Source organism: Moschus berezovskii, chromosome 15 (genome assembly GCF_049115385.1).
Source record: "Moschus berezovskii isolate FMDL1 chromosome 15, NW_MosBer_1.0, whole genome shotgun sequence".
Lineage (NCBI taxonomy): Eukaryota > Metazoa > Chordata > Mammalia > Artiodactyla > Moschidae > Moschus > Moschus berezovskii.
The window spans coordinates 42,481,989-42,622,170 of record NC_142474.1 but is presented as its reverse complement, the minus strand read 5'-3'; the positions used below and the strand labels follow the sequence as shown (position 1 = coordinate 42,622,170).

Below are 140,182 nucleotides of genomic sequence, written 5' to 3'. Positions count from 1 at the left end.
AGAAAGGAATGATAGCACTTGGCCCTGCCCCTGCTTGTAGGCACTAAACCAAACATGTGTCAGGTAGCTGCTTGTAGCACACATGCAGCTAGGAAGCTGGTCATTAAAATGACTTGAAGCGAAGTGTGGCCATCAGGTTTCCTTCCTAAAAGCCCAGCTAGGGAAAAGCTGTCCTACCAAAGACTAGCAGAAGTAGAGTAGTTTTTGCAAAGAGGTGTGAAAAAAGCCAGGGGCTGAGAACACTTGAAACATAGTGTAGTTATTTTATCCATAAACAACAATGCAGTGGTTGTGGCAAATCTAAGAACACAAGAGTATTGGTAGTTTTGCTAGACTTTTTTGACTTCATTTCTGTGATTTTCAGAAACCCAGTGTTTTTCATTAATGTGAGGAGCCTGACAAAGGCAAGTCACTGACACACATTCCCCTCAGAGCATGAGCAGATTGGGCAGCAGGGACCAAGCGCCTCGGCACGCTCCTTCCTCTCTGATTAGCCTTAACAGTGGACCACGGAATGGCCAGCCTTGTCTTAAATGTGCCTGTCTCACGCTGGCCACTCTTGCTCAAGTGGCATTTGCATCCTGCCCCAGCCTGGTTCTTGACCCACTGGCAAGGGCGGTTCACCGTGCGCACAGTGCTTTGACTCACAGGTGACCCAGATCAAAAACAAAGAATTCCTCTGTCACTAGTCACTCTTTTCCTTACATTTTAATTTATTAAACTTACTGTGAAAACACTCATTTTCTAAGAGAAAGGTACTTTATGTGTAAGTCCAAGATGGAGACACAGGTGCACAAAACGCCAGAGGAAGACCCAAGATGCTTTCTTCCCTGTGAGACGCTGACGGTGTCCTGGGGGCTGACACAGGCCACACACCTGGACCTGGGGTACTCAGTCCCATGTCTTTCTCCTGCTGTGACAGCATCACCTTCTTGTATTTACAGAAGTTATTTTCACACACATTTTACTCAACAGAACAAACCTGCCCGCTGATGAACTGTTTCATGGGATAAAGTCATCTTAACGAGAAGGAATTTAAATAATAGATTATTTTGTTACCTACTGGAATTAATTTTTGTCCTGAATTTGTTTTAGAGATTCTACAAAAGTTTTATGTGTTAATAAATGTTTGTTTTGTAAAAATAGTTTTGCAAGGCTAAGTTTATTTCTATGATTAGAGTTCATGTTCTGTAGAAATCAGATTCCTGATTGAAACAGGTATTTGCATTTTCTGGCCCTGGAGAGTCTTGCCAACTCTGTCTGCTGCACTCGTTCTGAGATGTGACCGACCCAGCCCAGTGCATGGGCCCGGCCTCGTCACAGCCACGGTGAGTCTGCTCCACAGAGTCTCCTCTGTCCGCTTCTGGGGAGCAGAGGGGAGGAGAGGGCTGCTCCCTAAACTTTGCTGAAGGTGAGTCTCAGGGATCTGGGGGCATCTCCGTTCCTCCATATTTGGGTGCTGTGTTGCCAAGTCAGCGTCAGCCCCAGACCCTATGGACACGCTACCCAAGGGGGCCATTTTGCACCTTCTGGCAACCCACTCCAGTGTTCTTGCCTGGAGAATCCCAGGGAAGGGGGAGCCTGGTGGACTTCCGTCTATGGGGTCACACAGAGTCGGACACGACTTAGCAGCAGCCTTCATGTGGAAGACGCAGTCAGCCCAAACTCCTGAGCTCCCCTGCCTCTGCTTTTAGCCAAAATTTGTTGTACAGACTTTGAAAAAAATTTGGCCAGGTGGTAAGGGAAGACCTTTCTTAAAAATGACCGTTATGGAAATGTTCTGCCGAAGGCGGTCATCTAAACTGACCAATCTGAGTGTAAGTTACAATTTAAACTCTAACCTGCATGTCGTGTGCCTTCCACAGCAGGGACATCTTTTGGGACCAGATGAGTGCCTGACCCCTTAACTTGATGGTGTTCTGTCACAACGTGAAAGGCGATTTGTCCACCAAGGCAGGCAGGTGGACACAGGCACAGGGCCAACTGGCACATCAGTCAGACCCAGCTGATGCCTAGGAACTGCCCACTTCCCTCCACCAGCAAGGGACTATGGGACCCTCCCTGAGGCTGGCAAAACCCACTACGAGGGCTTCTGTTAGGACAAAGATTCTGAGAGAGGCATCTGAATGAGAAACTAACCTTGAGGATCAACAATGGGGCAGAGCTCCTAAATGGGACCACCTTTAGACATTCATTGTGAGTTTGCCTCGAATGATCTTTGAGGGACCTGAACAAGGCCCTGACAGCACTAAGTCAACGTGGCTCTGCCAAGACAGACCAACCACTGGCCTCCGCCACCAAGGGGTCACTCCTCCCTGAACCTTGTCATGAGCTCCCTGACCTGGCAGCAGCAAGGATGGGAAATGCAGAGCCTGCAGAGCCCTCGGCAGACCAGCAGTGGCACCAATAGACAGGATGGGTCTTCACAGAGCCCGGATGGCTGTGCCCACTGCCCGGGGACACCTTCCAGGATGAGAAGCCAGCCCTGACCTGTGCAAACCAGCCAGGAAAGACATACCACGCTGCTCGTAACTAGGACTTTATTTACTGTACAGGTTCACACAAAACACACTGACTGCGAAGGTGGATTTATCATTCACGGTGAGTTTTCATAATATACCCTCCCGGACAGCCCCAGGGAAGAGAGGCCCAGCTCCCCCGCAGAAGCCATGGGGGTTGACTCTGGGCATCTGAAATACATGGTGTCAGAGGAAACAATAAACACACACGCTGTGGTTACAGGGGCACTGTCACACATGGTCACGACTGTGCAAGGACACTGCTTCCAAATCATTCAATAAAAAAGAAGTTCACACAAGCTATAAAAACGTTGCCACAAAAAGCAAAGCTTTCCTATAAGAAATTTTAACTCTTGACAATGAACTAAACATTACTCGCTAAAATACAAACACTGTAACATAGTCATTGTATTTTGTTCATAAATAACAATTTATAAATGCTGGAAGTCACAGCGCTGCCCACTCTGATGTTCAGAACGTCTCTAGGGAGGAAGCCTGGAGCTGTTCCTGGGACTTTTTACTTCTCACTTTTATGTTCCAGTGGTCTGTTCTAGCCATTACAATTATTTTTTACTTTTTCATGTGAAATATTAAGAACAAAAGCATCTTAACTCAGGCACTGGTCCTAGTGTTCATTTCAACACAAACAACTCTGATGTGACAAAAGTGAAAGTGGCGCAGTCGTGTCCAACTCTTTTCAACCCCATGGACAATACAGTCCATAGAATTCTCCAGGCCAGAATACTGGAGTAGGTAGCTGTCCTTTCTCCAGGGGATCTTCCCATCCCAGGGACTGAAAATGCTGCCAACAGTATTTCTCAAAACCACAGGTCTTCAGACAGGGGTCTGTCAGGGGATCAGGATAAAAAGCTAATAAACAAACGTCATTCGGTTTTTCCTTTACATGGTCAGACCACAAGTTTCCTTAACAAGTGGCAGCAGACTTTCCAAACCAGCGACAAAGTGCATGGCTGGCAGGGAGGGTTACTGTCCCCCAGGTAGGCAGGCCTGCAGCCGGAGGACACACGCTCGTCTCACCCACGTGCTTCTGACAGGCTGGGCACTGAATCACGTAAAGCAACAAAACCCCACTTCTCTTAAGTGTTTTTTTCTTAACAGGTTCCTATAGGAAGTGAAGAAGTACCAAGCGGGCTCTGTTCCAAAATGGACCATAGCCAACAGCCAGCTTTCTTTTAAGGATCCCAGACCTTTGAAGAAAAGAAGGAATCCTCACTGGATACCAGGGTCCAAGGTCAGAGTACCCCGTGTCTCCTGGTCCACTGTGACTGCCCTGTGGGCTGGGACAGAGCCACCACTGCCCCACCTCTCCACCAGCCCAGGCCGCACAGATGACCCCGCAACTACGGTCACCAAATGCTCACAGCTGCCACAGGGCTGCTCCACGATCAGGCCTCCGCTGGTCTTTCTCAGCCTCCTTTCTGCCACTTTCTCCTCCCTCCTAGTCGGACTTGTTCTCCATCCCCAAACCTTCCTCCTGGCTCAGCCCTCAACCTGGACCCATTCTCTGTTTCTGCCCAACAGCACCTTTGAATCCCAGTTGGTGGCCATCCAAAAATGCAACACCTTTCAAATACCAGTGACACATTTCAAATACATCTGACGGGACATAGGAAATCCCATTTATCTGCCAACACTGCCATTACCTAGCAATAAACGCACATCAAACAAATCACTTAGAAGAGATTCAGGAAACAAGAGCACGTCTAAAGCACAAGGTTACTAGCACGTAACAAAGGGCAGGGATTAAGTTCATAGGTCAATAGTGCACATATATAAGTCAAAACAACAGGACAGAATTCAAATACACCAGATAAAACAATCCATCAGGTAAGGGCAGGTCCCCTCAGAAGCTCACTGGGGCTCTTTCCTGACGGTGCAGTAAACTGTACTGTACTCAGCCCACCAAGCCCATCATGTCCAAATAACAGATAAAATGAATGACAGACAACTGAAAATGAATGACATACAAGCCTCGACTGAGATAACCTCCGGCTCTGGTGAGGATGTACATAAGGGGGCACACGGGGTGCCCTCTCAACGTGGGAAAGTGTGTGAACATGAAAGGGATATGCCAGTTCAAACACCTTTCTGTGAAGGTGAAGCAAGGGTCCTGCCCCAACTAGAAGTGGACACTCCCTCCAGGAAAGGAAGATGCCTGTCTCTGCTAGGTCTCACGCACAGCGCACTTGTGAGCTCAAGTTCACCTCCACACGGCCACACATGTCAGTGGGCCGTGTCAGGAAGCTCCCTCACCCCCACTGCAAGCAGCCTGCAGGCCAGGCTGACCTGAATTCTCACGTGCACATCAGCTACAGAACAATACACAAGAGCAGGGAAACGGGTCACTGGCACCGTCAAAAGAATCATGAAATAACAAAAAGGATAAATAATTCTAATGAGGAAAGCCATAAATGCATTCCGAACAACCATCCTACACTAAACACACATGTTTAGAGAATCCACCAAGGTGCAAGTTCACAGAGAACATGCAAAGCATCTATTAGAACAACTGGGTTGGGTACACAAGTCCAGGAAAAGGGACATAAAAACATGTGGCAAAATGAAACATGAGCTCTGCACATACTGAAATAATAAGGAGGAAGATTCTGAAGTAGTTCTTAGAAAACTCTGGGGACTCTGACAAGCAGGAGACAGCCCGTCACACACTCAACACACATAGGAGTGGCCCACCCGCCCACAGCACGGTGACATACGCGGCGGCTTAAACACACACACACACATCGTCAGGCTCATGTGCAACGAAATGAAGCCACTGAATGGGCATCCCACAATGATCACTGGCCCTAACACAAAATGAACAAGGATTCGGCGGCATGCCGCAGGGACACTGTGCCTCACTTGAGGTCTCCGTCCCCCTCCCCGTCCCCCTGGATGGATTTCTTGATGCGCAGCAGCATGGTGGTGAGCCACTGGTCCAGGCGGGAGATGGAGTCAAACTCCTTCACCTGGTGAAGGGAAGAGAAGCAGAAAGTGGTCCACGGAAACACAGTCAAACACAGAATTACACCGCACAAAACTGTAAAATCATTCATTCTTATTTACAACTTTCTTCATTAAGAGCTTTTTACATTGCTCTTATGCCAACATGCTATGGGAAAAATCCACAGCAGCCTTTGTAACTGGACAAAGAGCATGTTTAACGTGACAAAGGACATAAGACTCTGTATAAGGACAAAGGGACGTGGAAAACTAATGTGGCTCCAGTCTTCAATGAACACAAAATACAGTTGCAGAGAGAGACCAAAAGGAAAAATCCCTTCAACTCATTTCCATGAGTCATTAAAGAATGGGCTTTCACAGAAAACGGTTTTGTAGCAAAAGTTAAAGGGGGAAACCTGCCTTCTCACCATGGCTTCAAAGCCAGCTTGAATGAATTACTGAAGTACACTAGGAAATTCACTGTGATTCTAAACATAAGATGGAAAAATATAGGAAAACAGGAAATTGGTGAATGTAAAATTTTTTTCCATTTTATGCCAAGAATATAACAAACTCTCACTGCTTTATTTGTATGTTTTAAATTTAACTGATTTAACTGATATTACTTCACACTTATGATCAGATTATCTTCCACAGAAAATATCCAAATAAATCATTAACTGTATGTGATATATATTTGCCTTGCAGCTAAAGTCAGCAGAGTTCATAGACTGTCTTAATTTTGACGGTTGGTGGAATCTAAAAACATTTCTTTTGGAAAATAACACAGGTATAGCACAATAATGTCCAAATAGATGTTTAGCATTTACACGATGAAAAAGAGAAGTTGTACCTACAATGTAAACTTTCAGAGAACACACTAAATCCCAAAGGGGAACTTACTGCTTCTGTGTAAGCTTCACTGTTCTGTTCTTCATGAGCTTCTAGAAGTTTCTGGGAATATAATACAGAAAAATTATCTTGGTTGGCTAAAAAGTGAATAAACAGAGAAATAGCCTTCTTAATACACTAACTGTTATAGCCAAATAACTTACAAAAATGGGGAAGTTTTCAAATACAAGAGGCACCCAGGTCAGGGATCCAGCCTTGTGCTAACATTTCTGATCCACCCAATCCACAGCATGGTGTGCACCCGACCCTAACGGCATCTGAGGCCTAGCGTGCGAGAGCAGGACTCATGGCTTCACAGGGTTAAAACGTTGCTAGATTCCAATCCCACTTACTCACTTTCAGTAATTTGCATTCTCTAGAGTCAGTGAATGCTGGAAACATTTCCTCGTATTTCTCAAGAGCAAGCTGGGGAAGAAAACCACTTGGTTAACATCTGAGTCACTGAACCAGAAAATGAAGCTGTGACGTTCTATTAACATCAACACAATTTATTTACATCCTGTTTAACTGTTACACTCAACATCAAAAGCAACCTGTACTGATCAAATCTACTTATTTTGAATTTCAATTTCAGTTAAGAATAAACTTCTAAACCAGTTTTTCTGAAAGAGGCTGCTGTGGAGAAGACCACTCAAGACAGATGTCATCGTCAGACCTCCCAGGGCAGGCATCTGCTCTCGTGCACTGGACGGACGCTGTGCCCAGACGCCAGGGCCCGAACCCCAACCCTGTCCCCACCTCTGCATCCAGCCTTCACTCTGCTTTTCACTTCTCCCAATCCTCACTCCAACTCCACTTCTGAGTTTAAAAAAGACATGATTCTACTTTTCCTGTCTCCCCTCAGCCCCCTGATTTCTTTAAGCCAAATTACTGAACAAGGTGTGGCCCCTGGGTTGCTTTAACTTAAGAGCCTTGACAGCTGGGATTCCAGCAGCCGTGGGACAGCCAGGGTGGGGTCAGGGACTCATCCCTGTCTTGTTTCTCATGGATACAGCGCAGTTTTGCTCTGGACAACAGCTGAGCACCCACATTCAGGGTGAATGAAGCACATCAGAAGCTGTGCCTCAGGGCACCTCACCTTGGCGTTCAGCTCATCCACTATGAAGTGGCAGAGGGCGGCTTTAAAGAAGTAATCCTTTGCACTGTACTTCAACAGAGGGTTATCCATGGTGTTGGCCCCAATCTAGGCAAGAAAGTGGGATCAGAGTGAAAAAGTTGGCTTTCCTACAAAAAGCACGCTGACCCTCACCTGCTCTTTAGCAAGTGCTCTCTCTGCGTCTTATGTTAGAGTAGCTATGAAATCCTTTCTTTTAACCCAAAGTCATGTACCAGAAATGTTACTAGACAGGAACAGTATTTGAGACATTAAGTGCTGAACCTGTTAAAAGCAACTGAGAATTCCATGTCCAGGATGATAGAACGACACGCTGTCTTCTGTCCCTCCTGCTAAGTACAACTAAAAGCCTTGATCCTGTTATAGAAAACTAATGTCAGAGACGAAAAGGTAAGAGAAGAGCAGACCAGCATGGGGCACAGGGCAAATGGCAGGGAGTTGCCTGCTTTTTCTTGCATAAACCCCTGACTTGAAACAGAAAAAGCCAACAACCCATAAATGCCAGCGGGTGCGGCAAAGAAAAAAATAAAAGAGTGAGGGAATAGACGGAAGTCTGCTTTCTCCAGCCAGAGGACCAGGAGAGGAGCAGTGCACAAGACGGAAGGTTCAGATGATACCTGAGCTGATCCACCCCACCCACAGCAGTAAAAGCCAAAGAGAGAGACGGGATGCTTGTCCTCCTGGGACTGGGCGGAGCGCTCAACTCTCCTGCCAAGGGAGCCAACTAGGAGCCAGCCTGTGCCCCCACCACAGAGGGAATGAGGCATCCTCACCTCCCAGCGTGCCTGGCTTTACCATCACCTGCTAGGAACCAGGAGGCCGGGTGGGGAGCCTGGCCCTACACCTCCACCTGGCAGGAACAAGCCATACCTCTTCAGTGTCAAAGAACCAGCTGAGAGAGGAAGTTTAAACAAGACCCTGTCCTATAACACAATGTGAAAATACCCAGTTTTCAAGTAAGACTCACTTGCAATACCAAGAAAAGGGAACAACTCAGGTTGAATGAAAAAAAGGGCAACTAATAAACAATAGTTCTCATATAGAAGAGATGTTAGAATTGTCTAACAGATGTTAAAGGAATCCTCCTAAAATGTTTCCACCGGCCACTACAACAGTGCTTGAGACCAGAGTGAAAACCTAAGCATCAATAAAGAAAGAAAAAAAAAATCTCAGCAAAAAGCCCTAGGAGATACAAAGAAGAAATGAGCAGAAACTTCAGAACTAAAATACATAATACCTGACATAAAAAATGGATGGGTTCAACAGCAGAACCCATGGAAGAGAGGGAAGACTCAGAGAACTGATGGTAGAACATTAGAAATTACTCGGTCTGAACAGTAGCGAGAAGACAGACTGAGAAGAAGAGGAACAGAGCACTGGGGTGTATGTGACGATAAAACAAGGCCTGACATCTGGGCCGTCTGAGTCCCAGAAGGCGAGAGAAAGGAGTGGCTAAAAATCACTTGAAAATATAGTAGCTGAAAATTGTCTAAATTTGGCAAGAAATGTAAACCGACAGATTCCAGAAGTTTAGTGATTCCAAACAAAATCAAAGCAAAAACACCCTTGTTAAGCCATACAAACTTCTGAAAACTGAAGACAAAGGAAAACATTTTGAAAGTGACAGAAACACCACCACACCTACAGGGAAAACAGCCTGAATGACAGTAAACCTCTCATCAGAAACTGAGCCAGTCATAAGGGTACATTTCTCAAGTGCTGAAAAAGAGCTGTCAACCCAGAATTGTATACCCAGGGAAAACTGTATACCCAGCTTCAGGAATGAAGGGGAAATCAAAACATTCACAGGTGAAGAGATCCCAGGAGAATGTGTCACCAGCAGACCTACCCTAAAAGAATGGCAAACACTGCCCTCCAAGTAGAACAAAATACAGGAAGAGATACTGAAACATCAAGAAGAAAGAACACAGTAAGCAAGATATGGGAAAATACGATGGGCCTTTCTTCTCCTCTTCAGTTTTGTAAATTAAATTGGGTGACTAAAGTAAAAATTGTAATAGTGACTGATGCATTTCTAAAAGTATGTAGAGGAAATACTAAAGACAATTATATATTGAATGGGGGAGGATAAAGGAATAGAAAGTAAGGTAAGGTTTCTATATTTCATTGGAACTGAAAAAAATGACATCATTACCCTGTGATACAGTATGTAAATGTAAGACCTAGAGCAAAACACTACAAAGGCTATTTAGAGAGAGATACTGAAAAATACTTTAGGAAATCAAACAGCCCCCTAGAAGGCAGGAAAAAAGAAACAGTAAAACAAAAAACAGAGGATAAACAGAAAACAAAAAAATAAAATGGCTGACTTCAGTTGTAATACGTCAATAATTACATTAAATGTGAATGGTCCAAATATACCAAGTAAAAGAAACTGGCAGAGTAGATTTAAAAACAAGACCTAACTCTATGCTGTCTACAACAAACTCACTTCAACTGCAACAACATAGGCAGGGTGAAAGAAAAAGAATGCATAAAGATATGTCATATACACATTAATCAAAAGAAAGCAGGAGAGGCTATATTTAGTATCAGATAAAGTCTAGTCAAGACTATGGTTTCCCCAGTGGTCATGTATGGATGTGAGAGTTGGACTGTGAAGAAAGCTGATTGCCGAAGAATTGATGCTTTTGAACTGTGGTGTTGGAGAAGACTCTTGAGAGTCCCTTGGACTGCAAGGAGATCCAACCAGTCCATTCTAAAGTAGATCAATCCTGGGTGTTCATTGGAAGGACTGATGCTAAAGCTGAAACTCCAATACTTTGGCCACCTCATGCGAAGAGTTGACTCACTGGAAAAGACTCTGATGCTGGGAAGGATTGGGGGCGGGAGGAGAAGGGGACAACAGAGAATGAGATGGCTGGATGGCATCACCAACTCGATGGACATGAGTATGAGTGAACTCCAGGAGTTGGTGATGGACAGGGAGGCCTGGCGTGCTGTGATTCATGGGGTCGCAAAGAGTCGGACACGACTGAGCGACTGAACTGAACTGAACTGAACGGAACTGAAAGACTTCAGAGCAAACAGAATTACCAGAGACAGAAACTAATGATAAAAGGGCCAATGCAGCAAGACACAGCAATCCTAAATAAGTATGCAGCAAACAGAGCTGCAAATAACGTGAAGCAAAGACAGAAATGCAAGTTAGACAAATCCACAATGATAGAGACTGCAACACTCCACTCTCAACAACAGAAACAGAAAATCGGCAAGAATACAGAAGAACCCAACACCATCAACCACAAGCAGCTTATCAACATCTGTAGAACATGTCACCCAGCAACAGCATTACCACGGAACATAAAGTACACTTACAAGGACTGAAATCACACAGACTGCACTTCCCAGCCGCAACAGGATCAAACTAGAAACCAAAAAGAAAGATAACAGGGACATCTCCAAACACTTGGAAACTAAACAAAACACTTATTAAAAAACCCAGGGAAATCAATAAATTATTTACTGCTATTATAAAAATAAATAAAGATAAAACAATGTAACGGAATCGTGACAGACAGAGCAGCACAGAGAGGGAAACTGATAGCATTAAAATGCCCACACAACAAAGAGGAAATCAAGAAGTTAAGCTTCCACCATCAACACCCTAAAAGAGAAGAGCAAAATAAATCCAAAGAAAGCAGAGGATAGAAATCAGGATAACAGAAGGAAGTGATGAAAACAGAAAACAATACAGAAAACCACTGAATTCTACCAAGTACCTAAAGAATTAACACCAGTCCTCTACAAACTCTTCTAGAAAACAGGAGAAGAGAACTCTTTCTAACTCATTCTGAGGCCAGTATTACCTTGCTACCGAAGTCAAAGCCATCAAAAGAAAAAATTAAAGATCAACAGCCCATATGAATACATGATGCAAAATCCTGAACAAAATACTAGCACACGAACTCCAGCAGGCCTTCTGCTCGAACCTGCGCAGAGAGCAACCTCACCTGCTCAAAGATCTCGATGGCCTTCTGGTACTGCTCCAGCTGGGCGGCGTACGCGGCCACTTTCAGCAAACACTTGTTAGCTGAGCTGAAACCAAGAACCAGGGCACGGTGACAGTCCCAGAGAAAAATGACAAGACACCTCAGCGCACCTTCGCCAGGTCCAATGCAAAAGACTCCCAGAGAAAAAGTGGAGGTTTGCCTTTCATCACACATCACAAAACTGTCAGAACCTTTCATCACACATCACAAAACTGTCAGACCCTTTCATTACATGTCACACAACTGTCAGAACCTTTCATCAAACATCACAAATCTATGAGAAGCTTTCATCACATGTCACAAATCTATCAGAAGCTTTCATCACGTCACAAAACTGTCAGAACCTTTCATCACGTCACAAATCTATCAGAACCTTTCATCACATCACAAAACTGTCAGAACCTTTCATCACATGACACAAATCTATCAGAACCTTTCACCACACGACACAAATCTATCAGAACCTTTCCTCATACATCATAAAATGATCAGAACCATTCATCACATATCACAAAATTGTAAGAAAAACAATACTTGCCTGTTGGATTCCTCCCCCTTGTAATAATCGGCTGATTGTTCATAATGGGCGATAGCCTGAAAACACACACATTTTATTCAAACTACTTGTTTGAAAAGTTGCATTTACATTTGCACAGGTATTTTTCCTACAAAAACCCATTTCAGCAGCACAATGTGCATAGCCCGGCTTGCTTTATCTTGGGAACACAAGAAAGCACGTGCTTCCAGAAACCTGGTGGAAGGTGGCTTGCCATCCAACAGACTCTCTTCTTCCTGACTCCCCAAGCAGACAAATGCCCACCACCCCACTTCCCCAGGTCTGTGGCAGTCAGGGGCAGCCACGGGACCCATCCTCTCCAAGGGGATGTCAGCAGACATGCTGTGGCCCACCTCCAGGCGTGGTCCATATAGCAGACTCTGCAGCCTTCTCCAGGCCTGTCCCCTTCCTATGAGCTGAAGGCAGTGACAGCGTCTAGTGATGCTGGAAGCCATAAATTGAAGATGACAGCCCTTCTGTCAGCCTGGTTCCCAAGTGGTGTCCCCACCACTGCCAAACCCTAAGTGGTGACAGAGTTGAGCTCTTCCACTCAGCTCTATGGCTTGCTGCAGCAGCACAGACATTCCTACGAGACCGAGGGACCCTGTAGAATCAGGGTGTTGCCTTCCCTCTAGATGGGGGTGCTGTGAACTGTCAGGAGGAGAGGAAACAGGCTGCAGTCTGGAGAGCCAGAAGCCCTGGTCACGCTGTGGCATAAGACACAGTGAAATAAAGCACCCGACGACTCAAAGCAGAACCCACGCTGCTGGAGCAGGAACGCTAAGGGAAGAGACAGACAACAGTGCCTGGTTTTCAGCAAGGTTTCATAAGAGAGACGAACTCTGGAAAGATCAGTTCGTTTGTAGGCAATTATACAAGGACAGAACCTCCTAAGACTGAAAAGGCCAGCGTCTTCTATACCTCAACTGGCAAGAGAAGTCAGATGGCGTTTTCAGCAGGGGTGGGCCAAGCGGGTCTGCAGCAGGTCTCATGACACACACAACAGCTTCGTGAGCCATTCCATCCGTTGAACCCGGGGCTCTCCCACAGCAGCACAGAGGCCGCCACCAAGGACACGGGCGTGAACAGGCAGGGCTGTACCTGGAGACCTGACTGTGGATGGTGGAATTTCAACCCCACACACTTTAGGTGCCATGCAGTGTCCTTCCCACCACCGATCACAAATGTAAGGACCGTCCTTAGTTTGTAGGTGTAAACAGGCAGTAGATGTACACACTCCTGCCTTACACATCCAGGTTCACCCAAGGCGTGGAGAGGAGGCAAGGCCTGATGTGGACTCAGGCCAGCAGCTCAGTGTCTGCAGGGCAGCCCCAAGGATCTGAGAGGGGGGCATGGGGATGCAGGAGAACCCCATCAGAAGAACCCTCGGCTGGGGTCACTGGGAATCCCCCAGAGCTGACTGCAGGGCCTTGGGCCCTCTCCCGCAGGCGGTGGCGGAACGACCAGGGAGCAGAGCCACCTCTGGAGCCACATCAGCCTCGACTGGACTGCAGGGTACCGGAGTCCATTTGTGAAGCAGACACTTCTGTGTGGAGTCACGACATTTGGGGTCTACGGGTCAGCCATGCAGCCCTCCCTCACTAACACGCTCCCAAGTTTTCTGAGTATAACTGATAATAGGAGAAAAACTGGGAACAACTTAAGTGATTGAATATGATGGGCTACTGTGCTAAGAGGAAGAATAATGACAGGAAGTATCAATATGAAAAGTTCTTTATGAAACAGCACATTTAAAAACAGCCATTAAAAAAACATATGCCTGAAAGAAACACCTGGAATCCACTCCTTTGGAGCGGGGGCAGAGCCATCACACACATACACTCCCAAGGACTTTCCTCTCCCACGACCCTGTGAATGCTGAGGGTAGGCAGGCCCAGTGCGATGCCTGTCACAGCAAGTGCTCAGCAAACAGGTGCTGAACGGACAAAGGCAGTTGTACTTCACAGGCAGCCCTGGTTACGATACCACCAGGTTTTCCAGGAATTTCTAACTAATCAAACATCGTCTCTGAATTGTCTGCATCCTCTAAAGTATTTGGCACTCCTTCCCATTGTAATGATGGGATAAGTATGGGAAACAAGACCAAGTCACCGTGCAGGGAACCAGGCTGTGTGCCCTCTCTCCAAGGAGGGAGCAAACTACTCACCTTTCTGCTCTCACCGCTCAAAATCTGAGGAGCAGGGCTAGCCTAGAGCACGGAGACTTCTGGAGGGCGTGCCTGCGTACTCAGTCGCTTCAGCCATGTCTGACTCTTTGCGACTCCATCGACTGTAGCCCGCCAAGTGCTTCAGTCCATGGAATTCCCCAGGCAAGAATACTGGAGTGGGTTGCCATGCCCTTCTCCAGGAGATCTTCCCGACTCAGGGATTGAACCCACATCTCTTGTGTCTCCTGCATTGGCAGGAGGATTCTTTACCACTAGTACCACCTGGGAAGCCCTCAAGGATGATAATAAATATCAGAAGTAGAACACAACTATCAAGAACAACAGCGTATGTAACAATGAATCCAGACAAAATCAATACCCTCTAATTTGGATAAAGCAATCACTATACTCCTCCCTGGGGAGCCTGATAAGCCGCAGCATGCTGGAGAGCACTGGGCCCTCCAGGCAGAGATGGGGCTCCAGGACCGCGGTCACCACCAGGGCCTTACAGACAACACAGTGGCTGAGAGTCAAGCTCTAGAGCCCACTGTGTAGGTAAAACAGCCTTTGGATGGATCATTCTTTTAGAACCTACACCCTGAGAAGCCTACCCTACCCTACTGACACCTACTCTATGCTAACACATACAAGAGAAACCCCATTCTCCAGGGACCTGAACCAGGGCTCCTCTGGGTCACTGATGATCATGGACTGTTACAGTATTAATGTTTTACTTCAAGTCAAAGGAGAAATAAGTTAATGGAACTTCACATGTCCCCGTTCGCTGGCTAAAATCCGAGTGAACCAGGGACACACTGTGGCCACATTAACAGGGAAGAAACTCACTCAAGAATGAATCAGACACAAGGTGCCTTAGTATAACTGATTTTTCAAAAAATGTCGTGCGCCACCGACCCAATCTAGAGAGTCCCTCCAGGGAGGCGAGGGCAAGGACGTTTCTAGACACAGGAGCCCAAAGGAGAGGCAAGCTGCTCCACGTGCCTTCAGCCCACACCATTGACACCCCTGACCCTGACACCCCCAACCCCGTCAGGGCCCATGAGCAACTGGCAGAACAGCAGGAGCACTGGGGGTGACGTGACGGGCTGCAGAAACTCCCGTGACAAACTGTCAACATTGTTTAACAAAAAGAAAACCAGGAGTTCACCACAGATCGTTTTAGCCGCCCTGAATCTCACAGAGATGCATGTGGTGAAAAGGCTGCCTGAGACCTCGCCCTTCAGACCGAAAACTGAACGCTGAGGTCAGGAGAGGATACAGCAGCCTCGGCTGGCTGGACGCTCTACCCACCAGCACTCACCCTTCTCAGGACAGCTCAGACTCAGTAAAGACCAACCCTGCTCTAGACACCCTGACCAGCCAAGCTTCCCGGCCCTGCTACTCCTGCTCTGCCATCGACTCTGTAGACGCAGAGTCCCAAAGACGGGCACAGGGCTGGGGTTCACCACCTGCTCCTGGGTCAGAGAAAACCTCCCCAGGAGACATGTGGTCCTGATGTGGACAAGGTCTAAGGGTGGAGAAGAGCAGGGCACAGTACGACAGTGATGGCCCAGAGACAGTCCATGACACAGGCCAGTGAGCTCTGAGCCGCGTGACCACCAGGGGCATTCCCGTGAAGTCAGAGGGGGAAGCAGCCCATCCCACAGCAGTCCTGAGGGGCCACCCCACCAGGGACCCCATCTGCTCTCATGGGGAAGGCACCCTCGGCTTACTCAGCAGAGCCAGGGTCTCAGACACTCTGGTATACCAGAGGCAGGCTCGGGCCGGTGTGGGGTACCCACTGCAGTGGAGGGAGAGAGCAAGACGGGGGTGGTGAGCGGGCTGTCAGAGCACCTGTAAGGGGGCCCCGAGGTGGGGGGCAATGGGTGTCTCCTGAAGAGGGCAGAGGTCCCAGTTTTCATGAGGCGGCTGGGAGAGTTTCCATCACAGTATCAAATGGCAAAGCTCTGCAGGAGAACTGACATGTGGTGGAAGAGCTCAGAGCAAAGGGAACAGCAGTCACAGGCCCTGAAGCAGAACACGCCTGACACGTGAGAGGCTCCAGAGAGGTCAGGGTGGCCACCACACGAGGAGCAGGGGAGCACGGCAGGGGGAGAGGTGCTGGGTGAGGAGGCGGGGCCCGAGGCTGAAAGTAGTGGAGAAACCACATGAATCACTGCTGACGCGGACGAGCTGCTGCCAGACGCAGAGCACTTCATGCCGTGAAGCTGTCTGAGCACCGAGGACCACGGGAGCGAGGGCAGGGAGGGGATGAGAGCCCAGCCCCAGAGAAGAGAAGGAAGCAGCCATGGGCAGGGTGAGAGCACCAGGCAGGACCACGATCCAGTGGCCAAGGGAGAGGTGAAACAGGAAGCAAGAGTGACAACAGTCCAGGGCGGAAGCAGGCATGGGATAAAGGTGATCTCTGAGCTCAGCATCCACCACCGACAGAACCAGCCATTCCTCCCTGATGCGTGCCTGCTGCCCATGGTGCTCAGTTTTACACAAATGCTGTCCCAAATCTGAGCAAAGGCAGCCTGGGGCCCTGGCAAGGGGTTTCCCTCCCGCCACCACCTGAGGTCTCCACGGGACCCCACCTGCATGTGCTTCCCTCTGCCCTCACATCCCCACCGCAGGGGCGCCTGGGGTCCCCGCCCACCAGCTCCCGCCATCTGCGCACCTTCTCAATGTCCACCAGCTCTGTCTCGTAGATCTCCGCGATGGTGATGTGGTGCTTGGCCGCAATTGTGAACCTTCCCTGGGGAAGAAACAGAGTGGTCACATCCCGGTTAACCGTGAGCCGTCTTGAGGGCTCCACCCCACGGCCGTTCAAGCAAGGCAGGTCTTACCATGTCTGTGTAAATGTCGATGGCTGCATTTAAGCAGTTGATAGCCTCTGAAGCGAAGGCATTCAAGAGAAACAATGAAAAATCCATTCAGTCAGAGGGTTTGCTAAGCCTGTCTTCCTGGGGGCTTCTAGACCACTAAGGCGGCCCTGCTGGGGCAAAGGGGAGGCAGGGTGGTTGGAAAGAAGCAAACACGCGTCTGCATATGCCCGGCCCCTCCACGAGCCAGTACACAGCGGCTGCAGCATCAGAGAGGGCAGGGTGGGGAGGGGAGGCTGGCTCAGTGACGCCTACCCTGACCCTGAGGACCTCACGAGGAAGCCTGCATCATGAAGACAGGACAATGGAGCCGGAGCCAGCATCAACACCCATCCATCTATCCACTAAAACCTGAGGGCAGCTCCTTCCTCACTGACATCACGTGTATGCAGTGATTTTGGAAGACAATTACTTTTGTACAGGGTTAGAAGATGCTAACTTTCGGTGTACTAACAAATATCAACAGGAAAAAAAGTCTAATAAACATGATAGCTCATGAATAACACCAATTTCCCAAAACAGTGAGCCTCACAGAGCAGAGGCATTTACAACTCGGGCACACAGGACCAATGAGTGCCCACCTCACAGAGCAGAGACGTTTACAACATGGGCATGCAGCTGGCAGCGCCCAGGGCACCGCTTCTGCTCTGGAGAGGCAGCAAAGCAAAAAGACCCAATGGAAGAATCAGGAAAATAAGTAGATTAGTGACAATGAAAGAGATTTCCCCCAACCTGCATAAGAAATATGGATAGATGTGCCTTTAAAAATACAGGAAAATTGAAGAGCTACCCACAAAATCCCACTCAGTCCCCCAGCTAGGAATTTGATGCCCTTTTCCCCCGTTTTCTGGACGCATTTCCATGAGCACACGCTTTTTGTGAACCTGAGATTTCAGCTCACTGTGGTCCCTCAGTTGCTGTGCAAACGTCCCAGGTCGCAGGGCCTCCTGGACGTCAGGGCTTGAGTGCCTCACCGCGTGGGTGTGGCACGGCATGCTGACGTGCAGTGACTCCACTGTGCACTTGGGCTGTGCCCAGTGCTTCCCTTTGGAAATAAGCTACAGCTAATCCTTACACCACAGCCCTTACTTCACTGTGAGACTGTCAGGAAACTCGGGATTTCTGTGTTAAAATGGGCTGCTGAAACAGGAGGGCGATCCCACAACCACAGGGCATGTGTGGCGCGAGGTCAGGCCTTCAGTTGCAGAGTGCATGCTTCTCCAACTCAAAAACAAAGGACATCTGAAAAACTTCATCACTTCAAATGCCCAAGGTTATTCTTTCCTCAAAACCAACACTTGGAAAAATGCTTTTGAAAATAGTCAGATAGTACTTGCTTTGGCAGCACGTATACTAAAAAAGTCAGATGAATGCTGTGTGTATGAACTGTTTGTAATTACCGGATTTTATGACCTGCCGTTCACTGCATCTCCACATACACTATTCCAAAATAAGGGAATGAACTTTTGTTTCCCTTAGTGGGCGAGGTACACATTCATGAAATTAACATTAGAAGACTTAGATAAAGTAAAAGCTAATTTCCAAAAAACTGTCCACAATGCAGCACAGATAGTGTTTAAGAAGACGGTATTGACAACAGGATAAATTTAACAGATTTTCTCCACAGAAACTTCAATCAGAGTTAAAAACCTCCAAATCTCCACTGTCCAGGAGTGCGTCTCCCTCCAGTAGCAGAACTCACAGGAGATCTGGGGGGTGCGAGGCTCACCTTGGGGGTCCGCTTTCTTGTAGGCATTCCCGGCGTCCACAAAGCTGGTGGCTGAGTCGTGTTTGCTCTGCAGCTGCATGTGGAGCTTGGCGGCTTGACAGAATGCATTTCCTGCAGCTGAAGACAACACATGGGTGAGTCAACACAGGAGCAGCCACCCTCAGGGCAGCCCTGCTCCAGCCCATGCCTGGGGAATGCCCCGTCCTGATGGCAGCACACGTGCATGTGACCCAGTGACCTCCAGTGGCCACAAAGATGCCCAGGACCCAGCGGCCAGCAACAAGTGCTGCTCTCAGCCTCAGGCCTCCTTCCACACTGCGCATTCAGCATTCAGCTCCATCCCCAGTGCAGGCCCCACACTGATGGGGCGTCTCCGAGGTGGCATGAAGCTGGGAGGGTCCATTTCCACTGACTCGGCTGTCACAGCCGGAGAAACGGCAACATGAGAAGAGGCAGCAGAAGGCCCCAAATCAGACCACCCAGCTTCAAGTCTTGCTCTGCACAGGACGAGAGGACCTCCAGGCACTTCTGAAGACATGGACCCACCAGTGTAGCCTGGGCCCTGCCGGTCTGAGCCAACGCTGGCCCAAGACTGGAGGTGGGACTGGAGAAGCCTGCCCACCAGGCCTTGACCCCTACCTTTGTGGATCATGAACCTGGCAGCCCAGAGGAGGGTCCAAGCTGCTGCCAAGTGGTGGGCAGGCACCCAGGACCTCTGGGAAGCTGGAAACTTCCCACCACAGTTCAGGAATGCGACAGCCCAAGAGCAGCTCTGATGAGTTGGGTCTCAGAAATGTGTAGCATCACTCGGACCTTCTAGGCAGAGTGCTCAGGACAGCGTGGTCCCAGAAACACACTCATGTGCTAGCCATTTTCATAACCACATGCATAGCTGCCCTCAGAGCACACCTGTGCTTTGCCAGGTTGAAATGTCGTCATTTCTTTTACAACTTAATCCTCCTCTTCCCACCAGTAATTTCATTTTTTGACAGTTTATCTATGCTGGCCATCCCAGAACTAATGGTGTTCCATCCCTTCCTGGCTGTGGCTAACAGCATAGCACGCAGGCTCTCCCGGGCTGGCTCCACTTCCCTGAACAGTATTGAAAGCACTGAATTGACAATTTCACGCTCCCACCTTCCAAAACAAGCTGCTAGCTCACCTTTTCATCTGAGCACTCATTCCAAACACCACTAACCTCTGTCTCTACCAATGTAGAAGTATATTTAAAGGAGCATATTATCAAAATAAAGTTGCACACCTTCTCAGATCCAGTTTCCTCAACTGTAAACGTCTAATTCCTGCCAGGATGATCTCCCAAAAGCAGGTCAGTAGACAAATCTGACAAATTCTTTTATCCTCATAAAATAACTATAAAGAGATGAGATGCAGTGGTATCATGATTACCACCACAGAAACATGGAAACCATTTCAAAGAACCTGATTTTCTTTCAGTTTATTATTTCCTCTTTGAACCACTTTTAAAATTGAGGTATAGTAGATTCACAATGTTGTGTTAGTTTCAGATGTACAGCAAATTGTTTCAGTTATGTGTGTGTGTATATATTCATTTTTAGACTCTCTTCCTTTATAGGTTATTACAAAATACCTAGTATAGTTCCTTGTGATAAACGGTTGATCCTTGTTGTTTATTTTATAAACAGTGGTATCTCTTAGTCCCAAATTCAAGGAACCTAGGCAGAGAGAAAGCACAGAAACACGCTGGCCTTCCAAGGTTTATGTTCCGGGGAGGGACAGCACATAATAAAAGCACAGACAATACAGACGAACAAATGGACTTCACTTATTTTTGCTAGATGGTGGTAAGGGCATCGGGGAAGAGGGGAAGGGGCTTTCCAGAAGAGTGGACTGCCAGGGATGACCAGGAGAGACCTCACTAAGAGGATGATGACATTTGTAGAAGGGCCTGGACGAAAACAAGGACCAGCCACACCCTACTGTGGGGAAGACAGTGTCAGAGGGAGGACACAGCACAGGCAGAGTCAGACGAGGGAGCTGGGGAAGGAGTGAGCGGGTAGGAGAAGCGTCCAGAGTAAGGAGAGGATGGGAGACCAGCCAGACTCTGAAGGCCACCTTGAAGGATTATAGCTCTGCTCTGAGATTACATGACCTGACTAGAGATTTAACAGGGCTACTTTGGTTTCTTCATTAAAACAAACAGGTAAAGTCAAGAAGCAGGGAGATCTCAGCCAGGCAAGAGATCACAAGGGTGGGGGTGAGGATACACATATATCCCCTTCAGTTACATAAACAGTAACGCTCCTCTGAAAGGAATTTTCAAAGGTTAGAACATTTGGTCCCCAGATAAAGGAAGGAAAAGGTCTTTTTAGATAAGATCACTTTTTACATATTATTACAGGATCTGATCCTGGTTCTTCCAACAGTCATGTATGGATGTGAAAGTTGGATCATAAAGGCGGCTGAGCCCTGAAGAACTGATGCTTTTGAACTGTGGTGTTGAAGAAGATTTTTCTTGAGAGTCTCTTGGACTGCAAGGAGATCCAACCAGTCCATCCTAAAGGAAATCAAACCTGAATATTCACTGGAAAGACTGATGCTGAACCTGAAGGTTCAAAACTTTGGCCACCTGAAGCGAAGAGCCAACTCATTAGAAAAGACCCTGATGCTGGGCAGGATTGAGGACAGGAGGAGAAGGGGACGACAGAAGACGAGATGGCTGGATGACATCACTGACTCAATGGACAGGAGTTTGAGCAGGCTCTGGGAAATGGTGAAGGACTGGGAAGCCTGGTGTGCTGCAGCCCGTGGGGTCGCAAGCAGTTAAGACATGACTGAGCGACTGAACAACAACGCTGACAGGACCTGAACCAAAAAAAAGACATGAATACTAATCCTCTTTTCTCCTCTCTTTTAAAATACATTATAATTCAGGGGCAAAGGCACTTTGGAAACAGAACATATCTTTCTTATCTAAATGTCTTAAAAAGAATTTTACAGCCAGAAAGGACCTTTCGGGGCAATCTAGGCCAACAGCATCTACTTCATGGAACTGACTTGGAAGCATCTGCTTTAGAAACAAGCGGAGAGATCGCACACCTTACATTCACATGACTTGGCATGGCACGGACATCACCATCAAGCTGGGAGAGCCCCTGGGGAAACAAACGCACTTTGGGAGGGAAAGGCCCCCCACTTCAGGTCATCTGCAGGCTCAACGGGGCCAGAGACCCACATCCTGCCTGGTCAAAAGCCATGTCCACCTTCACTACAGAAAAACCCCTTCATGTAACCTCTTTTTTTCCAGGGGTAGAGAAAAGATTCTGCTTCTTGAATCAGTGTTAGAAAAGAGCCACCCCCTCTCAGAATAATGAAAAGAATTCTGATTTCATCTTGTGTACCTTCCCTGCATAAAAGTATTATGTTAGAAAATGAGGAGTCTGTCAGGGTTTAGAAGTAACACCCCCACTGCCTCATTTCTCAGGGGACCACAATCAGTTATCAGGGTAAGGTATGGTTAGAAAGTCTCCACCAAGGTTTAGGCAAAGAAAAGCAGGCATTTCTATTTATCTGATGAGGAACTCAAAAGCCTCTTGATGAAAGTGAAAGAGGAGAGTGAAAAGGTTGGCTTGAAGCTCAACATTCAGAAAACAAAGATCATGGCATCTGGTCCCATCACTTCATGGGAAATAGATGGAAAAACAGTGGAAACAGTGTCAGACTTTGTTTTTTTGGGCTCCAAAATCACTGCAGATGCTGATTGCAGCCAGGAAATTAAAAGACGCTTGCTCCTTGGAAGGAAAGTTATGACCAACCTTGATAGTATATTAAAAAAGCAGAGACATTACTTTGCCAACCAAGGTCCGTCTAGTCAAGGCAATGGTTTTTCCCGTGGTCATGTATGGATGTGAGAGTTGGACTGTGAAGAAGGCTGATCGCCGAAGAATCGATGCTTTTGAACTGTGGTGTTGGAGAAGACTCTTGAGAGTCCCTTATACTGCAAGGAGATCCAACCAGTCCATTCTAAAGGAGATCAATCCTGGGTGTTCATTGGAGGGACTGATGCTAAAGCTGAAACTGCAATACTTTGGCCACCTCATGCGACGAGTTGACTCACTGGAAAAGACTCTGATGCTGGGAAAGGTTGGGGGCGGGAGGAGAAGGGGACGACCGAGAATGAGATGGCTGGATGGCATCACCGACTCTGTGGACATGAGTTTGAGTGAACTCCGGGAGTTGGTGATGGACAGGGAGGCCTGGCGTGCTGTGATTCATGGGGTCGCGGAGAGTCGGACACAACTGAGCGACTGAACTGAACTGAACTGAACTGACATCTTTTTCAGTAATGTTTACTTCAACTTTCACTTCTTGTACTAAATTTATTTAAGCACATGAGTAAACAGCAAAGGTTACCCTTCTTAACTCCAAGTAATAGTAAGTCTTTTTAATCACCACAGGCCCACTGTAGTGTTTTGCAGACACGCCTTTATGCCTAAACTTCAATCAGTATTTCAAGCTTTGCTCCCTTCGATCAACAGCCCCCCTCCCCCACCCCGCCCACGCAGCCAGCAGTTTCTCTAAGGGGAAGGCGGACAGTCATGTCCTTCTTCATAGTGATTTTAAAGTTATTCGCCTGGAAAGCAAACAAACAACACCTTCATACATACCACTCCAGTTCTTGGCCATCTTGAACATGTTCGCAGCTCTGGTATACATTTCACAAGCCTCTTCTATTCTTGTGTTTCCTCTGAGAAAAATGTAAAGATGAGGTTAAGTTTTACAGTAACAACTATCCATGTCCCTAAATATCCCTCAAGTAATGGACATCTACCAAGCACTTACGACATGCCAGACCAGCACTAGAGAACCTTGCCAGCAGCTCGGACAGGACACTCTCATCACCCTTGCTGCCCCAGGTGAGGGAACGGAGGTCTAAGAGAGTAAACGCCACCCTGCGAGGATGCCAGAGCACTGAGACGCAAACACCGATGTGGCGGGACCCAGGGCCTAGACCCTCAAGAGCGTCCTTTCCATGCACGTGAACAGAAGTTTTACTCGTCCCGAGGAATGAGAAGTCTATTTTTCAAAGGAGGCTGAATTTTGAAGGATAAAGACATGTTGACGCTTTTAATGTCCAAGAGTTTAGCACTGTTTATGTTCAGACTTAAATTAAAAACAAAACCTGAAGCAGGAGCAGCAATGCACCAGGCTGTTCAAGGGCTGTAATACCTGACGTGAAAGGGGCCGTGGGGTCCAGCCCCCACCCTGTGGAAATGCATTCTACAACATCCCGCGGGGGGAACCTCACTGCTTTCAGAGTTTTCAGTGCACCAAGCTGAGGCCTCCACGCCCACCACTCCTCTGTCTCGTGTGTCTACTCTATAAACAAGAAAGAATCAGAGAGAGAACCAGGACAAGATGGGCTCTGCACAACAAACACCACACACCAAGGGGAACTCCCAGCGGAAAATGGATGTAGGGACTAAGAGAGGGTGAGCCCAAGGCTGAATGCAGTCTGGAGTGGGGGCACCCCCGTGCCACGAAGCTTGCAGAGGGCAGGCACGAACCTCGTGTGACTCTACCTGGGGCAGTCACCACTGAGTGTCTGACTCCAGACTAGTTCTTTAACTTCTTTGGGTCTCCAATCTTGCATGCGTAAACTGAGGGTAATACAGTCTATACCTCTGGGTTATTATGAAGATCAGAAGAAATAATCCATATGGAGTTGTCACTGTAGGGCTGGACCCAGAGTCAGTCAGGATGATCATTGTAACTAGATTTGTGTACTGAAGGCATACAAACTCTGGAATATTTGCATACCTCGTAAGTGATCTGTATCTAGAATATATAAAGAACCCTTACAGCTCATTAACAAAAAGACTAATAATTCAACCAAAAATGGGCCAAAGATCTGAAGAGACACTTCCCCAAAGAAGATAAAAAAAAAAAGACATAGCCAATAAGTCCTTGAAAAGATACTCAACATCATTAAACATCAGAGAAACACAAATCAAAACCACAAATAAGATAACACCTTACTCCCACCAGGCTGGTTACATCAAAAGAGAGCACTAAGGAATGTTAGGGAGGATGCAGGAAACTGGCACCCTCATTTACTGCCAGTACAAGTGGAAAACTGTATAAAAAGCTTCTCTGGATAAGTCTGGCAGCTGCTCAAAAGGTTAAACATAGTTACTGTATGGCCCCAAATTCTACACCAAGGCACATACCGAAGAGAAAGGAAAACATCAGTCCACACAAAAACTTGTACACAAATGTTCACAGAAGCATTGCTCATAATAAAGTGGAAACAACCCAAATGTCCATCAGCTGACAAATGATAAATGAAAGTGGTATACACACAGTGGAGCAGATCAGACAATAAGAAGGAGTGACGTACTGAAGGAAGCACTGATTGCGCTACAAAGCAGACGACCTTCACGACATCAGGTGGAGCGAAGGGCCAGTCCCAGGGGAGCCCACCATTCTCTGGAAAGGGCTGCTACAGGCTGGTTCGAGAGCTGGGAGCGCTGGAGAGAAATGGAGGGGGTGGGCAGAGCTTCTTTCTGGGGTGATGAAAACGAGCTAAAACCACTTGCTGTGGTAACTGCATCGTTGCACGAATATGCTTAAAAACTACTCAACTGGACACTCTGGATGGGTGAATAGTATGGTATGTGAATTACATCTCAATAAAGCTGTCTCCCTCTTCTCTAAAAAAATCCCCTTTGGGTGGGTATGTCATACAGTCAGGGACAGGATGGCAACAAACCACGCCAACAATAAAGCAGCAGAAGGAGCAAAGACTTCTCGCTCACACCTTCATGCTCCTTTTTCTTCACTTCAAAGCTACATTTTAAAAAAGCTAATTATTCTGATGAACATTCCTAATTCAAGAAAGCTTTCAATCTCAGCCATAGCTCTTTGGAGCTAACAAAGGGCTTGCCACTTTCTGTGTCTTATTTTTCTAAAGTGTACCAGGAATCTTGAACTGTAATTACAGTGCAATCATTCCTATTAAAGGTTTCCAAATAAAACTAGCTTAATTAAAATGTACTTTATCCTATTATTTTCAGAAGCAGGTTCAGCTAAGAATAATAGAACGCCTACAGCATGCTAAGTTTTATGCTGCATGTTTCCATGTGCCTTATGCCACCTTCAGTATTACAACCACCACAAAAGATGACATCTCTGTGTTGTTGTCATCCAGTCGCAAAGTCATGTCTGACTCTTTGTGACCCTATGGACTGCAGAATGCAGTCTCCATATTACAGAAGGGAAAACACTGTACCTGGAGGACAATGGCTCATCATCCAGCCAAGGTCAGTGGTGGAGCGGACACCTGATGTCAGGTTCAGCGATCTTTACAAAACTAATGAATGAACTCTGCGAGACTCAAGACCCTCATCTCTCACTAAACAATCACCAGAAAAATCCGGACGTTAACAGCACCAGAGAACTCACTTGTCATAAACAGACACAACTTAATTCATGAAAAAATTGTCACCCTGCTTATTTAACTTATATGCAAAGTACATCATGAGAAATGCTGGGCTGGAAGAAGCACAAGCTGGAATCAAGATTGCCGGGAGAAATATCAATAACTTCAGATATGCAGATGACACCACCCTTATGGCAGAAAGTGAAGAAGAACTAAAGAGCCTCTTGATGAAAGTGAAAGAGGAGAGTGAAAAGGTTGGCTTGAAGCTCAACATTCAGAAAACAAAGATCATGGCATCTGGTCCCATCACTTCATGGGAAATAGATGGAAAAACAGTGGAAACAGTGAGAGACTTTATTTTTTTGGGTTCCATGCAGCCATGAAATTAAAAGACACATACTCCTTGGAAGGAAAGTTATGACCAACCTAGACAGCATATTAAAAAGCAGAGACATTACTTTGCCAACAAAGGTCCGTCTAGTCAAGACTATGGTTTTTCCAGTAGTCATATATGGATATCAGAGTTGGACTCTAAAAAAAGCTGAGCACCGAAGAATTGATGTTTTTGAACTGTGGAGTTAGAGAAGACTCTTGAGAGTCCCTTGAACTGCAAGAAGATCCAATCAGTCCATCCTAAAGGAGATCAGTCCTGGGTATTCACTGGAAGGTCTGGTGTTGAAGCTGAAACTCCAATCCTTTGGCCACCTGATGCCAAGAGCTGACTCATTAGAAAAGACCCTGATGCTGGGAAAGATTGAGGGCAGGAGGAGAAGGGGACGACAGAGGATGAGATGGCTGGATGCCATCACCGACACAATGGACATGAGTCTGGGTACGCTCCGGGAGTTGGTGTTGGACAGGGAGGCCTGGCGTGCTGCAGCTCATAGGGTCACAAAGAGTCAGACACGACTGAGCAACTGAACTGAACTGAAAAAGTTTACTTTTAAGTCACTTCAAATGCCTACTGTGTTCAATACCTGTGAAAGTTGATTTTTGTGAGTTTTACAGAAAAATAGTTTTGACTGATTGTTATCCAGAGCCCCTAGAACTGTGGTAGAAGATCCCTGAAAACAGAAACAAGTTTCAGTGAGGAGTCTACATTATAAGTGATACAGTACAGTACATGGCGGGCTTCCAGGGTGGCTCAGTGGTAAAGAATCTGTCTGTCAGTGCAGGAGACGCGGAAGATTCAGGTTCGATCTCTGGGTCAGGAAGACCGCCTGGAGAATAAAATGGCAATGCACTCCAGGATTCTTGCCTGGGAATCCCATGGACAAAGGAACTTAGCGGACTATAGTTCATAAGGTCGCAGAAGAGGTGGACATGACTTAGCAACTAAACAACAATAGCACATGGCACTAACCTGCCAGAAAACACTAAGAAAATAACGTTCTTACAAAGGAGGTCAAAATGCTGAGAAAAGAATATTTAACTGCAGGCAGGAAAAATCTGATTGCCTGACACCCCCACCCCAGGTTCCACAGAGGAGATGGGGTGAGAGCAACACGCGCCCGCCCCCGCCCAGGAGCCCAGAACAGCAGAGCTGGGTCCAAGCCCCTGACTCTCCTCCCTGCCCCTTCCTGTTTAGGAGGGAAAAACTCAGCCTGGGAAAATCACAGCCTATTAGTCCAGAGAGCTCAGATGACATCTACACGCAGACAAGACTATTAACCCCGACTCATCCAAAATCATGCAGTTTCCTTGTGATAAGTGAAAGCTATCCGAAAGCCCCAGGAAGCTGTAACTGAGCATGTGGACGCTGAGGGTGGGGAGATACCAAGGCAAGAGCCGTGGGTGCCACTGGCTCATGGTGCCTGTAACTGCTCAACTCAAATCCTTTGCATTTTCACAAACCAGTAACAAGAGGTGTAGCTGCAAGGAGGCAGGCTTTGGAGTCGGACTGCCGACAAACAAATGCAAGTATCCATCAGCTCCCGACCCTTTGCCCACAAGAAGAACAAAAGCAGCCCCCAGATCCACAGCACTCCCAGAGCTGCAGGCAGAAGCCGAGCAGGGGGTTCAACCTCGACCACCATGTGCTCTGCCTTGGACCCTGGGATTCCACCTTCTGAGAACGTCTCACTTTATTTCTATTTAACAAAAAAGAATCACAGATTCTCAAATGCAGGAAACAATCTGAGATGTTTAAGGACTGTCTGATCAAAGTATTTGCATTTAAGCATGCTGCTGCTGCTGCTGCCAAGTCGCCCCAGTCATGTCCGACTCTGTGCGACCCCATAGACGGAAGCCCACCAGGCTCCCCCGTCCCTGGGATTTAAGCATAACTTCTTGAAATAAAGTTACAAGAACAGGTTCAGCACAGAAAGCTGGTGGGACTTTTATCTGGTAATAGCTCCAGACGAGGGATCAAGCGTGATGAGGGGTCACGCTTCCTGTAGAGGGCAGGTATGTATAGATTGGATCTTTTAGTAAAACAAACCGAGACACTTAAACATTACAAGGAAGCTAAGAATAGGAATTACTGGATAAACTTAGAAATGACTCACACACAACATGACTTGTCAAGAGAAACTTTTATATATATTTAATTTCAATATTCATAAAACTTTAATTTTTTTAAACGGAATTTAATCGTTGAGACCTGAAATTCCTATAGGACAATGGTAGCTGCCTAAATACAAAAACACATCCTTTTATCTTCTGGAACCACACAGATCAACAAGGAGTGGATGTAACCAACGGATTGGATCCACTCAACGAACTGGAGACCACTGAGTCAGAAGTCAACAAGATTTCATTGAAGAAAGCTGGGGCAGTAGAAAACCTGAACCAGCAGAGCTAGGGGCTTCCCAGGTGGCGCCAGTGGTAAAGAACCCCGCTGCCGATGCAGGAGACACAAGAGACGCATGTTCGATCCCTGGGTCAGGAAGATCCCCTGGAAGAGGGCATGGCAACCCACTACAGTATTCTTGCCTGAAGAATCTCATGGACAGAGGAGCCTGGCAGGCGACAGTCCACAGGGTCACACAGAATCATACACAACTAAAGTGACTTAGCGTGCACGCAACAGAGCTAAGGAGACAGCCCCTGCTAGCAAGGAGGGGACACATGGACACAAGAGTGGGTGCAGCAGGGTCCCACAAGCACAGTTCACAGGGACAAACATCCCTTCAGAGAGGGGCTGCAGTGTGGGATCCAGGAGGCAAGTATGAGACCTGGAGGGCATGGGGGCCTGGAAGTGGGGCCTGGCTAGAGGTATCAGGCTCCAGAAGATGTGCTTCTGGGGGAGGGAAGGAGAGAGGCTTGCAGTTAGTGAAAGAAAGCAGAGCTGGAAATAAACTCAGGGTTTTGGGAAACAGAGGAGGCAGAACTGGAGTGGCAACAAGTCCCAACCCACCCCCCAAATCCTAGTCATCAAGGAAACCACACCAACGAATGGACAGAAGATGCTGCAAAGGTAACATGCATTTAGGAGAAAGCACACTTCCAATGTTGACCCTTCCCCAGGTTAGTGGTCTGCAGTAGACCCTCTCTCGTGACGGGCCTGGCAAGGGCACCATCTGAGCTCGCAGTCAGGCATGTGCTCATTGACACACTAACAATCATTCTGGATCCGACACCCACTCTGCCTTCACGTTCAGTACTGTATTCAATGAATTATATGAGACAGTCAACACTCTACTATAAAACAGGATGTGTGCTAGACTGTTTTGCCCAACTGTAGGCTAATGGAAGCGCTCTGGTAGGCCAGGTAGATGTGTTAAACACATTTTCGACTTACAATGGGTTCATGGGGACATAACCCTACTGTAAGCAGAGAGAGACCTATACAAATACCTGAATCCCCCTGACACACACACACCCTGAATAGAGGGGTAAGTAGAGCACGTGCACTGACTGGCACACAGGTAGGTAATGCGTGCTTCCCAGGGCAGACAAAACACTAGATTCGCAAGTAAGGAAATCAGGCAAAGGGTACTAAAGAAGATTCATGGGGTAATAGCATACTCCTCTGGTGACAGGAGCACAGACGACCCCTGCAGCTTCTGCTCCCACTCCCTCCCTCCAAGTCAGCCCTGGCCACTGTGCCCAGACTCAATGAGGGAGGGGAGCTGCCCTCTCCCTGGGGCCGGGCAGCACAGGCCACATGGCCACAGGCATCAGATAATCCTCTTACCTAACACAGCCCCAAAACAGGCAATCACAAGTAACAAGAAAGCAAAGATTGCTACCCTGGCATCAGAGGAGGTAGAATTTGGGCTCAAAAGTATCAAATGAAATAGAGAAATTCACTTCATAATACTAAAGATACAATTCAAATGAAAGTATACCGGTTGTGAATATCCAGGCACCCAAACATGGCAGCCATCTTTATAAAGCAAAAATCACAGGAACCCTGAAAGCCAAAATAATCTTGAAAAAGAACAACAAACTGAAGGGCTCACACTTCCTGATTTCAAAACTTACTGCAAAGCTATAGTAATCAAAACAATGTGGTACTGGCAATAAAGACAGACATACAGACCAATGGACTAGAGTAGAAAGCCCATGAACAAATCTTTGCGTTGACGGTCAAATTATTTTCAACACAGGTGTCAAAATATTCAACAACTGACAGTCTTTTCAACAAACTGTGCTGGGAAAATCGAATATTGACTTGCCAAAGGATGAAGCTGGAGCCTTACGTATGGTGGTGGTGGTGGTTCAGTCGCCAAGTCGTGTCTGACTCTTGTCACCCCATGGATTGTATGCAGCCCGCTAGGTGCCTCTGTTCATGGGATTTCCCAGGCAAGAGTGCTGTAGTGGGTCACCATTTTCTTTCCAGGGGACCTTCCCCACCCAGGAATCGAACCCAGGGCTCCCACCAGGGTGCAGGCAGATTCTTTACTGACTGAGCTATGAGAGAAGCCCCAGCCTTATGCATCAGTTCAGTTCAGTTGCTCAGTCGTGTCTAACTCTTTGCGATCCCATGAATCGCAGCACGCCAGGCCTCCCTGTCCAACACGAACTCCCGGAGTTTACTCAAACTCATGTCCATCGAGTTGGTGATGCCATCCAGCCATCTCATCCTCTGTCGTCCCCTTCTCCTGTTTCCAATCCCTCCCAGCATCAGGGTCTTTTCCAATGAGTCAACTCTTCGCATGAGGTGGCCAAAGTACTGGAGTTTCAGCTTTAGCATCAGTCCTTCCAATGAACACCCAGGACTGATCTCCTTTAGAATGGACTGGTTGGATCTCCTTGCAGCCCAAGGGACTCTCAAGAGGCTTCTCCAGCACCACAGTTCAAAAAGATCAATTCTTCAGCGCTCAGCTTTCTCCACAGTCCAACTCTCACATCCATACATGACCACGGGAAAAACCATAGCCTTGACTAGATGGACCACTGTTGGCAAAGTAATGTCTCTGCTTTTTAATATGCTATCTAGGTTGGTCATAACTTTCCTTCCAAGGAGTAAGCATCTTTTAATTTCATGGCTGCAATCAGCATCAGCAGTGATTCTGGAGCCCAAATAAAGTCTGACACTGTTTCCACATCTATTTCCATGAAGTGATGGGACCAGATGCCAAAATCTTTGTTTTCTGAATGTTGAGCTTCAAGCCAACCTTTTCACTCTCCTCTTTCACTTTCATCAAGAGGCACTTTAGTTCCTCTTCACTTTCTGCCATAAGGGTGGTGTCATCTGCATATCTGAGGTTATTGATTATTTCTCCCGGAAATCGTGATTCCAGCTTGTGCTTCATTCAGTCCGGCGTTCCTCATGATATACTCTGCATATAAGTTAAATAAGCAAGGTGACAATATACAACCTTGACGTACTCCTTTTCCTATTGGGAACCAGTCTGTTGTTCCATGTCCAGTTCAAACTGTTGCTTCCTGACCTGCATACAGGTTTCTCAAGAGGCAGGTCAGGTGGTCTGGTATTCCCATCTCTTTCAGAATTTTCCACAGTTTATTGTGATCCACACAAACACTTTGGCATAGTCAATAAAGCAGAAATAGATGTTTTTCTGGTACGCTCTTGCTTTTTCCATGATCCAGTGAATGTTGGCAATTTGATCTCCGGTTCCTCTGACTTTTCTAAAACCAGCTTGAACATCTGGAAGTTCACAGTTCACGTACTGCTGAAGCCTGGCTTGGAGAATTTTGAGCATGACTTTACTAGGATGTGAGATGAGTGCAATTGTGCAGTAGTTTGAGCATTCTTTGGCATTGCCTTTCTTTGGGATTGGAATGAAAACTAAGCCTTATACATAGCCTTACGCAAAAATTAATTCAAAATGGATCAAGGACCTAAATGTGACACTTAAAACAGCAAAAACTCTTAAAAGAAAACAGAGCAAAATCTTCACGACACTAGATTTGCCAATGGTATCTTAGATATGACACTAAAGGCACAGGTTAAAAAAAAAAAGACAAATTGAACTTCATGAAAAAAACCTGTGCATCACAGACACTATTCACAGAGCAGAAAGGCAACATACAGAATGGGAGAAAATATCCTCAGATCAATACCTGGTATGGGGTTACCATCAAGTATATATGGCAAACTCCTAAAACTCAATGACAACAAAAAAACATCAATTCAAAAATGGATAGCCAACAGGGATTTGCTGTATGGCTCGCCAACGGGGATTTGCTGTATGGCTCAGCAAACTCAAACAGGGGCTCTGTATCAACCTAGAGGTGTGGGATGGGGAGGGGGAGATGGGAGGGAGTTTCAAAACGGAGGGGACATATGTATACCTATGGCTGATTCATGTTGAGATTTGACAGAAAACAGCAAAATTCTGTAATTATCCCTCAATAAAAAATAAATTAATTTTAAAAAAAGGACAAAGGAACTTGAATAGACATTTCTCTAAAGAACATATACGAATGGCCAATAGGCATGTGAAAAAATGCTCACCGTCATTAATAATTAGGGAAATGCAAATCAAAGCTACAATGAGATACAACCTCAGACCTGTTAGAATGGGCATTATTTATAAAATACCAAGTGCTGGAAGGAAGCATGTAAAGAAATTAGAATCTGTGTGCATCGTTGGTAGGAATATAAAATGGTACAACTGCTGTGGACAACAATATGGCAGTTCCTCAGAAAATTAAAAATGGGATTACTACATAATCCAGCAATTTCATTCTGGGGCATATACACGAGAGAATGAAAAGCAGGATCTCGAAGAGATATCTGTACAATCATGTTCATGGGTGAAACGAATAATTTCCTTAAAAATACAGTTTATCAAAACAGACCTCAGTAGAGATAGGAAGTTTAAACATTTCCAGGGGAAAAAAGAAAAGTATCAATGAAATTAACACCAAAAACCCCAACATGACTTCACTTAAGAGGATTCGATTTAAAAGTGCAGAGACCAGACCATAGGAAAAAAATAAAGAAAAACTTACAAATTCTTTTTATGAGGCCCCTGTGACATCAGTACTTCAATCTGAAAAAGACTATACACATACACACACTGTAAATGAACTTGAAATAAAATAATTAAAAACGGTATCCAACAGCCCATTAAAAAGTTCATATTTTATAATTCAGGGGGTTATTCAAGGGATGCCAGGACAGTTCAGTCTGAGAATATCCCTTGGTTAATGTACTAATAACTAAAGGAAAAAAGTTACGCTTATCTCACAGTCATTGAAAAGGCCTTAAAATATAAGTCCTTCATTCAATCCATAATGAAAGTGAAGTTGCTCAGTCATGTCTGACTCTTGGCGACCCTGTGGACTGTCGCCACAGGGATCGAACCAAGGTCTCCCACATTGCAGGCAGATGATCTAACCTCTGAGCCACCAGGGAAGCCCTAAAACACCCATTAAAACCAGAATTGGCAGATACCTCCTTACTGTGAAAAACATGTATTTTAATCCAATAAAGTACTGATCTATTAACGTGTTAGATTTTAATTAAATTAACATTCCTAAGATAAGTTCTATTAATATTCAAATACAGACATGATTAACATTCTGAAATTCTGCTTACACAAATCTCCTTACTGTGAACTCCTACGTAGCACTCACCAAAAATTCTTGAGATACAAAAGTCTTGCTGATTTTATATGCGGACCAAATGAACTCAAAGTGAAAGCATAAAAATGAATTATAAAGTCTCCTATAACTAGGATGATCCTCTGTCCTGGTTGCAGGGACACTCCGGGTTTATACCCATCTTCTTGGCATCTCAAAAATATTCCAGTTTGAACACTACCTTCCCGGTCACTCTATAACTCAAAGATACAGGGAAATAGCTGAAAAAAGTTTAAAGTAGAATTATATAAAGTTTAAGTGTTATTTACATATAAAAGATAGTATTAAGAGACTGAGAAATCATGAAAATCAGGAGGTGAAGAAGATGCACTGTCATGGAAGCCATGCTCCCTTCTTCATTTTCAGCAGAATCAACGAACAGTATCTAAAATTAGTAAGGTAGCAGAAGTATTCTAAATTATTTAGAATCACGGTAGCAACCATCAGAAGAATCAAAAGGAAAGTTAAAAACAGTTACCTCTGCTGAGTAAGATTTAGGAGCATGAGGATTCAGGGAAAACTCTACTTTTCAACTGAAACTGTTCTGTACTCCTTGCCATTTCCTAACCATATGTAGCTGCTACATTTACAACAAACAGGTATTGAAGGAAACACAGAAGAAAGAAACATGGACTCCCCTTCACTTTGTTACCTTTGCTCTTCAAACTAAACAAAAGAGCACAAGAAAACAAATCAGCATCTGTAAGGCATTCACTGGAGTCCCCTGAAGTCCCAGGGAGGTGCTGGGCCACAGCCACCAAACAAGGTAGACCTCCAGGACCTTACACCTGCGAGCCGCAGGCCACCACAGTCCTGATCCTCCCGACCACTGGACTACATAAAGGACTCTGGACCTCACAGGGCTCAGAGGAATGAGAGAATATGGTGAACGCTGCAAAAATGCAAACAGAAAAGGCCAATCGTGATTATCATTTGATATACGAAATAACTTGACACTAAAAATCAACAAACCAAATGACTATAATATAGCTCCGTGCAGCAATCCTCACAGCTCTGACAAGTAAATTCTTTCCCTCTGCCCATGCGAAAGCTAAAAAAAAACAAACAAACAACCAGAAGCTCTAAGTACGATTTGCTTGGCCAGGGTCACCAAGCCAGTAAACTAGAATCTGTATTTGGCCTTCTTACATACATACACACACACACACACACACACACAGAGTGTGCGTACATACTGTTATGGCTCACATATAATATACATTACATAACAGGTTATTCCATTATTACATAAAAATATAAAAAATACAACATATATATTTTTTACACTGTACCACCTATCCCTAAATCTGAGCTTAATAATATTTTTTTTTGAAAGTTCAATCTGCATCTGAATATCTACTGTAACTGAGGAGGACCCAAATGCTTTACAAATGCCATCATATTTCCCCATAATAATTTGGCAAAATTTAAACACAGTCTTTGACAAAATAAAGCTGACTGAAAAATACTGATGTTTAATGACCCACAATGCTTAAGAAATACTCCCAATTTTCACAAGTAACTAAGAAATATAGATTCAGATATTTCTAAGCAAACCTATAAGAGGCTTCCCAGAAGACGCAGTGGTAAAGAATCTGCCTGCCAATGCATAAGACATGGGTCTAATCCTTGGGTGGGAAAGATCCCCTGGAGTAGGAAATGGCAACTCATTCCCATATTCTTGCCTGGAAAATTCCATGGGAGCCTGGTGGGCTACAATCCAGGAGATCACAAAGAGTCAGACATGACTAAGCATGCACACAACCCTATAGGGCCTTTCATTAAATTTACTTTGACACTGCCAGATTTATGGCTCTTTACAACCTTTGAGCCTGGGGAACATTCAAGAGCATGGGAAGATAGGGTTAACCACCCAGAACCTGCTCCCACAGTCAGTCTTAAGCCACTCTCTTCCACAGGCAGGGTTCCCCACTGTGGTCTCCTATAACAGGATGGCAGAGACAGTACAGGCTGTAAAAATGCAAACCCATCTTGCTGTCAGACCTAGGTCGGCTGACTATTAGTTCATTAAGATGGTAAACTAAAATTTGAAGTTAACTACAAAATTCAATAGTTCATCTTTGGAAACAAAATCAAAGCACAGCCCTTTCGGTGGCAATTTTGCTACACTAAGCTAAGCCAGCGAAGGAGTTAAGTTTTAACTGAATTCCAAGAACACATCACTGTTGATCTGTCAGTCAAGCAGAAAGACTGACCATCATGACAGCGGTTTCTGTGATGGCTCAGCAGGTCCTTTCCTGCAGGGGAATGCGGACAAGGAACACAGACATCTCGTGGGTGAGCCTGGACTCATGCCTTATGTACAGAAGAATGCATGACTGCCTTCTTCATATTTTCGGCAAATTTTACTTAAAGCAACAAAAAAGGAAGAGCCACAGAAGAGCAGTGAGAAGGCGGCATTGCCACAAAACTAGCACAGTGTGTGGATCGACACTGAGCAAAGGGGATCCACTCTTACACAGGTTTTAATCTGCAGTTGGGTTAACCAGCCCCCGGCATGAAACATCTGCAGTAAAGTAGGCTGAGCACCTGTAATGGCCACCAGAGCCCCAAACAGCATCACCTGCCCCCAGTAAAGTGCCGTCAGCTCTCACACAGGTGGGCTCAGTGACACCGATGACGCTCATGGGGTATGTGCTGTTAACTAAGGAGTCTGACGTGCAGATGGACTGCATTGTGGTTTAAATAAAGGGAAACAGGTAGAGGGGGAAATTCTCTGGAGTGGGACATGACTGAGCGACTGAACTGAACTGAACTGAAGGGAGCTAGGGCAGGGAGAATTAACACAGGTATCCCAGCCCAGAAAGGTGAAGAGAGGTGCAAGTGATGCCCAACGTAAGGTAAGATTCTGAACACCTAAAATTGACACAGAATGTCTTCCTATTGTCACCAACAGAGAAACTAGACCTAGCTGTTGGCTTCAAAGAATTATGTAACGCTATTAAAGCTCAAAGAACTCTGAGTACCCTTCTTCCCCAAGCTTTTCCGGAGACAAGCATTACTAAAAACACAGTCCTCCATGGTATAAATAACCCTTACGTGGTGCAAAGCTCTTTCAAATATTGATATTTTACTTCATTAAAAGCCCAAGGATGCAGTCCAAAAAGTATCTGACTGTGAAATCTTGGCAAAGTCAACTTCACCTGTTTGATTCTCTGTTCCCTTAATAACCGGGCCTGATAATTCTGATGAAGATGCTAACTAATAATCCTCATCTTTAAGACTAAACATTTTACAAGCTTATATTCATGGAACCTTCACTCACTTCTCTTACACTCATCTTACAGCACAGGAAACTGAGGCATGGAGGGGCTAAGGAACTTGCCCCTGGTCCCAGAGCAAGGACAGTACACCGACCTGCTGGATCCGCGTCAGTCCTAAGACGCAATGACTTCCGTGCAAACTGAGGCTGAAAGCTGAGAATGAAGTCTTCCTACAATGCTCCTCAACGAACAGGTGATCAACAGTCGAGAAGAAGAAAAAAGACATTTCTCTAAGGACAAAAAGCATTTCTAAAATCCTTTTAGGATTACTAGTTCAAGATGTGGTCAAATTTCACAAGAAAAACAACGCAATACCTCTTCACCGAAAGGAGCCAGAAGGGAGCATCCCTCTGAGAATCATCAAGTGCTGTGAGGCGATTTTTTCTCTGCCGATTACAGATTCTCTTCCAGGGAAGCAAATCCGGACTGGAAATGATGTGCCTATTAAGATCACCTTAAAGATCACCTCCCAGCTCGAGGTGCTATGACATTAAATTTTACTAGAATAAACTGTAATTGTTTTGTGAACCAGAGATAGGACTTACTGCTTGGTGTTAAGGTCAAGTATAAGACAGGGTTCCTTATAGTACTGTCACAAGTTTTAAAGGAGTACAGATTTGTAATTCATGGCTATACTCTAAACCATACATCACATGATAAATTTAGAAACCACCTGGGATAAATGCCTGGAGAGGTTCTTGAAGGCAGGAACCCTTACCTTCCTGCATCTTTGCATCCTATACTACGCGCACTGCATGAAACCTGCATTTCAGCGTTTCCTGGAGATTATCAACACTGGTAAAATATCACAACTCAAACAACGAAGGTGGCAAAACAAGGAGATTCCAAACTGAATTTGCAAATGCTCTGGGTGTTGGCCAAGGGCCTTTCGCTTTCATAAGAAAATACGGAAAACCACCAGGAATTTTCTGCCTCCCTCATCCTAAACAGCTGAATCATTCACCTACTCAACCGCCCAGAATTCTTCCAAGAACTATCAGTGCAGGCTCTGCTTTTTGGGAAGTCCGAATTTAACACCTTCCCTAGGAGCGGGCAGAAGAATTACAGAAAATGAACGGGATTTCCAAGAGACGCAGACTTCGAGGAGCTGCGTTATCCCTAAGCCAACCGGAGACCCTGGCTATCACATCAATCTCTGGCGAAGCAATGACACCGGGTTGAGAGCACGTCCTCCCTCACCCCATGGCTATTACCGGTGTGCCTGGCGCAAGGCGCGCGGGCACAGGGCGGCGGACTGCGGGCCGGGCGCCCGAGCAGGGCTCTGGGGCCCGCCTCTCGCCCGAGCCTCACGCCCACGCGGGGCTCCCGAGAGGGGCGGGCCGACTCCAGGCGAAAGAACAAACCGGTGTGGCCGCCGCGGGGTCACGCAGACTTGTGCTCGGCCAGTGGGACCCGGGACCCGCCACTCGCGCGGGGCGGGGGGTAGATGGGCCCCCTCCGAGGGTCCTAGAAGACATCGGAAGGGCATGTGCGGGGCCCTGGGGTCGTCCTTAAGAGTTCTAGTGGGCGCGTGAAGTGGGGGTGGTCCGGAGATTCTAGGGGGTCCCTGGAGCAAGGTGGGGGTTCCGGGGATTTTAGGGGGTCCCTGAAAGAAAGATGGGGGCTCCGGTGATTCTAGGGTGTCCCTGGAGGCAAGGTGGGGGGCTCCGAGGGCCCTCCGAGGGTCCTAGGGCCCTCCCTGGAAGGGTGTGGGGGCTTCGGGGATCCTAGGGGATCCCTGGAGGGCGTGGGGGGCACTGCGGCGTCCTGGGGACCCCAGGGGGCGCCGGGGAGACCTAGGGGAATTTCTGGAGGGTGTGTGGGGATTAGAGGGCCCCCGGGGCGCTCTGGGGGCCGCCGAGCCGGGACTGAAACCCTCCCCGGGGCACGCGCGGTCCGGCGCTCACCCAAACAGCCCTCGGAGGAAGGAGTGGGAGGCCTTGACTCGCTTCTCGGCCTCGGCCATCAGCTGCACCGCCTCTCTCTCCTTCCCCGCGTTGTCCATGTCGCCGGCCTCGCTCCCCGCCACAACCTCCTCAACAGGCCAGAGGCGCCGCCCGCACCTCCCAGTCCTCTCGCAGCGGCCTGGCGCAGAGGCGCGGCGCGCGGCCTCTCGGGAGTTGTAGTCCAGACGGTGCCACGGCCGTTCTCTCGCAGCGGCCTGGCGCAGAGGCGCGGCGCGCGGCCTTTCGGGAGTTGTAGTCCGCGCTCGGTCCGCGGGAGGCTGCCAGACGTCCGCTCTATAGTTTCCTGAAGGGCGCAGAGCCGGCGGGCAGCTGGAGCCTGGAGCCGGATGCCTGACTCTGTGTAGGACCTACGGACCAGGAGAGAGTTTGGCCTTTAAAGATGCGGGAGATGGAAAAGGGCCCGCGGCTTCCAGGGAAGACGGCTTGAAACGGCAGCAACCCGTTGCATCAGGAGTCCCTGACCGTGGCCAGGGGTTGGTCGGGGACGCGGGATAACGGAGCGGGTGAGGACACGACGGGTGCCCGGGTGCCCGTGTGCCCGCAGGAAAGCTCGACCGCACGCGAACTCCGGGAGCGATGAAGGGCGGCCACGGGAAACAGGGGCCCTAACCCTGCGAGGGTCACGCGCCCACCGCTCAGCTCCAGGGAGGACCCAGTTTATCTGGATCCAGTTAAGAAGGAAGCATTTGCCCCAAGACAAATTCAGAGTTGGTTTTCGGTCTCCATGTGAATGTCTGTCTTCTTCCTTGGTTACCGAAGACTTCCATATATAGGATCTGTGCATAATCCTCTATTGACTGAATTCTTTTCAATGGACGCGAGCCATTGAGCTCTCTTATTCTTGACATAATGCTGGCCATAGTGTGGAGTGGATCTCTTCGGACACAGTTCAGCCTGCCAGGACGACGTCTGTTCTCCTGGGAGAAGTATTCATAGACAGACACTCTCCTGTGCCAGTGATTTCCCGGCCTGTCCCAGAGGGAGTTATTCTGTAATGCAGTCTAGACCATTTATATTTGGGAATACTAAAGCAGAGGTAGTGATGCAATTATGAAAGTCACTGCCAAAGGAGAACTTATGACAGCTTCAAACTATTAAAGTGGGCACTGGCACACAAAATACATCTAAGAAAATGAAGCCTGTCTTGACAGAGCAAGGCAAACGGGGTCAAACTCCTAGAAAGAAAGGTCACTAAAGCATATATCACAGAGTTCCTACAGTGCAGGCGCTTCAGAGGCAGAAGGAAGCCTTAGATTCTCAGGTGGAGTTTATTTTCACTACATCCATTATTCTGACTTCAAAAAGCTAATTTGGGGCAGGATTGAGAAAGGAGGAGGCAGGAAATTAGAGGCAGTACTCAATGTGGAGTAAAGGGAAAAACTGCAAAAAGTGGGCATGAGCATCTGAGAAACAGAGCAGCCTCTGTGGATTTGGTGGCGGGACCAACCCAGAAGCTCCAAGGGCAGCATCAGCGTGTTGATTAAAGCAGTTCCCAAAGGATGTTCAAGAAATACCAATCCCTGACCCACTAGCTCTCTGTGTCAGCATCTCCTGAAGCTGGAGTCTAGGAAGTGTGTGTTCAAGAAACACGTAGGAAATGGACTGGTAGACATGGAGTGGTGAGGAGTGGGATGAACTGTGAGATTGGGATTGATGCATCTGCACTGCTGTGTGTAAAACAGGTAGCAGGAAGCTGCTGTATAACACGGGGAGCTCAACTTGGGGCTCTATGACGGCCTAGATGGATGGGATGCAGGGGGTGGGAGGGAGGCTCGAGAGGGAGGGGATATATGTATACATCTAGCTCATTCACTTTGTTGTACAGCAGAAACTTACACAACATTGTAGAACAACTATATGCCTATAAAAAAAGAAAGAACACTACTATTCTCGAGCATCCAATTCATGCACCAAATGTAACATATCAGTTCCCCATTGTGGCATATTTGAGTTTTGTCACATTTGGCTGTTACCAAAATACTCAAGTCCATCCCAGGATGCAAGAAAGTCTTTCCCAGAAGCAGTCACATGGACCTGACTGCTCTAGGATGTGGGGTCTCTTCCCCTCCACGCTCTGCACAGGTGACAGGATCAGGAAACGTGTGATGCTTGTTGCCCATGGATTCCATACTTGCCACTGCGCCTACTCCCTAACATCTGTTTGTAACCAAATCAATACCAGGGCACTTTCGCAGTCATTTGTGGACATGGGCAGAGCAGGAGACCTTGGCATGGCCAAGGCTTACGAGGACAGGACCATGCTGCTCTCTTGTTACAAATTAATGTCCTTCTTATCGTCTATTTAGTGCCATGTTTTCCCCACTTTGTACTTTCGGTTGGTGATTTCACTGTTTAAACTGTCCCCCAAGCACCATGCTGAAGTGCTGTCTAGTGTCTTCAGGGGAGAAGGCTGGACTGTGCCCTCCAGAGAAAACACGTGTGTTGGATGAGCTTCATTCAGGCATGAGTTGTGGGGCTGTGGGTTGTGAGTCCATGTTAACAAGTCTCCAAGATGTCAAATCAAATGAAATATGTTGTGTGCAAGAAGGTTACATACTGATGGGTGACCAGCACGGGAAGCAAACCTGCATTTCCCTGGGGGTTGAAAGGTGGGGCAGGGTGATGGTTCAGTCTTTGTTAATTCAGGATCTCTACTGACTTTACACAACTACTTCTAATGGTGAGACTCGACCACTTTGGGAGGGTGTCTGGTAGACAACGAAGTCAGATCAGGGAATCTCTCTTCCCATTCCCCAAAAGAAATAGACAAAAAAAATGTCTCCATGTCAGACCACCTTGCCCCCAGCCCCACTCACCAGCCACCTCGTGGTGCTGTCTGCTGTGTGGTTCTGACCTGTATGGACTGCATCCATGGGGCCATGACCTCTGACTTCCTGTTGCATTTGGCCAAAAGATGCCCAGCCAGAGGTGGAAGGCAGAAGGTAAGAAACATCATGGCAGTTTTCCTTGGTCTCCTGGTCAGGTGACCATCTGAGACTCCCTTCATCCTGCAGGAAGTGACAGTCCTATGCCCTGGGTTCCTTCGCCCACGGAATTGCAGGTACCCCCATAATTAAGCCCTCCTAATGCTAGTGTGTCCTGCAGGGACCCAGATAGACATGTTCCCCAGGTCATTGTCTGAAGCCCATATAACCTTGAAACCCAGAACAGAAAAGGTCAGTGTGAGAAAGGACAATTTGGAGCCAGTCTCACTTATGAACATGGATACAAAAATTCTAAACAAACATTAGTAAACACACCATGCAAAAAAAAAAAAAAGAAAATCTCAATAGTTATGGACATAAATATGAAATGCTAAACTTTAAAACTTTAAGAAGTTTTAAGTGAAAATACAGGAAAATAGCTTTATGACCTTAATTTCCTAAATAGACATCAGAACTGCAAACCGTAGGAGAAAAAATTGATACATTCACTCCATTAAGGACTTCTCTATAGCTCAAATGGGAAAGAATCTGCCTGCAATGCAGGAGACCAGGGTTCAATCCCTGGGTTGGGAAGACCCTCTGGAGAAGGGAATGGCAATCCATTCCAGTATTCTTTACTGGAGAATCCCATGGACAGAGAAGTGTGGCTGGCTACATTCTGTTGGATCACAAAGAGTCAGACACGGCTGAGCGAGTAACACACACACACACACACACACACACACACACACACATCATTAACAGTAAAGATGTATTTTTACCAACTTAGCATAGCTCAAACAGAAAGAGGAATCCACAAACCAGAAAAGGATATTTGCAGCACACCTAACCGCAAATCATTATTTTTAAGGATAAAGAAATTCTACAAATCAGTGGAAGATGGACAACCAAATAGAAAACACGGGCAAAGGACTTGAAGAATTGAAGGTTACAGCAACAAAGTCTGGATCCTCTTCAGCTTTTGCTGCTGTTTGCCTGGGGAGAATGGAGACATGTTCACAGAAAACCAGGCGACGGCAGCCAGTGGCCTTCGGGGCCTGGGTGCCCTTTCTTTGTTTTCAAGATGGGTCTTGACCACTATTTAAGTGACATAGTCTGATTTGTTGGTGTTGTTCAGTCACTAAGTCATGTCCGTCTCTTTGTGACCCCGTGAACTGCAGCAACACCAGGCTTCCCTGTCCTTAACTATAGCCTGCTTAGGAGCTGATAAATCAATATCACAGGATTATGGACACCATCTGTAGAAAGGTTGCATGAAAACAATGGCATGTGAAAAACCCGCCACCCCAGGCAGAAGTCCCATGGAGACAAAACGCCTGGCCCTGTGATCTCTGACCTCCTGAGCCCCGTGGTTTCTTAGGTTTCTTAGTCTGGAAAGAGCAAACGTCCCCTGGGCCTTTCAGGGCGTTGCCTTGTCACCGCTGTCACTCTGCTGCTGACCTGCACATGGGGGACCAGCTAGCCTCTAGCCAGGGTCAGCCACATCCCACTGCCTCAGCCCAGGGACCAGGGCAGCTGCTGGAGGCCGGCAGTGCCTGCTGTAGCCTCCATTGGGAGCGTTCTGGGCAGGCATTCATCCACCCCGGGCTGCTCCTTGCTGGGCTTGCTTTGAAGGGCTTCTGGCAGCAGGATGAACTGCAAATTGATTGGCTTCCTGCCTGGGTTCTATCCAGGTCAGCAGCCAGGCCAGAGCAGGACTGTTCAGAGGACAAGGAGGAGCTTGTCAAACACAAACCAAACAAGAAGATGGTGGAAAGCAGAACCCAGAGGGGGCCAGTCTGTTGTTTGGAGGGGCTCATTTGTTCCCCCAAAGTGAGGAGGGGAGGCCCAGGAGCAATGCAGGTCACTAGGAGAGTCTAACACCGTGACTCATGTCCCAGCCCCACGCCAGTCGTTCCAGAGGGATGGAGGGAAGGAATGGCCAGCAGCCTAGGGCCGTTCCACCTGCCTCAGCTCCTTCTTGTGCAAACAGCCCCAGGCACTGTGCCGGCACTTCTGTACCTTTTATGATTCAACATCCACAATCTTCAAGCTGTTTTACAATGACACTGACTTTACATACTCAAAAGGTGAAGCTCGGCCAAGCAACAGTGGCGAGGCCTCCCCACCTCGACGCTCAGCTCCTGCTGGGCGGTGTCCCCCTCACAGTGGCCCAAGCCCCATGGTGAGACCAGACCAACCGCCGCCCCATGGGATGTCTGCACCCAGCCTGGCCAGGCAGGAGTGCCCTCTACCTGCCTGCCTTCTCCCGAACAGCCTGTCCTGGAACCTGCCGGGCACCCGAGGGCTTCGGCTGTCACCAGCCATGTGACTCCCCCTGCCTCAGGACCCGCTCCACTTTGGGGACCAAAGGCACCCCCACTTCAGATGTCCAGTCAGACCATAGCACGATGAGCAGTGGTTTTGCCCAGCGTGGTCTATTCAGGCTCTGTCACTCGATGTGATCATGCCCCTTCCTCTGACCTTGTGGACTTGCCCAGGCTTCAGATCCCTCCTTATTCCCCTTCACAGCCGTATCTTCTCTTCTGTTTCACCCTCTGTCCCATGACCACACACAGCAATCAGGCTATCCCTTTCTGTGGGTTTTATGAGTCTCTCTTTTTCTCCTGCTAGTTGTACCATGTTTCATGGACATGATGAACCCCCATTTCCCCTTATTTTATGGACATTAAATTGTTGCTTTTCCCCTCAGCATGTTCCACCTTTTCCCCTATTCTATGGTCTTCACCAAGCCCTGGTTTCCCCTTCTACCGTGGACAGGACCACCCCTGCTTTCCACTTATCACATGGACATGACTAAGCCCTCAACTTCTCCCTCGACTGTGGAAACAGCCCATCTCAGCCCTCTGATTCGTGGATGGAACACTGCTGCCTGACTCGTCTCACCCCAGGGATGTCGTCCAGTCCCTGTTCCTCACTTTCCGTAGACAGGACCAGGATGCTGTGTTCCCGTGGGCCCACGATCATGCCCTGTTTCATCCTTACTCTGGGAAAGAACTAGAGCACTGCTACTTCCTCATTTCACAGATGTGACCAAGGCTCTTGTTTTTCCCTTAGGCATAGACTTGATTGTAGAGCTTAGCAGAGATGCCTCTGAAAAAGGGTCACGGACAGCCTTCTCAGAGACTGACAATTTGCTTTCTTTTACAAGCGCTATTACACAGTTTAACAAGGAAGTAAGACTTTAACAGCTATATCAGCATGACAAAAACCAGGACACCTGTGAAGTGTTGATAAACTTAGATTTACATAGATTTACTAGATGCTGGCTCCATTTCTAAGCCTAATCAGTTTCCTAAGCCTCAGGTCAGCTATCAATCAAGGTTACCGGCACAGCTTTCAATTAACTCAAGGACTAGGTGCTGGGGGAGTATTCCTAAAGCTAAATAAAGAAGAACAAAGAAAGTGTTTCTTAGGCTAGGGAGTGTTTCTTGCGCTGCATGCCAGGGTTGTTAAGGGCCGAGTGAAACAGCTTCAAAGGGCAAGATGTTTGTGAAAACATTGGAGACGTGCCAAGCAAGGCCGGCCCTCCACCAAGGCCTCTGGTGAGGACCTTCTTCTCAGGCACCTCTTTCTCAGTTTCTCAACATCTCCTCCCTTTCTTTTTTAATACCAAGATGGCTGCGATTGTTTTTACTCCTGTGGTGTGGGCGTAGGAGAGCCTGGTCCAGAGGCATCGGAATCCTCAGTTCAGTCGCTCAGTCGTGTCCGACTCTCCGCGACCCCATGAATCACAGCACATGAATCACAGGCCTCCCTGTCCATCACCAACTCCCGGAGTTCACTCAAACTCATATCCACAGAGTCGGTGATGCCATCCAGCCATCTCATCTCTAGAAGCCCAAAAATAATAATAACAGCAATCAATACATAAGACGGCCAATGCAGCGAAGAAAACCACTTACAAGGGTCAAAAGGAGAGAAGGCATTAGACAAAGCGTCATAGAAAGCCGAACTATACATCTCAGGGGGCAACTGAGCATAATAACAGCTAATTTGTTGCTTAAGCTTGTCTATGTCTAAAGCTATGTTAGAGCTATTATGAATCATTTACAAATGGGCCTTAATAACTTCCCAAGGATATTCAGTGTCATTATAAGGTAAGTTAGTAACACAAAAGTTAGTAAAGTTCCAATGACATTTTAACTTCAATTGTGCTTGTATTCTCGTTATCTGATCCCCTAAAATAATGCGTCCTGGAACTCATCTAGGCATGCCTGAATCTATTGATCTATTTTAGCCTGTTGGGACCATAGCTCCTGAGAATCTTTGTGCCAGGTAGTAATGAATTCATGATTTTGTATGGAGTTATACAAAGCCATGCTGGAGATAGTCCCTACAGAGATTACACCAATTAGACTAATAATCCCTGCTATAATCCACCCTACAAATCTTTTGTAACGCTTAGACAATCGTTTTACCAAAAAGGACAGAAACATGGAATCAGTCCAGGGCTCATCCAGAGAAACAGGTATCCATAAGTCTGGTCGCTGTTTCATGAGGAAAAGCCCGTCAGTGCTCTGGTTGAAAACAATAGTATGATTCAAACAAGTATAAAGTTGACAATTAGTACAATTGATTAGTTTTCCATCATGAATAAATTTTCCCATAGCAAACAAAAAGGGGGGGGGGCGCACACAAGCTTGTACATAGCCCGTAGAACTATATTCTGTAGTATAATTCTGTTTCCTAATAATAAGAGCATGGCCTATAGAAGGCAAACGGATGCAGAGAAGCAGGTATTTTCCAAATATGCCAGTGTTCTGGTCCTAAATGGGGGGTTACTACACGAGGCCAAGGGGGAGAGAGACCACCATTATACTAGTTTAAAACATCGTCTCGATGTCAGAGACCCATCACAGAACGATTGAATTGAACGTTTGGAGTAAGATTACATTCTGTATATTCCCAGTCTGAGCAATTGACAAACATACCATGAGGCCCCCAGTCAACAAAGGCGATGTTCGAATGAATTGATTTTTTTTTTTAATTTTTCTGCAGTCTGTCCATAGCATCAGGGGTCCCGGATGCTTCTATTTCCAGGATACTGTTTCACATGGTGGCTCATCAGGGAGAAATAAGGAGCTGGTCCTGTTGTAAATCTGTCTATGATAATATTTCTCGGTGGCGTTCAGCAGAAAAGATGCAGTGGCAAAAAATCCCAAATGAAAACCAGTTCCATTGGAGTAAGAATATCCCCACCATTGAGGGAATATAGTCATGCACAGTGGCCCCTTCCCAAAGCATATAGGCAGAATTTGATAACCCAAGGATATATTTATCCTTTTTGCCTCTTTTTGTGGGTGGCTTGGCCCACGCTTAGACCAAGGTGGTGGGAAGTGTTCACTTTCGTTGGTATAGACAAGGGGACTTGCTTTGTCCCATTCAGCGAACTGCAGCAGTGGAGGGGTCGGGATGTATGCCCAGTATGTGTAATTGGCACTTACCATGGAGGCACAGGACAACACAGCCAACATACTCAGGAGGAGCTTATCTGGTGTTTTGGGGATTCCCGTTTCTTTGAGGACATCTCTGGCTTTCTGCGTCAGATTTTTTATCTGGGCCCAGGTTGGGTAAGGTGGAATTGGGCTTCCCCAGTGTTGTTTGGCCCTCTGCTGGTGATTTTTCTCCAGCGAGACCGTAGCCATCTGCTTGGTGATGCTAGTCACCCATTTTGGCGTTCCCCGGTCGGATCGGGGGCGTATATTCCGCTGTGGAACCCAGGTTTCTTCTCCTCCATCTGTAATGACAAGACCATATCTTTTGCCTAGGAGTTTTAATACTCCTGGCTGCCAGTCATCAAAGCGCTTTACCCATACAGTAATATTCAGTGAGGATGAAGGGAGAGCTTTAGATTGTTCAAAATGACGTTGTCCTCTTGTTATATGATCATCATTTTTATTTAAAAAATTAATAGTAAATAAGATCAAAGGTAAGTAATTCTTAACACCATACTTCATGCCTAATGTCCCCCCTTTTGATTTTGTTGTTGTGAGCTTAAGAGTGCGATGGGCTCTTTTTATGATAGCCTGCCCTTGTGGATTATAAGGAATACCAGGATGTGGTGTATGTCCCAATCGTTTAAGAATGAGGAGAATGCGGTCGAAGTGAAAGCCGGGCCATTGTCTGTTTTGAGCCCTAGAGGGAGTTTCATTACCGATAATGTAGCAAGGAGGCCATGAATGGCTGCTTTAGCAGATTTTGAAGTGGCAGTAGTTGCCCATATAAATCCAGAATAAGTATCTATAACTACAAAGAGAAGAGTAGTGTGAGGGAGAGAGAATTGTGTAAAATTAGCTTGCCAGAATTCATTAGGGTTCAGTCTTCTGGGATTAGATCCAGCAGGAACTGAACGTTGATGTAAAGGGGCACATACTGAACATGTATGAACCAGTTGCCTTATTTTTTTTAAGGGAATGTCATAATGAGCATGTAATCTATTTGTATTTGTATGAAAAAGGTCATTTTTTGTGTGTGTGTGTGCTGAGGAGAAAATCATCTCCAGCAATTTATCAACTTTAGCATTTCCTTCAGCTAACGAGAGTTGGAATGTGAGGAAAGCTGATCGCCGAAGAATTGATGCTTTTGAATTGTGGTGTTGGAGAAGACTCTTGAGAGTCCCGTGTACCGCAAGGAGATCCAACCAGTCCATTCTAAGGGAGATCGATCCTGGGTGTTCATTGGAAGGACTGATGCTAAAGCTGAGACTGCAATACTTTGGCCACCTCATGCGACAAGTTGACTCACTGGAAAAGACTCTGATGCTGGGAAGGGTTGGGGGCGGGAGGAGAAGGGGACGACCGAGGATGAGATGGCTGGATGGCATCACCGACTCTGTGGACTTGAGTCTGAGTGAACTCCGGGAGTTGGTGATGGACAGGGAGGCCTGGCGTGCTGTGATTCATGGGGTCGCGGAGAGTTGGACACGACTGAGCGACTGAACTGAACTGAACGGGCCAAGGAGGCCCGAGTGCGCCTGAATATGAGCAATGAAAAAAGGTTTAGTCTGGGCTTGAATAAGGGTTTGTACAGAATAGAATAACTGTAACAATTTATCATCAGAAGAGGAGAATCCAGCAGTAACTAATTGTGGAAACATATTAGCAGTGTATAAAGAGTCAGTGAGCACATTAAAGGCATTCTGTTTCATTTGCAAGAGAAGAAAAAGAGCATATAATTTAGCATGCTGCACCGAGGAGAAAGGGCTTTTGACTTGTTAAAGCTAAAACTTCAATACTTTGGCCACCTCATGTGACGAGTTGACTCACTGGAAAAGACTGATGCTGGGAAGGATTGGGGGCGGGAGGAGAAGGGGACAACAGAGAATGAGGTGGCTTGATGGCATCACCGACTCGATGGACATGAGTTTGAGTGAACTCCGGGAATTGGTGATGGACAGGGAGGCCTGGCGTGCTGTGATTCATGGGGTCGCAGAGAGTCGGACACGACTGAGCGACTGAACTGAACTGAACTGAACCCCAGAATAGCCTGCTTTATTGCCATCAATGAAATAAGTAGGCGTTGCAGAAAGTGGCTGGAAAGATAATATGTTGTTAATGATGACCGGGGGTGATTTGTAAAAAATCCCATAGCTTGCCTTTTGGGGGGTTAGAAATAAGTTGTCTCTGGTAGTCAGAAAAAGCTATTTGAAACATGAGATTAACTTGTAAAGCAGCAGTAAACTCATTTTTGGAAATTGGGAGATAAATTTCCTTAGGGTCATAACCTGTGAGGGCTTCAATATGTTGCCTTTCTGAATGAACAAGTTTGCCAATTAATTTAATATAATCGACAATTATTTTTGTCTGTTTGGTATGCAAATAAACCCATTCTAAAGGCTTTTTTTCTTGTGTTATTATAGCGGTAGGGGAATCTACAGTAGCAAAAACATAAAGAGAAATCGGAACACCCAATTGTAGCCATGAGGCAAAGGCTTTAGAAATTTTTTTTTTATCGGTTTTAATTTTTGTTTGGCTGAGGGAGTTAAAGTTTGGGAACTATTTAAATCAGAGGATCCCTCTAACATTTTGAAAAGGTTTTTTAATGCATAATTGGGTATACCTAGAGAAGGCCGGAGCCAATTAATATTACTAAGAAGTTTGAAAATCATTCAAGGTTTGAATTTTGTCTAATCTCACAGACATTTTTTGAGGTTTTATAGCCTGTTTAGTCATTACATATCCCAAATAATTAAAAGGCTCCTGGAATTATATTTTTTCTTCAGAGACTATTAGATTTTTTTATTTGCAATTGTTGTGTGGTAGCCGCTAACATGGAGAAGGAAATGGCAACCCACTCCAGTGTTCTTGCCTGGAGAATCCCAGGGACGGGGGAGCCTGGTGGGCTGCCGTCTATGGGGTCACACAGAGTCGGACACGACTGAGGTGACTTAGCAGCAGCAGCAGCAGCAGCCGCTAACAAGGCTTCTACAGTTGTTGTTGATGCAGCAAGTAAGATATGATCTATGTAATGAATTATATATGCGTCTGGGAATCTCTCCCTTATGGGTAGCAGGATTTGTCTCACTAAAAATTGGCAAATAGTGGGGGAATTTTTCATTTCCTGAGGAAGCACCTTCTAATGATACCTTTGAATGGGTTGTTTGTTATTTGTTGTGGGAATAGAAAAAGCAAACCGCTGTCTGTCATCTGGATGAAGAGGAAAAGTGAAAAAACAATCTTGAAGATCTATAATAATTATTGGCCATTTTTTGGGTATCATACTTGGATTTGAAAGTCTTGGCTGTAAGGCTCCCATGGTGACCATGGTCTCATTAACGTTTTTTAAATCTATTAACATTTGCCATTTTCCTGATTTTTTTTTACAAATTTCCTAATTTTTTTTTTTTATTTCATGGCGAGAAAGAGGGCTCGATTCACCCTTGATCAAGTTGCTGTTTTGTCAATTTTGTTAAGGCCGCCAATTTTTCAAAAGGCAGGGGCCATTGAGCTGTCTATACTGGATCATTAGACTTTCATTGTAATTTTAGCGGCTGTATCTCAATGGCCCCTAACAAAAAGGTTTATTTAATACCAAACGGGCTTGAGTCTGTTGCAAAAAATCTTGGCCCCACAGATTTATAGGGACCTCTGTAATATAAGGTTTAATGTAAGCTACAGTCTGCTCGGGCCCTCGAGCCTGTAGGTAAGAGACACTTTCAAAAGTCTTATTAAGGCTGGCCCCTCCCAAGCCAATAATACGGTTTGCAGGTGTTTGGAGAGGCCATTCAAGGGGCCACTCTGACAAGCGGATAATGGAAATATCGGCCCCAATATCTAACATTCCTTAAAAATTCTTTCCCCTAATGTTCAAAGTCAAAATGTGCTTTTCTAATCCCTGTAAGAGAGCAGTCAATCCTGCAAATAAGTTAGTGCTGCCAAAGCCTCCAGCACGAACAGCTTGGGACGATTTTTGTGGTTTCTCATAGGGCAACAGGAGCACCTGGGAAAAGCGATCCCCTTTTTGCTTATATTTCAAGTGACTGGTAGCATTATTGAAATCTCTCTGTCATAATCCTCATCAATAACTCTAGTCATACTATGCAACCCTTTCATAGTATAATTACTTCTTCCCAATATAAGTCCCACAGTGTTAGCAGGAATAGGCCCATAATAGCCAGTATCTATTTTATATGGAGAATTAATTACTAATAGTTTTATGCCTTTTGAGCTAGGAATGTCTACATAGGCACTGCGCTGTGTAGCTGAGGAAAGAGTAATAATACTAGGTTTTGTATTATCCCCTTCTTTTGGTGCAGGGCTGAAGGGAAGCCCCATTTTTAGTTTTTCACACCTCCCTGATTGTGTTTTAGCTTTAAGGGCAATGGATTGCCATCTTTGTCAAATTTAGATTTGTGTTTATTTAACCAATCATTGCCCTTTTTGCATCGCGGGCAAGGCCTGGGAGGTTTCCCTTTTGTATTTGTAGAAGCAGTCAAAGATGAATTTACAGGTAAACGGCATTGTTTCTTCATGTGACCTGGTTTGCTGCTGCTACTGCTGCTGCTGCTGCTGCTAAGTCACTTCAGTCGTGTCCGACTCTGTGTGACCCCACAGACGGAAGCCCACCAGGCTCCCCCGTCCCTGGGATTCTCCAGGCAAGAACACTGGAGTGGGTTTCCATTTCCTTCTCCAATGCAAGAAAGTGAAAAGTGAAAGTGAAGTAAGTGAAAAGTGAAAGTGAAGTCGCTCAGTCGTGTCCGACCCTTAGCGACCCCATGGACTGCAGCCTACCAGGCTCCTCCATCCATGGGATTTTCTAGGCAAGAGTACTGGAGTGGCTTGCCATTGCCTTTTCCCACAGTTAAAACACTTTGCATTCATATTCTTTTGTATGGCATATGTTTCCATAGTGGCAACCTTCGCCCTATGACGTATGGAGCCAATGTTTCTACATACTTGCATATAATCCATAATAGAACCTATTTCTCTGATGGGTCTAATAACATTTTGACAGTCTTCATTTGCATTTTCAAATGCTAATTGCTTTAAAATCATTTGTTGCACTTTTACGTCCCTAATAGATTTTTCCATTGCATCTTTTAGTTTTTCGAGGAATTGTGTATATTCCTCGCTTGGTCCTTGAAATATTTTTACAAAGGACCCATCAGACAGAGTGCTATCCACTTTAGACTATGCATTTAAGGCTACTTGTTTAATTCCTTGCGTCATAGGTGGAGTCATGCCCAATATTTGAGCAGCTGTCTCCGCCATTGTCTCTGTGCCGGTTAAAATATCAAAAGTAAGTTGTGTGGGGTTTTCCCGACTTTGCTGCTCTTGAAGCATCCGTTTCGATCATTCACTTACATCTGCCACTGAAGTAATCGTTGAGGGGTAAGAACCATTTTTGCAGTGGCAGTAAAATCTGCCGGTAGCCAGTTTTCTGCCTAGTTCCAAAGGAATTCAAGACAGTAAGGAGCTGTGGGCCCATAGAGGGTACATGCTTTTTTAAAGGTCAAATGATATTAAAATCAGGAGTGTCCCAGGTCACTTGCCCCTGTTGGGGATGGTCAAACAATATAGGAAAAGCCTGTTTGACCAAATCCCGAGGAGTCAAGGAGCTGGCAGCGGGGGTCAGAAAAGAAGTAGGGGGAGCATTAGTTGCCAGCGATGGAAGAGTTGGAGCAGTAGGAAAAGATAGAAATTCTTTCAGAGGAGGGGGAAACTGGCTTCGCAAAGGTTTAGCCGTTTTTATGTCCATCTTTGCTGGCTGAGGTGGTGGCGGCGAATGAGATATATCCCTTTGTCCAAAAAGGACATTTTTATGATGAAGAACTCTTTGTATATCTTTCTCTTCCAATTCATATTAATGCAGTGATTGCACTGTTTCTACCTCAACATCCACCTCTTTCCCATCTAATTGTTCAATGACGGCACGAATCAGAGCCCAGGTTACCCACCATCGGGGAGGAATCTGGGCTCCTTGTCCGTATGCCGTCAAGACATTAGTTCGCACTCTGTGCCAAACCTGCTCATCTAGAGTCCCTTCCTCGGGAAACCATGGGTTGTAATCAACAACAATGTTATAATGTTCCATTAACTGTTCTATAGAAACATTCACTCCAAACTGCTTTAAAAAATGATGCATTAGAAAAACAAAAGGAATCTTACTCGCTTGGTGTCCCATGCTCTGCTTACCTCTTTCTACAGGAAGCACGTCTCCGTGTTCGAAATGTGTGTTCTTCGAGCCCCACGTTGGGCGCCACTTGTAGAGCTCTGAAAAAGGGACACGGACAGCCTTCTCGGAGACTGACAATTTGCTTTATTTTACAAGTGCAATTATATCGTTTAACAGGGAAGTAAGACTTTAACAGCTATATCAGCATGACAAAAACCAGGACAACTGTGGAGTGTTGATAAACTTAGATTTACATAGCTTTACTAGACATGCTGGCTCCACTTCTAAGTGTAATCAGTTTCCTAAGCCTCAAGTCAACTATCAATCAAGGTTACTGGCACAGCTTTCAGTTAACTCAAGGACTAGGTGCGCGGGGAGTATTCCAAAAGCTAAATAAAGAAGAACAAAGTGTTTCTTAGGCTAGGGAGTGTGTCTTGCGCTGCATGCCAAGGGTTGTTAAGGGCCGAGTGAAACAGCTTCAAAGGGCAAGACGTTTGTGAAAACATTGGAGACGTGCCGAGAAAGGCCGGTCCTCAGCCGAGGCCTCTGGTGAGGACCTTCTCCTCAGGCATCTCTTCCTCAGGTTCTCAACACTTGATGAGGCCTCCTGCTTCATCCCACTTCCTCCTTTTGCTTGGATGTGTTCATTCTCCTTTTCCCTTTCCTGGCATTTGACCAGGGCACCTGTTCTCCCCTTATTCCATACATATAATCAGCCCACGTTTCTTAAGCAGATCTATTTGGTATGTTTGTGGGTTTCCTAATGACTCGTGGATATCACCTTCCCCTCCCCGGGTCCGCAGACGTGCGGTGTATCCAGGGTGGCTGTACATCTAGACGTCCGGGGTGGGCCAAGCTGGTCCAGGCTCAAGCACTCTCGCACATCACTCAGAATCCTTCTGTATCTATTTCACGATTGCACACCTGCCATCCAGGCCCAAGTATTCTAAAGCTGCCACCTCCCCAAGCTGGACAAATCACGAAGCCATGGGCTCTGGGAGGACACCCTGACAGGTATAGTAAGACTTTCACACTGGAGGGTGGCCTACGTTCCAGGACACTTGGGGTCCAACGGGCCCTGGGTGTGTATGTTCAGAGTCATGGCAGAATCATGGAGGAGGGTGTTCTTGTCTGGCTTAAGAACAGGTTCCTCCCTTCATTGTCTCCACCCTAGTCTGAGATGAGTTTTTTTCCCCGTTTTCATCTTATAGATGAAGAATCTGAAGTTGAGGAGATGAACCAGCTCCCCTAGAACCCAGCAAAGACCCCAGCAGATTACCCCAGCCAATTACAAACCTGGGTCTCTGTCACCATATCAAGCTGCTTCTCAATGACTAAGATCCTATGCATTTATTTTTGAACATTTTAATCTTTATTTCGAAGTCAGTTCAGACTTACAAAAAGGTTACAGTAGCATCAAGCTCTCCCATCCCTGCCTGCTAACATCCTGTGTTAATTCTAGGATGACAGGGGAAACCAAAGAGTTAACACTTGTATTCACAGAAGGAATGTTCACATATTGAGGTAGGAGTTAGTCATTCTGGCTTATATATGAGTTGTGTTGAATTTGATACTAATTAAAACAGCCTGTTTGTGGCCCATCAGAAATACAATGTATATCTGCTTTAATCGCTAAAGAAAAGGGCAGATTGTCCAGAAGTTTATAACATCTGAAGATAAGAGATAAATGCCTCCCTTCCTAGGATGCCAATGCTGAGACTCCTTGATGATAAGACTCCTTTCCCAGGGCCAAGGTTGAATTGACTCTCTGTTATGACCAACCTTGATAGTATATTAAAAAGCAGAGACATTACTTTGCCACCAAAGGTCCATCTAGTCAAGGCTATGGTTTTTCCAGTGGTCATGTATGGATGTGAGAGTTGGACTGTGAAGAAAGCTGATCGCTGAAGAATTGATGCTTTTGAACTGTGGTGCTGGAGAAGACTCTTGAGAGTCCCTTGGACTGCAAGGAGATCCAACCAGTCCATTCTAAAGGAGATCAATCCTGGGTGTTCATTGGAAGGACTGATGCTAAAACTGAAACTCCAATACTTTGGCCGCCTAATGTGAAGAGTTGACTCACTGGAAAAGATTCTGATGCTGGGAGGGATCGGGGGCAGGAGGAGAAGGGGATGACAGAGAATGAGATGGCTGGATGGCATCACCGACTCGATGGACATGAGTTTGAGTGACTCCGGGAGTTGGTGATGGACAGGGAGGCCTGGCGTGCTGTGATTCATGGGGTCGCAAAGAGTCGGACACGACTGAGCGACTGAATTGAACTGAACAGATACTTGCTGATCCAGTTTTTTTGAAACCCTGCAGGCATGTATCCCTGACTGGTTTGATGTTCTTTGTTCTGATATGATATAAAACTGCTGATAGCCATGCTTCTTCCCAGAAGTTCCTCAGAGTCATCTGAGGTGTTGTGTCTCAGGCTATACTCCTCAGTTTGTCTCAAATAAAGCCCTTTTCTATCCCCGTTATAGATGGGTTATTGGTTATTCGTGTCAACAGTTTTACGCTATTAGTCTACAGACTTTATCCACATTTCATAATTGTCCCACTAGCGTTCTTTGTCTGGAACAAAATGCCATTCAGGATCCCACATCGATGAGTGTTTTAAGCACAGGGAGCCCTTATGGGTTTATGGGTGTTGGTGATGGTGATGGGGTTCAGGACAAGCTATCCCCAAATATGGCACCTTGGCCCAAAGACGGTCTTAAGCCAGAGGAGTCTGAGAAAATGGCAGAAGCAGGAAGGTCACTCTGACCTCCCCACTAGTCCTTCCTTCCTGAAGCAGGAGATAAATGTCCCAAGTGAAACCATCCCCTCCATGCACATGAGGAAAGAGGTTGTCCTGGTAAATGGAGATGGGAACACAGAACCAAGGAGGCTGTGTAAACTAACCTGTTACCCCCTTCACCATGGGGTACCCTGAACTCAACCCCTTTTTCTTGGCTACTTCACAGTTTTACTGTGTCTACAAGTTATGAAAGGTCCCTGCTATGGTCACTTCTCTGGGTCTTCACTTTCTTGTGGAGGCTCCCAGGTACCCGTGAAAGCCCAGAAAGTTGGTAGCCTTTCTCCTGTTAATCTGGCTTCTGTCAGTTTAATTCTTAGGCTCAGACAGAAACCCAAAGAGTGGAGAGGAAATTTCCCCTCCTGCACAGGTAATGCCTCACCTCCGGGGGACTACAGGATTTAATTTCTGAACAAGGGTCACAGCTCATTGCTCCCTCACAGAAAGGCCAGGATTACCTCACAGAGCTCTGCTGGGGTCATGCCAAGATGGTAAGGGCTAGCGCTGGGGCCTGCAGGCACAGTTGGATCCAGCAGCAGAACTCTGTGGTCAGTGGATGGCAGAGAACCAGTGCCAAGAGGGAAGCACAGGAAATAGTGGATCTCTGGCCCAGACATCTGGAACCCACCGTAGGTAAGTGGAATGTATCAGGCCCTCATCCCTTACATCCCAGTTCAAGCATCACCTTCTCTATAACCTTCCCCCAGTCCCACAGACAGCCTCTCTTGCGTCTGATGAAAGAAAGTGAAAGGAGTTGGTCATGTCTGAGTCTTTGTGACCCCATGGACTATAGCCTGCCAGGCTCCTCTGTCCATGGAATTCTCTAGGCAAGAATACTGGAGTGAGTAGCTATTCCCTTCTCCGGGGGTTCTTCCCAAGTCAGGGATCCAACCCAGGTCTCCTGCATTGCAGGCGCATTCTTTACCGTCTGAGCCACCAGGGAAACCCCTTCTCTGTCTGATACATCACCTCTTTTTGCCTGCAGGGTCTGTCCCGGGAGCTTTCCTCCTCGTAGGGTATGAAGGGGGAGAGAGGCATTTAGAAATCATACTTGCCTCAGTTACTGAGGAACCCAGGGGGTGAGAAAAGTGAATGACCCTCTGCAGGTCCCTCGTGGGTCCTCCGGTCAAGTCACGGGCAAGCCCCGGAAAGAAGGGGTCAAGGTCTCGGTTCTCTGTTTCACACAGGCAGGCATCTCCCGTGGAAACCTTCATTGGCGAGGGTGACAAGGAGAGCAAGTGAGCAGACGTGGTTGGCACCTTCCTACCTGGAAAGCCCCGTGGAGAGAAGACCACAGAGATGGGAGCTGGACGCTGGGGGAACCCTCTGCTGCTGCTGGCAGCCCTGGCGCTGGTGCTGGGTCGGCATCAACAGTGGCCTGGCTTCCAGGATTCCGAGAGCCCGAAGAACGTAAATGCCACGCTCACCTTCTTATTGGAGAACTACAACAACAACAGCAATGACTCCTACCTGTTCGGCGTGGACAAGCTGCTCCGCAGCCAGGTGCAGGTGAGACAGCGGCACAGGTGTGGCTCCCAGAGAGGGCTGGGGTGGGAGGGGGCAGCTTCTTGTGAGCTGGCCCTGCAGGGTCCTTCAGACCCCGAGCCCCCTGAATATCCCCTGAGCTTCTCAGCTGCTCTTCCAGGGGAAGAATTGCTTTCATTCAGAAATTTGCCAGAGGGACAGCAACCGAGGATGGTTTCATTGCCTTTATTATTCCTCTCTTTTGGCAAAATGTAAGCATTCACGTCCAGGGCTTGAAAATCTGGAACTGGAGATCATAGCTGTGTCCTTGAGAAACCCAGAGTGATACAGAGGGCCTCCAGTTGGGTCCTTTCAGAACCTGGAATTATCCATCCTCTCTTATTTTGTTTAACATATAAAGTTTCTTTGAAATACATCAGTTAAAGGATAGTAGAGGAAAACAAAGCTGTTTAAAAAACACTTTTGTCTGTCCAACCTGCCCTCAAGGTTAGACAGTAAACTCTATGAGTTAGGGCGGCGACAGTAATACACCTTGGTTCAATTTGCTGGATTTGGGAAAATGACTGACTTGGAGATCAAGGCTCTGGTTAGAGAGAGGGGCTGCAGGAATGGAGACCAGGGTGGGGCGGACCCTCAGGCAGTGCTTGTGTGACCCGAAGGGCCTCACTGGGGCATGGACAGTAGCCAGTCCACCTGAGTCACTCCTGCTGTGTGATGGCAGCACACAGGCCAGAAGACATCGAGGTAAAATGGCCACAAGGTGGCAGCCACTCACCACTTTCTGCCCAAGTTGGCCTTTTCTCCCCCTGTGGTCCCTAGGATAAAGCCGGAACTCCAGGAGGCCAGTAACAGAGTTGGTGAAAGTGAAAGTCGCTCAGTTGTGTCTGACTCTCTGCGACCCCATGGACTGTTGGTCCTCTATCACTAACAGTTAACTGAAGTAATTATTTACAAGCGAACTGATATCATTCAGCCAGATTAGTGGACACAGAAAGTGTGCCCCTGAGGGGCTGGATGACCTGGGGCCAAGGCCCCTGGGCAGTCCTGTATCTGCCGCCCATTGACTGTTTCCATCCCTACCTCACAAAGGGCAGGGAGGGGACACAGTGACTGTCTTTGCTGGGCTCCCGGTGCCCCTTCTGGTTTTGACACCCAGCTCCTCCTAATTGTGGGGTCTTGGTCAAGCGCCATCCAGACTCTCCAGGCCTCAGTTTCCTGACCTTTGAAGTGGGTTGAATAAGAGTGAAGTAGCACCTGTGAAAACATTTGTATCATCACAATCATTCCTATTATGGTTTAACAAATAAGTCTAACAATGAATAAGAGAACACTGAGCACACTGAAGCTTCCCTGGTGGCTCAGATGGTAAAGAATCTGCTTGCACGCACAAAAAAAGAATCTGCCTGCAAAGTAGGAGACCTGGCTTCGATCTTTGGGTTGAGAAGATCCCCTGGAGAAGGAAATGGCAACCCACTCCAGTATTCTTGCCTGGAGAATCCTGTGGCCAGAAGAGCCTGGGGGGTTATAGTCCATGGGGTCGCAAAGAGCTGGACATGGCTGAGCGACTGAGCATGCGGGCACGAACACAGTAAAAGGTTAGTTAACTTTGCAGCTAGCGTTCTAGTTTCTTCACACATGTAGGGTGTGCTGAGGGTCAGTGAGAAAACTCTTGGCACCAGTCCTGATAGCTAGCTGGAGCGATCCTTAGATGAAGAGCCAGGAGCCCTGAATCCTGATGTTGGACCAGGCCCACATCCTGACATCCTTCCAGGGGATGCCGGGATCAGGGTGCCCAGTCCCCTTTCCCTGCTGCTCTGCCCTGAGGTTTTCTGGGGCCTGTCCTCCCAGGAGCCACCCCACAGAGTGCCCAGCCTTCTCACCGCTTTGACCACTAACTTTGAGACAAGGCAGCAGGGAGGGAAGATGAGGACAGAGGCAGAGCCCAGGAACTAGACTAGCCCATACGGCTCCGTCCACGTGTTCTGAGGACCATGGTGCAGACTTGGGTGAATGATGGGACTGCAGCCAGGTTGCCTCTCTGGTCCCAAGGATGTGAGGGAGACAGGTAAGAAGCCACCTGTGGCTGCAGCAGTAGAGCGGGTACAGAGCGAGGACTGGGCATCGCACATCCCAGGTGGTGATCAAGGGGTACTGGGCATCCTCCGGCAGGTAGAGAGGAGGCTGAGCCCCAGGAACAGACCAGGGACGGAGGCTCCTGAAGTTCTTCTCCTGTCCCAGCTCCTCTGGGAGAGCATCAGCCATGCTGGGAGTCAAAGCTAACAGCCTTTGCTTCTTGGTAGCTAACGACAGGCGTGGAGTACCTGATTACCATGAAGATCAGCCGGACCAAGTGCAAGAGGAACAGCACGAAAAAGCACTCGTGCCCCATTCAGACCAAGAAGAATCTGAAGAAGGTGTGTGCTGACAACCAGCTGACGAGGGGCTCCAGTCAAGGGGCAGTAAACATTGCACAAGGAAACGTGGATAGGTGTCAGGGGCCCTGTGGCTGGGGCAGAGGCAGAACTCGGCCACGGGGCTGCCTGATGCCACGGGTGGCAGCCGGGGCAGGGATGGGAAAAGGGAAGTGCTGTAACTGGGCGTCTCTGCACCCCGGGCTGGCACATCCCGGCCTCAGGTCTCTGGGCTGCTGGACCCCTTGACCAGCTGGTCCACACCCTGGACCTCAGGCGGAAGTGGCTTTACTTTCCTTGGGGACCTTGCTCTGTCTTGGTTCGCATCCCCAGGACCCTCTGGATTGTCCAGTCACCACCTTGTCTCCCAACCTCTGCCCTCCTCCTGGTCCCTCCTGCAAGTTGGCAGGCCTGAGGGTCTCTCTCTGTGTGCCCGGGAGGGAGGGAAGTGCAGGAGGACCGGGTCGGGGAGCCCAGGATGACATTCCTATGCTGACTCGGACACCCCCTTCGCCCCCAGCATATGACAGTGAGCAAAACCCACCTCGCCCATGTGGTTGGGCCTCAGCCTCAGCGCAGGGTCCAGACTCCCCAAGCAGGGGCAGGGGGCAGGGGCAGAAACTTCTTGTCGTCTTCAAGAACCATTTCCCTGAAAACTGTTTTCTTTCTTCTCCCACAGAGTTTCATTTGCGACTTTTTGGTGTACACTCTACCCTGGATGAACCATTACCAGCTCTGGAATAACTCGTGCCTGGATGTATAGATGCACGTGTGCAAAGATCCTTGATGGACCCTGGGGCCACTGTGCTGTGTGCTTCGTGCTGTAGAATCCGCCAGGCCCTCACATCCCTCATCAAGATCTCGTCCACACTCACACACACATGCACACTCACAGCCACGCAAAACTCTCCCACGTGCACTCACACTCATGCACGGAGTTGGAGGTCTTTAGGCGGCTGATGCCATTTGAGCAGAAGGCGGTTAATTCTTTGGGGGAACCTCATAACTTAGTTCCCACCCTCAGTCACATCTCTGAGCTTTTCTTAGTTCAGGTACCTCCTGACTCTGGCCTGAGCTTGGAGGGCCCAGTTTCCGCCCCATGCACGGATAACTCTATGACTGACACTGGTCTCTTCAGTATGTCAGGGGTCCCAATGCCCACCTCCAGGCTCAGGAATTCACTGAGAGGACTCCCAGGGTGCTCAGGGATGTGATGATTACAGTGATGGATACAGAGCAAAATCAGCACAGGGAAGAGGCTCTGGGGGAGACGTCACAGACATCAGGCGCAGGATTCCAGCATCCCCTCTCAGGGCCACCACATGGGACACCCCTCATTCCTCTAGGAATTCAATGGAATGTGTGCCAGGGAATTGGGCAGCCTCTGCCCAGCATGTACCGAAATCACGGATTCGCAGAAAGAAAATAGGTGCTCAGCATAAACCCCATTGTTTGTATAAACATTGTGGACATAGTGAGGCCCTCTTATCACTGAGGGAAAGTTTTATATCAGCATCGGAATGGTTTATCATCCAAGTTCCCAGGCTCCAGCCAAGGCCCGCTTTGCCAGCAGGCCTTTCCAAGGATCCCATCTTGGGCTGGCCGTGGGAGTTTTTCTTGACCGAGGGTTCTTGAGCCTCTCTCGGGCTCACGGCTGGGGGAGTGAGACCCACGGTGTCTTCCCTCAAGGGACTCACAGTCGAGCAGAAAAGATGTGCCCTTAACCACCAGTGGACTGGCTGTGGGCTGAGCGCTGCCCCCGACCAGCAGGCCTTCTTCCTGGGGACTGGTCTCAGCATCACAGTCATGATGGCAACTGGAGAGCGTGTTCTCAAAGGGGAAGAGCAAACACCCGAGCAAGAGCCTCACACTTGCCGGAAGGCCCTGAGGCAGAAGGGAGACAGGAGGCAAAGGGTTAAAGGTGGTGAAATTGTTGGGCAAAAAAGAGCGATGTCCAGTCTCGCAAATCTGATGTCCCAGAGGGCTGCCTGGGGACCCGGCACTGCCTGTTCCCTCATTGATCAGAGTGAGAGTCCTGTGAAATGGCATCTTATCACCCTGCCACAGGCCAAGAGCCTCGAGGAAACCTCCGTGTCCAGATCCTAACATCGCAGCTGAGTTCGGCCTAGTGGCTGACTTCTAGAAATGGAATGTAAATGGAGATAAAAACTGTCTACGTGTCTCTCAAACTGCTAGAATATTGATAAGAGTAGACCAAATTATATAATGTAACGTAATATCTAGAGTGACCACCTAAAAGTGTATGTAGAGACACATAGCAAAAACAGTGTAAAAATACATGAAAAAAAAACAAAAACAAATACATACAAGTGGAATTCTTTTAAAAAATGTTCAAGAAACAGGAAAAATAAAGAAAACAGAAATAAAAAGCAGAGAGAACAGAGAACAAATAGCAAAATAGACATAATCACTGACATATTAATAATTATATGCATGGTACATACAAGTCACGTGTAAATTGTCTTAACGAGCCAATCAAAAGACAGAGGTTGATAGAGTGGATTTAGAAAATGACCCAACTGTAGGCTGACTACAAGAAACTTTCCTTAAACATAATGATATAGGTAGGTTGAAAATAGAAGGGTGAAAAAAGTTTTATTATGCAAGCATTCATTGAAAGCAGGAGAGCCTACATTAGTATCAGATGAAGTTGACCTCAGAGCAAAGATTGTCACCAGAGATGATATTGCTGTTTAGTCTCTAAGTTGGGTCTGACTCTTTTGCACCCCTATGGTCTGTAGCCCACCATGCTCCTCTGCCCATGGGATTTCCCAGGCAAGAATACTGGAGTAAGTTGCCATTTCCTCCTCCAGGGGATCTTCTCAACCCAGGGATCGAACCCACGTCTCCTGTGTCTTCTATATTGGTGGGGGAAATCTTTACCACTGGGCCACCAGAGAAGCCCATCACCAGAGACAGAGAGGAACATTATAATACATCCACTCTGAAAAAGCTTGGCAGTTTTTTTTTTTTAATCTTAAAATATGCTTTACCATATAACTCAGCAATTGTGCTCCTGGGCATTTGACTTAGAGAAATGAAAATTTAGTTCCACACATAAATCTTACATCAATGGTCCCTAACCTCCAGGATCTAATGCCTGATGATCTGAGGTGGAGCTGATGTAATAAAATAATAAAGTGTGCAGTAAATGTAATGCCCTTGAATCATCCTGAAACATCCCCCGCCCCTCCACAGCCCGTGGAAAAATTATTTCCCACCAAACTCGTCCTTGAAACCAAAAAGATTGGGGACCACTGCCTTACATGATTGCCCATAAAAGCTTCTTTTGTAATAGCCCAAAACTTGAACAACTAACACACCTGCAACAAGTAAATAGTTAACTCTGGTACTGAGTACACCATGGAATGCCACTCAGGAGTTAAAGGCGCTTACTGCTGATGCATGAAATGACTTGGATGGATCCCAAGGGCATTGTTACCAGTCCCCAAAGAGCCCTGTATGATTCCATTTACACAACATGTTTTAATTGGTGCAGTGATAGAGATGGAGAAGAAGTTAGTGATTTCTGGAAGTATGAGGGGGTGAAGAAAGGGTACGACTGCCATGGAGTTCGGGCAGAAGGTCTTTGTGGAGGTGGCCACACAAATCTACATATATGATGAAAGGACACACCCACACACTGTATGGTGTCAATTTCTAGCCTGTGATTTTTTTCTATAATTACAAAAGATGTAACCATGGTGGGGGGGAACTAAATGAAGGGTAAAGGGACCATTCTGTATTCTTTGTAACTTCCTCTGAATCTACAGTGATTTCAAAATAAGAAATTTCAAAAACCCACTGGGCTGGGAAGTCCAAGGTCAATGAGCACACATGTCCTGCCTTTCCTTTATTCTCCAACCCACTCCCACCCCAGCCCCCAGCTCCAGACAAAGTAGTCAAAATGCCGGAAGAGTTGACAGATGATTAATGTTAGATTACACTGCTACTGCTGGTGTTCTTACAAATCGCTAATGTTTGTTTAAATATTGGCTTTGTGTTAGGCATTGTGTTGAGTGACTTAGATGCATTTATCATCATTAATCTTTACAACGATTCCAAGAAATAGGTACTGTCATTCTTGTTTAAGGATAAGGAGACTGTAGGTTAGCATTTTCCCAGATGGTTGGTAGAGGGGACTTTCACCTGGGCCCCCTGAAATGGAGTCCTGAGGACACCAGAACTTTCACTGGGAGAGTAGAAGTTGAAAAAAAAAAAATTGTTCTTTCAAAGCTGCAGCCTTCTCCAGCTGTTGGGGACGTGGCTGCTGTCAGCTCACAGATCACCCATGCCATGTCCCCTCAGTGTCTGCCCGGGTCTTCCCACTTCTCATCCTTCTGTACACACCGGCTCCAAATGCCAACACCTGTACCCATCGCCTCTGGCTGCTTGCTCTGCCCTCGAGCCACCATGAGCCAGAGGTTCCAGGGAATTAATGCCTGGCAGCCTGCAACCAGAGATAAACGCCCTAGCCACCTCTCTCTCTGCCAGCCGATGGCTGCTCTGTGGGCCTGTGAGTCTCCCACAGAGTCCCTAGAATTCCCCGGAGACATTAAACCCCAAGGCTTTTGCTCAAACACTTAGGGAGGCTCATCCTTTCCCTACCTTGTGTGAACCAGGACGGATGTGACTCAGTGAACCACAGACGCCATCTTGAGACCACACGGGGGAAGTCGAGTGGGGAGCTGAGCCTGGTGACATTACTTGTCATCCTCAATCAAGCTGGTGGGTGGAGGTGTTTATTTCTCACTGCTAATGTGACAACCGTGAAAGGGCACCCCCTTTAATGCAGCATTTCTGGTTTCTCTCTGCCCTCAAACACTGCCTTCCCGGAGTAATTCATCTGATGGGTTTGTTGGGAAGAATAAATGGGGCATGATAGCCCACATCCTCCTCCTCCCACAGGAAGGAAAACGAGAAACCAAGCATCATTGTGGTTGGTTTGCCAATTGTGGGAGAGAAATCCTTCCAAGAAGAGCCCCGCTCTGGTCCAATGCTGCTGAAGCTGGGGTATGAGTCTAATTCTGAAGTCTGGTATCAGAAAGTGCTCGCGCCTGCAGAAATAAGGCATGTGCCCTCCTCTTTTCAATTGCTTGCATTGTTTGTCCTCGTTTCCTCTTGTTTCACGCTTTAGACGAGAAAGACTGGCCCTCTCAGAGATGTCATCACAGGCATTCTTGCCGGTATCTTTTAGCTGTTCAGTTAAGTAATTAGAGCATCTTCCTTTGTTCTCCTTCCCCCTTTTCTCAACTTATTTTAAAATCTAAACAATCCTACTTGATATAAAGATGAGGTTGAAGTTCTGCTATCATGAAGGTGTATAGGCTATAAGGAAAATAATTATACATGTCATCTCACTTAGACCCCAAAACTGCCCTAGCCCAGAAGAACTTCAGATCATTTTATTATAAGTTAAAGAATCTGGGGGGAAAAGAGTGGAATCATAAACATGCAGAGCATGAAGAGCACAGGTTGACCGACATTTATTTTCTCCACTGAGACTTCCTGTTGGGTGCAGGGTACCTTGATGCACAGTATCTGTGGGCTGCACTCCGAGACACCTAGACATTTGTGCAGTTTTGGGCCAGAACTTTATACTTTTCAAACCAAGGAATAACAAATACTGAGAAGTAGCAATCGATTTTCTAAAATAAACACAAAACAAAATGTAGAAAAGATCAACACACAAGGTAAACATTTTAAAGGGGAAAGAAGAAGGTGTTAGACATGTGGAGGGGGAAATGACAGCCCCCGCCAACCCACTTCGAGGCAACTTGTGGGTCTGTCTGTATTTTGATTTTAAGGATTTGATAGTGTCCCTGCCGAAACCACCCCCACAAAACCGCCTTCTGCTCGTGGTTGGAATTGGAGACTGGAGATACAGTGTCTCCCCACCCACATCACCGTGGGAACGACTGACTTTGTCTTTCTCTTCTTTTCTGCTCATGCACTGTTCGTGTCACACTCACTTGGTTCCCTCGCTCTCTCCCTCCACCTGCTCTCCTACCTCACCCCTTCACGCTTCCCTTCACCTTCCTCCCATGCGACCCATCCCCTCTCCTTCCCTCCTCCTGGCCTTCCTTCCTTCAACTGTCCATCCGCTGGCCATCACACCTTCGCCTTCCCCGTCCTGATTCTCTCCCAAGATCCCATTTCTTATCCAACAACGAAAGCTCCATCAACAGATTTTGTACATCATCGTCATTTCATAGTGTGATTTTGCTTTCCTGCTCTTGCTTGGAAATCCCAGGGCGAGGACATGGTGGGGTGGGAGGCTTAAACATGGACATTTCTCCTAAGATAGAATTCAGAATACTGATTCCACAATTCAATCTCTCACAGTGATAAGACTCAGTTTACTGTAATCATCAATTACTCTTTCCATAAACTTCATGATCTTCTCCACCAACAAGTCTAACTTGCTAGATTTTGAAGACTTTTCCATGGAAGGGGGAGCCTGTGGATGGATGCATTTGTGTCCAGAACATGCAGGCCACTAGAACTAGGGTGACCAGAAATCTAGGAACCAAACTGGACACATTGTAAGCAAATGGGGGTGGTATTAACAATGACACTAGGAAGTCGGACACCAAACAGGACTGTCCTAGGCAAGATCACTATGTGATCACCCTCATGTAGTCCCTTTGGGTAAAGAACTGTGGTTTGCAGGGCCTGTAGGACTTGAGGTCTTCAAGGCCCCTGAGCACATGGGCCCTTCTGGTGTGTGTGTGTGTGTGTGTGATGGCCCACCTCCTGAGTGATGATGGCCCAGCTGAGCTTCCCAGTTTGAGAACACTGGATGGGGATGAAGCCATTTTTGGGGAGGTGGCTCCTCACCAGGTCATGTGCCTGCAGGCTTCTCCCCTCCCTGACCCATTCCACTCCTGGTTGAACTATTTCTGACCCATTTTCCTATCGCTTCCTCCTGTTTGCCTCAATACTGCTGGTGAAAGGAATAGAGCCTACAGCCCAGTGATTGTGTGTTCACAACAGGCTGACGTTCAGATATTCAGTGGGTGCACCAGCAAAGTCCCCCAGCTGCTAAAATATTATAACCAGCTACTTGCCTGGGGCCAGAGGGCTCCACCCCAACCCTGCAGTTCAGCCACTTCTGCTCCTCCATCTGGGCCCCCTGCCTCCCCATCGTTCTTCCAACAACTGAGGAGCAGAGCCCCGGGAAGTGAGCCCTTTCTTGGTGACGTGCCCAGTACCTTGTAGAGCTTCCCTTCCTGGAAGGAGCAGTTGGTCAGCTCCGACTTGAGGCAGGTAGTCCGTCGCATCTCCAGGTTGACCTGATACTCCAGGTGGTCAGTCAGCTGTGGGAGGCAAGGACAACGGATAAAGGACCCCTCTCCCATCTCTGTCACTTCTGGGGGTGGGAGCTCCTCTTGGAGCACCCTAGGTTGAAGGCCCTCCTTGGACAGACCCATGGGTTCCCCTCTCCCCTTCCTGGTTGCCTCCCCTGGCCCCTCTGCCAAAATCACCCTTGGTGATCCACGTGTTGCTGATGTAAAGGGCAGAGAGCAGCAGGCTAGACTCAGGGCCAGCCTGTCTCAGCTGTGGGTACTGGGTGCTGCTGCCCTGCGTGGACACAGCCCCCGATGTGCACACACATGATCTCCCTCTACCCAGGAGTCCCCTTCCCGCAGCTCAGGCCCTTGAACCAGGATGTGCAGCCCTGGTCTTGGGTATCATTTAAGCGACTCCACTTCATCCACTCCAGGAGATTTCTGCTTCTCTTGAAACACCCACTTTGGACTAAACGAGACTGAGTTCACTTGCATGGCTGCCCTGAGCCCACAGATCCCCAGAGAGGGGCACAAGGGAGGGCACTGACCCTCTTCACGGCCTTCAGGACACGCACAATCCTGAAGTTGTATGGGTCCTTGTTCTTCCTGTTGAATTCTTCAGTCAAAAAGCCCATGGTGGTCACCACCACAGGGTCTGACACAGGCACCTCATAGACAAGAATGAAGGTCTTCCGCTTCGATTGATAGCTGAGGGCCACCAGAGCCCCCACAACAGCCAGCAGCAGCCGGGGGCCCTGCCAGGGTCTGGCCATCGTGGCTCGCCCTGCCTGGCACTGCTCTGCCCAGTGGATTCAAGGCAGCCGGGCGCCACCCACACCCACAGCCGTTCTCCTTCTCTTGATCTCGCAGGTGGGAGCCCGCCAGGAGAGCTGGGCAGACTCGCGTTCTCCTCCCGGGCCTCCTCGTCTCAAATACACACACCCACCAAACCCCCTCTTTCTCTGCAGAGCTGCTCTCTGGGCAGGCTAGACCCTCCTGCTAGCCTAGTGTCTCTGAGTGGGAGCCAGCCTGGGGTTTCTGTCCACTGAGTTCAGCCTAGCCAGGCCGTGGGAGGCCTGGAGGGGCAGGAAGCGACGGGAACACGGGGACCCGGGTCCCAGGGCAGTGGAGCAAGGTGGAGCCCCGAACACCATGTTCTGTCTCTGTGATCTTCCTCAGACTTTCCCCTGGTTGGTCCCCTCTCCACTTCCTGGGCTGGCCAGGATGCGAGCTTGCCCACAAGCCCAAGCCTTGTCATCTTCCTCCTGCTATTTCTTAGCTTTGAGAGGTGTCTGGGACTCCCTGGAGAAGCTGAGGTTCCCCAGAAAATGGAGGGCGTGCCCCGTAATGAAACTTGTGGGTGTGGCCTTGACGCGACTCTGTGTTCACGTCCTGCTGTCCCTGTGGATGGATCAGTGATGTTTCCCATCCCTGAAACCCTCTGTGGCACTCAGACAGTACACACATAGCCTCCGTCCGGTACCACCATCTGGGCAGGGTCTTCAGATGCCCAGAGCTTAGAAGGTGTTTGGAGATGCGGTTCTCCAACCCAGAGGCCTGCCTGCGGGAGGGAGAGATGTCTTCTTTCTCCCGCGGACCCCAGTCTGCCCTGCCTCCTGTTTCATCACACGTCCGGACTTTCCCGGTCTGGAGGAAGAGAGTAAGGGGAGAGACCAAGAAGCCCCCGCTGCAGGGCTCCAGCCCCAGCAGGTCCCTTCAGGCTCTCCCCCAGCCTCCACGGCAGCAACCTTTCCTCTCTGGGCACCTGGTTAGCTTCTGGGGGCTGCGGTGACAAGCTACCACCAACAATGGTTTCAGACGACATACATTTATTATCTCACAGCTCTGGACATCAGAGGTGTGGGCTGGGCTGCTGTCCTTCCAGAAGCTCCTGCATCACTCATGTGGAACCCCTTCTTCCATCCTCCCAAACAAAAATACCAACATTCCCCACAGGAGATAAGTAAGACAGAGTCTCAGCACAATTTTTATATGCCCAATCCAAAGTTACTCAGCCCATGAAAAACTCAGAAAAATTTTCCTTGTTGAAGAATTCTCTTAGCCCTTCTTCCAGAGCAAGTCTTCTGGCAATGAGATATCTTAAACCTGTCCTCAGCTGATAACATCTTCATATCATGATTATTCCTAAAACATATTTCCCCTGACTATGGGATTCTGGTTTGGCAGTTCTTATCTCTCAGAATTCAAAGTCTTATTCCACTTCCTTCTAGCTTCTCTGTTCCTGGTGAGAAATTTGCGGTTGTTCAAATCTTTAGTCTTTTAGCAGTACCTTGATGTGGATTTCTTAGAATTTACTTATTTTGGGGTTCAATAATTTCATAAACCTGTGTCTTTGACAAATTTGGGAAAGTCTCAGCCATTATCTCTTCTTTTTCTTCCTTCAGCACCCCCTTCTTTTTCAACACTTTCTCATTTCCCTCTGGGAGTCCAGTGACATGAAAGACTTTTTGAAATTGTCCCATAGACTGCTGAAGCTCTATTCATGCTTTTAAACATTTTCTTCCTCTTTAGTGTTTGTAATGGATAATTTCTTTTGACCTGTCCTCAAGTTCATAAGCCCTTTTTGCCGACATTTTTAGTCTGCTCTTGAGTTCACTAATGAGACTTTTATTTCGTTTTTTTAATTTTCCAGGATATCAGTAAAATTCCCATTTGGTTTTTAAGGCCATCTTCTATTTCTTACCAACAGTTCCTACCTTCCCAATCTTTGAAAAGTGCTTATTCCCACTTGGAACTTTCATTTTTTCTTTCGGCCACACAGCGTGTAGGATCATAGTTTCCCAACCAGGGATCGAACCTGGTCCCCCTGCATTGGAAGCATGGAGTCTTAACCACTGGACTGCCAAGGAAGTCCCTGGAATTTTTGGATAATACCTTCTTTAAAGTCTGTCAGATATTTCCAATACCTGAGTTATCTCAGCACTGGCATCTGTTGGTTGGTTCCCCCACTCCCCCAGGAAAGCTGTAATTTTCTTGGTTCTCTGTATACTGAGTAATCTTGGGTCATATCCTGGATGTTCTGAACATTGTATTATGAGAGTCTGTATCTTATTTGCGCTCTCTGGGGAATGTTGGTATTTTTGTTTCGGTAGGCGATTCACCCAGCTGCACTCAGGGCACAGATTCTGACCAGCGTTCTGTGGGCTGTGGTTTCAGGGTCAGGTCAGCTCTGTGTCCATCCTGCAGGGGCTGTGGGTCTGTGCATGTGTGTGTTGCAAGAGCCAGGCTCCCTGGGTGGTGGTCTGTCCCTTCCTTCCGTTCACATCTTCCTTGTGCCATTAGGGTTAGAACCGCACTTGTGCCATGCAGATCCACTTTCGTGAGCTCACATGGTCCATCCGGTCCTTTCTGGTTCCCTGGATCTTCCCTTTCTTGCTCGGCTTTGCAAACCCACCTCCTCACCCAATGCTGGGGCCACAGAGCAGGAAGACAGAGATAGGAAAAAGCAGTGGAGGTTTGTCTCACCGCCTTAGACCCACAGCAGCTCTGATAGGAGGGGGACACTCCACTCCCTCAATATTTATGTGGCTGAAGTTCAGCAGTCCTGCTCTGTTGTCCTTCCTGCTGCCAAAGACCATCTGGGAGCTGGATGGGAAGAGGACCAAGGAGGGAAGAGACAGGATTTCTGCCCCCAACCCTCCCACTCCTTAGACCCCTGGCTTTCAAGCTCCCCGTCTTGCTCCTGGAGGGCTTCGCCCAGAGCTGTCAGTTCAGACCTGGCTACGTACACAAGGATGGGCACCCCTGCCCGGCTTCCGGCAGCCATGGGGGAGTGGGAAGTGTGTGCTGGTGGCTCTCCCCAGAACCCTCCCAGAAAGCCCCCATCCTCCTCACTCTCCGCTCGCAGGAGCTGGAGCCAGGGCACGAGACCAGGCCAGTGCAGCCATCCTGCCCCAAGGCACTGTCAGATGAGGGACAGGGCCCATCCCCACCGGGGAACAGAGAAGCAGAGGGACTTGACCTGCTCCCCAGGCCTCCCACCATGGGGCCCTGAGCTGGCCTGCATTTCCCCGGCCACAGGCACATGTGCCCACCGGTGGGACAGGCTGAAGCAGTGGGGAGTGGGAGTAATTTCCACACAGGATAGATGGGAGCTGGGGACTTGATGCCCTGTTCAGGGGACCCCTCATCCCAAGGCACAAGCTCCGCACTGTCTTCCAGGCACCCCAGTGGAACGGAGCCCCGTTGGCAGTATCACCTGCTCCCAGCATCCCTGGACTGCTTGTCTTTCCCCACAGCACTGCATGCCCTGGACAACACCAGCACTGCGGGGCCCCCTCTGATGGCCTGGGCACTTCGGCCAGAAATGCCCACATGGAGCTCTGATCCCCTCTCCTCTGGTGCTAGGTTGCATTTAAGGCATCTCTAGCCATGACAATGTGTAATTCCATGTCACAATCACCAAGACTTGTTCCCATTGCCAGATTGGGAACGCTGGCCCAGGACTTCCAGGGCACACCCCACCCTCCCCCTGGTGCTGCGCCAGGCCCACCGTGCTGGGCTCACCTCCCATCTTCTGACCCGTCTTCACATGCCGAGGTGACTGCTGTGCCCCAATCCTGCTGTGTTTTCAAAAGTAGTTTTCATCTCAAAGAATCTCTAACTTAGGGGAATGCTGTAATTACAATGCAAAGAAGTGTTTCCCCTGAAATGTTGGAGAGGAGTTTGCCAACGTGATGCCCATCACCCTCAGCGTGTGAGTGAGCAATGCCCACATACAGGTGGGTCCTCCTCTCCAACCACAGTGCAATCAAGGAGTCTAGGATAGAACGCAGAGGCATCCCTTGTTTATGCTCAGACCCATCAGGGGTCAGGGACAGGTACACACCCCGCTTCGCCAGTAACTGGGCACCAGGACATGGAAGTACCCGTCCTGCCAGGAGCTCCTGGAGGAAGGGGCGTCTTCATTTCCTTCCTTTGGGGCCACTCCTCAGACTCTCACTGACCTCATGACCGTGACCTTTCTGCAGGGTCACTATTTTGTAGCGCTTCCTTAAATTTGAGTTTGCCTGACGTACACAGCAGCCTGGCTGCATGGCACGTGTCCTTCTGGGGGCAGAGAGCAGTCTGGGCATCTCTTCTGCCTGTGCCCCACACCACAACATCGCTGTAGGCCCCCCACCCGACTCCACTGCCCTGAGAAATGGCAACTCTGTTCTCCTAGCAGGTGCCAGGCCAGCCATCCTGGTCCCTCTCGACTTCTGAAATAGCAACAGTCAGACCTGCTAAGGGCTAAGGAGTAGTTATGTCCTGTAGTTGCACGTTTAGTTATGGATCTATCATCCCTGGGTCAAGGTCAGAGGTGTGGGGTGAGGAGGAGACCTGCTGACCTTGGTCTGCTCCTTGGGCTTTCATATGGCCTTCGCCAGCATCTCTGTCTTCTTGTCTCCAGGTTCCCTTCCATCAGGGTTCCCTATGACACCCACAGTGGTATTTTGCAAGATGCTGGGGAGAAATGCCCCTGAAGAAAAGGCATCTTCTCTGTCTCAACTCGGGGAACAAAACCTAGAGTGTGGTACATGCCAAAGGGGACTGTGATGAATATCCCAGGATTTCAGTGCAGACCGTGAAGAGCTGCATCCTAAGATTGGAAGTCAACTGGAAACACATCGTTCTCAGAAGCCCTACTTTGAATGTGCAAAGAGATCAAAACGGTAACAACCTAGAATTCTACAATCAGCAAAAATATTGCTCAAAAATGAAGTCAAAATAAAAACATTTCAGCCAGCCAAAGAGAAAAGAAATCTCAAAACTTTCAAAGACTGACACGGTTCAGAGTATGTTTTCTGTTCACAGTAAACTGCAATAAAAACTTAATGTGACAGCCTCTGTGCTGTGCTGTTCTTAGTCACTCAGTCGTGTCCGACTCTTTGAGGCTCCATGGACTGTAGCTGCCAGGCTCCTCTGTCCATGGAATTTTCCAGGCAAGAAGACTGGCGTGGGTCGCCATATCCTACTCTAGGGGATCTTCCCCACCCAAGGATCGAACCCATATTTCTTGTGTCTCCTGCACTGGGAGGCAGATTCTTTACCAGTAGTACCACCTGGGAAGTCATGAACATACAGCCAAGTGATACTCAACATGAGTAATAAGAGTCATCACAAGTGGGATAAATCCTCTAAATAAAAGAATGTTAGACTGATTTTAAAACCCACATGCTGTTTACCAAGACACATACTTAATTATTAAGGCACTATCTGCAAGTAAAAAGATGGATAAAGATACATCATGGAAACGCTAGTGAAAGCATTGCTGGAGTGGCTACTCTGATGTCAGACAAGGCTGACTCCACAGCGAGAGAATCCCTGGGATGTAAAGGGATCATTGACGAGAATAAAATGGCCCCACGGCTCTGTTTGTACAATCAGTTATTGACAGTGGCTCAAATGTACACAGCTATGAGAAAAGGAGACTAGACACATCCACAGTTATCATCACAGTGAGAGATTTTAACACCTCTCTCAGCAACGGGCAGAAAAACAGATCCAAACACAAACCTAAACCAAAAAAATAAATAAAACAAAGTAAAGAGAGTCCATATGTGAGAAGTTTGATCACACAGGTGACCTGAGATACATCAATATCTGCTAGAGTGCTGGAGGTTAGATACGTCAGTACCTAAAGCTGCACCTGAAAAATGCAGAGCATACGGTCTTTTCAAGAACCTGTGGAGTATTGGTCATAAAACAAACTTCAGCAAGTTTCAAGACGAGACATAACAGGAAAGATATTCTCTGACTGTAGTGGACGTGAACTGGTAGTTAGTAAGAGAGAAGATGGCTAGGAGATCAACTATGGTTAGAAGCTCCTATCAGGGCAATGGGGAGGACAGCTTCATCTAGACACCCCCGCAGCTGGCTGCACACCCCATACTCCCCTGGGCTCGCCTGGGGGCTGTTGCTTCCAGCCAAGGTCACAGGCAGCCTTGGCCACTGCCCAGGAATGGGCTTCCTGATGCTCCCAGGACGTCACGTGATTCTGGCAGTCCCTGCTTATACTGCCCTGAGGGCAAACGGGGGACTCAGGGCCCAGCAAGTGTGGGACACTCACAGCATGAAGCCCTGGAAATGAGGGGGACAGAGCCTGCTGGATGCAAGTCCCTACCTTCAAGGTTTGTGTGACCGAAGAGGGAATGCGACCCCCAGCTCGACCTCTGTTTGGTGCCCACAGGAGAGACTGGCCGGGGATGCTGTGGAAGGTCTGGGCAGAGGCCCCCTCGAAGCAGGAGGCCAGCAGCACGAGGCTGCAGGGGGTACGGGCTGTGGAGGGTGCCCCTGCCCAGAGACCACTCCCACGCCCCTGTCAACTGTCTTTTGGGCTGAGGCCAAACAACATGTTTCTGAAGGCAACTCTGCTTCTGGGACTTGCTATCCTGGGCTTTCATGTCTGGGCCATTCAAATGGAATTCAAAGACATTAGTAAGGACCTTGATTATTTCGTGGTGTCTGTGGAGTTCGCTGTGGCTTGGTTCAACAGTGGCAGTACCGAGGAGCAGGCCTACAAGCTGCTGAAGGTGAGGCGAGCCCAGCAAAAGGTGAGTGGCTGTCATGGACCCGGGCTGTGGAACGGCTCACCCCAAGCTGGCCTGGGTGAGCGGGGCTCTGATGGGAGGGTCCCCCACCGCACACACTCCTGAAGGGACTGGAGGCAGCCTCTCTCCTGCACAGATGACCCTGGCTTCCTTCACACGCCCTCATTTCCTGACTGGCCGGCCCTTCCCTGGGTTGAGTCCAAGCCCTGGACTCGGGGAGGCCAAGGGCCCCTTGAGCATCACTGTGGCCACTGCTGGCCCTGATCTCTCCTAATCCTGTCCTTGCCTGGAGTCTAGCTGCAGTGCAAGGTGCTGGGCATGTGTGTGTGTTTGTGTGTGTATGTTTGTGGCTGGTGGCTTCAGCTACAGGCATTTCTGAACCCTTAAGGAAGTCACCTTTCTAGACAATTTCAGGTCAGTGCCCTGGAGGTGTGTTCCTCTCTGGTGAGATTGCTGGCTACACCCGTGTCTGTGTCTGAGTTCTTTCAAGTTCTCACCACCTCTCTGTAGGGGACAAGATTCTATCTCATGATGACTTCTTAGAGAAGCTGGTGGACGCACAGAGCAGCACCCAGCTCAAAAAACATCCACCTGGGTGAAGGTTTGCCCTTGGGTGTTGAGCCCTTGGGTGCCCCAGGAGAGCTGGAGGGTCCATCCCCCAGGCCTCTGTCCTGGTCTGGATGTTTCCCCCTGAGGGACAGCACAGCAAAGGCTCAGTGGACGAGCATTTCCGGCCCCCTCCCTAGAAGGAGCCGTGCAGTGCCCTCCGTGCGTCTGGCTGATACGATTGAGAGCTAGGGGATGTCAGGTGTGCTGTGCATGTACTGTCAGCACCAGGTCCTCTGTCCCATGACACCCCCCACCCCCCCGCCACTGCCATGGACTGGTGATATGGCTCCCAGGTCCCAGTCGTCAGGAGGAGCAAGATTGGGAAGTGTCCAGGGCTGCTGGAGCCACACTCAGGGACCTCTTTTGGTTGGTATGTTCTTGTAGAGAAATTGCATATAGGTGTGTCCTAGTCATAAGCATAGTCTTGTCTTTTGCCCACTTTTCTACTGGATTCTCTACCCTTCTGTTTTCTAATTTCTCCTCGACAGAGCTGGACAATGATATATTTGATGGACCTGGACCTGGGCCGCACAATTTGTAAGAAACACGATGAAGACATTGACAACTGCCCCCTGCAAGAAAGCCCGGGAGAGAGAAAGGTTTGAGAGTGAAAACAACCCAAAGCGTCACAAACCCGAGACGGAAAAACCACATCAAGGAGGGCGTGTTGCCAAAATCTTGGCTCTCTGTGGCCCAGTGCCAAGTAGAATTATGGGGAAAGAAAGAGTGACTTTATTACTTTGCCAGGCAATGGGGGAACACGGAAGGCTAGCACCTCAAAAACTGCGCCCCCTCTCCCTGGTGAGTAGGGAAAGGTTATATAGTCAAGCAGGAGTGTGTGATAAGGATGAAGGAAGTGACAGTCTTGTATTCTTTCTTCTGCAAGTTTCCAAAGGGAGGGCTTGCTGTCAAGGTCAGGGCTGTGCAGCGTCCCAGGAAGTCATCTCCTAACCTCCGGGAGCCCCCGCCTCGGGTGGTTTGGGTGCTGCCTCTCCTTTGATTAGCAACAGCTCTGCCCTTCGGGCTTCCCCGGTGGCTCAGATGATAAAGAATGTGCCTGCAATGATGCCAGAGACCTGGGTTTGATCCCCAGTACAGAAAGATCCCCTAGAGAAGGGAATAGCTACCCACTCCAGTATTCTTGCCTGCAGAATCCCATGGACAGACAAGCCTGGTGGGCTACAGTCCACAGGGTAGCAGAGTCAGACACGACTGAGCAGCTAACACTTTCACTACCTTTTGGAACTCCTTTATTCCCCACACAGAGCACCTTGCTACTGATCCTTCTGGTGACCAAGAAATCCTTCCGGGACACCTTTCTGGAGGTGGAATCAGGTCTCACAGGTTAAAGGCTGAAGCCCCTGAGACACCTGTCCCCCATTCAGATGCCAGCTGCTCACAATTTCTGTCCAATTTGACCACACATCAGGAGTTCCCATCTCCCCCTCTTCAGGCTTGATTAATTTGCTGGAGTGACCTTCAGAACTCAGGGAATAATTAGGTTTCCTGTCTTATTGAAAGATACAGTGAAAGGGCACAGGTGAGCAGCCAGATGCAGAGACACCCAGGACGAGGTGGGGGAGGGTCCCGAGCACAGGAGCTTTGGAGGATTTGAGGTGCGTCACCCCCCAGTACAAGAACGTGGTCACCCACGTGGGTGCTCTGAATCTCAGTTCAGGATTTTGGGGGAGGCTTCTTCCATAGGCATGACTATCTCCAGCTCCATCAGTGGGTTTTTCTAGTGACCAGTCCCCATCCAGGAGCCCACCAGAGTAACCTCAGAAGAACAGAACATGCTCCTGGAGTTCTTATCACTTAGAAATTTACAAGGGATTCAGATGCTGTGTGCCAGGAATCTGGGCAGAGACCCCTATGTCTATTTTTTTTTACCTCACAAGAAGGCTTCAAGGAGGGAGCTTAAGAAAGTCATCAGGGTTGACCCAGAGATAGAACGATGAGTCCAGACCCCTCCTCTCCAGGTCCCAGGGCTCCCCCTGCACAAAGATGCTTCCAGTTCAGCAGCAAGCTGGGCCCTGTGCTCACAGCCCGGCAGGCCCACCAAAGACACCCACAGACCCCCTTGGGCCCTCCCCTCCAGGGCAGAGGCTCCCCAGCCTCCAGCTTCCTATGAACTTGGGTCCAGGCAGATGCAGTTCTCCCTATGAGTCTCTCCTTCCTCTGCTCCAATTCTTCTGAAAGGGGGACTGATTAGTTTGCTGGTCTCTCCCACCCTCCTCCCTGGATGGCAAGGACAAGTCTTGGTCAGTCAGTCCTCGTGTCATCACCCTATGGGCTGATATATGGTCGGTTGGACTGAGACCTTAGATATGGGCCTCAGTGGGGCTGGGGTCTCTCTGGACCCAGCCTAGGAGCTGCCTCCCCTGATGGGTTTGCAGCCATTACTAGGTGGGTGGGTGTCACCTGAACCATCTCCTGGGCAGGCTGCGGGGTCCCCGGGAGCTCACTGGGCAGAGCCCTTCAGGCATCACATACCCTGGGGGAGAGGGCCCTGAGGGGCAGGTGATGGTAGGCACCAGGCACCCTCTCAGGAGCTCCTAGCCTTGATCATGTGGAGCTGAGCTCCAGAGCCCAGCCCCAGGCTGTTTGATTCTGCTTTTCTTTCCTCTTTAGTTTTTAATGTACCTTGAGCTCCTGTTAAGTCCTTCCTGCACCCTCACTGTTACATTGTTCTTATTTTATGTCTTACATAGAATTACTTTTTTTTTTTTCAGGTGAACTGCACTTTCATTGTGGACTCAAGGCCCTGGTTTACCCAGTTTACCCTCCTGAACAGCACCTGCCAGCAGATATAGGGGAACGAGCTCTGGACTCCCACGGCAGGTCCTCTTCCCCTGAAGAGTGAGGGTCTGGAGTCCTAGGTCTGCATGGCACCAGGGCAATTAAAGGCATCTCAGAGCACGTTCTGGATCCCTGTCATTTTTGCCTTCTCTCTGATGATTTATTTCCATGGACGTTGTTGCCAATGTTGAGCGAAGAAGAATTTGTCAGTGGTCTCACCTTGGTTGCAGGTGCAGGTACTGAGTTAATCAAACTCCTCTGATCATGGGCGGTTGCCCTTCCTGGTTCCTCCAGGGCCCTCACGGTTAGTGTGCGTGTCCGTTCATCCATTCATGTATTCTTCATTTGTCTATCGTCTGTCCATCTGTGCATACCTGTGCATCTGTCCCTTCACTCATCCGTATAGTCAGGCATCCATTCATCTCTCCATCGTCCGTGCACCGATCTCTCCTATCCATCCAGGCACACCTCCATCCTTCCTTCATCCACTCTTTTGTCCATTCGCCCTCCAGTCCCTCCAGCTTCCATCCATTCCACTCAGGAGGAATCCAGACAGTTTTTCCAGGTGACAGCTACCTGTGTCCCTTCTATGTCCGTCTCTGAAGCCAGACTCACAGTGGATAGTCCTTCTGGGGTGGGGTTGGGGAGGATACCCGGGCACAGGGGTAGGAAGTGGGTGACTAAGATGACAGAAGGCTCTTAGTGAACCCCCAACAGGACATCTGCCCTGGAGCTCATTGACAAATGAGGAAGTCTTCTCAGGGTCTCTGGGGACGGCTCAGAAGGTGGCAACTCCAGTACCCCTACCCTCCTGTTCCCTGACCCTTGTGTTCCCCCATCGGAGCCCGGCCTGTCTTCCAAGCCTATCAACACAGAATCACTAGCCCTGGGACAGGCCTGGAGGCTCCAAAGGTGGGGGTGTGGGGGCCCGACTGGGACAGAGAGGCCATCAGATGCATCTGGAGGAGGACTTCAGAGGAAGAGGCTTCAGGGGTCCTCCCTCTGCCTTTTGAGTTTGGGATCTGATTTGCATGTCCATGGTCATTGGTCCCTTTCCTGGCTGGCTGATACCCATGATAAGGCTTACGGCACTGGTGAGACAGACCCCTCTCTGCCCTGTCCCCCAGCTCTGGGCAACTCCATGAGCACAGCTGGCTGGAGTCAGCTTTGGTCCTTTGGTCCCTGTGTTTTGGATTTCTATATCTCCCCACAATTCGATAAAGGCAAGTACAAAATGATAGGGGTGGGGATGTTGTCAGCCAAGCTTCCTTTGAGGGCGCTTGGGCTCAGAGGGATGGAGCCATTGTTCGCGGGCTCTGGGCTGGACAAGTCTAGCCTCACCTCCCATTTCCCATCAGAGGTTCTTTGTCCCGCTCTTTTCAGCTGTGCTGTGAGCTGAGCTCAGATACACCTGACTATACCAGGGGGCTTTGCACCTGTCCCTGTCTTTGTGTCATGGCACCTAGCATTCAGACCCAGCTGCAAGGTGACTATAAGCCCACCACGAGCCTCTGGAGGGGGACACCAGGTTTCAAGTGAAGGTGACTAATGTCTACTGCAGCCTCCATCTGCTGGTTATAGCTCTAAACACGTATGGGATCAGAAACAGCCTTTGGGAAACCGGTGTCACAACTTTGCTTGGTTAGGTACGTTACAAGAGGTCTCTCCGGTGTAGGGGTCATCCCCTCTCCCAGTTTCCAGAGAAGTAAAGCCACAAGGGACAGAACCAGAGGGAGAACAGCCAGATTCCTGGTCCAGGGAAGAGTGAAAGCACTCTCTCAAAGGCTGACAGACAGCCCACAGGTGAAAGCCAGATGATATTTACAAAAGTATAAGAAATCATTTAACAAATTTGATTTGGAGTATTGTGGAGACTTGAAGCTACTCCATGGGACATCCAGTTTGTGTGGCCAGGTGGCCTGCGGGGACCATACCCTGACTTGAGCCCCCAATACAAGCACAGGCCCTAGAGGACAAATGAAAGGCCCAATGCAACGTCCCCCAAAGGCTTCCCGTCCCCTGTAGCCTCCTTCGATAAGACCCCTGCAGAGCTTTCCCGAACCTGCTCTCTTGGTTTGAGTTGACCAATCGGGCCTTCGCCGGGGGTCCAAGGCCTCCAGTGAAGGCATGTACACCTCACTCTGCGTTTGCGCCCTCCCCCTCCCACCAACAGCCTGGGCCCTGCTGGTACCTCATCCAGAGCTTGAGAGCAGGAAACATCTCTGTTTCAGTTTCTCTGTGGTCTCGTCGGCGCCATGGCTTGCTGCCAAGCACCCCTGGGCTGCCCCTCAGTGTTGATTTGACAAATGAATAACAGTTGCACAGACTATCCACCAGTGGCCACAGAACACACACTCTTTTTGAGCTGATAAAACATTTATCCAAATTCAACATATTCTAATCCTGACGTTTCGCAGCCCCGACCCCCTCCTGGCTGCCATTCACGTCCTTTCCAGCAGGGCCCCTGCCTTGGCTGGCTTCCCCGTTGCTCACAGACATTAGAAGCCCCCTCCCCAGTGCCCAACAAGGCTAGGCCCCAGGGCGAGGAGGTCCACAAATGTGGGAGGTGAGGAGGACGCTACCCCAGCCCACACACTGTCCATCACTGTACATTCCAGACACTTCCTGGGGTCATGGACTGCAGCCAAGGTCAGAGGTAGATCCGGTTTGACCCTCAGCTGCCCAGGACTCAGGAGCCACCAGTATCAAGCACTTCTATGATTCTGCCCGTCCTGGGCTGCACTACCATGAGGGGAATCCCAGAGGGCTCGAGACCCTCACCCAGACCCTACTGAGGCTGGTCTGAAGCTGCCCTAGAGATGAGGGCGAACAGAACCTGGGAGGTCCCTGGTGTCCAAGGCTTATTTGACAAGGGGTGGAAACTGGGACATCCCCCCACCTCACCCTCAGCTCTATTTCCCATCTGGTGATGATGGGAGGGTCAGACAGGAGGAACTGGGCAGAGGGCCCGGAGGGGAGCAAAGCGCTGTGTGGGGCAGGGCGGTGCTGGGTCGGGAGCTGAGGAGGACGGCCTCCCGAGCACTCGGCCTCCAGGACGACACTGGACAACATGTTCTGGAAGCTGCCTCTGCTCCTGGGGCTTCTTGCTCTGGGGCCTCCCGTCTGCAGCTGGACGTTTGAGGATGTCGGGAAGACAGGGAAAGAGTTCAGCCTGTGTGTGGAGTTTGCCCTGCACCACTTCAATGAGCACCAACCAGACGAGAATGCGTACAAGCTGCTGTGGATCAGGCGGAGTCAGCGCAAGGTGAGGGTGAGGGGAGTGGGAGATGGCATAGAGGTGGGAGGGGAAGAGGCTTGGGGAGGGGGAGAGACCCTCCCTGTGGCCCCAACTTTTCCCTGAAGTCAGGCCCTAGGGTGGGGGTGGCGGGTCCCTGGTCTGCATGAAAGGGTAAGAGATCCTTTGTTTGTTCAGTGTTAGTCACTCAGCTGTGTCCAACTCTTTGTGATCCCATGGAACGTAGCCCATTAGGGTCTCCTGTCCAGGAGATTCTCCAGGCAAGAACACGGGAGTGGGTTGCCATGCCCTCCTCCAGGGCATTTTCTTGACCCAGGTCTCCCATGTTGCAGGCAGATTCTTTACTGTCTGAGCCACCAGGGAAGCCCTCACTTGGTCAAGGATGTTTCAAAATACAAACTTCCAGTAGAAGGGCTCCAAGGTTCCAATGCATTTGCTGAATGCTTGGAGCAGGGGAGAGAAGGAGAGGGAAGCAGAAGGCCAGGCGAGGAGGGAGATGAACGGGGGCGGGCAGCACCCCAACTTCAAAGTCCAGGAAGGAGCAGCATCACTGAGTCAACCGCGGGCCTAGGCCACTGGGCTCACGGCCCACCTGCCGGGCTGAGGCCCCTGTGGAGCAGACCACCATGGGCCCTGGGTCGAGAAGCTCCCCTGGAGGAGGGCATGGTGACCCACTCCAGTACTCTTGCCTGGAGAATCCCAAGGACAGAGGAGCCTTCGGGCTACAGTCCATGGGGTCGCAAAGAGTGAGCCACTAACACTGACCAAATGAAGGCGCTCTTGCCCTTTCATCCAGACCACGGATCCGCCACCCCCACCCCGGGGCCTGACTTCGGGGTAAAGGTGGGGCCATGGGGAGTCTCTCCCCCTCCCCAAGCCCCCTCCAGGCCTGAGGGAGGCAGCGGAGATAGCAGGGCCTGCTCTCCTGGGGCTGTTACCCTGGTGATGAGAGCAATCAAGCCCCAAGTTCTCGGATGAGACGGTTGAAAAGGCAGACAAGAGTAGGCAGTGCAGGACCCCAGGGCTGTGGGGAGGGTGGTGTGGGGGGAAGAAGAGCCTTTTTGAAGACTGGCACTCCTGGGAGGACCCATGTGAAGGTTTGGAGATAAGAAGGATGGGGAACCCCAGAGAGGGCCTTGGACCAGGAGGAGTCATGAGTGCCTGCGGGGCCAGGCTGCAGTCTATGAATCTGTGTCACAGAGAAGGGGATGCAGGGTGGGGGGAGTGGTGGCGGGCAGGGTGTGGGTGTGTTGGTGGCCGGTCAGGATATTCCCCTCAGAGTATCAGGGACTCAGGAGAAGAGGTTGTTCTGATTTGTCCAGCATCTCTCTGGACACTGTGGGAGCAGTGGGTGTCTCAGCCTGGGTGCAAGCTGAGACCAGGGTGCAGGAGCCCTGCCCTGATCTCTGGGTGGCAGAGAAGAGCTGGCTTCTGAGTCTGCTTGGAAATTGATGTGGGGTATGGGGGGGGTCAGGCGTGGACCCCAGGTCATTGTGCTAAGCAGATGGGTAGATGGCACAGAGAAGGGCGGGAGACACAGGAAGGAGTTTGGGTATCCCCGAAGCAGCCTGGGAAGGTCAGGAAGGCTGTGATTACAGAGCATCAGGGTAGGGAAGAGGGGAGTGTGGTGTCCTGAGCACTCGGCTGGGCAGCACTTTCCCACTGATGTGCATTGCTCCCCCACCCGTACTCTTTGGATTAACTGTTGTCCAACCGTTCCCAGCCCAGACCCAAGCCTGACACTGGATGGCCAGCCCCGAGTCAGCCTGAGTCAGCAGGGCTTGCCCTCATTTCCTGACCAGATGGTCCTTCCCTGACTTGAGTCCCAGCCCTGGACTTGGCAAAGCCAAGAGCCCCTCAAGCATCCATGTGGCCACTGCTGCCCCCGATCCATCCTAAACCTGTCCTTGCCCGGGGTCCAGCCACAGTGCAAGAGACTGGGCGTGTGTGTGTGTGTGTGTTTGTGTGTGTGGGATGGGGGTGGGCTGCATCAGCTGCAGGCGTTCCTGTACCCCTAAGGAAGCCAGTTTTCTAGACATTTCCAGGTCAGTGCCCCAGAGGCATATTCCTCCCTGGGGAGGTTTCTGGCTACATCCCTCTCCATAGTTGAGTTCTTCCGAGTTCTCAACACCTCTCCATAAGAGATGAGATTCTATCTCGTGATGACTTCTTAGAGAAGCTGATGAATACACAGAGCAGCACCCAGGTCACAAACATCCACCTGGATGAAGGTTTGCTAGGTGAGCCCTTGGGTGTCACAGCTGGCCCAGAAGAGAGGGAACATCTAGTCCCCGGACCCCCATCCTGGTCTGGATGTTGCCCCCTAAAGGGACAGCATGGCTTTGACAGAGGCTCAGCAGATAAGCATTTTTGGCCCCCTCCCTAGAAGGAGCCATGTGATACCCTCCAGGTGTCTGGATAATGTGACTGAGAGCTGGGTGATGCCAGGTGTGCTGTGCGTGTACTGTCAATGCCAGGGCCCTTCGTCCTGGAACACCCGCCCCCCCAAATGCCATGTGCTGGTGATGCAGCTCCTGGGGGCCAACCGTCAGAAGAAGTGAGGCAGGGGAAATTCCAGGGCTGCAAGAGCTGCACCCAGGGGCATTTTTTGGTAAGAAAATAGAGATTTAGGATGAAAAAGAAAAGCAATATATAAACTGATAATAAAAAATTAAGAAAATGCACCTAGGTTTGTCCCAGTTGATACACATGTGCGCATTCACACCATTTGCCCATTTTTTTATCCGATTTTCTGTGCTTTTCTCATCACTGCAAAGTATGTAATCACAGAAGTTTCTACCATCTCCCTTTGACAGAAGTACTCTTGGACGTATTTCATGGACCTGAACCTGGGCCGCACAATCTGTAAAAAACACGACGAAGACATCGACAACTGCCCCTTGCAAGAAGGCCCAGAAGGGAAAAAGGTTTGAGAGTAAAATCAACACAAAGCATCACAAGTCTTCAGAGAATGACAAAGAATGTCAAGGAGGGTGTGTGAGGAGGCTTAAAGGCATCAATGTTGACCCTGGGACGGAAAGCAGGGTCCAGGCCCTTCCCCGCCAGGTCCCAGGGCTTCCCCTGTACAGAGATGCTCCCAGTTCAGCAACAAGCTGGGCCTTGTGCTCACAGCTGGGCCCTGACTGGCCAACCAGAGACTCCTACAGACCCCCTTGGGCCCTTCCCTCCAGGATAGAGGCGCCCTAGCTTCCAGCTTCCTACGAACTTGGGTCCAGGCAGATGCTGTTCTCCCTGTGGGCCTCTCCTTCCTCTACTCTGATTCTTCTGGAAGGGAGGACTGATTAGTTTGCTGGTCACTCCCACCCTCCTCCTGGTCTCCTGGGCAGCAAGGACAAGTCTCGGTCAATCAGTCCTCGTGTCATCACCCTATGGGCTGACGTCTGGTCGGTTGGACTGAGATCTTGCAGATGGGTCTCAGTCAGGGAGATGCCCTCAGTGGGGCTGGGGTCTCTCTGGACCCAGCCTTGGAGCTGCCTCCCCTGGGGTGGGTTTGCAGCCACTGCTGTGTGGGTGGGTGTCACCTGAACCATCTCCTGGGCAGGCTGCAGGGTCCCCGGGAGCTCACTGGGTAGAGCCCTTCGGACATCGCATGCCTTGAGGGAGAGGACCCTCAGGGGCAGGTGATGGTCCCACCAGGCACCCTCTCAGGAGCTCCCAGCCTTGATCATGGAGAGCTGAGCTTCAGAGACCAGCCCCAGGCTACTGTTTGATTCTGCTTTTCTTTCCTCTTTAGTTTTTAATGTATCTTGAGAGTCCCTTGGACTGCAAGGAGATCCAACCAGTCCATTCTAAAGGAGACAATCCTGGGTGTTCATTGGAAGGACTGATGCTAAAGCTGAAACTCCAATACTTTGGCCACCTCATGTGATGAGTTGACTCACTTGAAAAGACTGATGCTGGGAGGGATTGGGGGCAGGAGGAGAAGGGGATGACAGAGAATGAGATGGCTGGATGGCATCACTGCCTCAATGGACATGAGTTTGAGTGAACTCCGTGAGTTGGTGATGGACAGGGAGGCCTGGCGTGCTGTGATTCACGGTGTTGCAAAGAGTCAGACACGACTGAGCGACTGAACTGAACTGAACTGAACTGAGCTATTAAGCCCTTCCTGCACCCTCACTGTTACATTGTTCTTATTTTGTCTTACATAGAATTACTTTTTTTTTTTTTTCAGGTGAACTGCACTTTCATTGTGAACTCAAGGTCCTGGTTTACCCAGTTTACCCTCCTGAACAGCACCTGCCAGCAGATATAGGGGAACGAGCTCTGGACTCCCACGGCAGGTCTTCTTCCCCTGAAGAGTGAGGGTCTGGAGTCTTAGGTCTGCATGGCACCAGGGCAATTAAAGGCATCTCAGAGCACGTTCTGGGTCCCTGTCATTTTTGCCTTCTCTCTGATGATTTATTTCCATGGATGTTGTTGCCAATGTTGAGCGAAGGAGAATTTATCACTGGTCTCACCTTGGTTGCAGGTGCAGGTACTGAGTTAATCAGACTCCTCTGATCATGGGCGGTTGTCCTTCGTGGGTCCTTCAGGGCCCTTGGGATTGGTGTTGTATATCCACTCATTCATATGTTCTTCATTTGTCCATCACCTGTCCATTCATGCATGCTTCCATCCATCCATTTATTCGTACTTCCATTCATCTACCCACACATCTATTCTCTCTTCCAGCCATCCTTCCATGTATCTATCCAGCCATGCATTCATCCATCCTTGCATCATCCCTGTTTTCATCCATCCATCCATCCTTCCTTCCTTCCATTATCCATTCTTCCACTGTTTTTTCTATTCATGTTCTAATCTCTCCACCCTCCATCCGTTCCACTCAAAAAGAATCCAGACAGTTTTGCAGGTGACAGCCACTTGGGTCATTTCCATGTCCATCTCTGAGGCCAGACTCACAGAAGATGGTCCTTCTGGGGTGGGGTGGAGGAGGATGCCCAGGCACAGGGGTGGGAAGTGGGTGACTAAAACGATGGAAGGCTCTGTCCTCTGTGGACCCCCATAGGCGACTGCCCTGGAGCTCACTGATGGATGAGCATGTTCTCAGGGTCTCTGGGGACGGCTCAGAGACAGCAGCTCCAGTCCCCCCATCCCCTCCCACACCCTGACCCTTGTGTTTCCCCATCGGAGCCCAGCCTGTCTTCCAAGGCTGTCAACATAGATCACTAGCCCTGGGATGGGCCCTGGGGTGACAGAAGTCTTTACAAACACGTCTCGATCCCTGGGTCCTGGAGGGTCCACGGGTGTGCGGGCCCAACTAGAACAGAGAGGTTGTGGGACTGTCTAGAGGGGGAATTTAGGAGGGGCTGAGGGGTCTTCCCTCTGCCCTTTGAGTTTGGGGATCTATTTTCTTATCTGTGGTCAATAGCTTGTCTCTTTCCTGGCAATTGGTTCCCCTGAAGGGGTCATCAGCCCTGATGGGACTGCTTTTCCCAAGACTACCAAGGACAACTCTACCAGCTACGTCACAAAGACAGTGGCTTGTTCCGCTTTGGCTCCTTGTCCAGCCTGCATGTAGATCCTGTAATATCCTCACAGTCTGGCAGGGGCATGTACACATTGACAGGGTAAGTCTGTGGTCAGCTAAGCCAGCCTGTTGCCCACTCTTGGCTCAGAGCTCTTGGTTCTAAGGGCTGTGGTTCTGGACCCAACACTGGCCTGGGACAAGCAGGCCCTCCCTGAGGGTCAGCAGGCTCTGCCCCAAGTGAGCATCTTCACCCAAACCCTCATTCCCCTGGGGAAGGCCTGACATCTGCTCTGTTTCATTACATGTCGGTAGTTTTCTGTCTTGGAAACCCCTCTGGCTTCCTTTCTCTCATCTCCTCTCCTCTCCCACTCACGCCCATCTCTGTGACCTGACATCAGAAAGACACAAGGTCCCCAGGTGGTTGGCGCTTATGCCCAAGATCTGGGAAAAGGTTCCAAGGAAGCCCAATCTTTGGAGATGTGTGAATCCCATGAGGGTGTCTTGTCTGTGACTTGTGTTCTGCGTTTGGATTCTGCTCTCTGGAGCAGATTTATCAGAGTAAAACCATGGTCCATCCACTGAGCTGAAGCTCATGGTCACAGGCTCTGAGAGGTCCTGCGGAAGGGACTGGTAAATTTCACGCCCACCAGTGAAACCACATCAGCAGGTTGTGGGTGACAACTTACTTCCTTGGGTCAGTCACAAGCAGTGGCCTGTCCCATGCCACTGTGTCCTGGAGGGACTTCTCCAGATTCAGCCTAGTCTGAAATCAATAGGGAGGGAAAATATACAGAGTCCAAGCACACAGTAGAAAAATGGATACGTTGTTTTTAAAAATCCTTGATTTCCAAGAAACCCAGAATGTTTTCTCGGATTACCTCGTTTGGAGAAGCAAGACCCTTTGGGGTATATGTGCTGAGCTCCTTATTAATCCATCTCATCATGGGGGAAGGTATGCAGAGGCAGCAGAAAAGGATGAGGAGAGAAACTTGGATGCTTTAAGGACGGAGAATAAGTATATGCAGAACTGCGAACCTAAAACCCTAGAATAAGAGAAAAGTAAAAAGATAGAAATATTATAATAATGAGGATACATTTTCCAGAATTAAAGGAAGACACAATGAAAAGATTTTGTATCAGTTAGCTCTAGTTGCATAAGAAGCACCCTCAAAATATCACACATAATAGGAAGCATTCATCCTTCCTGACAGGTATGCCAAATAGGGGGACTGTCTCTGATTACCTTCAGAGCCACCCAGGATTAAACTTTTCTGTGTCCTATTCTTTGCAACCCCATGAATTGTAGCCCACCAGTCTCCCCTGTCCATGGGATTTCCCAGGTAAAAATATTGGAGTAAAATAAAAGAAAGAATACTAAAGTAGGTTGTCATTTCCTTCTCCAGGGGATTCCCTACCCAGGGATCAAACTTATGTCTCCTGCTTGGCAGGTGGATTCTGTATCACTGAGCCACTGGGAAGCAAACTCTTCTAGGTAGTATTAACATGCTGATGGTGCATGTGTGTATACGCACGTGCTTGTGAAATTCAAAGGATTATGAGAGTGTTAGGGGGCATAGGATTTGGTTCTTTTACAAAGTCAACAACAGTAACCACTTCTTTCTACAAAATATCCAAACCCCGGAAACATTGCTTCTGTTGGGTGAATTTTAGTGTGCTTGTCAGCTCTTGGCACAGGAATACTACCTGACAACCTGCCCCTTCCCCTCACCTTGACCTCACCTTGACCTTAGCAGTGAGTTGTAGCAGGAGTCCATAATCAGGTCAGGGTCTGAGACTGGCCCAGAGTCATGGCTGTGTGGTTTTCCTTTAGGTCAGCACAGCTGGGCTCACCCTGGGGTGGGGTCTACATATTCTGGGGTCCAGACCAGGTACCTGACCCTAGAAGCTCCCATATCACATGTTCTCAGACTAGGGTCTCCCAGGACCCCCTCACCTTGGGAGACCACCAGAGAACAGGAGGAATCTTCACATCTCATCCTGATGCTGTCAACCCTGCCTCCACTGCACAGGCGGACAGCAGCCACGTGCCAGCCCACCACTGCAGAAGGCTGGGTGGTCAGGGCAAAGGGTGCTAATGAGCTGGTCTTAATCTTGGGGAAGGGACAAGGACCACAGCGATGCTTCTCTGAGCGAGTCTTGGTACCATAACCTTGAGTGGACAACCCAGGTCCCAGGGTTGCATGTGTGGTGGTGGACATCTGTTCTTCCCTGAAGTAGGACACCCAGCAGAACTGGGCATGTCAGGGGCACAGGCACCAGTGACTAAATGCTGAGGAAAGGCAGGGATGAGAAACACAGCGTCCAGGGTGGGGTCACAGGACAGCTGAGGAGCACGTGTGAGGGACCTATGACACGCTGGCTCCCTGTCTGGGTGATGGATGCATGGGTGTCCAGCGTGTTGTACAAATTCCAGGAGCGCCGTGACCAAGACAGATGATGTTTAAGGTGGCTCTGGGCAACTAGGGTTCACAAGAAAAGACAAGCCAAGAGAAACCTCAAATGCACCCTGGTGTCAGACAAAAGTCCAGCATGTGCTTAGAACTTGGTAGTTGATTGGACAGGGGCTGAGGGTTGGGGTTACTCCGCCAGCCCAGCCTCTGAGGACCTGGGAGTGGGGGGCTCCACCCCCATCCACTGAAGACCCTTGATGTGGGCTCCACTTTTGCTGGGCTGGGTCTTGGGTTTTGACCTTTATGACCCCCCTGGCCTGAGGGGCTCAGTGGGCCTTGGGTGACTCCCAACCTGCTTGGGCTTCCCTCCCGAGGGCCCTTGCTCACCTGTGTCCCTGGGTTGTGGGAACCATCGTGCGTAGGAGAAGACCTGTCTCCTTTATACTCTTGGCTATGACAGAACTGGGAGGAGGCCCAGGTGTCCCAGGAGGGAGGGACGTGGAGGCCCAAGGAAGAGGCTCTGCGGTCTCTGGCACTTAATCTGCCCCCAGAGTGGGGTCTCCCCTGGCTCAGAACTTGGGCTATGGTGCCTGAGGCCTCCTGAGCCCAGGAACGGAGAGGCAGGTGTGGCTGACTCACTCAGGGTGACAGATTGTCAGCCCTCAGGCCCTGCTCCTCCATGGTCTTCTGCTGTGAGCACAGGAACTGCACTCTGGTCTAACCCGTTTGCGATTATTTACCATCATACCCCTGCTAAGCTTATCTACTCTCTTTTTCTTCCTAATTATTGAAGAATATATGCTATATATTATAGAATATATAGATTATATATAGGTTATGTATTTATTATATATTTATACATATATAGAATCTATATATTATAGAATATATTCTATAGAATATATTCTTCAACATTTATAATTATTGAATTATAATTCAATATAATTATAATATATTTACATAATTTGTATTTATATAATTATATTACATATATTTACATAATTGTATTTATTTACATATTTACATAATTATATTTATTTGATGTGTTTACATGATTATATTTATATTATATTTACATAATTATATTTATTACAATTATATAATTATATTTCTATCTGTATATTTATTATAATTACATTATATATTTATAAATATAATAAATAATATAATTATATATAATTAATTCATCTATAATATAGAACACGTAAAACATTATAAAGAAAAATCAGAAATGAGTGGTTTTCCATCAAAGCAAAAGCATTGCTCACCAGCTCCTCAAATATTCACACATTCTGCATGCCTGGCCTGGCTCTGGTGGAGACATGTTGGGTGGCAAGAAGGATTCCTTGCTTTTCAGTTCAGTTCAGTTCAGGCGCTCAGTCGTGTCCGACTCTTTGCGACCCCATGAATCACAGCACGCCAGGCCTCCCTGTCCATCACCAACTCCCGGAGTTCACTCAGACTCATGTCCATCGAGTCGGTGATGCCATCCAGCCATCTCATTCTCTGTCGTCCCCTTCTCCTCCTGCCCCCAATCCCTCCCAGCATCAGAGTCTTTCCCAGTGAGTCAACTCTTCGCATGAGGTGGCCCAAGTATTGGAGTTTCAGCTTTAGCATCGTCCTTCCAATGAACACCCAGGATTGATCTCCTTTAGAATGGACTGGTTGGATCTCCTTGCAGTCCAAGGGACTCTCAAGAGTCTCCTAGAAAGTCCATTTTATTTCTCATGGGGAGAGACGGGCCATCAAGATATTCACGGGTAACTAACTGTAGGTTATGATGGATGACATGCAAGAACAAAGAGGGTGGTGAAAACAGGAGCCAGGAGAGGCACATGAGACCTGGGGGGAGTCTGTGTGAAGACTGGCAGGGGGATGAGCCGGCATGAGGGGCTAGTGGAGGTGAGGGAGGGGCCCCTGGACCCCAAGAGGAGGCTGTGCCCCGTGGGGCAGGCGAGGCGCTGGCCTCGGGCTCGGTGTGATGGGAGGGCCTCCTGGGGCCAAGGGTGAAGAGGTGGCACCCGCAACTGAAGGGTGATCAAGACTCTCCTACAAGGTTAATAACAAGATTCTCTGCTTTTTCCTAACAACATATTCTTTTTTATGAAGATGTGAATCATATTTAGTGTCCTGCATCTTGTGCACAACTTATTCAATCAGCATTTTCCAGCACTGCTGACAATTCTTTAAATACAGTTTTTAAGTCACCGTAACAGGGTGGAAAGCTGGCTTGAAGCTCAGCGTCAGGAAACTGAGGTCACGGCAGCCGGTCCCGTCACTGCATGGCAGACAGACGGGGAGCAGGGGAAACGGTGACAGACTTTACTTTGGGGGCTCCAGAATCACTGCAGATGCTGACTGCAGCCACGAAATTAGAAGACCTTTGCTCCTTGGAAGAAAAGCTACGACCAACCTAAATAGCATATTAAAAAGCAGAGACATTACTTTTTCAACAAAGGTCCATCTAGTCAAAGCTATGTTTTTCCCAGTGCTCATGTATGGATGTGAGAGTTGGACTGTGAAGAAAGCTGAGCGCCGAAGAATTGATGCTTTTGAACTGTGCTGCTGGAGAAGACTCTTGAGAGTCCCTTGGACTGCAAGGAGATCCAACCAGTCCATCCTAAAGGAAATCAGTGCTGAATATTCATTGGAAGGACTGATGCTGAAGCTGAAACTCCAGTACTTTGGCCACCTGCTGCAAAGAACTGACTCACTGGAAAAGACCCTGATGCTGGCAAAGATTGAAGGTGGGAGGGGAACGGGACAACAGAGGATGAGATGGTTGGATGGCATCACCGACTCGATGGACATGAATTTGAGTAAGCTCCGGAAGTTGGTGAAGGACAGGGAAGCCTGGGGTGCTGCAGTCCATGGGGTCGCAAAGAGTTGGACATGATTGAGCGACTGAACTAAACTGAACTTCTAAGGTCGTGGGAAACACAGAAGCCTGATGGAGAAGAACAATCAATTGGCCCACACATTTTGTACAGTACACGCTCACACATGTATGCACATCACGTGCTCGCACAGTTGGTGAAGGACAGGGAAGTCTGGGGTGCTGCAGTCCATGGGGTCGCAAAGAGTGGGACATGACTGAGAGACTGAACTGAACTGAAGAGGCTCCTTTTATTCAAATCATAATGCATTTGTATCCCTGGTGGCTCAGATGGTAAAGAATCTGCCTGCAATGAAGGAGACCCAGGTTCAGTCCCTATGTTGGGAAGCTCCCCTGGAGAAGGAAATGGCAACCCACTCCAGTATTCTTGCCTGGAGAATCCCATGGACAGAGGAGCCTCTTGGGCTGCAGTTCACAGGCTCAAAAAGTTGGACATGACTAAGAGTAACACATGTATTTACTAAAGGCGGGAAACTCTTAAAATACCCCTGGTACTTTAAATATGTAGTAAAATTTTAAAATCATGAATGGATTAGAGTTGACCTCGGAACAACACTGGCTTAAAGTAGGTAGGTACACTTATAAATGGATACTTTTTTAAAAAATGCATATGTGGACTGTAAACAAATTCCAACCATAGGCTAATAGTAGTTAAGTTTTGGGGGAATCAGATGTTCTATGTGGATTTTTGACTGTACTGGGGGTAGGTGCCCCTCACCCCTGCATTGCTCAAGAGTCAGCTGTACCAATAAGTCACCAGCAATAGGCCATTCCCTGTTGACTCAGCTGGTAAAGAGTCCGCCTGCAATGAGGGAGACCTGGGTTCAATCCCTGGGTTAGAAAGACCCCCTGGAGAAGAGAGTGACTACCCACTCCAGTATTCTGGCCTGGAGAATTCCATGGACCTTTATAGCCCATGGGTTTGCAAAGAGTTGGACACGACTGAGTACCTTTCACTTTCTTTCACTAAATTTAAATTCATGTAATGCTTTGCATCGATTCTCTCTCTGGTCTTTTATTATGCAGAAATACTTGCATAATTTCTCCAAGATGTTGGAAAGGTGCCCAGCAGAGGGGATCAGAGGCCAGGTGCTTAGGAAGCCGAGGTCATATCATGCTCAGCCTTCCACTCCAAGGGCAGATGCAGGAGGGGCTCGCATGCCATGTGAGCTGCTGGGACCAAGGACCAGGGGCCAGCAGGGGCGAGGCGCCCTCTGAGACAGGGTCACATGTGTGGGATTACATCACAAAGTGGGACTGCCCTCTGGGGCATGGAGGTCTCAGGTGACCACAGACGAGGGAGCAGGAGCAAATTGGCCCCAGACTAGGGCATTGATGCAGCTAAGAGTGCTGGGTTTGTAGGAGAACTCTGGGCTGGAACTAGATCAGAGCCCAACTGCCCAGGACAGGGAGCGGGCTGGAAAGGGAGCCAGAGTAGGAAACGTCGGGGCCGCCATACTCTTTACATCCACCTCTTACAAGCCAGAGATGCAGAAACAGGAGTGGGCCATGAGGCACACAGGGTAGGTATGGACCCGGGGCTCTAAGTGAGCTCCCCGGAGGAGCAGGCCAACAGGCAGGTGGGGACTCTGACCTGGATTCTCATGGGTGGGGCTCCTTGGAGGACAGGGCTAGTCCCACCAGCTGACCCTGATGCTTCTGTTTTGATCCAAGCTGATTCTCTCCAGGTAAGATCTCTGGAACCTGTCGTGCCAGCAGCGGCCACCCCACACCACTCGCAGCTCCATCCCTGGGAGGACAGAGGCATTCACCTGTGTCCCCGGAAGAAGGGACCATGACCAGACTCTGGGGGACCTACCAGCTCCTGTTTGCTCTCCTGGTGGCCCTGGGTGGCAGCGCGCTTGTATACAAGGACACGAACAAGGTCTTGAGGGAATTAAGAAACGTCAGCAGCTCAAGCGGCAACGTGAAGCAGTGTCTGTGGTTCGCCATGCAGGAGTACAACAAGTATAGCAAGGACAAATTCCTCTTCCAGGTGGTCAAGGTGCAGCAGGTGCAGATGCAGGTAAGGGCGCTTCCTCCCCGTTTGCATACTTGCTCCTGCTTGCCCCTGGCAGCACAGACCGAAGCCAGGATGAGAGAGGCTGCGTGAGCAGCACTGGGATCCAGTGGTCCTGGACACAGTGGTGCTGAGCCCCTCGGCCAGCTCCCTTTCTTAGGTGCCATGACGGCTGTCCTAGGGGCCCCAACCTGTGAACTCGGTTAAATCCCAAATGGCAAATCACACATCTGTGATCTGTGTTTGCTAAGTTTGGGAGATTACTGAGCACCATGAATATTTTTACAATAATGCTACCCCAAGTGACATGCAATCTCCCCATATCCCGTGGAATGTGGGTTGACGTGGAATAGGGAGGCTCATAAAATGCCTCCTCCCAGATCCCTTCATTCTCTCAGTCCCACATCTTTTTAGCGGCAGTGGTTCTGTCCATGGAATCCCTCCCTTCAGGGCCTCGGGTGACCCAGTGCTGGGAGTCATCGATCACCTGATATCCACGTGGGGGTCGTTCCATCCCCACCTACCAAGTCCAAGAAGGAGTCATTGGTGTTGGAGTTCTGCTGACTTGTAGCCTCAGTCAGGTGTTTGGGGTGTGGTTGGGGTGTAAGTGCATAGGAGATTTGCAAGGATGTGTCGCAAAGACATTCAGCAGACTGGCCATTGTGACAGACTTACCCCAGGTGTTGGACTCCAGGCTTTCTGGTGGTAGGAGCGGGGCCAGTCTACACGTGACCCTGCCTCCAGGAACATGTGCGCCATCAGCCAGGTGTCCCCAACACACGATGCCGACAACTGCCCACTCCATCAGGGGCACTGCCGTCACCCTTCAAAGTAAAAGCTCCTGGGTCCTGTGACTCCTGCACAGGAAGAAAAGCCCTTCACGGCTTTTTCCTTTGGGACCCACATAGCTTGGGCAACAAGCAGTACCAGACGCTGTAGATGAGGCTGAGATGGAAACAAATGATCAAGTCTTTAGAAAGCCAGGGGACAAATTAGAAGACAAACTGCGAGACTTCCCTGGCCGTCCATTGGTTCAGACTGAGTTCCCCTGCTTTAGGGGGCATAGGTTCGATCTCTGGTTGGGAAACTAGGACCCCACATGCCGCAAAGTGTGAACAAAAATAAATTAATTAAGTAAAAAGCTGTCTTTCACTGGAAATCGGGTTCTACTCTCAGCCAAGACATGTTGATCAAAGAGAGAGTTAAGGACTCATTCGTTTCTGACTCTCTGTGACCCCATGGACTCTAGCCCTCCAGGCTCCTCTGACCAGGGGATTCTTCAGGCAAGAATAATGCAGTGGGTTGCCATTTCCTCCTCGAGGGGATCTTCCCGACCCAGGGATTAAACCCAGGTTTCCTGCATTACAGGCAGACTGTTTACTATCTGGGCCACCAGGAAAGCCAAAAACAATGAAAAAAAATTAAAAAGAAGACAAAACCCTGACCCAAGCTCAAGAGCTGGGATGCCACCTACAGCACGTTGCTTATGGGGCTTCCTTAAAGAGTTGGTGAGTCCCCTTCCTGCACCAGCCACACCCTCAACAATTAAGTGAGGATCTCTGGGTGGGACCTTCCTGGGTCCCCTGCACAGTCATGACTGAGCCCTGCCTCCCCAAGGAAAGATGAAGGTGACGCCTGAGGGCAGACAGGCTACAGGGAAAGGAGGCTGGTGGGTGGTGATTTTTTTGGGATTTCCCAGAAGCAGCTTCTAGCACTAGTGTTTCAGTGAAGTGGTTTATTTTAGAGGCCATCCAGGAAGTACCTGGTGGTCAGAGGGGATTGAGAGGGGGTAGGGAAGTGGCCAGTGCAGGGGAGTTGCTGAGCACGTTGACTGTTGAGGACATCTGGACTCCGTGTCCCTTGGGCCTCAAGGAGATGGTTCAACACCCGTGTAGGGTTGGGCCACCTGCAGGAGGGGAACTGGGATCCTCTCCCACCAGCTCTCTCCCGTCACTGGCTGGGAGCTGCTCCCAGGGCCCTTGGCTCCGTCTGGCAGCAGGGAGCCCCGGGAAGCAGCAGAGTAGGTGGGTGCCTGGGCTCCTGCCAACAGTCTCTGCTACAGGAGGTGAGCAGGGAGAGTTTAGGGGTGCAGGGGGTGGGGAGAAGGAGTGTGACTCCTAGCCCTAAGGAACCAGTGTGAGCGTCCAGACGGGTGGGCTGTGACCAGGCCAGGCCGGGCCTCCCAGACTGTGGGCGAGATGTTCAGGCTGTCTTAGGAAGACTGAAAGCCAGAGGGGCATCAGGTCAGGGAGTTCTTGGGATCCCCGTGACCAGATGTGGTCTTTCAATCTGCCATTCTGGTTTCCTCACCTCTGGAAAGGCGCATGTGCATTCAGGTCCCCACTTCCCTGGAATCAGGTTGTCCTCTGCCTTCCTGTGGCCTGAGGAGCCGAGGCCAGGACCGCAGGAGGAGAACGTGTTCCACGTCCAATGCCTCTGTCTCAGTCCTGGGTCGGCCGCCAGCTGGCCAACTGGCTTTTCCTACGACAGCCCAGTCTCCCTGTTAGTTCTCTGGAACAAAACTAAGACGTCATGTGTTGTTGTTGTTCAGTCACTAAGTCATGTCTGATTCTTTGCAACCCCATGGACTGCAGCACGCCAGGCTTCCCTGTCCTCCATTATCTCCCAGAGTCTGCTCAAACGCATGTACATTGAGTAGATGATGCCATCCAACCATCTTATCCTCTGTCGTCCCCTTCTCCTCCCACCTTCAATCTTTCCCAGCATCAGGGTCTTTTCCAATGAGTCCGCTCTTTGCATCAGGTGGCCAAAGTATTGGAGTTTCAGCTTCAGCATCAGTCCTTCCAATGAACATTCAGGGTTGATTTCCTTTAGGATGGACTGGTAGGATCTCCTTGCTTAAGGCTGGAGAGGCAGTGTGGGAAAGCCTGGTAGCAAAAGTTGAGTCCAGGGGAACCTGGACCCCAGCTGCAGACACACTCCTGTCTCCTGCTGTCTTCTTCCTCTTTGCTTTATTTAACTTCCCCTGGTCATCAGAATCACCTGGAGGCTTGTTCGGACACTGTGCATACCCCACCCCCTCAGCAGTTTCTGACTTGGTGGTTGTTGATCCAGGGACCCCACCTACAAAGGTCTGGGACACCACTGTGAAAGGACTGCCCTTATCTATTCCTGCTCTGACTCTAAGAGCTGATGGGAGAAGTATTTTCTGCATGGAGGGCTTCGCCATCTCTAAATCCTGCTATAATCTTTTAAAACCAGATGGGAGCAGATTTATTAATAAATCGACATAGATCAGCCTTTACCTCACTCAGTCATTCATGAATTCTGTCAACCGCTCTTGTTCTGCTTCCTAAACACTCAGATAACAGGAAGACAAGCCTGGCTATACGGGGCCCTGGGGTGCGGTTAGGGGTCTTGAGTGGGGGAGCCTCAATGGGCAGAGGATCTCAAGTGACAAAATCTGAAGGGTGTGTGTGTATGTGTGTGTGTGTGTATGGGAAGGGGCTCAAGGTGGCCCCATGTGGCTGAGGGTCCTGTTCCCATGGGGCCGAAGTGAACTGGTAACACCCTGGGCGTAGGAGCTGGTTGTTCTTAAGTAGAAGGTCTTGCCTTCAGGAAGGCCCCACACTGGATGGAGCCTCCGCCCCAGGGAATCCGGCTCCAGGTAGGGGTACCTTTGTGTGGTGGCTCCACAGGCCATTTCCTAAAGATATGTTTGGAGGGGGGAGGAGGAGGAGATAAGGAGAGGGAATGAAAGGAAGAGCAGTTTTTCCAAGGCTTGTTAAAAACATTAAAAAGTAGAAGAAGGCTTTTTTGAACAAAATTGCATGACTGCTAATCAACAGGTCACAGATCGTCTGGAATACTTTATTGACGCTGAAATCTCCCGCACCAACTGCAGAAAGCTTCCAAACGGTAATGAGAATTGCGTGGTTAAGAACACCTCCAAACTGGAAAAGGTAGGGGACACACCAGCTGTCTGCGGTGGTCTTGGCTGCTCTGAGCCCCAGGCAGAACTTGTGGTACCCAGACCTGGTCTTTGAGTGTTCGGCATCACTCCCAGGGCAGAGCCCCAAAGTGGTCAGTCCTGCGGCCCTCGTAGCAGACAGTGCAGGACAGCAGACTGTGGAGGAAACCTCATCCTAGGGACAGGGTGCTGTCAAGATCACTCTCAGTGCAAGGACTCCATCCCTCTGGGTTCCTGGTGCAGGGAAACTTGCTCACACACAATCACTGGGAATCCACCTTCCTGAACCTGGAGGTACCACTCTGCTGTGGCCTGACCCGAGGTTGCCCATCCTTGTGAAAGCACAAAGGGAAGTCCATTCATTCACTCAACTGCTCATCAAAGCTTACCTGGCACCTGGTGCTATGCTGGGTGCTGGAGATTAAGCAATGACCAGGTCAGGCATGTCCCCAGCTCCCCAGGCTCAGCCATGGGAAGAACCCCAGGTTCGAAGCAGAGGACTGACGTGGCCCAGGGGCATTTGGCCTCAAGCCTGTATTTCTGACTCAGGGTGGGAGTATCTAGGGTTGACCTGAGGGCTTCCTCTGATTTGGTGAAGCCCCCCGGGCTCTCTGTAGGTGGAGGTGGGCCCCTTCTTTCACACCCATGGTCCTTCACAGGAGACATGTCAGATCACCTGGTGGCCTTGATACACCTGGATGGCAGGGTTCCCCCTGCAGAATCAGACTCAGTAGGTCTGGAGAGGAATCTAAGAACTGGTGTTGCTAATGAGCTCCTGCAGTGGGGGTCCTTGGGACCGTGCTCAGAACTGCTATGGAGTGCAGTCACAGTGGGAAACTCAAAGGTCCGTTGACCGGAACCTAAAACTTCCTCTGTGGGCTTGCTGTGAGCAAATCCATCACTTCCAGCCGAGCAGAGGCTCCTTAGGACAAACATTCAAGCAGGGAGCATGTGGGATACCATCTGATCTTTTATTTTAGTTTTGTTTATCTTTTCCTGGTAGTAGAAATATCGTGGGCTGAAGTTTATATGTTATACTGGGTGCATTGAGCAAAAAGGAGAGTTGTTACTTTTTACCTGCTTGTAGAAAATACTAAAGAATTAATACTAAGATTAATTAGGAAACTTGTCTTCAGCAAGCTCTTTCATTCTTTGTAAAGTTTTCATGACCCATCTCTGTTTTAGAGAACACATTTTTAAGTACACATTTATCGATAAGCAAAACTTTGTTCCTTTCTTTCCAAGTGTTTGGAATAATGCTGAAGAGGAGTCATGCTGGGTGGTGTCTCATTCCTGGAGGATTTAATGGGATTCTTGTCAGTTCAGTTCAGTTGCTCAGTCGTGTCCGACTCTCCGCGACCCCATGAATCACAGCACGCCAGGCCTCCCTGTCCATCACCAACTCCCGGAGTCCACTCAAACCCATGTCCACAGAGTCGGTGATACCATCCAGCCATCTCATTCTCCGTCGTCCCCTTCTCCTCCCGCCCCCAACCTTTCCCAGCATCAGAGTCTTTTCCAGTGAGTCAACTCTTCTCATGAGGTGGCCAAAGTATTGCAGTTTCAGCTTTAGCATCAGTCCTTCCAATGAACATCCAGGATTGATCTCCTTTAGAATGGACTGGTTGGATTTCTTTGCAGTATAAGGGACTCTCAAGAGTCTTCTCCAGCACCACAGTTCAAAAGCATCGATTCTTCGGCGATCAGCTTTCTTTACAGTCCAACTCTCACATCCATACATGACCACGGGAAAAACCATTGCCTTGACTAGACGGACCTTGGTTGGCAAAGTAATGTCTCTGCTTTTTAATATACTATCAAGGTTGGTCATAACTTTCCTTCCAAGGAGCAAGCGTCTTTTAATTTCATGGCTGCAGTATTTATACCTTATTAGTAAATACTATATCAGGTGTTGATTTCCAAAGTTCTTCCAACTCCTTCTTTACCAAGAGTTATTTTTTTAAGTTAAGAATGTTTTCTTCTATTAATTATTCTTTCAACATCTACCAAGTACATTGAATAATTTTTCTTCTTTGACCCATTACTAAAATAAATTCAAATAATATGTCCCCTAATACTGAGTCATCCTTCTGTGTCTGGAATAGGAAGTGCGTGTCTTTTTTCGGTTGTTCTATAACTGAGTGTCGTGGTTAGTTCTCATCTGCACTGAAAGTTGTGGCAGGTGCACAAGTCAGGGTGTGCAGGCTTTCTGGGTGAAGCCGCCTCTTTGGCAGGGTTTCTGGACAACTGGACCTGGACATGGCAGGGGTCCGTCCTTGTTCCTCTGACCCGATCAGCTTTGTGGAGCTCGCTGTGGACACACACATCTGGCATCCTCCTCTCCTTTATGGCAAATTTCTAGTTCTGTCTGATTGCAAGGGTGAAATTCCTGAAGGTCACTCCGTGGATGTGGTTGTGCATTTGGGTGGCTAGTCTCGGGTCACTACTTTATTGTTGACAGTACAGCCTCTTTTTCTTGTCGCCTCCCTTTGTGGGAGCCATCCTGCGGGGTCCAGGCTGGAAGGGAGCAGTGGTGTGGGTGGAGTCTGCCCTCGTCTCTTAGAATATAGAGGGCTTAGTGAAGTGAAGTTGCTCAGTCATGTCCGATTCTTTGTGACCCCATGGACTGTAGTCTACCATGGCTCCTCTGTCCATGAGATTTTCCAGGCAAGAGTATCGAAGTGAGTTGCCGTTTCCTTCTCCAGGGGATCTTCCCGACCCAGGGATCGAACTCAGGTCTCCCACATTGCAGGCAGACACTTTACCATCTGAGCCACCAGGGAAACCTGGTGCCTTAGTGTGCCACTTTTTGTTTATGAATTTTGCTTTTCTATATATCAATATTAAGTACACTCAAACTCCCCAGAGAATGACTTGGAGTGTGGGGTGTACACACACACACACACACACACATACACACACACAGATTCCACGGCCTCATCCCAAACCTACTGAACCAGAATGTCCAGGTACAGACACTGTACACACTTCATGTCAAGGGAACGCTGAAAAGCACTGCACGAGGGCCAGCAATTGTTCAACATGCTGCCTTTAACTTGCTGACTTTTTAAAGGATATTATATTCTATTTTACCAGGTAAGTCTGGGTTACAGTTTATTTCTTGGTTGTGTTTTGGCTTCAGGGTTTCTCTGGTCTGGTGTAATGAGAACAGGGGCTTTTCAAATTTTTTCTGCAATTAGATCAGTTTAAAGACAAAAAGAGCTTTAGATTCCCAAGGTTTGACATAATTTGCCCATAAAATCATCTTGACTTGGTATCTTGTGGGTTTGTGGGCACGGAGACCCCATAATCCTCCTTTGTGTGTGTCAGAATTCAGCCAAAACCTAACGCCCTTCTCTCTGACACTGTTTGCCCCTCCCTCCTGAAATGCCCCTGTTTTCCAGTCAGTTATTGAAGATGGCCATTGCTGTTTTTCTAGGATGTCTACCTGCCCGTCCACCTGCCTAAGCCTTTTCCACCCGTTCGTCCATCTATTACCCACACATAGAAGTTTTCATTTGTCATTTCAATGACATTTTGAAAGGGAGAAGATGGAACTTTGGAATAAAATCTATGTTAGGTCCTAGAATTGTCTACACTGCTCTTATCTGATGTATTTGTCGTCAGAGTAAAAGGTATTATTTGATTATTAAGATGACATATATTAGTTTATACCTGGCACAGAACTGTGGTATTTACATTATAGAAAATATTAAGGAGGATTAAAAATAAAATCAAATTTATGTCTGATCTCCCACCAAAAACACGATGATTAGTATTTGCTGTCTATCCATGGATGGGATGGGGATAAACACTCCTCCATGTAACTTCTGGTGGCTACAAGGGTCTGCAGCCTCTAGCTGGCAAATTTTGTGGGGTGTTCCTGGACAGGTGACGACCCATCATCCAGCCTGTTCCTCTGCTGGCACCTAGCTCCAATGCTGGCACCTAGCTCCTATGCTGGCACCCGGCAACAGAACCGCTTTTTCTCTCGCACTTGGCACACTGCTGACTTTTGCTGTGGTGGTGGTCTTTTTCAGAGACAAATGTGTACCTTCTGGGTGGGTGCACTCCCATGGCACGGCTATTTCACTGTGATGAAGAAGCAGTGTGTGGACGCCTAGAGGCTCTTGGAACCCTGCCACTACCCCTCCCTCTGTGAAGAAGTGATGGCCTGTGAGCTGTTACCAACACGCTTTCCTCACACATGTGTTCCCGCTTGCTGTTCTTCTTTCTAGTTTCTTGCTATGTGGTAACAAAAGGTGGGCAAGACCCATGCCTCCTTCCTGGCCGCACAGGAGGCCACTTACTTGCCTTTGGCTGATGTGATGGCATGCCACTAGGAGTAAGGGACGTTTATCCCTGAGCATAAAGGGTGGAGTGAGGGCTGATTGCATTTTCCACCGCACACTTGGGAAAGAATTGCTTTTTGATTGGATAACACCCCTGACATACACGCACAGAGGGCTGAATACAGTGGGTGCTAACTCACAGGTTCCTTCTGGGAGCCCATCTGGCTTCAGACTCCTCCCTCACTGGGTCCCGAGTGGATGGGTCACCAGGGGGCTGGGAAACCCCCTGGCAGAAGCATCAGTCCTCCCCTGAGGAGTCTCTGAGAATTGGGAGAATTTGTTCTTCTTTTTATGTAAATGTCAACAATGATCACAGATCGAGAGAAGCGAGGGCAATAAAGCTGAAGTACACGTGTCTGGGGTGCACGTGTGTGCACAGGTGTGCACGAGTATGCGTATGTGTGCAGGTATTTATTGCTGTGGGTATGCAGTTGTGTATATGCAAAGAGACAGGGAGGTCGTGGGGGTCTGTGAAAGAAGTACAGGGATGATAGTGAAAGTCACTCAGTCGTGTCTGACTCTTTGTGACCCCATGGACTACACAGTCTATGGAATTCTCCAGGCCAGAATACTGGAGTGGGTAGCCTTTCCCTTCTCCAGACAGGGATGATAGCAGGAGATAAAACTCCCTCAAAGAAAGCCGTCATTAAAAATAGGTGTGGCTGGGCTTCGCTGGTGGCTCAGTGATACAGAGTCCACCTGCCAATGCAGGAGACACAGGTTTGATCCCTGACCTGGGAAGATCCCACCTGCCATGGAGCAGCTAAGCTTGCGCACCACAGCTGTTGAGCCTGCGCTCCTGAGCCTGGGAGCTACAACTACCACGTCCATGTGATGCAACTACAGAGGCTCCACGCCCCAGCGCCCGTGCTCCGCCATAAGAGAAGTCACCACCGTGCGAAGGCCGTGCACAGCAGCTCGAAAGTAGCCCTGGCTTGCCTCAGCTAGAAAAAGCCTGCGTAGCAGTGAAGACCCAGCCCAGTGATGAATCAATAACTAGGTGTGTCTGAGGGAGGGGTCTCTAATGGATACACTTTTTAGTTTCGCAGGGTGAAAACCTTGTGGAGATCAGGGGCACAGCAACGTGAATATCCTCAGTGCTACTAAATGTCCGTTTGAAAATGGTTAAGATGGAAGGTTATATATATATATATATAATTGCTTTGGGTACAATTCCGGATGACAACTGTGTTTCTAAAGGTCAGGGTTTCTACTCAGGGTCTGGTGGGAGATGGGGAAGCAGCGTTGCTGCCCCGATAGAAGAAGGCCAAGAGACCCCAAGGCCATTGCTTTCGTCTCTGGTTCCTCTGAACTGAGGTCTCAAGCAGGAACATGGAGGTCTCGGTTGTGACCGTCGCTACCCAGGGCAACACCGGGCACTCACCTGGCAGAGCCCTTGCCTCTCCTTCCACTGTCCCTTCCCTCAACCCCCGTCAGTCCCCACAGTCTGTCTTCCAGGCCCAGCCCTGAGCCCCCCACTTTCCTCCGACACAGCCCCTGCTCTGCCCCCTTCCCCACCAGGAACCTCCCCCAACTAAGGGCCCAGGATTTAGATCCGAAACAGGCTCTACATCAACCTAATACTCATACCCTGATTGAAAACTACTCTTTCCTGCCAGCCAGGGGGCTCCATCTAAAAATGCTCCCTGACACCCCAATGGGACGCTCCCCAGGGGAGCAGCAGATCCCCCACCCAGCCCGGGTGCCCAGGTCAGCCCACAGCTGCCTGCCTGTCCCCTCCGGCTCCAGAGGCACACATGGGCGCCCTAGGAAGGACCTTTGGGGATCAGCCCCTTGGGATGGTCCTTCCTTCAGGCTTGTTGGGTGGGAACCACGGGAATCTGGTGTTCACCCCAGGCCTGGGGACAGCATGGGGCCAGCCAGACATTCCAGGGCAGGGCAACCACCACGGGGGTGCTACAGGTGTGCCTTGCTGAGAGCTGACTCATACAGGCCTATTTCTAAGTGTGTGTTAACTAACAAGAAAATTTAACCTAACTTCACCTCTTTCCAACCTGCCTCTCCAAGGCTCTTCTTTTTCTCTCTCTTCACATGAAAAATGATGCCAAGAAGGCCTCTCTTTTCCTTGCTGGGTTTCATGTCATTTCTGCTAAGATGTTACTGGAGTTTCTCTCTCTCTCTCACACACACACACACACGTAGTTACTTCCCCTGAGGGGGAGGGGAGGGAAAGAGCCCCCAAGATCTGACCTGCAGCCTCCACTTCATCCTGCTGAAGCCCCCCTGCGTCCTGGACTTTGTTCTGAGACCCCGGAGCATGGGGGTCCCAGGAAGTCATGGAGACGAAGGAAACGGGGCCCAACCAGGCAACCCAGGTGGACTCGTAGGCTGCCCATTCTCAAGACCGGTTCAGGGCTCAGAGCGGGTTGAGGTCTTTCCACCCAGTGACCAGTCATGGCCAATCTAAGTGCGAACAAGGAATCCATCCAGTCCAGTCCTGGGTGGGGCCAGGGGAAAGGAGGCAGAGCTCTCAGGACCTGCAGGCACCCCAGGGACCACTTGGGCTGTATGGCAGGGGGTGCAGGGCCTCCAGCCTGGGAAAGGGCCAGAGGGGCTGTGGGGAGAATTCGGCGCAGTGCTGGTCTCAGAGACACAAGCACCGCACCAGCTCTGCCGTGTGCCCTGTGGCACCTTTACCCCGACACACTGCAGGTCTGCTTGCCTTGAGCCGGGCTGGCGTGGGGACTGCCTGGCTCCTGAGTCCTGCTGGACTGGGAAGCCATGTGGGTACACAGACTCAGCTTCCATATATGTCTTGGGAGAGTCCCCCTTTCTACGTGGTTGATACGTGTAGACTCAGTGGGTGCATTTCTAGAGTCTCCAAAGGAGTTAGAGACAAAGGATCAAGACCCAGACACCGGAAGTTTGTGGAGCGGCCACCACCGTCCACCCTGTGCAGGGGGCTGGGCAGGATGGTCACATGAAAGCTCTGGGATGGACCCAGGCTGGCAAATACAAAAGGGCTTCACTCCAACCCCGGGATCGAAATACAAGGCGATTTTGTCTTATGGGATAAAGATTTGGGTCTTCTTTTGATATGGATGGACACGGCCAGGGCAGAGGAGAGGCAAGCAGGAGGAGGGTGCCGCATCCAGAGGGGAGGCCCAGAGGGTGAGATGGCCCTTCTGTGACCGAGGGACCCTGGCCCACCTGGCTGCTTTCCTTGGTGAAGCCCACCCCCCTCAGGTCCACCATGGGGGTGCCCGGATTCCCTGACGACCCTGGACAGAGGCAGACCACTGCACCGTCTGCCTTCTGGTATCTGCGGTCTCAGCCAGGGCCAGCCCATGAGAGTCATCATGAAATAGACCAGGCGGGACACTCGCCTCCTCCCACAGTCTCCGTCCCCATCACCAGGCTTCTCCTGGACGTGTGGGGCCAGGTCAACGCAGTCATCGACGTCACCCAGGGCCAGTCAGAGGCTCTTCAACTCCTCCCCAAGGAGCCGTCTTCTCCTGTGGACTGACCAGAGGGGAAGGAGAGGTGACTCGAAGGGCCTGGATGGTCCCTCAACAGCCCAGTGATGATGCCAGTGGGGACCGGAATGCCCTTGTGCGCCCACTTTGTCTACAGTGCCCAGGGCATTTTTAAAACTTCCCTCCTGTTATTCCCTATCCATGGCCTGGCCACACAGGCAGCATGCCCACTCTGGGCTGCTCCCGCCCCCAGCTTTCAGCACTCACACACCATGTCCCCACCCTCGGTGGGACCGACCCCCATGATGGGCCACCTCCCTGCTCCTTGCCGCACACGGGTCCAGCCTTTGACGGGAAAGGATGGAATCTCAGGAAGCCACAGCAAACAGAGGTGGGGGGGTGCCCAGGAGAAGTGGGCACCTGGAGCTCGTGGTCAGGCCTGGATAGGGTAGGCCCTCTCCCCACAGTGTTTTACTGACCCTACGAACAGAGCCTGACTGCCTGGGGTCCAGTCCAAGCTAATGGCCTCCATTCTTGGACATAAATGTGTCTGAGCACAAGTAAACGAATCTGTAGTGCTGGCTGGTCCACAGAGTCCCCCAGCCAGGGGAGTGAAGTCAGGAGCAGGGTCGGCTGTGTGACCACCTCCCAGACACCAGCGCCCCTGAGCCAGGGGGCTGCTGGCCCCTGTAGGGGGCCGGGGTATAGCCACAGGCCAGCTTGGAAGATGAAGTTCTTATCCCAACACTGTCACCGTCTATCTAGTTCAGTCCTTCCTGTATAACTGGGTCCTGGGGCTGCTTGCCTTCACCTTGGAGGACCGCACTCCCACCTCTGTGAGTGGGTCCATGGAAACAAGGGATGTGCTGGGTCAGCTGCTCTGCACATCCCGGTCAGGGAGCCTGACCGTTCTGGCTCAGCTATCAGGGCTGGGACACTTGGATCGGCGGGTCTCTGCTGAGGCTGGGCTGGACGGTGGCCTTGGGGACAGCGGGCAACAGAGGCCTGAGCCCTATCTCTGCAGGTCCCTCCCACTTCTTACTGTCAACCGCATCCCATCCACAGTTGAAAAGCGTTATTTCTAAGGTCACCTTTGTTCTTGAGCTGACAAACAGATTGACTGTTTCCACTTCCAAGTAGGCCAGGGACAAAACAGACTGCAAGGCACTTCCCCAAAGAACAGAGAGTCCTGGGAATAGAGGGTGGGAGGGCTTGGGTCGAGGAGCCCCCCACTCTTATCTGGACACCAGGCGCCTGCAGCATGCAGCCTTCCACCCCCGCGAACTGTGGAATGTGACTCTGGGGACCGATCTTAGGAAAAGAATTGTCAGTGGCAATGACCTGGTCTCCTGCCCCACGTGGTACCCCACCATGGATACTGTGAAGACAGCCCCCTGAACCGTCTGACTTGGTGGACTCAGCCCAAGGTGTACACATGCCCAGGGCCCTGCTTCCAGAACCCTGTCTCAGAACCTCACCCAGCCCCTACCCTGTCTCAGAACCTCACCCAGCCCCCACAGAGAAATGCAGAGAAAGCCCTTCTGTGATCACTGTCTCCCCTTCAGCTTGTCTGTGCAAAAAACAAGAAGGTGCGACTGTGCCCACTGCCAAGATGGAGAACTTGCTGTGTGGAGGACTTAGCCTCACCCTCTCAGTGTCACAGCAAACTTCACCCACGAGAGAGGCCCAGGGCCAGGGCGAGGCTCCAGAGCAGAGGACTGCTCCAAAGTGCCGGGGGCTGGACCCCATCCTCCCTTCAGACAAAAGGAGATTTGTGATAAAATGAGGGTGATTTCTGTAGGATCTTGCCCAATCAGGCCACCCTTGGAGCAGGACTAAACAAAAGACATTGCTGAAAAGAAGAGCCACTGAATGAGACGAACCAAGCTGGAATTATGTATGACAGCCCGGTCAAGGGCAGTGGGCAACCTTCCCAAACTAGGACTGGAGCCAGGTGTCCGACCTAACAGAAGCAGAAGATATTAAGAAGAGGTGGCAAGAATACACAGAAGAACTGTACAAAAAGAATCTTCACGACCCAGATAATCACGATGGTGTGATCACTGACCTAGAGCCGACATCCTGGAATGAGAAGTCAAGTGGGCCTTAGAAAGCATCACTATGAATAAAGCTAGTGGAGGTGACGGAATTCCAGTTGAGCTATTTCAAATCTTGAAAGATGATGCTGTGAAAGTGCTGCACTCAACATGCCATCAAATTTGGAACACTCAGCAGTGGCCACAGGACTGGAAAAGGTCATTCTTCATTCCAATCCCGAAGAAAGGCAATGCCAAAGAATGCTCAAACTACCGCACAATTGCACTCATCTCACACGCTAGTAAAGTCATGCTCAAAATTCTCCAAGCCAGGCTTCAGCAATACGTGAACCATGAGCTTCCAGATGTTCAAGCTGGTTTTAGAAAATGCAGAGGAACCAGAGATCAAGTTGCCAACATCCGCTGGATCATTGAAAAGCAAGAGAGTTCCAGAAAAACAACTACTTCTGCTTTATTGACTATGCCAAAGCTTTTGTGTGGCATACTGCATATTGTCACCCTGCTTATGAACTTATATGCAGAGTATATCATGAGAAATGCTGGGCTGGATGAGGCACAAGTTGGAATCAAGATTGCTGGGAGAAATATCAGTAACCTCAGATGGAAGAAAGTGAAGAAATAAAGAGCCTCTTGATGAAAGTGAACGAGGAGAGTGAAAAAGTTGGCTTAAAGCTCAACATTCAGGAAACTAAGATCATGGCATTCAATCCCATCACTTCATGGCAAATAGATGGGGAAACAGTGGAAACATTGGCTGACTTTGTTTTTTTGGGCTCCAAAATCACTGCAGATGGTGACTGCAGACATGAAATTAAAAGACGCTATCTCCTTGGAAGGAAAGTTATGACCAACCTAGATAGCATATTAAAAAGCAGAGACATTACTTTTTCAAAAAAGGTCCATCTAGACAAGGCTATTGTTTTTCCAGTAGTCATATAAGGATGTGAGAGTTGGACTATAAAGAAAGCTGAGCACCGAAGAATTGATGCTTTTGAACTGTGGTGTTGGAGAAGACTCTTGAGAGTCCCTTGGACTGCAAGGAGATCCAACCAGTCCATTCTAAAGGAGATAAGTCCTGGGTGTTCATTGGAAGGTCTGATGTTGACGCTGAAACTCCAATACTTTGGCCACCTGATGCGAAGAGCCAACTCATTTGAAAAGACTCTGATGCTGGGAAAGATTGAGAGCAGAAGGAGAAGGGGATGACAGAGGATGAGATGGCTGGATGGCATCACCGGCTCAATGGACATGAGTTTGGGTGGGCTCCAGGAGTTGGTGATGGACAGGGAGGCCTGGCATGCTGCAGTTCATGGGGTCGCAAAGAGTTGGACACGACTGAGCGACTGAACTGAACTGAACTGTCCGGCTCTGGGCGGTATCTCCTGTGTGTCTCACTCAGCCTCTGCCTTGGCAAGCAGCCAGCAAATGTGACTAGGGAGGAAGGTGACTCTGCCTTTTTCCTTCCAGGTTCTTTGCTTTTGAGGCTGAGTTTGGAGTTTGGGGCTCAGCAGCAGAGCCTTTCATGGTGACCTCTGTCTGGCCAAGAGCTCACCCTCCCCACCTCCGAGCAGATCCTCAGTCCTGCAGGTGGCCAATGGCTTTAGGTGGATGGTGGAGAACTTTGGGGGGAGTGGTTCAGAGTGGAGGGTCAGAGGCCTAGAGAAAGGAAGACTAAACCACCAAACAACTTATTTCAGTAATGCTCTTTGGCCCTATAGCCCAAGTGGGTCCAGAGATCCTGCTTAGGAGAGCTCACCCACATTGATCCAGGAGGGAGAGGATCTCCCAGGTTTATACAAGAGTGGGAAAGACTCAATCATCCACAGGAAAAAGTGGAGAAGGTGCTGATGGTTGGAAACATAGAGTGAGATGGGCTGAGGCCCTCGGCTGAACCCTCCAGCCTCCCCTGGCCCGCAGGCCTCAGACTGGGACCGGTGTCAGTGTGAGCCCCAGAAACACAGCCTCTGATGCAGGTTGTGAAGCTCCCTCCTCACCAAGGACCCACCGGGCGTCCCTCCCCTCCGCCCAAGCCCAGCGTGTGCTGTGCTGTGCTAAGTCGTTTTAGTCATGTCCAACTTTTTTCGATCCTATGGACTGCAGCCCATGGGATTCTCCAGGCAAGAATGCTAGAATGGGTTGCCATGACCTCCTCCAGGGAATCTTCCCAACCCAGGGATCGCACCCGGGTCTCTTATGTCTCCTGCATTGTCAGGTGAGTTCTTTACCACTAGTGCCACCTGGGAAGCCCCAAGCCCAGCCTAGGACCTTGAAAATGGTCTGTGCTGACAACGCTGGTGAAGATGCTGTTTTGTAAACAGTTGTGTTTTTTCTCATTCCAACCCAAGCCTGCTCTTTACAGCCAAAAGTCCAGGATAGGGGCAGTCTATCCAAGCAGAAGAATTTAGGTAATAACTGCTCTATTCCAGCCAAGAAAAACCAGGGCGCCCATGCTCTATTGTGAACATAGACAAAAATTTCTGTGGGACAAATTCCTGGATTCAGATGTGTTGAGGACTGTGTAACTTTTAAATGTTTGACAGAGATGGCTAAACCACTGTGAACAAAGACTGTTGGGTCCCCATGTAACAATGCTGATGAAGGTGGCTTATCAACTAGACACTGTCATTGTGTTCAACCTTTTTCCAAAGAGGAGGGGAATGGTGAAACTTCATTGATCTGGGTTAATTTGAATTTCTCTTGACGATGCTAAGCATGTTTTCACGTATGTTTTACAGATATTCATTTTTTTTCTGTGTTGATGACTTTTCTCCAAGTTTCCTATTATTGTCTTTTTAAAGATTACTTCCCCAAACTCCTTGATATGATGAGAATTAAAATGTTCTACATTATACTTGTCAAGTTCTTACCACTCGTCTCCCTTCATGCCCACTAAAACTTCAGTTTAGTTCAGTTGCTCAGTCACGTCTGACTCTTTGCGACCCCATGAACGGCAGCACGCCAGGCCCCCCTGTCCATCAACAACTCCCGGAGTCTACCCAAACCCATGTCCATTGAGTTGGTGATGCCATCCAGCCATTTCATCCTCTGTCATCCCCTTCTCCTCCTGCCCTCAATCTTTCCCAGCATCAGGGTCTTTTCCAATGAGTCCAATGGCATCAGTGGCTAAAGTAGTGGAGTTTCACACATCAGTCCTTCCAATGAACACCCAGGACTGATCTCCTTTAGGATGGACTGGTTTGATCTCCTTGCAGTCTCAGTTCAGTTCAGTTCAGTCGCTCAGTCGTGTCCGACTCTCCGCGACCCCATGAATTACAACACGCCAGGCCTCCCTGTCCATCACCAACTCCCGGAGTACACTCAAACTCATGTCCACAGAGTCGGTGATGCCATCCAGCCATCTCATTCTCCGTCGTCCCCTTCTCCTCCTGCCCCCAACCTTTCCCAGCATCAGAGTCTTTTCCAGCAGTCTAAGGGACTCTAAAATGGTGATCATAAAAATCAGAGGTCGTAACCAGTGCTGGCATAGATGTAGTAAAATTGGAACCCCCAGACACTGCCCATAGGAATGCAAAATGGTGTAGCCATTTTGGGAAATCATCCAGTAGGTTCTCAAAAAGTTAAATATAGAGTTCAGGTAACTCAGTGTATACCCGAGAGAAATAAAAATATACATCCACACAAAAGCCCGAGTAAGGATATTTGGAGCAATACTAGTCATAATAGCCAAGAAGTAGACACAACCTCCATGTCCAGTCATTGGTGAATGGATAAATATAACACAGTACACACATATGCAGGGAAAGGTTCAGTTCAGTTCAGTCACTCAGTCGTGTCCGACTCTCCGCGACCCCATGAATCACAGCACGCCAGGCCACCCTGTCCATCACCAACTCCCGGAGTTCACTCAAACTCATGTCCACAGAGTCAGTGATGCCATCCAGCCATCTCATTCTTGGTCGTCCCCTTCTCCTCCCGCCCCCAACCTTTCCCAGCATCAGAGTCTTTTCCAGTGAGTCAACTCGTCGCATGAGGTGGCCAAAGTATTGCAGTTTCAGCTTCAGCATCAGTCCCTCCAATGAACACCCAGGATCGATCTCCCCTAGAATGGACTGGTTGGATCTCCTTGCGGTACAAGGGACTCTCAAGAGTCTTCTCCAACACCACAGTTCAAAAGCATCAATTCTTCGGCGATCAGTTTTCTTCACAGTCCAATTCTCACATCCATACATGACCAAGGGAAAAACCATAGGCTTGACTAGACGGACCTTTGTTGGCAAAGTAATGTTTCTGCTTTTTAATATATCAGTGATGAAAAGGAATGAAGTGGCAATTCATGCTATAACAAGGATGAAACTTGAAAACACGCTAAGATGAAACCATGCACTACAAGACTATGCAGAGTATGAATCCATTTAAAGGAGATGCCATAAGAGATAAATCTATAAAGTAGATGAGAGGTTGCCTAGGGTTGAAGGAGGTGGGGAACCTGGTGGGTACTGGTTGAGGCTTTCTGGGAAAGCTGATCTACTGTTTTGGATGTAAAAGTCTTGAAGACACCAAAAAAGCCATTGAATCACTCACTTAAATGGTTGGATCGTATGCTGTAAGAATTATATTTTTGTAAAGTTGTTTAAGGGCATCCCTGATGGCTCAGTGGTAAAGAATCTGCCTGGCAATGCAGGAGACATGGGTTCAATCCTTGGGTTGGGATGATCACCTGGAGAAGGGAATGGCTACCCACTCTAGTATTCTTGCCTGGAGAATCCCATGGATAGAGGCGCTTGGCGGCTACAGTCCATGGGATCACAAGAGTCAGACATGACCAAGCAACTGAACAGCAACAATAAAAAGTTGCTTAACAAACCACATTGCCCCCGAGCAGTGAGCCACCTGCCTCCTAGCTGCCCACTGGCTGCAACACCTGAGGCAACGAGGATGAGGAGCAGCAGCGGGTGGCCCAAGAATCCTGATTCCCACAATCGGGGCAGAATGAGATGCTTCACACTCGGCAATAGCTTCTGCAACAATCACTATCTGCCATGGCCGCTGACCCCAAAGCAGATGAGTGAGTCCTGTGCAGGGGTGCGAGGGAGGGGGAGGGGGGCCATGCTGAGAGGAGCCAAACCCCTCCCCTCTCTGTCACTGGAGGCCCAAGGACCAGCCTAGAACTCAGTCCTGTGTGTTCACATGCATCAGAGCATCAGCACCTCAAACCCCTGCCCTTTGACTTTCACAAGACCCCCTGGGTGGGCTCCAGCAGGTTCCCAGGGAGTATGGGCTCCCTCTGCCCCTTGCTGAGCAAGATGCCAGGGGAAGACGGATCAACCAGGGCATCTGGAGAGAGACTTCAGCCCAGGCCACTGTTCTCAAACAATTCGTATGGTCAAGTTGGGGAAATGGACTCCTTTCGGACCATACCATCTGCTCAAATCACTGAGGTAAGACAACTGAGGAAATTGTCTTTGTGCTTTGCATTTTGAAAGAGCTTTTCCCATGAAAGAGAACTTAGCCCTTTGCCAATTATCTTCCAAATGATTCATTGTGCTCCCATTCACCTGGTGACTTTGTGCCCAGGAATGTGTGCGAGCACGTGCTGTGCGTGCATGTGTGAGCGTGTTTTGTACAAAATGTGTGGGCCAGTTGATTGTTCTCCATCTGGCTTCTGTGTTTCCTACGACCTTAGAAGTTCAGTTCCGTTCAGTCGCTCAGTCGTGTCTGACTCTTTGAGACCCCATGGATTGCAGCACCCCAGGCTTCCCTGTCCTTCACCAACTTCTGGAACTTACTCAGATTCATGTCCATCGAGTCGATGATGCCATTCAACCATCTCATCCTCTGTCGTCCCCTTCTTCTCCTGCCCTCAATCTTTCCCAGCATCAGGGTCTTTTCAGATGAGTTAGTTCTTTGCATTAGGTGGCCAAAGTATTGGAGTTTCAGCTTCAGCATCAGTCCTTCCAATGAATATTCAGCACTGATTTCCTTTAGGATGGACTGGTTGGATCTCCTTGCAGTCCAAGGGACTCTCAAGAGTTGTCTCCAACTCCACAGTTCAAAAGCATCAGTTCTTCGGTGCTCAGCTTTCTTTTTAGTCCAACTCTCACATTCATACATGACTACTGGAAAAGCCATAGCTTTGACTAGACGGACCTTTGTTGGCAAAGTAATGTCTGTGCTTTTTAATATACTGTCTAGTTTGGTCATAGCTTTTCTTCCAAGGAGCAAACGTCTTTTAATTTCATGGCTGCAGTCACTATCTGCAGTGATTTTGGAGCCCCCCAAATTAAGTCTGTCACTGTTTCTGCATATAAGTTATACATACTCTGCATGTAAGTTAAATAAGCAAGGTGACAATATGCAGCCTTGATGTACTCCTTTCCTGATTTGGAACCAGTCTGTTGTTCCACATCCAGTTCTAACTTTTGCTTCTTGACCTGCATACAGATTTCTCAGGAGGCAGGTCAGGTGGTCTGGTATTCCCATCTTTTTCAGAATTTACTACAGTTTGTTGTGATACACACAGTCAGAGGCTTTGGTATAATCAATAAAACAGAAGTAGGCGTTTTTCTGGCGCTCTCTTGCTTTTTCGATGATCCAGTGGATGTTGGCAATTTGATCTCTGGTTCCAGCTTGAACATCTAGAAATGCACTGTTCACTTACTGTTGAAGCCTGGCTTGGAGAATTTTGAGCATTACTTTGCCAGCACGTGAGATGAGCTTAGAAAGGGCTCCTGAATTCCGGCCCAAGATTCCGTCTCAGACATCTGACCCTTCAGCGGGTAACTTTCAGGTCTCACATGCCCTGTCTGGATCTCATCTTTCAGGTCTCAGGTATGATCCTCCTTGGGCTGTATGTTATCCTGGAAAGAGGAACAGTGATTTCCCAATGTCTGAGTTCGTGGAAGTCCCTCACCACAGCTGAACCAGAGCTCTGTGCAGAGCGAGACGGAGTCGTGACTGTCAGGGGAGCCTGACTCAGGACGAGAAGCATACACAGGGGAGGAAACTGGACCAAGGGAGACCGTCCGGGACAAGCCTAGAGATGTAGAGAGATGGCTGCCATCTGTCCATCCCATGGAGGGTCACACACCTGTGGCCATCACCAGTCTTCGGCTTCATGTCCTTGGCACCAGCCCTGGGCTCCCCTCCTGGTTCAGGTCCCCTGAACTTGGCTGTTTGGCGCCTCCTCCTGCCTCTAAGACCAAGGGGTCCCACAGTGGGTCCCCGACAGAGACTCTCTGGAGGTGGCTTCACTTCCAGCTACCCATCCAAAGTGCAGAGATTTAGAAAGTCCAGAGGCGTGGGACAGAATGGGAACTCAGTGCTGGCAGCAGATGCTGTGGGCTCCCCAGTAAGTCTATGGGCTTGAAGGCAGAGGGTCCCTCGTCAGAGGGGCTGGTCACTTGGGCCGCATCAGTGGGGCAGGGCTTAGGTCACAAAGGGGCCACAGAGGTGACCACTGGCAGGGAGGGCAGCTGGGGGCAGAAGTACCCGACCTTGGCCCCGACAGACGCCCCGAGCAGGCACATGGCTGTGAACTGAGTGTGCCAGAAACGAGCTGGCCACAGGCGGGAGCCACCGTGCTCAAGTCCTGGGGAGGGAGAGAGGCTGCCTGAGGCCAGCAGCCAGCTCAGGGCTCAGCCACAGCATTGTGGAAAGGGCCTTGGTGCTCAGGTGGGTCTGGGTGTAGCCCTGGTGGGCAGGAGATGGCCCTGGGCAGCTGCCCCGTGTGCCCAGGCACATGGAGCAGGAGAGAGTCACTCCTGCCCCTCGTGTGTCACATTGAAGCTGCTGTGGAGCAGAGGCAGGGCAGGAAGGGATAGGTTACCACCGGCCAGGAGGGTGAGCAAGAGAAACCAGTGTCTGTGTGCGTCAGCCTCCCCACAGGTCAGTCTCGGAGAGGCTCAGGTTTGATTGGTGATTCCTAGCAGAGGGCACGTGGCGACCCCAAATGGGTAGCTGAACTAAGACCCTGGGAGTATTTGCTTCTGGGGGTCTGTATCTAGGCCCCAGGAGTCTCTTGGTTTAGACACCACATCCTCTGTTCAGCCCGGACACTCTGTCCTTACTTCTCTGGGCAAACGCACCCCATGGATCCAGCTTTGGCTCAGGCTGCTAGCTCCTGGTCTGCCCCCGACACCCGAACCGCTGCTTCGGCCTCGAGAGCTACATCCTGCAGGTCCTTGTTGGCCAGAGATCTTCCTCTAAAGCAAAGGCGCTTCTCAAGTGGTGTGCCATCCCTCGTACGTGTGGGTGAGACCGAGCTGGACAGCCCTGGGCTAAAGCAGACGCTCAGTCCCGGGACTCTTGCCTCCTGAGTGTAAAGGGCATCTCCACGGGGCTTGGAGAGATGGGGACACAGCATGTGCAGGGCCTTCCACGGGCTGGAGAGAATCACCCCCACTCAGCAGACAGGTCCCAGCACAAACAGATCCTAGGCAGCCATCAGGAAGATCAGGGGTGTGGGTGTGTGTGTGTACACGGAGGTGTCTGTCCTTCCAAAAAGGAAGCATTCGAGGTAGGCAACTGGACTGAATTTCACGTCTCGCAGGCGGCTTCTTTTTGGGCAGATGATGTTAACAGTTGTTCTCTACTTTCCACCTGCAGCAGCCCTGGGAGGGGCCGGTGTGGAGGCAGCAGGGCCCGCTAAGCCTCGGCAGGACAGGAGGGACTCGGCCTGAATCCCCGGTTGAGGAGCCATGGCCAGGATCTGCCCTGGCCTGCTGCTCTGGATGACCATGGCGGCCCTCGCGTCCAGAGGTGTCCAAGCCTGGGGTTCGAAGAAGGTGACGAGGGAATTCCAAGACATCCCAGCTTCCTACGTGTATGTACAGCAGGCACTATGGTTCGCCATGAGCGAGTACAACAAGGCCAGCAAGGACACGTATGTCTACGAGGTGATGAACATTCTGAGGTCCCAGGAGCAGGTTAGTGGCTCTCGCTCCCCATCCTTTGTCCCCGTGCCCTACCTTTGTGGGAGGGCCGTTGTCAGCTGAGAGCAGCTGAGAGATACCTGGAGCCAAAATTTATAAACTTTAATTTAGGGGTTTGGGGAAGAAAGCTAATTAAGTTTTCTCTTTTATAATTCTGGGGTAAAACATAATATATCCATTCAAATAACTTAAAAGTAGTTATAGTCACATCAGAAAACATAGGTAAGAGCACAGAGGGGCTCTTGAAGGGGCCACGTTTGGGACGGTGTGAGCAGATATCATCCACCTGAGTGTTGACGAGGATGCGCTATAGCACAGTGAACAAGCAAACAAACTCCTCACCCAGCTTTCATTGTAAATAGAAACCAGGGCAGAAGGGAAGATTCCTCTTTACAGAAAAATGCCTACTTAGAAACATGAAAGAATATGAAACTAGAAAATCACCTTTTGCAACCACCATGGTAATAACAAACTCAGGCAAAGATCAGCAATGAATCTGCCACCCAAGATGGAGAGAATTAAGAGGAAGGGGCCATAGCTACAAGGATTGCTTGTTAATTAATTACAACCAGAACACGCTGGACAAACTGACACTACGTGCCTATGATGTGACATCCCTGCAAGGATATGGCATCACTCATATTCCGTGTTCCTGCCCCAGATGTGTGAGGGTGTTAGTGAGGGAATATTAGACAAGTCCATGTTACGGGGTGCTGCTGCCCAGATGGTGTTCATGGTAAAGAACCCCTCTGCCAATGAGGGAGACGTAAGAGGCACAGGTTCAATCCCTGGGTCAGGAAGATCCCCTGGAGGAGGGCGTGGCAACCCACTCCAGTACTCTTGCCTGAAGAATCCCCATGGACAGAGGAGCCTGGCGGACTACAGTCCATGGGGTCACAAAGAGTCGGACACAACTGAACTGGCTGAGCACACGCACAAGCATATTACGGGCATTCTCTAAGACCACTTCAAAATACCAGTGCTGTAGATTTCAAGGAAAATAATACCGACAAACCCGTTTGCAGGGCAGGAATAGAGACACAGACGTCGAGAATGCACTTGTGGACAGAGAGAGGGAAGGAGTGGGTGGGACAAATTGAGAGAGGAGCACTGGTATACACACACTGCCATGTGTAACATAGGTAGCTAGCAGGAAGGTGCCATACAGCACAGGGAGCTCAGCTCGGTGCTCTGTGACGACCCGGCGGGGTGGGATGGGGCGTCAGAGGGAGGTCCAAGAGGGAGGGGACATATGTATACATATAGCCAATTCACGCTGTTGTGCATACTGTTGTACAGCAGAACCTAACACAACATTGCAAAGCAATTATACTCCAATTAAAAAATTGATAAAAAATTTAAATATCAGTGCTGTGAAAGATGGGGTAAAGCAGGAAATGGTTCTCATGAAAGGAAATTTAGGAAGCATGATGATAAAGGCAAGATGTGTTTCTGTGTTGTCTCTTGGATTTAAAATAATACCAGGGACTTCCCTGGTGGTCCAGTGGCTAAGACTCCGTACTCCCACTGCAGGGAACCTGGGTTCATATTCTGGTCAGCGTACTAGATTTCACATGCCACAGCCAAGACCCGGTGAAGCAAAGTAAATAAACAACAATAAAATAATGCCATAAAGGATGCTCTTAGGCAGCTGGAGGAATTGGAATATGGACTGTGTCTTAGAGAAACCAGCACTGTGTTTCCTGAGAAAGAATGCTGTCCTGATGCCCCTGTAGGAGCCCGAGGTGGGGTTGTTGGGGTGCAGGAAGCAGTAGTCACAGGGGGCAGAAGGTGATGTGTTGTGGATGATGCTGGCCTGACCCACACCTCTGCTCCACTCACCCTATCTTCCCTCCAACCTGTGCTACCCACCTTCCAGCCACGGCCACCCTGCCTCCCTTTCCTGCTTCCTTACGTGGGCAGAAGTCTCACTCAGTGTGCTGACCCCCAGGAGGTGGGGACGCCTGAAGCCTTGTCCATCTGCACAGGCTGTGGGCCCTTGGCTCCCTCTGGCTCTCTCTGAGGCCCCAGTTGTGTGCTTTGTGTTTTTAGGAAGCAACACCTGGGCCAGGATGTGCATCCCCCATGGGTGGCTGAATTAAAACCCCACAGCCCTGGGGGCTCAGATTTAATAGCTGTTCTTAATGAAGTTCCTGCCTTTCCCGGGACTAGTCCATTTTTCTTAATCTGCACTCTCTGTTTATATAAATAGAAATAGATGGCTCTGCTTTATAGGCTGATATTTAATCTCTTGGGCTTCTCTGGTAGCTCAGTCAGTAAAGAATTCTCCTGCAATGCAACAGGCCAGGGTTACATCCCTAGGTCGGGAAGATTGCCTGGAGGAGGGCATGGCAACCCACTCCAGTATTCTTGTCTGGAGAATCCCCATGGACAGAGGAGCCTGGTGTGGACTACAGTCCATAGGGTCACAAAGAGTCAGACACAACTTAGTGACTAAACCACCATTTAATAATAAAATAAACCAAAGACCCACATATCTCAAGACTTACATATCATTTCTTTTCATGAATGTCCATTTTATTTCTTAGTTCACTGTCAGCTCTAGAATTCAGGTAAGGATACAAAAGAATCAAGTGGAAACAGGTTAAAAAAGAGGCTAGGAGAGAGGTGTTTTAAATTCTCTTGAAAACATATTGAAGAAAGGAGTAAGGAAGAATACACCATCCCCAAACAAAAGAGAACAGAAAAAAACTGGATGATAATTCAGATAAAACTTAATAAAATACCCACAGGTGCTACAGATGGAAAACTGCTCTATTCCACTGAATGACTTAAGTTAAAACTACAAAGATATTTATCAGCAGTTGTCACTCACAGCCTGCAGCCAAATCTGGCCCATGGCCCTTCTTAGTACATCCCATGAGATATGAATAAATATAAGAAACAAAAGGAGACTATTTTGTGACATTTGAAAATCATATTACACTGAAACTTATGTCCATAAATACAGTTTTATTAGGACACTGCCAGGCATATTTTTTGAATGCCGTCTGGACTGTGTCTGTGCTGCAAAGCCTGGAATATTTCCTCTCTGGCCCTTAAAGAAAAAGCCTATAGCTACCAGCTCCAGTTCAGAGAGGAGGACACAGGCACAGAGAAGTTTAGAAACCTGCCCAGGGCCACACAGCTCCTAAGAGAAGAGCCAAGATTTAAACCCAGGCTGTCTATTCTTAATCCACCGATGCTACTGCTTCTGAATGATGCCGGCTGGGCCAAAGATACAACGGTGCAGCCAGCCAGGAGGGCACGGTGTCACAGGAGGCCAGGGGAGTCAGAGAGGCCTGGCCATGGCAGAAGTGAGGAGTTGAATCCACAGCTGGATCCTCATGTGCCTCCCTTTGCTGGGCAATCAGGGGCGAAGGTGGGGCTGGGGGTCGGTCAGTGGTTGTTGAGGATGATTTAAGGAAGTCTGTTTTTTTGGTAATTTTCACTTGGAAATGCACTCAAATACAAAACACTCATTCTCAACTGGGCATAGATTTTGCTCTTCAGGGCATTTTTGGCCGTAGCCTGAGATGTTTCTGGTCATCACAACTGAAGGGGCTGCTACTGAGATTTGAGGAATGGGGTCCAGGAATGTGGGTCATCATGCCTCAGGCATAGCACAGCCCCCACAGCCAAGAAATTCAAATGCCAACAACCCCAAATGCCAATAGCACTGGAAAACTTGATATCCAGTCCTGAAAAATGTGCTTGGGTTGTATTTGGAAGTAGTTGAGGTAAAAAAATGAAAGTGACCACTTTCTTTTCTTTCTTTACATCCCCACAGACATCAATCCTGGTGGGCACCCCTGCAAGTGTCCTTTCAGACACTTAGTGCACAGCTGAAAATTTTAAAGTATGTTTTATACTCATGAAACCGTGCTTAGATTTCTGCCTACACCCATTTTGTTCAATGCCCAGGCGACTTTTCCAGAACTTCCAAAATGTTTACTCTATTTTCTGAATTATCTCTTATTCTTCTGCGCTCAGGTACAGAATCTAACTAATCTGGTCATTCTCTTAAATATTCTTTCCCTAATGTCTTATACGGAGAAGGTAATGGCACCCGACTCCATTACTCTTGCCTGGAAAATCCCATGGATGGAGGAGCCTGGTGGGCTGCAGTCCATGGGGTCGCTAAGAGTTGGACACGACTGAGCAACTTCACTTTCACTTTTCACTTTCATGCATTGGAGAAGGAAATGGCAACCCACTCCAGCGTTCTTGCCTGGAGAATCCCAGGGACGGGGGAGCCTGGTGGGCTGCCATCTATGGGGTCACACAGAGTCGGACACGACTGAAGTGACTTAGCAGCAGCAATGTCTTATAAACTTTGTTTACCTTTTCAGGTTGTTTCTATGTCCTGGCTATTGTACATAGTGCTGCAACGGAACACTGGGGTACATGTGTCTTTTTGAATGATGGTTTTCTCAGGGTATATGCCTGGGGGTAGGATTGCTGGATCCTCCGGGAACTCTGCTTAGTTTTTTAAAGGAATCTCCATACTAATCTCCATAGTGGTTGTACCAACTTACATCCTCACCGATAGTGTAGCGGGGTTCCCTTTTCTCCACACCCTTTCTAGCATCTATTGTTTGTAGATATTTTGATGATGGCTGTTCTGACCTGTGTGACGGGATACTTCACTGTAGTTTTGATTTGGATTTCTCTAATGAAGAGTAAGGTCGAGCATCTTTTCATTCTTTAATCATGGGAGTGGACATTTACCATTGCTCATCTGGGTTTCTTCATGAGGCCTCTTGAGTACAGGGCTGTGGTGGGCTCTGGACAGTGTCGGGTGGGGGGTGAGGGGAGAAGCCTGGAAAGTCAGGGATGTGGGAGGGTGTATGACATGGAATAAGGCATAGATAACTAAAACTGCCAAAGAGAAGCAATATATTCTAAGTGGATTTCACTGAAACTGATTGATTTTTTCCCAAGCTCCAGTGAACAAACCATTAGTTTTCCCAGGAAAATGGTCTTTAGGAAATAGCTTTCTTGATTTATCTCAGTGAGAGCTGTCATTGCTTTAAAATTAAATATCATAATGAAAAAAATCGAGAAACAGACAGAACAAGGTAAGGACCACTTCTGCGTTACCCCAAAACTCTGTCAAAAGAAACTATAGGAGGGAGGGAGGTGGGGAGATGTCCTTTGCCCTAAGCAGTCAATGACATGTTTGTTTGTCAGAAATGACAACTGATACCACATATTCTTTTATGATCTCTAACTTGAAATGATTCACGGACAGGTCACGGATAGTTTGGATTACCTTCTTGAAGTCGAAATTGAGCGGACAAAGTGCAAGAAAATTTCAGGGAAAACTGAAAACTGCTTAGCACAAGAGGATCCACAAATGGAGAAGGTAGGTGCTGGGACAGCCTTCAGCAACCTTGAATTATCTTGCTTGAAATCACTCATTAGCCTTTGGGTAGTCTTTCCCATGCAGCTCTTAGAGATTCCCCGTTTCAGATCTCCTATAGGTTTTGAACTTATCTGTTTTCTTTACTGAGTCTTAGAAAGGAAGAAAGGGTAACTATCTGATCTCCTTGGGGAAAAGTTTTAAAACCTGATATTATTTTAAGTCATTTTAGGCCTGGTTCATGGAAGGTAGGAAATTTGAAAATTTTCCAAAGTATTAAGTAGCTGAAAATCAGCTACAGAAGAAAAAAACAAAATCAGCTATAACTACCCTTATGGAAAATTTACTGCTATCAACTTATTGTTATATATCCTAGTTTATTCTGTATTTTATATTTGTGTTTTTGTGTAGTAGGGAATTGCACTGCACACTGTTCCATAATTTAGAGTTTTATTTAATAATAAGTAAAGATTAATACTTAATCAATACTTAATACTTAATTAATAATAACTAAGGATTTCTGAAACTGTACAGTTATCTGAGAGCAGTATCACTGCAGACAGAGACTGTAGCCATGAAATTAAAAGATGCTTTCTTCTTGCGAGAAAAGCGATGACAAACTTAGACAGAGTATTAAAAAGCAGAGACATCACTCTGCTGACAAAGGTCCATATAGTCAAAGCTATGGTTTCTCCAGTAGAGTTGGACCATAAAGAAAGCTGAAAAAATTGATGCTTTCAAACTGTGGTGCTGGAGAAGACTCTTGAGAGTCCCTTGGACTGCAAGGAGATCCAACCAGTCCATCCTAAAGGAAATCAATTCTGACTTTCATTGGAAGGACTGATGCTGAAGCTGAAGCTCCAATACTTTGACTGCCTGAAGTGAAGAGCCAACTTATTGGAAAAGACCCTGACACTGGGAAAGATTGAAGGCGGGAAGAGAAGGGGACGACAGAGGATGAGATGGTTGGATGGCATCACCGACTCAATGGACACGAGTCTGAGCAAGCTCTGGGAGATAGTGAAGGACAGGGAAGCCTGGGATGCTGCAGTCCATGGGGTCACAAAGAGTCCGGCACAAATTAGAGACTGAACTACTAGAACAACTAATATGTTCCCCAACACTGTCAGGAATCAGCTCAACTCATCCCGATCCCCTGCAATCTGGACGCCTCTCCAGTCTGGACTCAGTTCCTCCATGGCCAGTTTGGGTTCCTGGTTGCTTGGTCCTTTGTCCCCCTCAACCTGACCCCTTAGTCTTTGTATCTTACACAACTTCAGTTCTACTGAGTGTCACATTGATGTAATAGAGGTTTTCTCACTTTATATTTTTATTCTGATTAAATCAAGATTTTCGGCAAGAAGAGGGACAGAGTGATTTCACCCAGGTCAGAACCTGGGAGCACCGCTCCTTCTGCAGGCCCTGTGTCTCCTCCCAGCTCCCCAGATGCAAGCTTTTCCTGGTGGGACCTGGCCAGATTCTGATCCCCTTTCCAAAGCCTGTAGGACCCCGACTATTCTTGTGGTTCTGCGTCCCCTGGGAAGGACCCGCTGGGCCCTCCATGCAGCATGGGGTCTCCAGGGGCTGCAGGAAGTCTGCATGGGGTGGCAGGGGGGTAAGTCCAGAGCTGGACAGGAGGATTTCTCAAGGCTAATTCATCCTGGGCTCCAACGCTTGCTCTCCTGGAGAAAATGGAGCCCTGACTGTGATGGCCTCATATCACAGGGACATGAACTGAAGTGGCACTCATCTCAGTTGCGAAGCTGTCTCCTCAGCCATTAGGTCAACTGTTCAGGGGCCTGTAGGGGCATGACTGGCCCCTCCTTAAGCCAAATCTTGACACCTTGAAATAGGAGCTTCTGGTTTTCTTTTTTCTGGAATTTTTCTTGCTTACGAGTTATTATTCTTTTTATCTCTTCCAGAAATTTTATTGCACCTTTATTGTGGCATCCAAACCCTGGAAATTTGAACTCAAGATGCTAAAGAAAGAATGCAATCCTATCTAGTGGTCAGCTAGCCACTCTGCAGCTCTTGTATGAATTTCAAGAAGTGAAGATACTTGTAAAACACTTAAATAACACATCTGACCTCTCAACTTCCCTTTTGTAGCCTGCTTGCTTTTTGTGCATTCTCCAGGCACGAACGCTATGGATGCGGTACTGGTAGGGTAGCATCTTCTGCTTGGTCAGTGCATTTACCAGCAGGGACAATCTGTTCCCAATGAATGGAAGAGAATGTGAACCTGTTACCATATGTTACCGAGCTCTGGGCACAAATTACTTTCCACTGACAGCTCTTTGTGTGGAACTAACAGGAAGCCCCACTCCTCCATTGCTTCAGGTGGGGAGTTTCTGCAAGGCCCTGAGGATGCATTGAGAATGTCTGTCCATGGATTTCCATGAAAAGCTCCCTCCCAGGGCTCCAGAAGGCACAGCGTCATGGCTTCAGACACAGTTTTAACCCCTCCCGATCCAACCTGGGAGGTAGTTGGGTGATTGGGAGATTTGTGTTTTACTTTGGGTTTTGAATTGAGGCAGGAAAATGCAAGAGTGATGGTGCGGGAAGAGAAAGCTGCATTTGGGCATGTGTGTATGTACTCGTGTGTGTGTTTGCACAGAGTAGGGGGTATGTATGATCTAATGCCTTGTGACTGATCACTCTACCCTTGGTGCTTCAAGCAATTTATCTATTTCGCTGTGGCATCTGTGGGTCAGGGGTCTGGGGTGGTTTGCCTGGTGTCACCTTTCCTGGGTCACTCTCAGCTCTCATGGCACTGCCCTGGTCTGAAAGTGAGCCTGGCTCCGGGGAGCCCACTCTCCAGGTGGCTTGCCCTTGTGGCTGCTGGCTGGTATTGGCTGTGGGCAGGTGGTCTCTGCTGTCCCCTGTGAGGGTCTGTCTGCACAGCCGCTGTGTACTGGGTGAGGTGGATGGCTTCCCCCAGACAGAGTGTCCAAAAGTCCAGGTTGGAAGCCATGGCGCTCTCGGTGGCCCAGCGTCGGAGGTAACACACCGTCACCTCTCTGGGTTGTTGGCCACCTTGATTAACTTCAGTTCAGTGTGGGAGAGAGGGCTGTGAGGTGTGGCGACCAGGAGATGCCAATCAGGGGAGGCTCCCGCTGTGTGTGTGTGTCTGTCTGTGTATCTGTGCATAAGGCCGGGCTGAGATGGTGAAGTGAATTAACAAACGAAAAAGAAGCACTTTCCAGAGCATAGTGGTGGACACTACAGCCCTGGAGGGCAGGTCAGGGCCAACCAGGTAAGTGTCAGTGAGCACACAGGAGCAGGTGGGTACCTACCTGACTGCCGGGTGAATCTCCTGAGACTTCTCCTGCAGAACCCGCAGTGGGCACCTGTGTGGGGCAGACTGGCCAGCGGGGGACCTGAAGCTCCTGAGAGGAACCTGCAGCCATTGCACGACTTGGGAGAGAAACACCTCAGTTCTTTTTTTAGGAAATTACAGTGTAATTGACATACAACACTGTTAGTTCCAGGTGTAGAACTTACAGTGATGCAATATTTCTCTACGTTATAAAGTGATGCCCACCATAACTCTAGTTACCATCTGTTATCCGACAAAGGTATTAACAACATTACTGACTGTGTTTCCATGCTGGACGGTTCAGCTTCGTGACTCCTTCATACCTAGAAGGTTGTCCCTCTTCATCTCTCATACCCATTTCACTGCTCATCAGCATACGTCATCAAGGATTTGGGGGGAAAAAAAGAAAGACTCACAAATGCATTTCCCAGCAGAATATGTTGCTTTCCAGGGCTGACTACAGCAAGAGGAACCCAGAGTCCAAATCCCAGGGTGATTCTAGCCCCGTGGGGGTCTGGGGACCAGGAGGGGAGATGCAGCCTGGGGAGCAGACTGAGGCCAAGGAGGCCCCACAGCTGGTCCTGCCCATCCCTTGACAGCCCCGCCCCCACCTCTGATTCCACAGGTGAGGTCCACGGAATCTGCAGAGGTAAGGTCTCCACTTGCTTGTTCCTTTGTGTTCAATCCTTATTTATTCAACCCTGAATATTCATTGGAAGGACTGGTGCTGAGGCTGATGCTCCAATATTTTGGCCACTTGATGCGGAGAGCTGACTCATTGGCAAAGACCCTGGTGCTGGGGAAGATTGAGGGCAGGACAAGAAGGGGATGACAGAGCATAAAATGATTGGATGGCATCACCAACTCACTGGACATGAGTTTGAACAAATGTGAAGGACAGGTAAGCCTGGCTGGTTGCACTCCATGGGGTTCCAGAGTTGGACATGACTTAGCGACTGAACAACAATATCAACAATGTCTGTACACCTTTGTGTGTGTGTGTTAGTTGCTCAGTCCTGTCCCACCACTAAGATTAAATCAACTATAATTCAGTAAAAGTGTATAGGAAAAAGTTACACACTAAAATTCCTTGTAATAGCTGTAATTAGAAAAATTTCACTTCTTAGGTGTTGACTAAATATGAGAATGAGTTTTGAGTGTTAGGAAGACACCAGCTCTGAGACTGTCTGTGCCAGGGGCAGGAAGGGGACAGGATGGCAGGATCAAAGCCCCTCCTCTCCCCACACAGGCACCACCTACTCATGGAGGCCGGGCTTCTGGAAACCCACTTTTTTCTCTATCCCCAGGCATGGTAGTTTGACCCCTCCCTGATCAGCATGGCCCCCAGAAACCAGTCTCAAGTCCAGCCCCCAGCCCACACAAGTGCGTGACTGCTCAATGTGACTCTACCCTGACCACTCCTGGGGGACTCTGAACTGGGCTACCCAGTCAGGTCAGCAACGTCCCCTGGGAGCCGGCTAAGATGCACCTTCTCCGGGCCTGCCCAGACCTGCAGGGTCAGGATCCCGGGGATGGACAAGGCCCAGGGTCTGGGGCGTCCACAGGCCTCCATAGGTGCTGGGCCCCTCTGAAGTTCTCAAGTAACTGTGGACGGAGCCTAAATGTCTGTTGCAGAGGCACAGGGCCGAAGTCTTGTCTGGAAAGAGTGTGCTGAGTCGTGGTCCCAGGGCTGCTTTGTGCCCCAGTGGGATGCAATGAGGGTCTCTTCTGTGAAACGGCCCCTCCCTGCTCACAGGGAGCTGTGTGTCCCTGAGCTGTGGCCACGAGGCCCCCAGGGGGCACCATCCCCCAGGACACAGCTCAGATCCTGAGCACATGGGCATCCTGCTCTCTGCTTCCCCTTCACCCCGCCCCCTCCTCTGGTGATAGCCCCAGACAAAGGGGACAGTGACAAAGGGGACAGCGAGGGCCCGCTGTGTGTCGTGTCCACCCCGCCTGGGACACCTCTGAGGTGGTGGAGTATCCATCAGCCAGCCAGTCCCCAGGCTGAGAACCCAGGAGCTGAGGGGTCGTGTCAAGGGAGACTCAGGGATTCTGCGGGAAGTTCCTGGGCCCAGGAACTGCAAATCCTGCCCCCACCCCACCCTGGCACCCGCCCAGGGACCTGGGAGCCCGTGTTCCAGAACTCGAGGGCACTGGGGGCCACAGGGATGGGGGCACATCTGCACCTGAAAGACCTCAGCCCTCTGCTGCTTTCTCGGTGGGAAGACACTTCACCTCTGGGCAGGCCGCCTTCTGTCACCCACAGAGCTGACTCCGGGCCACTCATCCTCTTTGGTTCGGTCCCTCCTTGTCTCTCTGACCCTCACCTACTGCTGCGTCCTGGGACCTCCTTCCACTCACACTCCTTGCAGCTGTGCCCTTGATTCAGCATCCAAGTCTGGGGCACTCCATAAGTCTCTGATCCCCCTGAGATGCCGAGGGGGTCGTGTGGCTGGGCTTCCTCCATGGTTGGTCCTTCCCAACCCACCCTGCCTGGGTCTCGCTCTCTCTCCTGGACAGGAGGCAATGTTATCAGCTCGGGATGGAGGAGGCAGGATCACGAGAGGGGAGGAACAGGCTGTCATATCAGAGGGGTGAACTAGGGGAGGAGTATGTCCTGGAGCAGATAGACTGGACGCATGCTCAGGGAGGCCGGGTGGGAGCCAGAGACGGGAAGGGTGAAGCCTGGGTGCCTGGGGGTAGCAGCCATGATGGGCTGGCCGCGGAGGTGCAGGTGGGCTCAGCCCTGGACCCTGCTCCTGCTTCTCTTAGGTCCACAGCTCCTGGTGACTCATGGCTGGCGTCCCCAAGGGAACGAGAATAGTGAAGACAGAAATATCTTGGAGCTTTACTTTCCTGCCGTTGTGGAGTATGCCTTACACATGTACAACCTGAGGAGCCAGGACAGCAATGCCTACAAAGTGGTGCGTGTACTGCGGTCGTGGCGGGAGTTGGTAGGTACCATATTTTCCCCACTGCTGGCCTCACTGGCTGTTACTAGGGTCGGGAGGGAGTGTCATCAAGGGATCTCGATCTTCATTTGACAACCATAAAATAGAGGGAAATACAGCCTATTGGGTTAGTTTCAGTTTTTATTGGAAAAAAATGGGAATTTTTTTAAACTCTGGGAGGTGTGTTTTCAGTTTTGTCATTTTTCACCTTGTTTTATGAAGAATAAGCAAAATATGAACTATGAGGGGATGAAACTATTTATTAAAAAAAAAAGAGCCAGACAGAAGACCCTGGATTAGAGGTTTAGAATCGCCTTCATGGAAATAACATTAAACTAGGCCCATTTAGGAAACACAGAGAGAGAGAGAGAGAGAAGGGGAAGCAGCTGGAGGCCGCTCGTCTTGAGGAGCCTCCGGGCGTTCACGGCCTCTCTGACCCCGTGTGCTCCGGCTCCTTCTCCTCCGTGGATCGAGCATAATTTACACCCTTCCCAGACCACGTTCTGAATCCCAAATGTTCTCATGGCAATGGAATCTGCAGAACACGACCAGGGGTGGGATTTTCACGTGTGCCGCAGACAGAAAGGCTGAGAGCACCCTGCAGAAGCTCCCGTCCTGTGTGCAGCCGTGTGTGGGTGTGCGCCTGTGCTCTGTGTGAGTGCCTGAGGCTGGGGGACACACTGTGGTGACACCCCTCTGCACCTCTGGACTGAATAACAGAACGAAGGCAGAGGGCTCTCCACACGGCTGCAGCTTCCCTCCAGGGACAGGAGCGGGTCCCGCCTGGCCCTGCTGCCCTGCTCCCCCGAGCTGGGTCCCTGCCTGCAGTCTCTGGCCTGGAGTGCAAGACTGACTCTGGGTGTTGGGAATAAAGGCCGGGCTAGAGTGGTGGGGGGGGGCGCTGTGAGGCCTGCAGTCAGCAGTGGAGAAGAAAACAGTGCACTTTGTGAGAAGGAGGGTGGTTCTTGAAGTCACTGTCCCAGTCCTGTGAGTGCGCCTGTGTGCTGCATCCTCGGGTCTGTGTGTGTGGATATGTGCCTGTGTGTGTGTGTGTGAGTGTGTGGATGTGTGTCTATGTGTGTGGATGTGTATGGGTGTGTCTGTGTGTGTGGATGTGGATGTGTGTGTGAGTGTGTGGATGTGTGTCTGTGTGTGTGGATATGTATGTATCTGTGTGTGGATATGTGAGTGTGGATGTGTGTGTGCCTGTGTATGCAGGGGTGTGTGTGCCTGTGTGTGTGGATATGTGTGTATGGGAGGAGAAAGCATCCACTTCACTGTCTGAACAGAAAGAAAAAGATGGCCTGGTGTTCTCCACGGAGCTGCAGTTCGCCCGAACCAGGTGCGGGAAATTTGACGAAGACATCGACAACTGTCCTTTTCAAGCAACTCCAGACGTGAACAATGTAAGACACACACCAGCCACCCTCAGGTTACAGGGCCATGGACACTGCATCAGGGCAGGCGTTGTGGGGAGTGATGACGACACCATTCCAAAGGACACCGAGGGGTGGTCTGCAGGATGGAGGCCAGCCCAGGGGTCACTGGTCACTCGTACGCCCCTGGCCTGTCTGCTCACTGGTCCCATTTCTGCTGCTGCATCCCAGGTCCCCCTAGGGTTAGACTGTTCCTGACCACATGGTCCAGGCCCCTGGGTGGAAGGCGAGATGTCCCCTCCCTTGTCATTACCCACTGCCCCGCCCACCTTCAGGAGAAGGAGTGTGTGAGGGAGGGGCAGCATCTCCCTGGCCGAGTGGTCCTCCTGCCCCTGCCCAGAGCTGGATGGATAGAAGCTGAGCCCCCCTGCCCTCCCTCCCAGGCCCTACCCTGCTGCTCCTGATCCAGGTGACAAGGGGGTGAGCCCCGCCCCTGGATAAGACGGGGACAGGTCAGAGGCCCTGCTGGGACACTCGGGGCATCCTGGTGTCAGCGGGAGGAGTCTCTGGAGATCACAGGCCTGGCAGGGCAGAGTGACCTGCCCACCCAAGAAGGTAGGGTTTGCTAGATGCCAGCTTTAGAGCTGGAGACAGCAGCTTCGCAAGTCCCTTCTCCCCTACTCTGTCCCTGTGCTTGTTCCCACAGACCGTCACCTGCTTCTTCACTGTCGACAGTGAACCCTGGAGGACAGAGTTTCGACTCCTGAACAACACCTGCTTGGAGGGCTCCGCCGAGTGAGCTCACACCCCAGCCTGGGGGGCATCCCTGCCACCCTGTCGTGTCCCTTCAGTGTCCAAGCGGCTCTGGTTCTGTTCTCTGGATGAGCAGCTGTCTGGGTGTCGCACCCGGGCCATGCGGACTTGCCTCCCTGTCCATGTCACCCCGTAGAACTGGTCATTAAACGTCAGCATTGCAAGCAGCCTTGTGCATCCTGGTTCCAGAGGGTGGGGGCTGGGCAGTTGGGGCCGTCCCCCAAACAGGGCAGCTGGCTGAGCCCAGGGGATGCGTGTCTCCCCCTCAGACACATGAGCCAGCTGCCGGTGGCACAGCCTAGGAGCACTGGTGTGTCTGAGCTGTGTCTCGGTCTCATGGGATGAGTGTGATCCTTAGAGGGACATTGGCATGGCCAGACAGGCAACCCTCAGTGCAGGGTGGACCAGACAGGGTCTTGGGCCCCTCAGCACATGCCCAGGGGCTTGCTCACACACATCCACTGATCTGGGAAGCTACAGGAGTGGGAAATATAGGAGGGGCTCCAGCCTCCACTCAGATGGGCCCACCCACCACAAGCTGCAGTGTCTCCTGAAGCCTCTTAGAAACATGCAGCTGCCTAGGGTCTCTGGACCTTTGGAGCAGCAGGAGCATTTCCTCTAAACCCAGGGCCCCTGGGACACTCAGCTGAGAATGGCTGCTGATGCTGTGGAGACCCTGGGAGGGTCTCCCAGAACAGGACTGAGCAGGCCCGTCTGTCAGGGGAGAAGCAGCAACTCCGCAGTCGGCCCATCATGGCTGCTACCCCCAGGCACCCAGGCTTCACCCTTCCCGTCTCCGGCTCCCACCCAGCCTCCCTGGGCATGCATCCAGTCTATCTGCTCCAGGACATACTCCTCCCCTGTCCGCCTCTCCGGTCTGATACCCTGTCCCTCCCCTCTCGTGATCCTGCCTCCTCCATCCCGAGCTGATAACATTGCCTCCTGTCCAGGAGAGAGAGCAAGACCCAGGCAGGGTGGGTTGGGAAGGACCAACCATGGAGGAAGCCCAGCCACACGATCCCCTCGGGGATCAGAGACTTATGGAGTGCCCCAGACTTGGATGCTGAATCAAGGGCACAGCTGCAAGGAGTGTGAGTGGAAGGAGGTCCCAGGACGCAGCAGTAGGTGAGGGTCAGAGAGACAAGGAGGGACCGAACCAAAGAGGATGAGTGGCCTGGAGTCAGCTCTGTGGGTGACAGAAGGCGGCCTGCCCAGAGGTGAAGTGTCTTCCCACCGAGAAAGCAGCAGAGGGCTGAGGTCTTTCAGGTGCAGATGTGCCCCCATCCCTGTGGCCCCCAGTGCCCTCGAGTTCTGGAACACGGGCTCCCAGGCCCCTGGGCAGGTGCCGGGGTAGGATAGGGACATGGTTTGCAGTTCCTGGGCCCAGGAACTTCTCGCAGAATCCCTGAGTCTCCCTTGACACGACCCCTCAGCTCCTGGGTTCTCAGCCTGGGGCTGGCCGACTGACAGACACACACCCCCCTCAGAGGTGTACCAGGCGGGATGGACACGACACTCAGCGGGCCCTCGCTGTCCCCTCTGTCACTGCCTCTCTTGTTGCGGGGACTGTCACCAAAGGAGGGGGCGGGATGAAGGGGAAGCAGATAGCAGGACGCCCATGTGCTCATGAGCTTAGCTGTGTCCTCAGGGGACGCTGGCGCCCTCTGGGGGCCTCGCGGTCACAGCTCAGTTTAGTTCAGTCCTATCGACTGACTCTTTGCGACCCCAGGGACTGCAGCATGCCAGGCTTCCCTGTCCATCACCAACTCCGGGAGCTTACTCAAATTCATGTCCATCGAGTCAGTGATGCCATTCAACCATCTAATCCTCTGTTGTCCCCTTCTCCTCCTGCCTTCAGTCTTTCCCAGCATCAGGATTTTTTTCCAGTGAGGCAGTTCTTCACATCAGGTTGCCAAAGTATTGGAGTTTCAGCTTCTGCATCAGTCCTTCCGACGAATATTCAGTACTGATTTCCTTTAGGATGGACTGGTTGGATCTCCTTGCAGTCTAAGGCACTCTCAAGAGTCTTCTCCAACTCCACAGTTCAAAAGCATCAATTCTTCAGTGCTCAGCTTTCTTTTTAGTCCAACTCTCACATCCATACATGACTATTGGAAAAACCATAGTTTTGACTAGATGGACCTATATTGAAAAAGTAATGTCTCTGATTTTTAATATGCTGTCTAGGTTGGTCATAGCTTTTCTTCCAAGGAGCAAGCATCTTTGAATTTCATGGCTGCAGTCACCATCTACATTGATTCTGGAGCCCCCCAAAATAAGTCTGTCACTGTTTTCATTGTTTCCCCATCTATTTGCCATGGACTGATGGGACCAGATGCCATGATCTTAGTTTTCTGAATGTTGACTTTTAAGCCAACTTTTTCACTCTTCTCTTTCACTTACATCAAGAGGCTCTGTAGTTCTTCACTTTCTGCCACACGGGTGGTGTCATCTGCATATCTGAGGCTAATATTTCTCCTGGCAATCTTGATTCCATTTTGTGCTTCATCCAGCCCAGCATTTCGAATGATGTACTCTGAATAGAAGTTAAATACAGCCTTGACATACTTCTCTCCTAATTTGGAACCAGTCCATTGTTCCATGTCCAATCTAACTGTTGTTTCTTGACCTGCATATAGATTTCTCAGGAGCCAGGTAAGGTGGTCTGGTATTCCCATCTCTTGAAGAATTTTCCAGTTTGTTGTGACACACACAGTCCAAGGCTTTAGCGTAGTCAGTGAAGCAGAAGTAGATGTTTTCCTGGAACTTTCTTGCTTTTTGTATGATCCATTGGAGGTTGGCAATTTGATCTCTGGTTCCTCTGCCTTTTCTAAAACCAACTTGAACAACTGGAAGTTCTCTGTTCACATACCGTTGAAGCCTAGCTTGGAGAATTTTGAGCATTACTTTGCTAGTGTGTGAGATGAGTGAAATTGTGTGGTAGTACATTCTTTGGCATTACATTTCTTTGGGATTGGAATGAAAACTGACCTTTTTCAGTCCTGTGGCTACTGCTGAGTTCTCCAAATTTGCTGGCATTTTGAATGGAGCACTTTAACAGCATCATATTTTAGGATTTGAAATAACTCAACTGGAATTTCATCATCTCCACTAGCTTTGTTCGTAGTGATGCTTCCTAAAGCCCACTTGACTTCTCATTCCAGGATGTCTGGCTTTAGGTGAGTGATCACACCATCATGGTTTTCTGGGTCATGAAGATCTTTTTTGTATAGTTCTGTGTATTGTTGCCACCTCTTCTTAATATCTTCTGCTTCTGTTAGGTCCCTACCATTTCTGTCCTTTATTGTGCCCATCTTTGCATGAAATTTTCCCTTGGTATCTCTAATTTTCTTGAAGAGATCTCTGGTCTTTCCCCTTCTGTGGTTTTCCTCTGTTTCTTTGCACTGATCATTGAGAAAAGCTTTCTTACCGTTCCTTGCTATTCTTTGGAACTCTGCATTCAAATGGGTATATCTTTCCTTTTCTCCTTTGCCTTTCACTTCTCTTCTTTTCTCAGCTGTTTGTAAGGTCTTCTCAGACAACCATTTTGCCTTTTTGAATTTCTTCTTCTTGGGGATAGTTTTGATCACTGCTTCCTGTACAATGCTAGGAACCTCTGTCCATGGCCCTTCAGGCATGCTATCTGTCAGATCTAATCCCTTGAATCTCTGCAGGTGGATTCTTAACCAGCTGAGACACCAGGGAAGCCAGACCTCAGCTCAGGGACACACAATTCCCTGTGAGCAGGGAGGGGCCGTTTCACAGAAGAGACCCTCACTGCCTCCAGGTGGGGCACGAAGCAGACCTGGGACCACGATACAGCACACTCTTTCCAGACAAGACTTTGGCCCTGTGCTCCCACAACAGACATTTAGGCTCTGTCCACAGCTACTTGAGAACTTCAGAGGGGCCCAGCACTCATGGAGGCCTGTGGATGCCCCGGGCCCTGGGCCTTGTCCATCCCCGGGATCCTGACCCTGCAGGTCCAGGCAGGCCCAGAGAAGGTGCATCTTAGCCAGCTCCCAGGGGACGGTGCCGACTTTGCCTCTGGACCGCACTCTGGGTGGCCCAGTTCAGAGTCCCCCGGGAGTAGACAGGGCAGAGTCACATTGAGCAGTCAGGCACTTGTGTGGGCTGGAGCTGCAGGCTTGAGACTGGTTTCTGGGGGCCACACTGATCAGGGAAGAGTCAGAATACCATGCCTGGGGACAGAGAAAAAAGTGGGTTTCCAGAAGCCCGGCCTCCGTGAGCAGGTGGTGCCTGAGTGGAGAGCGGAAGAGCTGGGGTCTTTGCAGGGGTGGGAGCTCTGAACCCCACCCAAGGCCTGTCTCTCCTCAGGGTGTCCACATTCACAAGACTGCGTACAGCTCATGCCCCCACCCCGAGGTGTTGTTGCCTTGTTTCTGTGCAGGTGAGCACCCCAGCCTCTTCAAAGAAAGAGTCCTTGTGATTATTCTTTTCACTTTTGCCAGCTGTATGACTTTCAGGATCTTAGTTCCCTGACCATTGATAGAATCTGAGCTCTTGACAATGAAAGCACAGAGTTCTAACCAGTGGGCCAGCAGGAAATTCCCTGTGATTTTGCTTTTCAAGCGGATTCCATGGTCACTGTTCCCTGGTTTCCAAGCACAGCACTCAGTCCTAGCCAGAAGATGTCCTTTTGCCATTTAGTATTTGCAACAGTGAGGTAGGGCCATGTGGTCAAGTATGAGAAGCAACCAGATGTGCGGGGAAAACTCCAAAGAGGTTGTGTCACTGGACCGTCATTCAACCTCAAAACCGAGGGAAGTTGCAGGAGGATGGATGGACCGAGAGGAAGTTCTGGTGACAGAAGGCAGACAGAGGACAACACGAGGCACGCTTCTACTTCCGTGAGGAAGCCAAAGTAGTCAGACTCACAGAGGTGGAAAGTGGAGAGGGGGTTCCCAGGGCTGGAAGGAGGGGAGTGGAGGAGGCTGTCAGAGGACACACATTCCAGTTACAAGATGGATAATTTCTGGACATGTGCTGTCCAACTTAGGGCCTGGAGACGCTGCCATGGACGTGCATCTGGGCTGAGAGGGTAGAGGTGGAGTGCTTTCCATACCAGAAACGAACAGCATTTAAAAAATGAAGGTACAGGAAGGCACTGTGGTAGCCGGTCATCTGTTTGTGGCCTGGAACGTGCGAGCTTCCTCACACGGATCCCAAACTCCAAACTCTTAAGTGTAGGCATTGGATGTGTGTGGCTTCTGTCTGTCAATCATACTTTCACAAAGTCATGAAATAAAAAACTCCATAACAGGCTGTCTGTTTTCTCGGATGGCTGTAAGTTCACTGAAACCGCGAAGCAAACATCAGTGTTAACAGTAAGGCTTTTTCGCCCAAGAATGAGTGTTCAGGAATGGGCTGGATTTGGCAGCAATTTTAGCAACATCTCAGTGGATCTGAAGGGGAAGGGCCTGTGGAGACATGTATGAACAGAGTCCTGATACACCTGAACAGGTAGAGTCCAGAATGCCCACAGCTGCCACTCAGAGTTTGTCATCGGAAAAGCCTGAAAAACAGGGGCCTGTCTTGTCACGTCCTGAAGGCAAGCAGCTGTGTGCATTTGGAGCTGGTGTCCACAGACACTCTCTCTCTCACATGGCTTGGATCCCATCCCCAGTGTGCGTCCTCACCATGCAGTCCAGGGGAGGACGGGTTGGGTTGGCTACAGCTGGCCCGGGTACGGCATGTGGACACGACTGGACCTAACAAGCGGTGCAGAGCCCCTGGATCCATAGTGGTCTGGGGGAGGCCCCCTTCATCGACTGAGAGCTACAGGCACCATCAAGACCAGAACCCAGAAAAAGAGGGTGACTGTGGGCCTTCGACCGCAAGGACCCGAGACACAGGCATGGACAGGGCCGGGGCCCGGGAAACCCAGAAGCTGTGCCGTCCTGGCGGGGCCCCTCGGTCTCCGCTCACAGCTCTGCACCCAGCCCCGCCTGCACCTGGACTGCACTGGCTGCCTTTTCTCTCGAGACGCCTATGCATCCTTCTTGCCTGGACGGGATGTCCCCTCTTTTACAAAGCTGCCCTGATGCCCTGTGGAAGAACTCTGTCTCCCTGGGCAGGATCATGGGCACCAGGTGGCCCCGTTTCCTGGGAGACGCAGGGCTTCTGTCATGCCCATGTTCATGCTGCTGGCACCCAGCTCCCCCAGGGGTCTCACAAGGAGCCCCTGGAAGTGCTCCCTGCAGTGAGACTGAACGCATGAAGACTACCCTCCTATCTCAGAGGCATTGATTTTAATGGTCAGAGAGTGAGAGCAAGGGCCAGGACCAACCCCCAGCCCTTCTCTGGAGAGCTGGGGTGAGCAGTCGGTCATCTCTACACAGGACAGGGGACATTCCTACCCAGCACCACCGCCCCATCCCCTGCCACCCACCTCACAACTCCACGCCTTCCTTCCGGGAAGGCCTGGTGCCCTGGCCTCGCGTCCAAGCCTGACTGGCTGCTCCCTCCCCCATCTCGAGTCTCCTTGCTGGGATCGCACACTGGGCTTCCAGAACACCTCCTGCTTGACACTCCCCTCTGGGCCCCATCCAAATAGCCAGAGATCTCCCAGACTTCTCAGGAGCTGGGAAACAAGGATGTGCTTGGAGTTCCCAATGGCAGAAAAAGGAACAGGGAGAGAGCGCCTCAGGATGGAGCTGTGTGACCATTGTTGGCCAGGGGAATCAGCTGGGGCAGAGCTGGGTCTGCGCCCCTGCCACCCTCCACCACACCCCACCCGGCCCCTCCTCCTACCCGGAGGCCCCCTCATTTTGGTCTTCAATGACTTTGAGTTTTGCTCACTTCAGGAATCCCCTTTAGGTTTCCAGCAAATTTAAACTGAAAAAGAAGCCCTACAACAGAATCTGCAAGTGACAAAATTACAAATGTTACCACCAAATAGGTGAGGCCTCAATCCATCTAAAGACACAGGTGTCCCTTCTGGTCCTCCACGGGTCCACTGATGGGCCATGCCCAGGACCACCAGGGAGGCCCTCAGGGCAGACACCTCTGAGCTGGAGTCTGGTTTCCAGTTCTTCTTATTTGCAGCCCCAAGGACACGTTTCTACTTCCCATCAGCTTCTGTCTCCACAACCACGGAGAACCACAGGCATCTGCCTGGAGAGTGATGATAAGATGAACGAGGCAGTGTGTGGGCAGCATCGCGGAGACCTCAGCGTAGCTGGGCGCTGACAAGCGGTTCTCTGCCGTCCATGCCTCTCCCTCGTCACGGGGCAGAGTCCCTGAGGAGCAAGGCCTGGTCCGGACACCCTGGTCACCAGCGGTGAGACTGAGGTTCTGAGCTGCAGCATGGAGCACGGGGACAGCAAAGGAGGGCCTCGCGGGCTCCGTCACTGCCTGGCAGGTCCCAGAGGTGGAGGCAGATGCAGGCACGGGGTGGGCCTTGCTACCTCGCCTTGTTTGATTCATGCCAGAACCAGAGCCCCAGAAAGCTCTTCCTGGAGAATCAAATGGGGTGAAAAACTCTGACAGCCAAACTTGCCTGCCCAGCTTCCAATGCCATGTGTTGGGGAGCCCTGGGTTCAGCCCTGTGTTCTGACCCCACAGCAGCTGTGACCCCGGCAGGTACTCAGCCTTCCCAGCCTCTTCCCTTTTCCTGGACATGGCCTGGGGTCCAGTTTGTGGAGCCCTACCCCAAGGCCACAGGTGCAAGGCCTTGCACCAGGGTACAGACATAGAGTCCAGAAACAAGGTCATGTCGGGAACTGACTGAGACCCTTGGTGACCATTGCCAAAAGCCCCGCCCCTCCCCATCATCATCAGCCTGACCCCAAATTAGGCAAAAATGCCCACCCTCTGCTCATGCTGTAGCGCCCTACCCAGTCACCTAATGCCAGGCTTCCAGCAGGAATTTTCTTTGTGTTGAAAGTGAAAGTTGCTCAGTTGTGTCCGACTCTTTGTGACCCCATGGACTATACAGTCCATGGAATTCTCCAGGCCAGAATACTGGAGTGGGTAGCCTTTCCCTTCTCCAGGGGATCTTCCTAACCCAGGGATCGAACCCAGGTCTCCCGCATGGCAGGCCGATTCTTTACCAGCTAAGCCACCAGGGAACCACAAGAAAACTGAAGCAGGGAGCCTATCCCTTCAGCAGGGGATCTTCCCAACCCAGGAGTCAAACTGGGGTCTCCTGCATTGCAGGCAGATTCTTTACCAACTGAGCTTCTTTGTCTTGAGACTATAAAAATTGGCCGGAAGATCGCCGGCTCTCCCTGGCCTGTCAGGAGGTTGGCCCATTGCATTTGCAGTGCCTTTATTATCTCTACTTTTTGCTTTTAATAAACTCACTCCCTTCTGAAATGCTCTGTCTGGGAATTCTTTTCCAACCCGAGCTCAGATTGCCATGATAAAGTTCATGAAGGGCGTGGGCAGCTATGCTGGAATCTCTCCGTCTGGCTGAACACTGCCATCCCCACCCCCACTGCTGCTGGCCAAAATCTTGGCCTTCTCTGCCCACCGAAACCGAATTTTCAGAGACAGAGTTTGGAGGAGATAGAAAGGTGGCGGA

At 49.3% G+C, this 140,182-nt stretch overlaps 9 protein-coding genes across 14 annotated transcripts in view; 7 read left to right on the top strand and 2 right to left on the bottom strand.

The window, feature by feature from the left end:
- The window catches only part of GZF1 (GDNF inducible zinc finger protein 1), an 8,233-nt gene extending 7,177 nt beyond the window's left edge, over positions 1-1,056 (top strand). For all 5 annotated transcript variants that reach the window (XM_055430899.2, XM_088844024.1, XM_055430881.2 and 2 more), the window contains one exon: positions 1-1,056. This exon is cut by the window's left edge. The gene's annotated coding sequence lies outside the window, so the exon portion shown is untranslated.
- A 1,470-nt stretch (positions 1,057-2,526) lies between these two features.
- Positions 2,527-39,684, bottom strand: NAPB (NSF attachment protein beta). Its single transcript, XM_055430917.2, has 11 exons — positions 39,469-39,684; positions 23,503-23,582; positions 18,857-18,973; positions 17,092-17,138; positions 16,923-17,000; positions 12,058-12,113; positions 11,481-11,565; positions 7,471-7,575; positions 6,729-6,797; positions 6,384-6,434; positions 2,527-5,506 (listed from the first exon to the last, which is right to left on the bottom strand). Exons 1-11 carry the CDS (start codon positions 39,564-39,566, stop codon positions 5,396-5,398), a joined length of 897 nt encoding a protein of 298 aa, XP_055286892.1. The 5' UTR covers positions 39,567-39,684; the 3' UTR covers positions 2,527-5,395.
- Positions 39,685-58,191: 18,507 nt separating this feature from the next.
- On the top strand, positions 58,192-61,551 carry CSTL1 (cystatin like 1). Its single transcript, XM_055423752.1, has 3 exons — positions 58,192-58,401; positions 60,678-60,791; positions 61,468-61,551. The coding sequence occupies exons 1-3, from the start codon at positions 58,192-58,194 to the stop codon at positions 61,549-61,551; spliced, it is 408 nt and encodes a 135-aa protein (XP_055279727.1).
- A 4,822-nt stretch (positions 61,552-66,373) lies between these two features.
- On the bottom strand, positions 66,374-68,874 carry CST11 (cystatin 11). The gene is made up of 3 exons (XM_088844413.1): positions 68,650-68,874; positions 68,024-68,128; positions 66,374-66,457 (listed from the first exon to the last, which is right to left on the bottom strand). Exons 1-3 carry the CDS (start codon positions 68,872-68,874, stop codon positions 66,374-66,376), a joined length of 414 nt encoding a protein of 137 aa, XP_088700539.1.
- A 6,287-nt stretch (positions 68,875-75,161) lies between these two features.
- Positions 75,162-79,076, top strand: LOC129555420 (putative cystatin-16). Its single transcript, XM_055424813.2, has 3 exons — positions 75,162-75,657; positions 76,752-76,862; positions 78,996-79,076. The coding sequence occupies exons 1-3, from the start codon at positions 75,214-75,216 to the stop codon at positions 79,074-79,076; spliced, it is 636 nt and encodes a 211-aa protein (XP_055280788.2). The 5' UTR covers positions 75,162-75,213.
- A 3,056-nt stretch (positions 79,077-82,132) lies between these two features.
- On the top strand, positions 82,133-86,594 carry LOC129555426 (putative cystatin-15). Its single transcript, XM_055424828.2, has 3 exons — positions 82,133-82,327; positions 85,135-85,245; positions 86,514-86,594. The coding sequence occupies exons 1-3, from the start codon at positions 82,133-82,135 to the stop codon at positions 86,592-86,594; spliced, it is 387 nt and encodes a 128-aa protein (XP_055280803.1).
- An 8,320-nt stretch (positions 86,595-94,914) lies between these two features.
- On the top strand, positions 94,915-103,194 carry CST8 (cystatin 8). Its single transcript, XM_055423779.2, has 3 exons — positions 94,915-95,145; positions 98,949-99,062; positions 103,111-103,194. The coding sequence occupies exons 1-3, from the start codon at positions 94,915-94,917 to the stop codon at positions 103,192-103,194; spliced, it is 429 nt and encodes a 142-aa protein (XP_055279754.2).
- Positions 103,195-117,573: 14,379 nt separating this feature from the next.
- LOC148775430 (cystatin-13-like) lies at positions 117,574-125,178 on the top strand. Its single transcript, XM_088844412.1, has 3 exons — positions 117,574-117,801; positions 123,062-123,175; positions 125,095-125,178. The coding sequence occupies exons 1-3, from the start codon at positions 117,574-117,576 to the stop codon at positions 125,176-125,178; spliced, it is 426 nt and encodes a 141-aa protein (XP_088700538.1).
- Positions 125,179-129,126: 3,948 nt separating this feature from the next.
- Positions 129,127-131,792, top strand: LOC129555430 (cystatin-9-like). Of its 2 annotated transcripts, none has more exons than XM_055424848.1 (3): positions 129,127-129,418; positions 130,735-130,851; positions 131,528-131,792. In XM_055424848.1, exons 1-3 carry the CDS (start codon positions 129,134-129,136, stop codon positions 131,618-131,620), a joined length of 495 nt encoding a protein of 164 aa, XP_055280823.1. In that variant the 5' UTR covers positions 129,127-129,133; the 3' UTR covers positions 131,621-131,792. The 2 variants fall into 2 exon arrangements, with proteins under 2 accessions (XP_055280823.1, XP_055280814.1); XM_055424839.1 differs by having other exon boundaries at positions 129,127-129,448.
- The last annotated feature ends 8,390 nt before the right edge of the window (positions 131,793-140,182 follow it).

Coding starts and splice junctions, on each gene's coding strand:
- NAPB (XM_055430917.2), bottom strand. CDS start 39,566: ATGGACAACGCGGGGAAGGAGAGAGAGGCGGTGCAGCTGATGGCCGAG. Junction 17,001..17,091: donor TCGACATTTACACAGACATG/GTAAGACCTGCC, acceptor TTTCTTCCCCAG/GGAAGGTTCACAATTGCGGC. Junction 6,435..6,728: donor GAGAATGCAAATTACTGAAA/GTGAGTAAGTGG, acceptor TTATATTCCCAG/AAACTTCTAGAAGCTCATGA.
- CST11 (XM_088844413.1), bottom strand. CDS start 68,874: ATGGCCAGACCCTGGCAGGGCCCCCGGCTGCTGCTGGCTGTTGTGGGG. Junction 68,129..68,649: donor TCCTGAAGGCCGTGAAGAGG/GTCAGTGCCCTC, acceptor TGCCTCCCACAG/CTGACTGACCACCTGGAGTA. Junction 66,458..68,023: donor AGGAAGGGAAGCTCTACAAG/GTACTGGGCACG, acceptor TGTTTATTTTAG/AAAATCGATTGCTACTTCTC.
- LOC129555426 (XM_055424828.2), top strand. CDS start 82,133: ATGTTCTGGAAGCTGCCTCTGCTCCTGGGGCTTCTTGCTCTGGGGCCT. Junction 82,328..85,134: donor TCAGGCGGAGTCAGCGCAAG/GTGAGGGTGAGG, acceptor TCCCTTTGACAG/AAGTACTCTTGGACGTATTT. Junction 85,246..86,513: donor AAGGCCCAGAAGGGAAAAAG/GTTTGAGAGTAA, acceptor TTTTTTTTTCAG/GTGAACTGCACTTTCATTGT.
- LOC148775430 (XM_088844412.1), top strand. CDS start 117,574: ATGGCCAGGATCTGCCCTGGCCTGCTGCTCTGGATGACCATGGCGGCC. Junction 117,802..123,061: donor TTCTGAGGTCCCAGGAGCAG/GTTAGTGGCTCT, acceptor ATTCACGGACAG/GTCACGGATAGTTTGGATTA. Junction 123,176..125,094: donor AGGATCCACAAATGGAGAAG/GTAGGTGCTGGG, acceptor TATCTCTTCCAG/AAATTTTATTGCACCTTTAT.
- LOC129555420 (XM_055424813.2), top strand. CDS start 75,214: ATGCAAGTCCCTACCTTCAAGGTTTGTGTGACCGAAGAGGGAATGCGA. Junction 75,658..76,751: donor TGAGGCGAGCCCAGCAAAAG/GTGAGTGGCTGT, acceptor TCTCCTCGACAG/AGCTGGACAATGATATATTT. Junction 76,863..78,995: donor AAAGCCCGGGAGAGAGAAAG/GTTTGAGAGTGA, acceptor TTTTTTTTTCAG/GTGAACTGCACTTTCATTGT.
- CSTL1 (XM_055423752.1), top strand. CDS start 58,192: ATGGGAGCTGGACGCTGGGGGAACCCTCTGCTGCTGCTGGCAGCCCTG. Junction 58,402..60,677: donor TGCTCCGCAGCCAGGTGCAG/GTGAGACAGCGG, acceptor GCTTCTTGGTAG/CTAACGACAGGCGTGGAGTA. Junction 60,792..61,467: donor CCAAGAAGAATCTGAAGAAG/GTGTGTGCTGAC, acceptor CTTCTCCCACAG/AGTTTCATTTGCGACTTTTT.
- CST8 (XM_055423779.2), top strand. CDS start 94,915: ATGACCAGACTCTGGGGGACCTACCAGCTCCTGTTTGCTCTCCTGGTG. Junction 95,146..98,948: donor TGCAGCAGGTGCAGATGCAG/GTAAGGGCGCTT, acceptor GCTAATCAACAG/GTCACAGATCGTCTGGAATA. Junction 99,063..103,110: donor ACACCTCCAAACTGGAAAAG/GTAGGGGACACA, acceptor GGTCTTTTTCAG/AGACAAATGTGTACCTTCTG.
- LOC129555430 (XM_055424839.1), top strand. CDS start 129,134: ATGCTCAGGGAGGCCGGGTGGGAGCCAGAGACGGGAAGGGTGAAGCCT. Junction 129,449..130,734: donor TGCGGTCGTGGCGGGAGTTG/GTAGGTACCATA, acceptor CTGTCTGAACAG/AAAGAAAAAGATGGCCTGGT. Junction 130,852..131,527: donor CAACTCCAGACGTGAACAAT/GTAAGACACACA, acceptor TTGTTCCCACAG/ACCGTCACCTGCTTCTTCAC.